Genomic DNA, 142,413 nt, shown 5'->3' with positions numbered 1-142,413 from the left:
GATGAGAGGCCATTATAGAGGGAAGGGTAAGCCCAAGAGAAGGAGTAAAGTCTAAGTCTAGGTGCATGAGCGCCTCGCCCGCTGGGACCAGCACAGACTGGCAGGCAGTGTGGACAGTCTGGCTTCCGCCCTGAAGGCCCAACCGGATGTGAATCTGCAGGCTAGCAAGGCCGGACACTCTAGGAAAGCCTGAGCTGCTGGCTCCGTGAGGCTCCCGTGGGCCTGAGCGCCAGGCCCCTCACTCCATGGCCCTTATGGCCTCTTGACATGCACCAACCCCAGGGCCCAAACACACTCAGCTGCTGAGACTGCAGGTCGCCCTGCGGCGTTTCTGGGCTCCTCCCCGCTGGGCATCCCCTCTGCTATCCTTGGGTGCTCACAGCTCATGTGAGGTTATTACACAACCCTGGGGTCAGCCTTGCAAGGTGGCTGGTGCCCAGCAAGATTAATTGCCCCAGGCCTCCTCCTGGTTTATCAGAAGCAGCAGGTCCCCCCTCTGGCTGTGGCTCCCGGCAGCCGGCTGCGGCCTCTGCCCTCTGTCCTCCCCTCTAATCTCCTAACTTGCTCAAGCCCCGGGGCTCCCAGAGAGTCCCAGCCACCGCTGTCCTGCCCTTCCATCCTTCCCACTGCCTGTTCCATCCTCCCCTGTCCCTCTTTACAAACCCAGGGGAACCCGGACTTGTCCTTTCCCCGGTAGGACCTTTGCTTGGACGTTGGGTGGCCACAGAGCCCTTCCCCTGAAGGTTGGGTTGCCCCAGCTGGGAACAGGGCCTCTTCTCTCTGGGACCCCCTGGCCCTTTTTTCTGGTGTAAGGAGTCACCACCTCTCCTGGAAGTGGCGCTGCCCTCTCACAGGCCAGGCCACCCGTGCCGGGGACAGATCCCATCTGGTTTCTCTCTGTGTCCCCCAAGGCACCTGGCCTGGCACCTTGTGTTAAATAGGTCCAGGCCGTGCTTGCTAATGGAATAGGGAGGAAGGGAAGGGAAGGAGGAAGGGAAAGAAACAGGGAGGGAGGGACACCTGTGGGCACCCCAGCTGCAGCAGCAGAGATGGAGGCCGCAGGTGGTCTGGATACCAGGCCCCCGGCACTAAGCAGTCTCTTGCTCTGTGTCCCAGCAGCCACCAGGAGTGATATTATGACATGGGGGCTCAGAGAGGTTCAATCAGTTCCCCTGGGCCTCACAGCTAGAAAACTACAGGGTCAGCGTTAGATCCAGATCCGCCACCCTCCAAAGCAAGCCAGCCAGCCAGTGCCTGTCCCCCAGTTCCCCTGCCACATGATGGGCGGCCTGGCCTTTGCTCAACTCCTCCCGCGACAGGGCGCTTCCTGCCTTCTGCAGTGGTGTCTTCTGTCCTCAGAGCTCCAGAGGTTCTTTGTGAACTAGTGAGACCCCACAGTTTTGTTGGGGAAACAGGTTTGGACCACAGGCTGTCTGAGGGTGCAAAGCCACTTGGAAAGGCATTTCAGGGTGTTGCTGGGCACACATCAGCCAAGCAGGCTGCCGTGCACAGGGCCATCTTTTCTTCTCTCCATCCACAAGCCTGTGACAGGCCTGTCCCACTGACTGCCTGACTGGGGCTCCATCCTGACCCCTGGACGAGTCTGCAGGAAGAGCCTGCACCCAGAAGGCCCAGGCACCGGGTTGTCCATGGTGGCATCGTCAGACTGGCCACAGAGCCCCACGCACGTCACAACAGAGGCCGGGCACCACCTATTGCCTCTGTGGTTCCCGGGAGAGGTCATGGGCAGGCTGGAACCTCTGTGTGGAGATACATGCCACCACGCTGCAGTGCCGGGAGAGGAGCCATGCAAGTCCCCAGACTCCTCCTGGGCTGGACGGCCCCAGGCAGCGGGGAAAACAGGGGTCCCTACAGCGGGGGAGAGCAGGCACCTGGTAATTAAGGAGGCAGCAGGCAGAGCTCTGCAGCTTATTGAATAAGTACTTAAAATGCAGCATTGACAGTGTCACTCCCAGAGGACCCAACCTTTTGTGTGCAGATGGTCATGGAGGAGCGCAGCTGAATGGTATCAGAACCCCTGTTTTAATTGAATTGAGGCAGCTCTGGCTACTTGGATATAATGGATTTGCCAATTAATTTTTCTACCAGTCCCCTAAAACCCAGGTTCAAACCTCAGCCAGCTCCATCCCTTAGAGTAGGAGATCCAAGTTCAGAACGTAGAGGGGGTGGTCAGGGCTGGGGCGAGGGAGGACGGGACAAGAGCCGTACTCCGCCTGCCAAGACTTTCCCAGGAGCCAGCCAGGGCTTGGGAGGAGGGAGCCCCAGCAGAGAGAAGCTGTGGGACCTGGAGCCAGGGCCGCCTAAGGGAAAGCCATCACGCCCGGAGTGCTCCCTGGGAGCACCCCCAGGAAGAGGGCCTCTGTCCTCCTTGGTCCCTGCCCAGCAGGGCCTAGCCCATGTCCTGCTCACAGATGACCCAGAAAATGGGGCCCCCTGCAGGGCCCACCATCCTGGGAGAGGGCTTCAGAGGAGGGTTCAGTGGGCTGGAAGTTGTCAAGGCCAGATGTACCCTGGGCTGTGTTCCTAGACAGGCAAAGAGGGCACTGGGTGCCAGGTCCAGCTGAGCAGGAGGCAGGGGTGGGAGAGAGGAGGACTCTCCGTGAGGCCTCAGCCCTGCAGCCTGCCTTGGAGCTCTTAGACCAGTGCACACCCTCGGGCACAGCCACATCTGACTGTGAGCTCCAGTCCTCTGCAGCTGGCCCGGGCCCTGCCCAGGAGGCTCTTGGTCAGCGCACTGAACGAGTGAGTGACCACCACCGTCATTTCTCTTTGTCAGGAGCAAACCGCAGACCCAGCTCGTTCTTCCTTCAGATTGCCCCTGTGTGTTCCAGAAGCAGCGCCTTCCTAACCTCTCCCTGTGCCCACTGGGCAATCTCCTGCCCCTCCCCAGGCCAGGAGGTCTAGGTCACGTTCCTATAGCATCTCTGGCCTCTCCAGGACCGGCCAGTGCCTGGAGGAGGCAGCTGCAGCCAGCCTGGAGGCTTGGGGCTCGGGGTCCTGAGGCTCCTCCAGGGTGCGTGTTCTAGTTTGCTGTCTCAGCCCTGCACGCTGCCTGCATAGCCCTGCAGCAGAGACCCAGGCACAGACTCTCAGAGCTGGGCATAGAGCTCAGGCCTCAGAGAGGAAGGAGGCCCTGTTCCTCTTTCCACCTCCCAGGTGCCTCCCTGCTGGAGGACAAGCTGTGCTCTGCAGGTGGGAGACCAGATTTCCCAGCTCAGGCAGCTACAGAAATGTTCCCTTGGAAGCCAGGTGGTGGTGGTGGTGGTGGTGGGGGCAGAGGGCTAAGGCAAGGAATTGTGTGTGTGTGTGTGTGTGTGTGTCGTGTCCAGGCGCATGTGCGTGGGGGGACTCAGGCGGGCAGCCCATTCAGCTCCCCCAATGGCTGAGCGTGAGAGCTTGAGAGAAGGAGCAAGTGCGGGGGCAGGGGTCCACCCACCCTGCTGTCTGCAGCCTGAGCTGGGTAGGAAGCCAGAGGACTGCCACTCCCAGCACGGCCCTGTAGTCCCCCTGGTACAGCTCAGGTAGGCTGTGTTTGTACGCATCCTACAGACATAAGCTGCCTCCCTGACACCTCTCCCCGACTGCATGACTCTCACACGTCACACCCAGGGCTCTGCGTGGTGTTTAGGCCAAGGCCTGGCCCCTCCCTGGACATGTGCTCCTTTCCTGCTATCTATACATAGACTGCTGTGCTGCAGAGAAAATGCGTATTTCTCCAGAAGTAGATTAATAAGCATCATCTGAGAAATGAGCTAATAAAGACGATGTGTGCGGGGGAAATCCTCCGCCCAGGCCCGGCCGGCTTAGCCCCATGGAGCCTGGCAGCTAATGGCCAGCCTGGAGGACGGTGAGGCAGCGCCACCTGCTGGAGCCGCAGGGAGGTGCAGGGGCGAATCCTGCCCGCCATCATCAACAGCCCTGAGGCTAGTCTGGGCCCCCTTGTGGGAGCACAGGGCACACTGTTCTTCTTGCCCTCTCTGGACCTGAATTCCTCACTTACAAAGGAGGAACAAGGCCCCTTATGGCCCTGGGAGGGCAAGATGGCTATGGCAGGCCTGGTGGTGTCGCAGTGATGTAGGGCAGAAGAGGCTGGGCACCCGAGGGATTTTCAGGAAGCAGGTTTATTGGCTGCAGGGTCCAGAGGGGCTCTTGCCTAAAATTCTCTGAGCCTCAAGGCTGGAAATTCTTGGAACTTTATACCCAAGATGGGGGCAGCTTGGAGGTTTGCATTTTTGCAGAAGTCTACATAAAAGTATTTTTTTCTTGAGTTCACAGAAAGTGCTTTTAGTCCCATGTTTTTAGATTAGTCAGAAGTTTTACAACAAGAGAAGTGACATCATCAAGTCTGTGGCCAAACTTAGTTTTTGCAAGACAGAATAACTTAGTCCTCATAGGAAATAGGAAGTCCAAGCCCACGCTGAGTTCTTTGTAGAGATTTTTGTGGATATTCTGTTACAAAGCTCTCTAATAAGAAGAGAACTCATATATTACAAATGGGGGGGGCATCTACTTGATTATGGTAAGGGTCTTCTGGGAGGGGCCTCTGGTCTGCTTCAGCAGATGCCCCTTTCTAGCTCCTGTTCTAATAGTGAGAAGCACCGGTCTCTCCTTTTGGAGCCCAGAGGAAGATTGAGAACAGTCACCCAGCTGGAAGTCCTGGGGACATTCAGAGCAATGCACCTGAGGCACTGTCCTTGGGAACCCTGGCCTGTGGGCACCGAAGCCCCAGGCCTTCAGGGTGCAGGAAAGAGGACAGCAGGGGGCCAGTTGTCCCTCCCACTCTGTTCACACTCCCTGGCCTCTGAGCATTCTGCTGTCCCAGGGGCCCCAGAACCTGGGGGGCCTGCTGCCCTCCAGCTGTGACTCTGAGGGCTAAACTGCACATAGGCACCTGTCAGTGGCGCCATCTCTCCTGGGCAGATGACAGCGCCTGGAAGCTGTGCGCACCCTCACGGCCCGTGCCTGACACTCACGGGGAACACACAGGCAGGGGGCGGAGGCTCAGCACAGGGGGAGGACTCACCTAGATGGAATCAGCTTTTCATTTTTAAAATCAAAGAGACCAACAAGAACTTTAACCCAACCCTTCATTTCGTAGTAAGGTAGGAAGGGAGTGGAAAGTGACGTGCCCTGGTGAGGTCTCCACAGCTGGGGTCCACACCACATCTGTGCTTGTCCAGGCTCAGGGCTGAGGACCCGCTGCTTTGCTGATTGCTATCAAGTGGACCCAGTAGCAGGCCCAGTGCAGCAGCTGCCTCGGGTCACTGTGGACATAAGAACTGAGCCTAAGATTGCTCTGTGCCTCTTGGTGACCATGCAGGTGAGGGACCTGGGTCTGGTGGACGTGTTCTGCCTCATCATCCCAGCCTGAAGCCCCCCTACACCTGCGCCGGGGGAGGAGGGGCTGGGTACCAGCACCTCTGTTCTTGGTTCCTCCCCACCTCTGCTGTCCCTGGGCCTTGTCACTCCTGGGACAGCTCTCCAACTGTGACTCTGGGGGCTAAACTGCACACTGGCACCTGTCAGTGGCGCCATCTCTCCTGGGCAGATGACAGCACCTGGAAGCAGTGGGCACCCTGATGAGTCACAGATTCTACTGCCAAGGCAGAGCCAGGCCTGCAGCTGCCAGAGCGAGGCAGCGGGACAGCTGGGCCCGGTTGCTGCTGCCGTGGGGTGAGCCACCCTCATGGGGGCCGCGCAGAGCTGGCCAGGGAGGGCGCTGCGGGTGGCAGGTGCCTGCTGCTCTGGAGAAGTCCTGAGTGGGTGACTCTAACCTCAGTTCTGGTTTCAGGTTAATTTGGTTCTTTTGTGGTTTCTTTAAGCCATCAACTCACCATTTCTGGGGTTTTGTTTTTACTTTGAAAAGGGTCTCTAGGGATAGGTGCCCTCCTGGATCAGACCAAATCTGCCTGCCTGACCAGCACAAGGGGCCATGTGACCAGGGCTAGGTGTGCCCACCCAATCTGGGCCTGCGGGGTCTGTGCCCAGGAACTGTTGATCCAGATGTGGCTGGTCAGCAAGCTGCCAGGTCAGGACAGGGCGGGACAGGAGACTGAGAGCCAGCACCTAGTGTGGCGTCTGGGGCAGAGGTGTGCTCAGTGGCCTTGGAAGGAGCAGGACAAGGTCAAGTGCCAGGCAGGATGGCTCTGCTCTGGTTTCTGCCGGGGGCTGCAGTGCCCGGCCACCCACAAGTGGGCTTCCTGATAGTCTGCACCATCTAGAGACATGCCAACATGCCGTGTGCCAGGTGGGCCCAGGAGACCTCTGCAGACCAGGCGGGTGCCCTGGACGGCTGCACGTTTGCCAGCCGTGGCCAGGGACATCTGACTGGCATCCTGACTGAAGTTGGCACAGAGTGACAGTGACATAGGGCCTGATCGTGGCTGTGGTGTCAAGCAGGGGACCCAGGGGAGAGTTCTCAGGGAGGGATGCAGGTGGCCCCCTCTGCTCATGCCACGGGCAGAACTGCGGCCCAGTGGTGGGCAGAGGAAGGGGGACCTGGCTCCCCACAGGAAGCCAGCGCCCCGCCTGGCCACCGGTCTGGCTGCTGCCCAGCCTGCAGCGGCCCTGCTCCCACACGCACGGCACGGCACCCTGTCTCCACTTCCACCTGCTCTCCCCCTCTTGCCCCTGTTTGGAATGACCTCTTCCATCTTGTCCCCTGGGCAGCTGACCCCAAATTGTCCCCATGGCCCAAATCAAAAAGTGCTATTCAGAAAGCTGCCCCCAGCTGGGTCTGCCCTCAGTGGAAGTCAGCGCTCTGAGCCTGGGCGCTGCTGTGCCCCTGTTGGAGTGGTACATGGCGGAGAGAGGATGAGAAGTGTCCTCTCCTGCTGGTGGCCAGCTTGGGCTCCAGCCCCACCCTGACTCTTCTTTCAGCAGCTCAGCTGTTGGAACGCCCTGTGCAGGTGTCCAGGGCCCTAGGCCCGGGTCCTGTGCAGGACAGACACCTGGAGCACTGGTTCTGATAGTTTAGGAGGGAGTCCCGGGTCTTCCTGTGCAGCTGGGACCCTCCTGGTCTCCTGAAGCCCAAGGGGAGCTGGTGGACCTCCACGGCTGGGCGTTGTCTCCATCAGGGTCCTTTGGTGCAGAGTCACCGTGCAGACTTGGGGCTGCACATCGCTGGGCATGTGGCATCTCCCTGGATGTCCCCGGGGGAATCACAGACTTGAGTGCCGTGGGGCAGCGCCAGGCCCGTGCAGAGACCCCAGCGAGGTGTGAAACAAGGCGCAAGGGCAGAGGGCCTGACGCCTCCTGCCACCCCACACAGTCTGACGGCCATGCGGTTCCTGAGGGCCGTGCTCCCGCCTGCTGAGAGCTATGGTCACCCTACTGAACAGTGCGTGACAGACACCGCATGTCACACTGGGGCCTCTCCTCTGGAGAGCAGTTTGGTGGTCGCCCCCCAGGGCAGCGCTGCTCTTTGCAGTGTGTCCTGGGGCATTATGCAAGCCTGCGTGTCACTCCAGGGCTGTCTCTGCTTCACTGGCTCTGACGCCTGTCACTACACATTTCCTGAGTGCGGGGACGTGAGTGGGCTCTGCAGGCCTCCACATCCCGCTGCTCGGCTCTGCTCGGGAGCAGGTGGGGAGCTGGGGGGCTCAGAGCTTGGCTCAGCACCACCCCCAGACTAGGTCCCGCGGACCCTGGGGAGGGCCCCAGAAGGGTGGGGACGCCAGGGGTGGAAGCCGTTTCTGGGAAACACAAACAGAGCTTTTATAGCATGTTTTAGATGACACAGGTCCTGAACCAGGAAGAAGGCCACCCTCTGGCTTGTTCTTAGGTGACAATCAAGTTGTTGTCACGGCCAGCAGCCAGCGCTTCCAGAAGCCCATGGTACATCTGGTGTGAGACATGATCCCTGCCCTCGAGGTCCCTGCAGCATGTGGCAAAACTCGAGGTTGAGAGATCCCTGACTCTCCAGCTGTCACAGAGACCGTCACCAGACGGCTGTGCTGGGGCCACACTGTCTGGGCCGACAAGGGGTACTGAGAGGAAAGTGTGGCTGCGTCCCCGCCTCTTTCCAGCTCATGCTTGCCCATGCATTTTGTCCCCTCTAGGTTCCCCACAGACCCCAACAGTGCCTGGCAGACAGTTGGCACTCAGGAGAGGTTTACTGGACAAATGACAGGTCCTCAGCCTGTGCTGGGGTGGGATATTTGGGGTTCATGGGGTGAGTAGACTCTGCATTAACAAAACTGCCTGGAAAGAAAGGAAAATTGAAAAGCAGCCGGGCACAATGGTGCACACCTGTCATCCCAGCAGGGGAGGCTGAGGCAGGAGGATGGCGAGTTCAAGGCCAGCCTCAGCAACAGCGAGGCCCTAACCCATTCAGTGAGACCCTGTCTCTAAATAAAATACAAAACAGGGTTGAGATGTGGCTCTATGGTCGGATGTCCTGGGTTCAGTCCCCTGTCCCTCACAAGAAGAAGAAAGAACCATTGAAAACCAAACCTAAACCCTGCAGCCTTCACAGGCACGGCACAGTCAGCACTCACAGTGTCCCTGCCCCGCGAGGCCGCGGCCGCGACCTTCAGGTGCCCAGTGGCTGCTCCGCGCCTCGGTGGCCCTGGCGTGCTCTTTTCTTATCTGTGGCTCTAATCAGCACTGGGCGCTGTCCTCCTTGTCGGGTGGTGGCCACTGCTGAGGGCCCTGCATCTGCCTCACCTTGTGGCTCCACGCAGGATGTCATTAAGTCCTTTGAGCCGCACTTTGGGACATTTGATCATGTGGAAAGGCTCCATGGAAACGTAGGCCCCAAGTACAGCTGCTCGCTAGCGGCTTCTGCCCGTGCTGGCTGTTGTGTGAGAGGTACCTGGGAGGGACAGCAGGGGACCAGGCCGGGAGGGATGAGGCGGGTACTGCGTGCCGCCTCGGCTCAGGAGGGCAGGGAGCCCACCCTGGCCCAACCCCATGCATCTCCATCCTCTCCCCAGGAGCTGCCAGAGCATGACGAGCCTGTTCAGTAGCACCGTGTCGCCCATCAAGGACGGGACCTCCTCTCTCCCCAGGAGGCAGAGCTCCTTCTCCAAGCCCCCGCTGCGCGCCCTCTACGACCTGCTCATCGCGCCCATGGAAGGGGTAAGTGCCTCCCGGGGACAGAGGCTCCTCGGCGTCAGGACACATCATTTCCTGGCCAGTGCCCCCGAGTAGCCCCCAAGACAGAAAAACAGCTTCGGAGGCAACCAGCGCACGCGTTGTCCACGTCCAGCTTCCCGCGGCACTGGGGCCTTGGGGACGCGCAGGCTTGTGGGTGGCTGGCCAGTGCCCAGGCCCCGAGCTGCAGCGTGGGGATCTGGGCTCAGGCCCTGGCTCTGCTCCCAGAGCTCGTCTCCTGCTCCAGCCGGCTGACAGAGGCCTGCAGCCTCCTGAGGAAATCACCTCTTCTTCTTTTTGGAACTGGGGATGGAATCCAGGGGCGTATAACCACTGAGCCCATCCCCAGCCGTATTCTGTATTTTATTTAGAGACAGGTTCTCACTGAGCTGCTTGGGGCCTCACTTCTGCTGAGGCTGGCTTTGAACTTGCCATCCTCCTGCCTCAGCTTCTTGAGCCACTGGATGGGCCTGGGCCTGTGTGAGCATGTAGGCAGAGATAGCAGATGCCTGATAAGAGGTGGCCACTGTGTCTATAACGGGGAGAGGAGAGGCCCTGCCCAGGCCTGGTGGGTGGCCACTGTGCCCAGGCACCTCTTAAGCTGAGCTGCTGCCGGGCCCTCCAGCCTTCCTGCGCCACTGCCTCCATGCAGCCCCCCACAGCAGCACCCCTCCCCCGATGCTGCCCTCCCCCTAGGGTCCCCCCACAGGGTGGCCACAGCTGCCAGGGGCACCCTAGCTGGCAGTCACTCCCCCTGACTCATGCCACACCTCAGAGGGAGAAAGAGACACTGAAACCTGAGCTGCCTTTCAGGGTTTCTTTCCTGCCACCAACTGTCACACAAACCACCTTGGTGACTTTCCTCCAGCCTCCCCTCCAGCTCTCCCTGAGTCCGCAGTGCCCTCCCGCTGGCTCCTCAGGGGGTTGACCCTCTGCCTCGCTCACCCAGGTCCCCACATTACTGCTCTGTTGATGGTGGGTTGGTGGTCGGGAGCAGAGGGCAAAGAGGGAGCTGGCTGTGACTGTCACCTCTGCCCTGGGCAGTGCGGGGCATCTGGAGCCGGCCCCTCTCCTGGCCAGCACCAGTGTGGCCTCTCTGAAGCCTTCTGGCATCTTCTCCACCTTCCTTGAGCCCCACCCCTCCCACCGGGCCCTGCATACCAGGAAGTCTGGTGGCTCCTGGCCGCTGACCAGACCCAGGACTCCCATGAGCTCTTCGTGCCTCGTCTCACCCTCCGTCTTGCCACCTACCCCACGCTCCCCTGAGGCAAGGACTGTCCCTCATCTCTTTCCCCAGCACGCTCAGTAGTTAGTGGGTGGTGCGTGGTCCGAGGTGCCTTTGGTCTAGGTTGGCACAGAAAGCAGAAGATCAGGGGAGGAATCTGCTGCCCTCCTTCCCACAGCCGCTCGTGCGACCCTGGGCTCAAGGTGTGAGGCAGAAGGCAGGCCAGCTCTGAGGCACTTCTGGATCTGGGGGTGTCTGCCCCCAACGGGACGCTGCCAGGTTTGGGGCTGTTTCAGGGTAGGATCGCGGCTGAGCGACGTGCCTGCATGTTGACCTGAACAAGTTAGAGCAGCGGTCAGAATGGGAGAGGAGAGGCCCTGCCAGCCGCCAGCAGCACTGGTGTGTCCACCACAGCTGACCACCTCATCTCAAGGTCCCCAGTTCTGGCATTTAAAATATCCCCTTCTTGTGAAGCACAGCGAGGGAGTCTGACTGCGTCAAAGGAGAGCGAAACCTTAGATCCAAGGATCAGAGCAAGAGCCAACAGAGACCATCCGCTGCCACAGGGCATGGGGTGCACCTGCGGTCCCAGCAACCTGGGGGACTGAGTGGGAACCAGCTGAGCCAGGAGTGTGGCCTGGGCCCTGTCTCAAAATAGGTGAACAGCTGGGAGCGGTGGCATGTGCCTAGCGAGGCTCTGAGCTACTCAGTGAGACCCTGTCTCTAAATAACAAATAAAAATGGCTGGGGATGTGGCTTGGTGGTTAAGTACCCCTGGGTTCAATCCCTGGTACCCCCCCCAAAATAAATAAATAAATAAATAAAACAGATGAATGAATTTTAAAACTTAAAAATAAAACCATGCACGTGTTTCAGTAAAAACGTTTCCCTGAGAAGCTAGAATCTAGTTAGGATTTCTCTCCTCCCTGTTTCACTCATTCGTTCTATAAATATTTACTGGCCATGTCAAGAGCGTGCTGTCCCACACCAGAGCAGACAGTGTGGCCAGTGCGGAGTGGGTGGGGGACCCTTCGTCTTGGGGGCCACCTCTCCTCCCCACTGGGCTGGATCCCTTCTCCTGCATGCAGCCCATGGGACTCTCAGGGCCACGAGAGGGCGACGCGGCACCGCCAGCTGGCTCCCGGAGCCTGGCGCTGTGGGCGCCTGACAGCCAGACCCTTGTCCCCGTTTTCAGTGAGGCTGCAAATGAGACCTGAAAGTCCAAGATCATGAATCACTGACACTTCAAGACTGAAGCGATTAGCCTCTTCACATGGGGCGTATAATTATTCCAACAACCGCCTTTGTGTCGCCGCAGTCCTGTGGCTGAGGGACTGGGTCAGGCAGTATGGAAAGTGGAACAGAATAATCCCTTACCCTAGGCCCTGCACTGGCCTTTGATTTCATTTGGCTCAAGGGAAGCGGCGTCTGGGCTCTTTCCTAGGACTGCGCTGTCCTTTGCTGTCAGGACGGGGTGAGCGTGTCCACTTACTCAGAGGGGCCTGTCACAGCTGCTCGTGAGCCATCACCAGACATTAAGTCAAAGCCCGTCTGATGCCCAACGGGGAAATGCCACCAGAGGAAAAGTCCCGAGTATCTGGTGGTAGCGGGACTGGGATTGTGTGTCTACAGTGATATTTTTTAATCAAATTAGAGTGAAGGATGGTCACTGGGCCTTGTGAAAGACGGAAGGGAGCCGTCCTGTCCCCACGACCCAAATGCTGACAGCGTATTTTAGAGGTGACTTGGGCTCTCCCCAGACCCCTCCAGCAGCGTGTGTGACAAAGCACCCGGTTGGGCCAAGTGAAACTGCTAGTCCACTTGTGCACCAGGCCACCCTCCTGGTCACGAACACCGCCTCCTGCAAGGTCAGATGCTGAAATCGTCAAGGCCAGGTTTACAGTCAGGAATTCCCGGGGTTTGGCCAGGTCACTCCTCAAAAGCCCAGCCTTAGACACCCTTCAGGAAGTTGGAGTTGGAACTTGTTCCAGCTATAGACTCTGTCACCCTTGTCCTATTTCCCTATGTTTAAATTTGTTCCTGTTTGTGAAATCTCAAAAACTCAAGGTGTGGGTTGGGGAGCGCGAGACAAGAGACCATGGTCAGAAAGAGAAGTGGCAGCTCAGCTGCTCCAGGCGGGGCTCCATGGCTGCCGGCTCCAGTGAAGGCCAGTTAGACTGGGGACTGCCTTCTTGCACGCTGGGATTTGGAGACGTTGCCTGGGGCCTCCTGCCTGGGAGCACAAGCCCTCTGCAGTGAAGACCGCTTGGCTTGGCCTGGGTCCTGGCCACGATCACTCCAAGGAAGGAGTCCCTTGGTGTCTTGCAATGTGCCCCTTGCAAAATCAAGTAGCGCAATAAAGAGCGGACCCTGGACACTCGCAGCGGAAGCGAGCCTGAACACTGGGTGCCTGTCTCCCAGTGGCCTGGAACCTGGAGGTACCAGGGAAACTTTGCCCGTAGAAACAGACCCAGATTTGAGTCTGCCATGGAACACGAGGCCCTGGGGACTGGCAGCCCTGCCGGCTGTCTAAGTGATTTCTGATTGAGACATCTGTGGGAATATGCAAATGAGGGCAGACGTCACCAAGGAGCCAGCGTTTCCACGACTGATTAGGAGGAGGAAAAATGGAGGCGATTATCCGCAAGCTGTCTGTGGTTGGAACCCCGCAGGAGCGCCCGGGGTGGGGGCAGGCCCAGCCCTCTTGCCCCACAGGGCCATTACTGAGGTCCCCATCACCGGGGCTCTTGAGGATCGGCTGCTGCCTCCATGCTGATTGGTTGTGGTTAGAAGCTGGGGTCAGGCAGCCACGCCTGCTCCCTCTGGCCATTCTTTGGCCATGTCCCTCTAACTCCAGCCCCTTGGTCCTCCCGGTCCTCCAGGTCAGCCAGTGGCTGCGGGGTTGGCCAAGGGTTACAGTGGAACCCGCTGAGCTTCCCCCTGCTGCGAGCCCACGGCCACAGCCCCCCAGTGCCGGGAAGCTCTAGGGTTATTTCCAGTAGGTGTGTGCCGTTTGCTGAACCAGACGCATCCACCATGGCAAGGTTTCTCGGAAGCTTTCAGAAAAGACTTCTCTACTGTCAACAGTTCTGCTTGGTCAGCTCACTTGGACACACACGAGAGTCGGCTGGAGCTCCCAGACACCTGCACTTCTGTGTCCAGACTCCCCGCAGCCCCTTCCCCTGGGGATTCTGGGGAGATGTGGGAGTCCACGACAGCTGGCCTAATCAGGCCACAGCCAGGACCGGCTAGCCTTTCCCTGCCCCTTGGTGATCAGGGCTTTCATTCCTCTGGCCCGGGCTCATGTCCTCCCGTAAACAGGAGGGCACCTGTGAATCCGTTGAGCCTCGGTGTGCAGGGAGTGCACCTGTTTCTTAGGCAGAAATCAGGACACGGGCAACCTAACATTTGCCTTCAGAAGAGCTCAGGACCTCTGGTCATCACGTGTCGTGAGGAAGACGTCGTGGGTCAGAAGTCACCACTCAGATACCCAGGGCTCCTAGGGGTCTCCTGGAGAAGCTCGGGATTGGGATCCTGGCTTCAGGACTTCATGGTGCCGATTCAGGAAATAGTGTGGACGGTGGTGGTGGAGACGTAAACATGAGGGGACAGCTCTTTCCTGGTTGCTGGGTTTAAGTTTGGACCTGGGTGCTCCACAGAAGCCACTTATGTGTTTTAGCCTCATGAACATGAATGCTGGGGAGCAAGGACACGCTGTACTGCAAAGTGACCACGGCCACCACCCCTGGTGTTACTCGAATGACACAGACATTCCCAGGTTGATAGCAGCCCAGTTCACAGCAGGCCAGCCTGTGGAACCAGCCTGGTGTCCATCGGAGGAGGAGTGGACAAGTAAAATGTGGTGCAAACCCACAGTGGAGTTCTGCTCAGCCATAAAGAAAAACGAATCATGTCATTTGCAGGGAAATGGATGGAACTAGAGGCCACCGTGTTAAGTGAAATAAGTCAACATAAGGTCAGGGGTCTTGGGTTTTCTCATGTACAGAAGCTAGAGAGGAAAAGGGAAAGAAAGGGAGTAGGGGTCTCCTAAGAATTAAAAGGAGATTAGGACCCTCCGCCTGGCTCCCTGGTGGGCTGGCGTGGCTGTCCATCCTGCTGGGGACAGTCAGGAGACAGGCAGCACAGTGGCAGGCCAAGCAAGGGTCAGCAAGGGGGACCTCAGATACGAGTCTTGGGAGCAGACCCGAGAGGGCAACATGGAGAAGGTGTGGTCAGCCCCCAGGACTCAGAGACGCTCGATGCGGGGCCAAGCCGCTTGGCCAGCAGGTGCCACAGGCAAGGTGCGCCATGGGAGCCTGGGGCCTACAGGGCGGGAGGCCCTCAGGGTATGCAGCTTGGTGGCACTCTGGTTTTTATCACCAGGCCAAGACTATGAGGCAGCAAAGGGTGACCTTGTGGTGGGCATTGCCAGAAGTCCTCACGGCCACCTGCCCCAGGACCATAGTGTCTCCTCCCAGCACCCCTCCGCGCCCCCTCCTGGCACCGCTCAGCACCCAGTGCCCTGGACCTGAGCAGGTGTGGCCTGGCCCAGAGTAGATCTGATGGGACTTGGACTCTGAAGTCCTACCCAGAGCCACCTCCAGGGCGCCTACCCCCTGCCAGCCCAAGGATCAGCTCTCCCCAAGGCTGTCCCTGTCACTGCTGCGCCTAGTGAGCCCAGAGCTGTGTGCAAAGTTCCCCGGGGGCTTGCTGCCTGTTCCTGTTCTGTCCCCAGGCCAGGCACACAGGGCTCAGCAGTGTCCACTGCCTGGCCTCACATTTTGACCGCCAGGGTCGCAGCCTCCAGGGGCACGCCAAGGCAGCGTCTCAGGAACAGACAGGCCAGCACCCCTGGCCTCCTCGCATTTCTTCTCCAAAGAACAACAAACCGGCCGCTCAGGAGACCCGTCCTGATGGGGTTTGCTGGACTCTGTCGGTGGCTGGGGAAGGCTGTCACCTGCGCCATTCTGTCTCTCAAACCCAAGACTCAGCAGGCAGCAGGTGCCTCCCCTGGGCTGGCAGGGCCCATGCAGGACGGGGGTTCTGCAACGCTCTCCCTGGCCTCCGCTGGATGGTGTATGGTGGGTGGAGACCCCGAGGCTCCTCCCTTTCAGATCCACCTCGGGTCACAGCTGGTCCTTCAGTAGAGGGCAGGCTGTGGGCACTGGTGGGGCTCAGAAGGTCGCCAGGGCCCCGCGGCCTCCCCATGGCCTCCCGCTGCAGATGTGCGTGAGGCCCAGGGAGTTCCCCATCTGCAGGCTCCTCCCTTCTTGTTCCTAAGGTCACTCTTCACCGTGTCCTGGCAAGTCCCCCTGTTCCTGTTCCTCGGCACATCTGCCCTGCTCTGAATCACTGGGTGGCCCTCTGCTGTGACACAGACCAACTTGAGGACAGGCAGCTGGCCTCAGCCCACCTTCTGCCCAACCTGCAGGGCCCTCGGCTGTCTGCCCCACGTCTTCCTCCCTCTCCCTCTCATGGCTCAGGCCAGGCCTTCCCAGCCCTCTGGTGCAAGGCGGTCTCCTGGGTGGGGCCTGCAAGGTGCCCATGCCGTCACTACCTCTGAGGCCCAGGTGGCCCTGGGTTCTGCTACGGTCGGCCTCGGGGCGTCCTCTGTAATGGATGCCCGGCTTCCCTAAGAGCCCAGTCGGCTCAGGACAGGCCATCCAGAGCTGAGGGAAGGCAGTTATGCCTCATCCCCTACCCAGCTCCTCCACTGGCCTTTGGTTCACATGGACTGGTGCTGTCACGACCCGGAACTTGCCCCCAAGAGCTGTGGAACAGCCCCAGGGACGTTCAGTGGCCTGTGGGATATACCAAATAGAGCTTCCTGGGGCTTGGGCCTGAGCAGCAGGAGCCCAGGAGGACCTGCAGGCCGGGGCTGCATCCTGTCACCACGCCCTGTGTCCATGGAACAGGGTGGGCCAGTTTTGCAGGTGGCAGGTGGCACGGGCCCCATGATGACTGTACCTCAGGCTGCTCAGTTCTCGCTGAGTGGCAAGGGTCTGTCATTGTGACAACCGCTGACTGCAGAGCCAAGGTCAGGGCGCTGTCAGCACGGCCCCCAAGGCCCAGCTGCCAGTCCACCTGCGCAGTCCCACAGAGGTGCCCCAGGGCCACGGTCTCCTGCAGGAGCCTGGGCCTCAGGCGTGGTCCTCAGGCTGGGGAGGGGCAGGCCCAGGTGCCCACTGCTTGCCCCTGTGCGGAAACCCATGCTCATCACGGGCAGCACTGGGTGGCCGGGCAGCCCGCTCCCCTGTTCCTGGGTCACATAGAGACTCACCCCGTGTTCCTGGGGGTCGGCTCATAAAGCAGACGAGCAGCAAATTGGCCTGATGGTTTTAATTTCTACTTTCTTTCAATGCAGCTAGAATTTAAAAAAAAAAAAAAAAGTCACGGGGCTTTGTAGGGCTTGACTGTCCCGCCAGGCATGTGTCACTTTGGGTTAGCCGAGTGCCTCTGCCACCCTCAGCCAAGTGCCCGGGGCAGCATGGCAGACGGGCCAGGCGAGCTGGCGTGCTTCCTCGGGGCACACATCATTCCCGCCTGGCAGATGGGGGCGGGGGCCTGGCGACTGCCTCCCACAGAGGAGCCTTGCCCGCAGCGCGACACAGACCTGGGCTCCCCCTGCAGCAGCGGCCTCTGCTCCATCCGCCCACAGCCTGAGTTGGGCCCGTGTCAGAGTTGCACCTCGCCTCCTCCGAGGGCCCCGGGCCTCAGTCTCAGTCATTAGCCCTTTGGAATGAAATGTGCCTAGAGAGAAGGGGGTCGTCTGTCTGCATGACATGGGCACCCCTCCCTCATATACTCCTGCTGCACCTCTCAGGAGGGACAGTGTCATACCAGTGCCGTCTAGATCTCCTGATGTCCCCAGAAGGCAGAGTGCCTCCAGAGTCCAGACCCAGGCCCTGCAGAGGAGGTGCACAGAGACCTCAAAAGTCACCAGTTCTGGGAGCCCCTCCTTGCCCGCCTCAGGTGGGAGATGTCATCCTCGTCCCCGGAGCTGAACTTTGAGCCTCTTACTCATCAAAATGGAAAACAGCCCCCTGGGTCCCGCTGCCTGTTTTGAGAGGAGTCATTCCTCCAGCTCTTGGGATCCAGGTGACACGACTCTGGGGACCCCTCCTGGATAGCGCTCTTTGCCTTCATTCCTCACCTCAGTAGAAACATCTGGAGCTTCTGGAGTCTCCCGGGGTCTTTGAGGGCCGGCCCCACTCATGACTGGCACCCTAGCCTCCCTGATGCCCCAGGTCACCCGTGGACTTCAAGTCCTCTAGCCCTGCCGGGTGGTCAGAACCCATCAGACCACCCAGCCGGTCCCAGAGTGAGCCCCCCTCAGGCCCGCAGCCCTCGGACCTGCCCGTGGCTCTCGCACCTGGCCGGTGGCCCAGCTGGCCTTGGTGTGTGGGCCCTGGCAGCAGCCGGTCAACCTGCCGTGCTTCTCCACAGGGCCTGATGCACTCCAGCGGCCCCGTGGGCCGGCACCGGCAGCTGGTCCTGGTCCTGGAGGGGGAGCTCTACCTCATCCCCTTCGCCCTGCTCAAGGGCAGCTCCTCCAACGAGTACCTGTACGAGCGCTTCGCCCTCATCGCTGTGCCTGCCATCCGGTCGCTCGGCCCGCACGCCAAGGTAACCTCACAGGTGGCTCTGCAGGGGCAAGAAGGAGGCTGGCCTTGGGAACCTTGGCCCTGGGACTCTTCTGGGCCTTGGTTGACCGCTGGGTCACTGGCCTGTTCATGTGGGGTCGGTGTCTGCTGCGCATGCCTGCAGCCCTGGACTCTGACTGTCCTAGTTGCTGGATCCTGTGCTCCTCACGGGAACAGCCAGCCCAAAGTGAATGACAGGTTCCTGTGAGCCTCTGACCCTGTTATTGACCGGGTGGACCCCAGTGACGAGTGAGCTGGCCTCCCAGGCGCTGCTGCCGCTGGAGCCCTCCAGGTGTCAGTGCAGCCTTCAGAGCTTTGATTGGGGGCAGCAGTGAGCTCGCTGTGTCCATTTATCCAGAGGCATGGAGGGGACAGTCTTCTGAGGGCCACTGTCTCCCTCGCCCACAGTGGACCGAGGCCCAAGCAGAGGCAGGCGTTGTGAAATAACATGATGCCTTTACGTTTCCTTCAAGAGCATCCAAAGTTGCCCTGGTGGGAGGTCACACTGTGGGGCTCCGGGCTGGTTTTCTATCTTGGGATGTTTCTGTCCTGGAAGGTGACGGAGTGAAACTCTCCAACACAGAGCTTCTGAAGGACTTGATGTGGGCTTGTGTCCCCAGATTGACTGGCAGCCTAAGAAAGGTCACTTCCCAAAGCCTCCCCCCACTTCAGGAGCTCCTCTAGGGCAGCTGGGCGTGAGCCATGGCAGGCTGGCCGCCCTTCACCTGGCAGACAGTGGTGTCCCTCCCCTGCCCAGGCCTGACCTCGGGACTGTAGGACAGGCGATCCCTGGCGGCCAGGCACCTGTGCTGAGATGTGGGAAAATCAGGGAAGGTCATCGGGGACCCGGGTCCTCCCAAGATGCCCGCTGCTTACTCTGACGTGTTCTGCTGTGTCCCCTCCCCTCTTAGTCCCACCTGAGGAAGACCCCACCTGCATACCCCAGCTCGGCGTCCATGGCAGCTGTCATCGGCAACCCCAAGCTCCCGTCAGCAGTGATGGACAGGTGGCTGTGGGGGCCCATGCCATCGGCCGAGGAGGAAGCGCACATGGTGTCTGAGCTGCTGGGCTGCCAGCCCCTGGTGGGCAGCGTGGCCACCAAGGAGCGGGTCATGAGCGCCCTGACCCAGGCCGAGTGCGTCCACTTTGCCACCCACATCTCATGGAAACTGTCAGCCCTGGTCCTTACTCCCAGCATGGACGGCAACCCTGCAGGCAGCAAGAGCTCCTTCGGCCACCCCTACACGATCCCCGAGTCCCTGCGGGTGCAGGATGACGCCAGCGATGGGGAGAGCATCTCGGACTGCCCGCCCCTGCGGGAGCTGCTGCTCACAGCCGCCGACCTGCTGGACCTGCGGCTGCCGGTGAAGCTGGTGGTGCTCGGCTCTTCGCAGGAGGCCAGCGGCAGGGTCACGGCCGACGGCGTGGTGGCGCTGACGCGGGCCTTCCTGGCCGCCGGCGCGCAGTGTGTGCTAGTGGCTCTGTGGCCGGTGCCCGTGGCCGCTTCCAAGATGTTCGTCCATGCCTTCTACTCGTCGCTGCTCAACGGGCTCAAGGCCAGCGCCGCCCTGGGGGAGGCCATGAAGGCCGTGCAGAGCAGCAAGGCCTTCGCGCACCCCTCCAACTGGGCAGGTGGGTGGTCTCGGGGGGCCTCATGGTGCCTCGAGGTGCAGGTGGGCATGGGGGGCGGGGGGGTGCCTTCCTGCCGAGACCCTCACCCTGGTCCTCGCCCTGGCCAGGAGTGTCCCCTCCTGGGCACTGTCTTTTGGATCAGGGACAGATGTTTGCCACCAGATGGCCTCGCTGTGCCCAGATGACCCATGTTGCCACCTTGAAACCCCCAGCCAATGGGAAAGACCCTTGATTTGGCCTTCTGGTCACACACCTGCTGTCACCTGAGACAGGATACAGCCCTCTCTGAAGCCCGGTGTCCTTTGTGCCAACTGCAGGTGGATGGGGTGGTGCTGCGGCCCCACCCTGCCCACAGCTGGAGGGGGACTCAGGCCTGGTTGCCCTGCCCAGTGCGAGGCACTGCCTGTGCTGGGAGACCCTCGGCATGGCGCTGAGGGGGCTTGGGAGTGAGGGGGTGGCTGACCTGTGACCTGGCCACAGGAGGGGTGGGGTGGGCTGCCCGTGGGCAGAGCTGTTGTCCCTGCAGCAGCCTGTGTTCATGAGCCACAGCGTCACCAGAAGCCCCGGCATGCCCGAGACCCCCCTCTCCAGTCCGGGACTAAGTGCAGGGCTAGCCCCGGGCTGTCCCCATCTCGCACCCCTGGAGCTCATCCTGCTGCCCCAGGGTGCTTTGGCGCTGAGCAGCAGGCCCAGTGGTGGGGGACTGGCCGGAATCCTATTCTCAAGTATTTACATTTCATCGCTTTAGCAAAAGCCGGCCCCTGCGCACATTTAAAGTTGGAGACAACATGGCTTCCCTCACTCTCCCTCGTGACAAAAATCCAGGTGGCATGGCCTGAGACTGCTAATGTCACTGCCAATGTTCCCAAAGGAGGGCCAGCCCCGAAGGGGAGACACCACGTTGCCAGGCCCAGCCAGCAAGTAACGTTGGCTGTGGTGGCCACCCCTAGTGCCCACTGGGTACATAGACTGTGCTGCCCACGCCAAGTGCTGGTGTCAGGAGGACAGGCTGTGTGGGGGGGAGGGGAAACACTTTCATGTCACAAAAAGCACATCTGTAGCATTTTTCAAAAACAAAACAAAAAACAAAAAAACTATTGCCTGTGTCCTCCCGTGGCTGAGGCTGGTCGGAGGCCCACTGCCTGCTTCCGGCCCCTCACCCATCACCACCCAGAGTGGCATGTTGCTGAACCGCTGCCCCCAGGAGATGCAGGAAGCAGGTGACCCAGTGGGTCCCTCACTATTCTCAGCCCATGTCCTGTTTTATCTGTGCTCTTGGCAGGTGGAAGGGGATCTGGACCCTGCAGGGTCCCATAGAAGACGCTCCCAGGCTCTGTGGGAGCCTGGCTCTGCTTGGCCATTCTGGAAAGGGGTCCCTGCTCCTGTTGGTCCTCATGTGCATATGGATGTGACGTTTTAGAAGAGGGTCTCTCTTTAGCTTTGTTGGTAGAAGTGGCCACTGCTCTGAGGGCAGGGACTTTTGGTGACACTGCCTTGCTAACTTTAAAACGGCTCCCTCTCCTGGAAAGCCCTTGCCCGCCTGGCCTGGGGCAGGCCCGTCCTGAAGCTTCTCCTTGGTGCTGAGGAGCCTGGGGCTCAGGAGGGATGTAGCTCACGTGCTCCTTGGACAGCAAATGGTGCTTCCTGGCCACTTTTAGAGTGGGAAGGTGCCTCCCACCCCCAGGTCCCCCCACAAATGCTAGGACAAAAGATGCAGAAGGATCTCAGGGAAAGCAAGGCCAGTCACTCCTGGGAGGTGCCCACCCTGCTCTGCTCAGTGCAGATCGGCAGGCCCCGCCTCCTGAAAGGCTGGAAGCATGTGATCTAGAAAGGACAGGGTCGGGGTGCTGGCTGAATGTCCTGCGAGGGCCAGCTGTGTGCCGGGCTGGCCACGGGACCCAGACTGGGCGGGTCTCCGGGGGCCCTGCTGAGGTTCCCCACGCTCTCCACAGGGTTCCTGCTCATCGGGAGCGACGTCAAGCTCAACAGCCCCTCCTCGCTCGTCGGCCAGGCCCTCACGGAGATCCTGCAGCACCCAGAGCGCGCACGGGATGCCCTGCGAGTGCTGCTGCACCTGGTAAGGGCACCGGCACCCGGAGCCAGTCGCCAGCCACAGCTGGGAGGTGGGCCGGTGGCACCATGCAGGGCCCCAGGACTGCTGCAGCAGTCCTTGCCAAGACCCTGGTAGAGGGCAGTGGAGAGCAGTGACCCGCACCCCACTATTTCCCTGTGGCTTCGGGCAAGTCACTTTGGCTCCCTGAGCTCAGTTTCCCCCTCTAGAGGGTGGTGATGAAGCCAGTGTTTCAAGGTCATTACAAAGATTGAGACAATGTAAGCACCTGGCACACAGTAGGGCTGTGGTAGCTCCCAGATGTCACTGTTTCACAGTTGGATGCCACTGGCCCCTCTGACACCCACACGGAAGGCTCCTGATCACGCCTCTGTCTGCCCCAGAATCTGCAGGGCCCCAGTGAGCGTGAGCGGAAGTGTCATCAACTACACGTTTTAAAGGTTTTAAGTCAAGATACAATGACATGAAACGTGTCCCATTTAGCACTCACAACCCCCTTAGAGCTCGGTGCCAGCAAGGCTAGCCCGGGCCGGCCTGTGGCTTGAGTGGCAGGGCCACACAGCTTCTCCATGTCCACCCTTCCTGCACCTGGAGCATGCAGAGGCCCCAGGGTCCCCGTGCAGTTCAGGAGCCCCATGCTCTGTGACTCCATCCAGACTCCATCCAGGGAGCACCCCGGGGATTCTCCGCAGGGCTGCATTCCAGGTGTGCAGGTCCCCTTGGCCATGTACATTCCTTGTCCCATGGAGGGCCTGGGCAGGAGTCGCACACCCCGTGTGCCCTGGCTGGGCGCTCTTGGACCATCTCATGATGGACGGGTCATGCACCTTTCTCCAGCTGAGGGTCTGCCTGAGGCCAGCAGGAATGGGGTGTGACAAAGTGTGTGGTGGCCCAAGGCACCCAGGGGCACCTGCTGCAGGCAGATGGGCCGTGTTCCCCGAGGGTGCTGGGAAGGCATCTCCACTGGCGCCAGCTGTGTCTGGAAGCTGCACAGAGGCTCTCAGTTCCTCATCCCAGGTCCCTTCTCAAGTGCCTGTCACCCCCAAAGTCCCTCTGTCCTGGTTCCCTCTTCCAGCCCGCCTTTCCTAGGTGGCAGAACTGCCCTCCACACCTGGAGCCTTCTGCTCAGGCTGGGCCTCAGCTGCCCATGTGCCCTGGGGCCTTCAGGCGAGACTCAGGGGTCCTCTCCTTCCTCAGCTTTGTCTTTGAGGGTGGGGTGGCCACAGTCAGGCCCGCCGGCCCCTCCCTTCTTCCAGCTACCCCATGCTCCCTCCAGCCCTGGGGCAGGCAGGGCTCAGCTGCACTGTGCCCTTCTGGCTGCCATGAGTGCGCTGCGGCCTGCCCCAGGGTGGCCTGAGCCCTGGCATCTCACTGCTCCACACTCAGAAAAGCTTCGGGGGGCCTTTTGGACGACTGACTGCCCCCCAGGGATGGCGCTCAGTCTCAGGGTGGACAGAAGTGTCCCCTAGGGAGACCTGCCAGGGACAGCAGGCTCCCCTGTGGAGGACGAGGAGGGCAGGTGATGGGGACGCTAAGGCCCGACCCTGGTGAGGCCTGTAGACAGAAGGCCCTTCCTCACGGGGAGCCGCGGTCTGTGGGGCAGAGGTCAGGCCGAGGGAAGCCGAGTGGCGAGTCAGGGAAGGAGAGTGGTGCCAGCCGTGGCCTGCGATGGTGCTGCGGGGTGCCGTGTGGGGTGGGCCACCAGCAGCAAAGGGGTCTTGGTGGGGCGAGGGGCTGTGACATGGCCTGGGCAGCCCCTGGCCTGAGAGCTGTTTTCAGGCAAATTTCTCCAGGGTCTGTGGAAGAGACTGGGGACAGGAAGGACTGGCCGGGGACTAGGACGGGGACAGAGGCCTCGTCCTGCCACTCTCAGGGGCAGACCGCCCACCTCACCCCCGCAGAGTGACCCTCGGTGCCCCCAGGCCTGGCCCCCTTGGCCACCAGGGCCCAGTTGGCACAGCCCTGGCTTCTCCCTCAGAGCCACACAGAGCGCAGGGGGCGGCCAGGGCCTCTGACCATCCCTCTCCCCGCCAGGTGGAGAAGTCCCTGCAGCGCATCCAGAACGGTCAGCGCAACGCCATGTACACCTCGCAGCAGAGTGTGGAGAACAAAGTGGGCGGCATCCCGGGCTGGCAGGCCCTCCTCACCGCCGTCGGCTTCCGGCTGGACCCCCCGGCCAGCGGCCTCCCGGCGGCTGTCTTCTTCCCCACCTCCGACCCCGGGGACCGGCTCCAGCAGTGCAGCAGCACCCTCCAGTCCCTGCTGGGTGAGCCACCGCAGGACGTCAGCCTCAGGCAACAGGGGCCAGGGGATAGGGAGACCCATCCTGCTGGGACCCGCAGCCAGGAGGGCCAAGTCGTCCTGGGCTGCTGATCTGGGCCACCATGGCCCCTCACCGGGGGGTCCTTCTTTATGAGAGTCCAGGCTAAGCAGGCCCCAGCTCTGCCCCTTCCGGGGTGACGGGAGGTGGCTCTGGGCAGGTGTTAGTTCTGACGCTGTCACTGGCAGCTGTGGGTCTGACACAGCTTCAGGGCAGCCAGAGTGACACAGTCTGCTGACTGGGACTGTCCTGGAGGGCATGGCAGGGTCAGGCTTCCTCAGAGGCCACATTTTCCAAGTCACACGTGGACACGTCTGTTAGGTCCAGGCTTGAAAAATGCCACCAATCCTGAGCGTGTGGGGCTCTCTCCCCTGGAAGGTGGCAGGACCACGGGTGCCGAGGCCCCTGGGTAACCCCGCACCCTTGTCTCCTGCAGGTCTGCCCAACCCCGCCCTCCAGGCCCTCTGCAAGCTCATCACTGCCTCAGAGACCGGCGAGCAGCTCATCAGCCGGGTGAGTGGGGCCCAGACAGCGGAGCCTGGGCCTGGCTGAGCCCGAGGGTGTGGTGTGGCCCAGGACAAGACCTGCGAGTCTCGCAGCCCTCCTGCTCTTTTCTGTCTCAATGATCAGAGGGGAGGCACGGGCTGGGTCTGCAAGGACAGGTCCTCATAGTGTCATAGCGCAGCGCACCTCCAGGTAACACTCAGAGCCTGTCACCTGAAGCCCTGGGCAGTTCCTGCACTCGCCTTGCAGTGCCCACCTGCACCTGTCAGCCCACCCCAACTTTTTTAGTTGATTGACAGTGTCACAGCCACCATCCCCAGCCAGTGGGCCTTGTGCCAGTCCACGGGATGGCCAAGGGTCTGCTACCAAGTACTTTTCATGCCTGAAAAAAAATGGCAGGAGTGGGCTCTGTGCCCAGCACGCCTGACGGGCGCTCGCCCTGAGGATGGAGCTGCTCTGACCCAGGGATTGGGAGGGGCTTCGTTCTTAGCCTCAGGCAGGTCCCCCACCTGGGCCTTGAGCTCCTCTATGCCTGCTCAATCTCCTGCTGGCCAGCAACGTCTGGGACTAGCCCAGGGGACAGCGCGTGTGGGCTTCTGGGTGGGAAAGATGAGAGCAGATTTGAAGTGTGACCTGAAGCAGTCGCCCTTCCTGGCCATCCTGCTGGGGGACCTCGGGACCTCGGTCAGCAGAAACACTTCCCTTGTGGACATGAGCCGCCCGGTGGAGCAGGCTCTGAGGTCCTCAGTGGGGCTGCAGCTCCTCACCTGGGGCTGTTCCCAGCCAGGACTTGAACAGGACACCTGCCGTGGCCGCCCCTCCCTCCCTCCTGTGTCTCTAGGAGGCCCTTCCTGCTCTTGTGGGCAGCACCAGGAAGGCGCTTCCGGAACCTGGCACATTAGCACACGCAGCACAGAAGGGACAGCTAGACCACACGAGGGCAGTGGGCTTCCTGGGAGCCAGTCCTCACTTCCCTGCCTTCAGGGGAAGCCCCGGGGCCTCGGGAACCCTCTGGAACCCCGCGATGCCACATGCCCTGCCCCAGCCCTGGCCTGGGTGTGCCTGTCCTGCTGCTCTCGCTCCTCCCCAGCCGGGGCCTCCTGCGGCAGCGCGCGCTCGCTCGTGGTGCGACAACCTGTGCTTGACTCTAAACTCTCTTCTCTCTCTCTTTCTTTCTTTTTCTTATAATCTGCTGGCCGAAGGCTGTTAAAAATATGGTGGGAATGGTAAGTATGACTTTAAGTAGCAGCTGCCCCCAGATGAGCCTCCGCCCATCCTACCCAAGCTCCAGCTGCTGCACCACTGCCTGGCTCCGGGGATCCCGCAGGCCCGTGCTGCTGCCCACTGGCTCCATCCTCTGCTCTGGCTCCCCCTTTCCTGCTCCACCCTTCTGTGCCCTTGATTTGACCTTTAAATTTTTTTTTAGTTGTAGATGGACACACACCTTTATTTTGTGTATTTATTTCTATGTGGTGCTGAGGATGGAGCCCAGGGCCTCGCACGTGCCAGGAAAATGCTCTACCCTGAGCCCCAGCCCCCTGGATTTGACCCCAGAGCAGCAGGGGTTGAATGAACTTTGACACTGTGAACATAGGAAGCGGAGGTCACAGACAGACCCGGGCGGGGGACACCTGAGTGGGCCGGGGCTCCTCCCTGAGGGCTAGGGTGCTGGACACTCCTTTCCCATGAACCTCAGTATCCTGAGGATGGCTTTATGAAGTGCCTGGGTAAACAAGGAGGTCACAGTGCCCATCCTGCCCCTCCTCTCCTGAGGCTGGAGCAGAGCCGGGTGCAGGGAGGCCTTAGGACCTTCGTGCCTGTGGCCTCGGCCCCGCTGCCCCTCAGCTCCCTAGAGGACAGCAGGCGCTGGGCAGGAAGGCACCTTAACAAGATCGCCAAACACTACACACACACAAGGCGAGAGGGTGACAGCAGTGACAGGGGACAAGGACAACTCGGGCTGGAGGGGAAGAGCCCAGGCGGGCCGGGCGCTCATGTCCGCCTCCCTCCCTCAGCTCCACCAGGTGCTGGTGCAGCTCCAGGCTGGCGAGAAGGAGCAGGACTTCGCCTCAGTCCCCATCCAGGTGTCCATCAGCGTCCAGCTGTGGCGGCTCCCGGGATGCCACGAGTTCCTGGCCGCACTCGGTAGGACCCAGCCCCTTGACCACCTGCTGCTCCTCAGGCTCTGCTGGGGCCCTGGGTCCCCCCCAGTGCTCCCTTAGATGCCATCTTACAGTTCAGAGATTCCGCCGCCCCTGTGGGATTCCCAGGTGCCCTCCAGCTTCATCCGTCCCCCTGCCTTATGATGTCACCTCCCTCCTCTGTCCACATCGCCTTACTGGGAATCTGCTGGGTTCCGTTTGTGACGTCCACCACAGTTAGCAGCTGAGGGAAATTCAGAGTCGCAGGGCCAGACTGGTGGCTGAGTGTGGCCCGTGCTGGCTACTGTGAGCTGGGAGGAAGCCGGACTCACTGAGACACCCAGGGGCCAGGGCAGCTAGTGCTGCCCCGCAGGCCCCTGTCCCGCCCAGGAGGCTCACTGTGCCTCCCCTGTTCCTCATGCAGCCGGTCAGTCCTGACACAATGGTGGCTTCTTCTGCCGATGAGGCTCAGAGGCCCAACCCTCCATCCCCGTCCCCCACGTGCCCAGAGACTTGCCTTTGTCACGCCCTTCTAGGATAGGAGAGCCTGTGGCCTCAAGGGGCCAGGTGGCTCGGGCCCCTAGCCTCCTTTGCTCTGCTCCTCACCTGTGACATCCAGTACCAGCTGTGTCACAGGGCACCATTCAGAGGGACACAAGAGTGCCCATGAGCGGCCACTCCACAGCCTCATCTTGGGCACCTGCAGGGTGCAGGGCAGTCCTCCAGCTCTGGAGATGCCACCTGAGTGACAGCAGCCTTGCTGGCCTCCTGGAGCCATCCCCCAGCGGAAGGGACAGAAGGGACGGGTGGACCCCATCAGTGCTGTGCCCAGAGCACCTGAGGGCAACAGGCTGAAGGGCTACGGCCAGGGGCCAGGGCAGGCCTCAGAGAGAACAGGGTGTTGACAGAAAGACCCAGGCCAGGGGGCACCAAGAAGTGGAGAGGGCCTGGTGTGGGCTGCAGGGAGCGGCAGTTCAGGTCCCAGGAGCAGGGAGAGGCTGACCTCACTGCCCCAGGGGCCAGCTACCCAGACAGGAGGCCCTGGGCGCCCGGGCCCTTGGTACCGGCCCCTTTTGCATTTTCTAACCTGCTTTCTGACGTCGCCAGCAACCCCCCCCACAGGTTGGCTCTCTGGGTTTTCAGACACTTGGTTTCTTTGAGGGAGGAAGGGACCCAGGCTTCCAGTCCCCCCATGAGGCCAGCACGGGCTGTGCGGCTGGCTTTTTTTCTGTGGATTTCAAACGTAGCCTCCTGGACTGAGGAAGGTAGATCTGGTGAGTTGGCCTCTGCTGCGGTGGTCAGCAGCCGTCTCACCCAGCCCACAAAGCTCTCCGCCTCCATGACGGGTGTGCTGGCCAGGAGAGGTGGTCACGCCCTTCTAGGATAGGAGAGCCCATGGCCTCGAGGGGCCAGGTGGCTCGGGCCCCTGGCCTCCTGCTCCTCACCTGTGACATCCAGTACCAGCTGTGTCACAGGGCACCGTTCAGAGGGACACAAGAGTGCCCATGCTGGCTCTGGGGCTGAGATGGGCTGCTACCCTGGTGAGTCAGGGTGCCCAGGCTCACAGGCGGTCCTCGAGGACTGGTGACCAGTGCTGGGCGGAGAGCAGCCCCTCAAGGCCAGGCATCCAGAGCAGAGCCTGCGGGTCCTGCGCAGGCTGGGGGGTGGGGCGCAGCCTGTGGGAGCAGCCAAGTCAGCTGTGGGTGAAGGTAGAGGTTAGGGTCAGGAACAGAAATGTGACATAATTTATATAACTAGTCACTCATTTTTAAATGAGTGACTTTCAGGGATTATTTGTTCTCCACTTCAGGGAGGACAATGTCCCACGGTGATCAGAATGTCACCTCCTCCAGGGAACCTTGTTCCAAAGGGAAAGGTGGTGTCCAGATCAGTGTCAGAGTCCTTGAGGAAGAACAGACCAGGAAGAGCTGTCCCCTCGGGGGCTGTGCAGTCCTGAGCCTCACGGCCTGCTGACAGTGGCCACGCTGTGTGCCACAGAGCCCTGATCCGAGGACAGGCCGTGGCACCGCAGGTGCCCTGTTCCCTGGGGGCTCAGCACAATCCTTCTGAGGGTTCAGGTGGAGTCAGTGGTCTTCCGGGAGAGGCAGGGCCACGACTCAGTGCTCAAGGCCTCCAGGACCTTTGTCATGCATGGTGGTCCCCGTTTGTGACAGTCACAGCCACACGTCTGAGTTAGCATCTCCCCAGGGAGAGGAGAGGTCCTCATTGGCTGCCTAAGAGAAGGGTTTTGCTGTGTCACCCAGGATGATCCTGAAGTGGTGGACACAGGTGTTCTTCCTGCCTCCCTCGTAGCTGGGCTACAGGCATAGGCCACCACACCCGCTCTGGTGGCTCTTACATTGTCACTGCGGTATCAGCAGCTCATTAGCCAGCCTCGTGCCCAGGAGGCTGGTGCATGGGCATGGCTGTGCTGCTGTGGGCTCCTTAGGGTCCTGGGGGTCGGGGAGCAGCCCCTGGGCTTAGGCATGACTGAACTCCCTGTGGGCAGTCAGCCAGGACGGCGGGGCCGTGTGATGACGCTGTCCTGGCCCAGGAGAAACTGCCACCTTCCCGAGCACCAGCTTCAGATATGGGCCCAGTGCTGGGTGCAGCGTCCGTGCTTGCCCTGGGTGGTCTGGACCTGTTATGAGCCTCATTAGGTCCTGCTCAGCACCTGGCTCAGGCAGGAGGGGACCAGAGCTCTTCGAGGACGCAGGGCCTGGCAGCAGCAGCACCACACTCAGCTGTGTAGGGACGGGCACAGGAGGCCCAGCCCCTGCAGACACACCCCGCTGTGTCCTGTGGGGTACCTGAGGCCCCCTGAGGACACAGCTCTGTGCCTGGTCTCCCCAGGGTTCGACCTGTGTGAGGTGGGGCAGGAGGAGGTCATCCTGAAGACCGGGAAGCAGGCCAGCCGGCGCACCGTGCACTTCGCCCTGCAGTCACTGCTGGCTCTCTTTGGTAAGACCCCCTGTGAGGCCCACCCGCTCCTCCTGGCTGCATTTTGGGCTCTGTGTGTGTGTGTGTGTGTGTGTGTGTGTGTGCGTGTTGGGGACTGCAGAGCTGCAGGGCAGATGGTCCATCCCAGCCCCGGGCAATAAACAAACCCCCTGCACCGAGGGAACTCACTACCTGTGGGAGAGGACAGCTGAGTGTAGGTAGCAGGCCTGAGGGGCTGGCACAGGGCACAGGAAAGGGCAGGGTAAGGGCGTGGGCTCCATGGAGGCCTATCCCTCCATGGGCCATTGGGGACCCACGGCCTGGCAGGAGTTGGTGCCCAGACCGTGCACTCTCAGGTTGCAGAGTGGCTGCGACATGGGCGTGGTGTGGAGGGCAGCACCCATGGCATTTGCTCCGGGGTGTGCATCGCAGCAGGGAAAGAGCCAGGGGCCGCCCTGGTTGGCTGGTCATGAAAGCAGCAGGAGGAATGGTGGCTGTAGCGTGGGCCCCCTCAGTGCTGCCGCTGGTGACCAGTGTCGAATGCGGTGTAGGTGAAGCATGCAGGTTAGAGGGGAGGAGGACCGCATCGGGCACTCCAGGATTCAAGGTCACGGAGATGAGGGGGAAGCCGTGAGAGCAGGGTGTGTCCCACACCAGGTCTGAGGGTGAATGCCGGGCTTGGGAGTGCTGGCCTCCTGGTGGCCTCTGCAAGAGCAGGGGACAGGCAGCTGAGGAGCAGCGAGGGCCGGTGACTCCTGGGGTCTGCTGGGACCACCAGGACCTGGCTACCACGAGTGGCACGTGGGGCTGAGCACGGGACACCCCTGACAGCTCAGTGCTGGTCAGAGCAGGATGGCAGGCGTGGCTCCCTCTAGTGGCCAGGAGCAGAGGCGTGAAGACTGAGGTGCTGGCCGAGGCCTCAGGAGTGGGGCTGTGGCTTCCCCACGGTGTCTTTGTCCCACTTCTCTTTCCAACTGGACTTGGGTGTAAATGAGCTCCACTAGGGCAGGAGTAGCATTTGCATAATTCCTTGCTAGTTTCTAGGGACGTCTGTGGTTTTTGAAAGAAAACTGGAAACCGTCTAACATTCTAACCACCCTCGTCCCTGTCTGTGCTCAGATTCCACCGAGCTCCCCAAGCGCCTCAGCCTCGACAGTTCATCCTCCCTGGAGTCCCTGGCCTCGGCTCAATCTGTCTCCAACGCCCTGCCCTTGGGCTGCCAGCACCCGCCCTTCTCCCCGACAGGAGCGGACAGCCTGGCCTCAGACGCCATCTCCGTATACAGCCTGAGCTCCATCGCCTCCTCCATGAGCTTCGTCTCCAGGCCCGAGTGCGGCCCGGAGGGCGGAGGCCCTAGGGGACGGCAGGATTTCGACAAGCCCAAGAACACCTACCCACAGCGAGCCACCACCCTGCCTCGGAGCCCGCTGTCCCCCCAGGCCCGGGCAGCGGGCAGCAAGGAGGAGGAGGAGTACGAGGGCTTCTCCATCGTCAGCACCGAGCCCCTGGCCGCCCACCCCGAGGGCAGGGAGGCACGCTTCTCCCCGGACCCCAAGCAGACCCGCGGGGGCGCCGCCGTGGGCGCCAAGGTATCGGTCAGCTCCAAGGGCAGCGTGAGCACCCCCAACTCCCCGGCCAAGATGACTCTGATCCCCAGCCCCAACTCGCCCTTCCAGAAGGTGGGCAAGCTGGCGAGCTCCGACACGGGCGAGTCGGACCAGTCCAGCACGGAGACGGACAGCACCGTCAAGTCCCAGGAGGATGGCAGCACCAAGCTGGACCCCCAGGAGCTGGCCCAGAAGATTCTGGAAGAGACGCAAAGTCACCTCCTGGCGGTGGAGCGGCTCCAGAGGAGCGGTGGCCAGGGCGGCCCAGGGAGCCCCCGCGAGGACGGCGCCCCGGTGCCCCCCAGCGCCCCCGTCTTCAGAGCCTCGGAAACCAGCGCCTTCAGCAGGCCAGTCCTCTCCCACCAGAAGAGCCAGCCGTCGCCCGTCGCCACCAAACCAAAGCCCCCGACCCGGAGCTCGTCCCTGCCCAAGGTGAGCTCCGGGTACAGCAGCCCCGCGTCCCCGAGCCAGCACAGCGGCCGCCCGTCCCCCTGCGACTCCCAGGCCTCCCTGTCGGACCAGCCGCTCTTCAAACTCAAGTACCCCAGCTCCCCCTACAGCGCCCACATCTCCAGGTCGCCGCGGACCCTGTCCCCCAGCTCCGGCCACCAGTCCCCAGCGGGCAGCGCGCCCTCGCCCGCGCTCTCCTACTCCTCGGCCGGCTCCGCGCGCTCCAGCCCCGCCGACGCCCCCGACCTGGACAAGCTGAAGCTGGCGGCCATCGACGAGAAGGTGCAGGCCGTGCACAACCTGAAGATGCTGTGGCAGAGCGCTCCCCAGCCCCCCGCGGGGCCCGTGAGGGTGCTGCGGGCCCCCCCGGGAACCGCCACCTCCAAGAGAGACGTGCTCAGCCTGCTGAACTTGTCGCCTCGGCACAACAAGAAGGAGGAGGGGGTCGACAAGCTGGAACTGCAGGAGCTGTCGCTGCAGCCGCGGGACGAGGCGCCCCCCAGGGCCCCCCCCAACGGCCACTGGCGCCCCGAGACCACCGCGCTGGGCCCCGCCGCCCCCGCTCGCCCCCTGAGACTTCCTTCAGCAAACGGCTACAAGTTCCTGTCCCCAGGAAGGTTTTTTCCTTCTTCCAAATGCTGAAGCTTCCCTCTTTCCGCCCACGACTCTGAGCAGCGGCGCCCCCCGCGGGGGCCACCCGCCAGAGCGCTGTCCCCCTCAGCCGCGCAGCGTCCCCGGTGGCGGCCCTGGTAGGGCATGTCGCGCCACCCGCCCCCCAGGCGCCCCGGGCTGGTGGCCGGGGATGGCACTGGGGCAAGTCTCCGCACCTCACCCATGTCCACCCCGGACCCCCTGCCACTCGTCTTTGATGTGATTCTTTGACAGGATTTTGTACAAAAATGGCCATGATTCTGGGGTGGAGGGGACAGGGGCACGTGTCTGCCGAGAGCCCGGGCAGCACCTTTTCTGCAGAAACTCCAGCGCTCTGTACCAGGTGCCGCCGGGAGTCAGAAAATCCAAGTCGAGTTCGACATGAAAGTGTCATATTAGCCAAAAACAGAATAACGGTTTCAAAAATGCCAATGATGTAAACCTGTCGCAGTCCTGCGGCCGCCACAGCCACTCGCAATAACGCCCATCAGCGCGCTTCCGCAAGGCCCTTGGGCCCCACCTCAGCCAAACTTGAATTTTCTTAAAAAGTTTATGTAACTCCGACCCAGGCATTTTAGAACTATGCAATTGTGATTTAAGATGCAACTTTGTGCTTTTAAAACATTACTGACCTTTTTTGTACACGGATGAACAACCTGGTTTTGTTATCAATAGTACTTTGCATTTATAGCTGTTATTTTTAAAAGCTCAAAAAGTTTTTTAAAATGCCAAATTTTGAATAGTCATCCATAAGCAATTATCAAGTTTTGGGGGAAAGGGTTGAAAATATTCAGTTTCCTTATTAAGCAAAAAAGAAAAAAAAAAAAGAAAAAGGAGGAAAAAAAACTAATGAAACTCTGGTTCACCAGACGGAACCAGACCCTCCTTCCAGCCCGGTTGCCTTGATTAGGTGCTCACTGTCCCCCCTCTTCCCCACAGACCTCTTCAGCCTCCATGGGCCGCCAGGTCCCATAGCCCCGGGGCCCTGTCCCCTGTGAGCTGCCTTGCTGGTGCCAGTCCTGGGACGCAGGGCACCCGCATCTGAACCATTGCTAGACAGACAGGAAGTCGGGGATCAGAGGCCAGGCACAGCTCCCACAGAGACAGCAAGACCCTCGAGGCCTCTGCTAGCTGGACACATCAAGGGAATGGCCACCTGGGGGTGGCCTTTAATTTATTTTAATATAGAAATGAAGTGTTGGAAATCCTATTAGTGCTAAAATTAGCTGGAGAATCTAGAATTATCTAAAAGATACTTATTTAAAGTTAAAGCCCCCCTCCCTTGCTGCGAGGGTCCACCACAGAAGGTGTGCAGCCGCCTGACCTGGGACCGCAGCACGTGGAGGGGACATGGGGCTGCCGGAGGGACACCAGCACCAGGGCCCCAGCTGCAGCCTTAGTCGTAGAGAGGGTCGCACTGCACCGACATGACTGGCCCCATGCCTTGGGGGGGGGGGGGGTTCAGCGTACTCTTCTGAGGGGACGAAAGATGTCCTCCACTCGGTTACTCTCAGGAGCACATCGTGGAGGGCTTACGACAGCCAGGCCCATTCAGGGAGGCTGCCCCGTCCAGCCCTGACCGACCTGGGGCAGATCCTTCGTAAACCAGTGGGCAGTTGTGAGAAGTCTTATGTTCACAGGTGAAGATGGTACTAGAAGTGCTAGCGTAGCAGGTGACAGCCAGGGGGACAGCACTGTGTGTTCAGATGGCAAGTCAGGTCTCAGCAAGGAAGAGCACACCCCAGCCACCCCCCCCCCCCCCCCCCCCGCCCCGCCGCCAGCCGGCCCTCCTCAGGGCGCCTCCGCAGTCTCCTGGCCAAATGCCCTGAGCCCGCGGGCAGGGGCCTGGGTTCTGTGCCCTTGTCCCTCCACTCTGGAGAACCCCTCCACCCCAGACCACTTCCTGTGGCGTCCAGCCCGCGAGTACTGGTGGCCGACCTGCTTCTAGCCCTCGGTACCTGTTGTCCCTGGTCTCCTGCTGCACACAGGAGGTTTCCGCCCGGCCCTGAAAGTCAGTTTCAGGGGGAGATACAGAGTGGCTAGATAGAGGCCCAGTGTCCCCACCAGAGTCCCCACGTGTACGAATCAGAGTCAGAGTGAATTTCCAGGCTACTCTGAAAAAACTGTGTGCTTGCACCATGGGAGACGGTGGGACAACTCGGACTTCTTGGCAGGAGCAGGGGCTGGCAGGGGACCCGCGGGCTGATTTCTTTTCGGGGGGGGGTGTCCTAGGCTGAGAGGATTCTACCTCTTTCATAAGTACCTACATGATATTCTTGATCTTGCCTCTTGGCCCCCGAAGCCTAAATGATCGAATGTGACCCGGGTTGAAAGAGAAAGTTTGCAAGTCCCGGTGCAGGCCGGCGACCCAGGAAGGAGTGTCGGGAGGGAGGACAGCCGTGGAGACCTGGGCGACGCTCCTGCACGGCCCTGGCACTCATCCTGGGGAGGACTCACCGGCTGGTGTGTGGAATCCACCGTCCGCTTCCCCCTGCAGGCAGCCTTCACGTGCTCTTAGCTCAGGTAACGTCGGGCCCCGACCCCACCCCCTCCCTCACATGCAAACACACTGGGGACCAGCAGGAAGGCCCCCCTCTCCTAGGACTTCGGGAGGACCACAGTGACAGGTAGAGAACGCTCCCAGCTCCCCCCAGCCAACTCCTCTGGTACTTGATGATTAACCAAGTCAAATCACCAGGAGCAGGTCAGCTGCTAACCTTCCACGCTGGTGACACAGGTGTGCCCCAGTCGCTGTCCCCTCCTCCCCAAGTCCTCACTGAGAGAAGCCAGGCACTGCCCCCGGGTCCTGCCCCGCTCTCCTCTGCCCCACGGACCCTCCAGAGGGTGGGTGCCAAGCAAGTCCCCTGTCCCTTCCTGCCCAGCCCCGCACCACAGGCCCCCAGGAGAACTGTACTTGGCTAGTTTAGGTTCAGTCGCAGAAACCCCAGCAATAACCTGGTTTGCCCGTGGCGAGCAGCCAGAGGAACACTGTGTGACTCCTCGCAGTGCAGGTGTGATCTGAGATGTCTGCGTGTGCTGTGTGAACTGGGCCCTCGCGCTGCCGCACCCTGGCCCTGTCCCCTGGGCGCCGCGGCCACCGACGCCCCCTCTTGGCATTCCCGCTCCTTACATGCAGTGTGAGCCGTCCGCGGCCTACATGGACTTTTTTTTTTTGTTTTTGTAAATTTCACAGTTTCCAGATAGCATTAAACTTTTTATATTACGAAGTTCGCCATGTAAAAAGAACTCCATATTTTTATTGAGACTGCTAAGGCGCTTGGCCTTCCTCCTTTGTGATTTCAGTGTCTATTAAAGCATGAGTTCCCTCGGTTTTAAGTGCTGCCTCTGTCTCCTTCTGTCTCCCATGGGGCCCCTTCACTGCTGCAGTGGCCCTGTCCTCCAGGGGCTGGGCGGGCACTCCCTGCGGGGTGGGCGGTGCTGGGGCCTGGCCAGCTCCTCTGCAGCCCGGCCACGGGCAGCTGCTGCCCCTTTAGACGCCAACTCGCGACTCCCCATCTAAGGAAACGGGCAAGGCAGTATTTCAGAAATGTCCAAGAAAAGCAGACAGTGAGCAGAGACAGAGGGAGTGTGGACAGGTTAACCCTGACTGCAACAAGAGCTGTCTCATGTGGGTGACAATAAGAAGTACCAGACTAGGATATGTCGCCGCGGTGTTTTAGCCAGCTTTGCATGGCTGTGACCAAAGCGCCCGGCAGGAACAACTGAGAGGAGGAAAACCTTATTTGGGCTCATGATCTTGGACATTCAGTCCCTGGTCAATGACCTCGCAGCTCTGGGCTGAGGTGGAGCAGGACACTGCGGCAGAAGGGCGGGCAGAGGGCAGCGGCTCTGGACGGGGCAACCAGGGACAGACAGCTCTGCTCACCTGGGAAAACAGACCCTGAAGAGCCGCCGCAGGGACCCGCTGCTCCCGCCAGCCCTGTCTGCCCGCAGGTTCCACTGGGTCATGCAGTGGGTGGATCAATGCACTGATGAGGTCACGGTCCTCCTGATCTGATGGCTTCACCTCGTCACACTCCTGCCTGTGTCCCACTGAGCCCCGGGGGAAATTTCATAGCTAAACCCCAATAGAGGGAGCTGGAGTGTTATCAGTTTGGGAACAGAAAAAGAGTAGATTATTTTTAGAATAAGTTAAATACGCATATTCACACGCAGAAATAGAAGCAGAGGGTTATACTTATATCTAGTTAGTGGAGAATAAATATATCGATCTTAAAAAAGCTGGGAACAGGACTGGGGCTGGGGCTGGGGCTCAGTGGCAGAGCGCTCCCCTCGCACACGTGAGGCCCTGGGTTCGATCCTCAGCACCACATTAAATAAATAAATAAATGAACAAAATAAAGATATCGTGTCCATCTACATCTAAAAAATAATTTAAAAAAAAACTTGGAACAGAAACCAATAAAAATTAATTAAAAAGCAAGATAAGGGGCTGGGGTTGTGGCTCAGTGGTAGAGCACTAGCCTAGCATGCACCAGGCACTGGGTTCCATCCTCAGCGCCACATAAATGTAAAACAAAGATATTGTGTCCACCTAAAACTAAAAATTAAATATTAAAAAAGCAAGATAAATAAAATAAAAATAAAAATATTAGTAACGATGTAGGCGATATTCCATGCACCCTTTGAGAACTGTGTGCTTTTTGGAAGAAAACTGCCCTGAGGCACAGGGTCCCACACGGCTGATATATAAGGGTGAGCACAATGAGAGCTGGACTGAAAGGCGCTGAGAAAGAAGACTCACTTCCTAATGGAAACTTGACAAAAAAGCAAAATTCTAAATTTCTACGCTGCTGACTAGCCTCAAAATTCGTAAGGGAAAAACTGGGAGACACAGAAGTTTGGAAAAACAGAGTGTTGCAAAGGGAGATGTTTTGGGGGAGGGTACCGGGGATTGAACTCAGGGCCCTCGACCACTGAGCCCCAGCCCCAGCCCTATTTTGTTAGAGACAGGGTCTCACTGAGCTACTTAGGGCCTTACTTTTGCTGAGGCTGGCTTTGGACTCGCAATCCTCCTGCCTCAGCCTCCCAAGCCCCTGGGATAAAGGGAGATTTTAGACTCACAACTCCCAGTAACTGATAGACCACACAAGAACTACAACATGCGGGACAGGCTAAGCACCTCAGCAGACAGGCCTGAGAAATGCAGTTACAGGAACCTCGTCTCCAGTGTTGAATCCAGTCTCTTCTCCTCCCACATGTCACCATCTTATTCAAATAGACCAGGGACAGGCCATGTAATCAGTCTCAGCAAACATCAGAGAAGTAGTGTCATCGCCACCGCACAGTGCGATGCAGTCCCAGCGAGCCAGACCCCGCTAACAGGAAGGTAAAAGGCTGCTAATCATGTTTCAATGCGCTCAATAGTGAGAAGAAGAACTCACGCCAGAAATGGGAGGCTGTGGGACGTGGAGAGCAGAGGGTCCCTCCAGAGCTATCCTGGGAGCTTCTGGGTTCTACTTTCATTCATGACATTGGGGCTTCCTATCTGTTCTCCACAGTCTGAAAATGGACACAGTGGACTCCGATAATCTAACTTTTATTCCATAAGCCATGCATTTATTTTAATTCCCGTTTACCTGCTACTTTCAGGAAACATAAATTACAGTTGTCCCTTCGTATTCCTGGGGATTGTTTCCGGTCTCTGCAGCTGCTCACAGCCCGGCCACAGCCGCTGAGGGTTTGGGCCACCCCTTTCCACTCACGCGTCGCAGGATTCCTACCCGAGCCTCTCTGTGGGACAGGCTTCCCGGCACTGCTGGGACCTGAGGGCAGGCAGGCAGGGACACACACAATTGTTTTCCCAAATATTTCTGGCTCACGGTCGGTGGAATCCAGGAATGGGAAACCCAGGTTCAGAGGGTGACTACAAGACAGCTCAAAAGTAATACTAATTCCCCATCCCACAAACCAGGGTGCAGCGCTTTAAAAAAAACTGATGGCCTTAAAACTTCATATCCAAGGGCAAACTCAAACCACAGCGGCAGGAACCCTAACCGGCAAGGAGGGGAAGGCCGGGCCACCCAGGACCCCGGCCAGGTGACCAATTCCCCAAGGTGAAGGGAGAGAAAACGATGGACCAGGAACAAGAGAGGCCAACGCGGACCAGGAAGGGCAGAGTTTGTCCTCCCACTGAGGAGCCCTGCCTCTAAAGGCGGCACCACCCCCAACAGAACAGGCTGGGACACTCCAGCCCCAGAGCAGACCCAACACACAGCCCCGCTCCGTGCAGCTCACCCGTCCACAGGCCCCGACCACTTCCTAGTGAGTTTTGGAACAAGTGAGTGATAAATAATATTTATGAGCTTTTAGAAAAATAATGTCAAAATTTTTGAATAAAATTTAAAAATGCCAACATGGAACCGCAGAAAAGAGAAACTAAAATGGTGATCACAGCCCTTCAGCTCTTTGCCCTTTGACCTTGTTTTCAATCAACTTCCCCAAAATAACAGGCTCAGTGCTTTACGTGTGTTTTGCCAGATTTTCAGGGACTGGATAATCTCTCTTTTCAAATAGCCAGGTGTGGTGGCCCACGCCTGTCATCCCAGAGGCTGGGGAGGCTGAGGCAGGAGGATCACGAGTTCAAGGCCAGCCTCAGCAACAGTGAGGCCCTAAGCAGTTCAGTGAGGCCCTGTCTCTAAATAAAATGCAAAATAGGGCTGGGGACGGGGCTCAGTGGCCAAGTGCTCCTGAGTTCAATTCCCGTTAACACCACCACTCCAAAAAACTCAGGCCCTCACGCTTTATTACAGCCGCTGGTGGTGGTGGTGGTTTGAACCTCAGGGTTCTGCAAAGGACCACAGCTTGGTACCTTTCTCTTTAAAGCCCTCCTTTCCCGACCTCCACACTTGAAGGTGACTGATAATGGCAAACAGCGGGGGACTGAGAAGCTAAAGCCAAGTCTGCTTCAGGACACAAGGCCACACACCTGGATGCTGACCAGCAGGGGGATCTGGGCAGTGGGCAGTGCTCTGCTTCTCAGGTGAAGTCCATCCACCTCTGCCGCAGTCTGGCTGGGCACAAATCAGGAGCCACTCACAGCTTTGTAGATTCAAACAGCAATTCTTTATTCCTGATCTCACACCGGCCGTCTACAAACACGTTCTGGGGGAATCCACGTTCTCTGCCCAAATCCACACTCCACTGTGCTTCTGTCTCCCAAATATACTCTGAATCCCGTGAGAACTCAAGGGGAACTCAGGCAGCAGGATACGCCCTATTCCCAGCAGGAATAATCTTCCTAAACCGGGAACACCCTAAACCCGGATCCGCCCCGGTTCTTGAGCAAGGTCACCTTCCAGGAGTCCTTCCACTAAGAAACGTGGGGTATGCTGGCAAGGAAATTGTCATACCTACTTGGCTAATGGCTCCCAGCACACCTCAAGGTGTTTATTAAACAGGCAGCGACTGTGCACTTGAGCTTCGGGGAATAATAATATTCCCAAATGCATAATCACCTCCAGTACACTTTACATTAGATGAAAAGTTTCAAACTCCACAGTGACTTGAAGTCCCAGAAGCGGAACTCAGAACCTACCCTTTGAGCTGGGGCACCTGCCTGGCAGGCTTTGGCCAAAAGCCCGCAGACCATTCAGAACAGATGTGTTGTTTTTTTTTTTTGAACCAGAAATGCAAAAGTAAAATAAAATGGGCAGAAAAATAAGATGATTCTTATCCAGCATTTCAAAAGTCATTCATTCCACAAATACCTGCCACGAGTTGTGTAATGCCAGATTCCTGGGACCCCAATAGACCTCCAGGAGCCGAATCCGATGCAATCACACAAGAGTCTTTATTGCAAGCTCGAGCCTGGACTCACAACCGTTCCTGACCCAGCGGTCCCAGAGAGTGAGTCCTGGTCTTTTGTTCAGTGAGATTTTATAGGTTTTGGGGGGTACTCTATGCGTCACAACATCACACAGCAACTCATCCCATACCACGGGAAAGTCAAACAACAACTCTTAACATTGATTAGCACATTCACTGGCGGGAACAAGTTGGTAGGGGTGATTGGTTAGTACAAGAGGGGGATTCCTTTGAACTGACTGGTTTAGGCCACGAGGGGTGAACTGCTAAACTACGTGGTTTTCCAACATGTTATCAACCAGCATAAACTACTGGGGGGTCACCATTTTCCCTGTCTCATGCTGATTGGTGGTTGCTACGGGGTTGCTATGGGTCCCCACCTAGCCTGACTGAGTCAGGACACCTGGCACCGCAGATCTCTCCTGTTATTTGCAGACAAACAACTCAGCAGGGTGGTTATGTGCCTAGGAGCGCTCTGAGGGTTTTTCCAAGGACAAGGGTCACGCCCCCTTCCTTGGACAGGCTTTGCTCTGAGGTAGAGGCTGGTTTCCCAAACATGGAGTCACAGCAGTTCCTCAGTTGGTGTTGTTGTAAGCAGAACCCAGGAGTCAGAAACAAGCAGAAAGTTCCATCAGGGGTTTAAGAGTGCATCAAATGAAGCTGCTCCACCTAGATGCCACTGTCACCCGAACACCTCAATCAGCACCACCTGGTGACCAGCCAACCACCACCAGCCCCTTGTCCCCTCGAGACTCACCTTGGCCGCCCTTGGGGGAGAGGGCCCCCGGGCAGCTGCTGTCCTGAGGCCTCTCCTGTCCTGGCTGCAGCTGACCCGGCAGGAGCAGGGCAGGTGGCAGGGCCGGCCACCGTGGGTGGGCAGACCTCAGGAGAGGCTGTGGGGACTTGTCACTCCCTGTCCTCGGAAGGCAGCCCAGGGACACTCCAGCCCCAGATCAGACCCAACACACAGCCCGGCTCCGTGAGCAGGGTGATGGCGAACTGAGGTCAGTGGGGCCAGCAGCGGACGGGAAGAGCAGACAGACACCAGGACAGAAAGTCCCTGGCCCCTCTGCAGGGCCAGGCTCAGTCACCTCCCCTGACGACCCAGTGGGCCTAACTGCCGTCGGAGGGGTCCGGCTGGGGACAGAGGGCGGCCGGGGAGGGGAGCTGGGCGCAGGGGCCGGAGGGGGCGCCCCGGGGCTGGGCCTCGCCCGCTCGCCCTGCCTTGGGCACTGTGACCTGGAATAAGGAAAGGCCCACGAGCCTCCCGCGTGGCCAGCTCCTCCGCGGCCAGACCACTCCGCGCCTCCGGGGACAGCGCTGCCGCTGCTGCTCCTTGTCCCCGCATCTGCAGGTTCTAGAGAGGGGCAGCTCCTCCGTCCGCCTGCCCCTGCCCTGCCCCTGCCCCCCCGCTGCCCTCGGCGTCCCCCTCCCTCTCCAAACCCTCAAACCAGGTTCGCGCCCCCAACAGCATCAGCAGCTGCGTCCAGAAGCGAAGCTCAGGGGCCCTTGGCTGGTGGCACAGGGGACAAGGGCTAAGCGTTTGCTGAGCATCTAATGAAACTCTAAGCCTCTTCAGGAACCAGGTGGGGACCTTTGCCCGCACCTCACGGCGTTCATCATTGTCTGTGTTCTGGATAACTCCATTCCTGGAGCCCTTTTTCTTTTTCATTTTCCTGTTTGTCCCTGTGTGTGCTGGATGAGCACAGCATGCCTTTGTTGGTGGGTTGGTCTACTTTCATGCGGGGCTCAGGAGGGAGCCCGGGGCCTCCCATGTGCTGTGCGCTAGCCCAGCCCGGCCCAGTGAGGTCCCATCTGAGTCCCTGGTTGCTAGGGACGTGGAGCACTTTCTCTTACGTGTGTTGGCCGTTTCCGTTTCTCCTGTTGAGAAGTGTCTGGTCCAGCTGTCCGCCTGTTGGCTGGGTTGTCTGGTCTCTCGGGTGTTGAGTCTTTGACTCCTCTGTCAGAGGAGCAGCTGGCAGACCCCGCCCCGTCCTGCGGGTCCCTCCTGCGGGTCCCTCCTGCGCTCTCCACGGTCTCCTGTGCTGGGAAGAAGTCATTACCTGGGTGGCGCCCCACTTCGGTCTCTTGGTTCTGCTCTTGAGTTTCAGGGTCTTGTCAGGGCAGCTGGAGCCTGTGGCCGTCTGCCGGCGGTTGACCTGGTTTCCTTGAGCGGTTCCAAGGTCCCTGCTCTGATTCCTAAGTGTCTGGTCCATTTTGATCTGGCCTTTGTGCATTTAGGGACCTAGTTTCCTCTACACAGGGCTTTCCTGTCTCCCCGGCACCGTTTGTTTAAAGTCTGCTTCTTTTCTCCGTCATGAACTCTTGGCACCTCTATCAAGTGTCACACAGCTGTCGGTTTGCGCTGTGTCTCTGCGTCTTCTCTTCTGTGGAAGCTGCTCTTGGTCTTGAAGGTGCGTGGCGCACTTGGCTGTAGACGTTTGTAAGGACTCATTGAATCGCGCCTTTCCACTCGTGTCTTTTACTTTGGGAACATCACATGGGAAGCCTGAGCAGGGCTGAACCAGCTGGTCCTCAGATTTATAAGGAAGTGCCTAGAGGCCGAGGCCATCCACCAGGGCACCCAGAGGAAGAAGCGGCTGGAGGAGGTGACTGCAGGAACTCGGCTCCCCGCAGAGCTGTGGTGACCAGGGCCAGTGGGACTGGAGCTAGAGGAAACCAAAGAACAGGAGGACACCCAGCAGAGGGACACCCCCAGGCCACCTGACTATGACCAAGGTGGCACCAACAGTGCAGCAGAGAGAGCCTGGCGCTGGGCCAGCTGGATCTGTATATTTCAGGGGGGGGGGGCACCAGAGATTGAACCAGGTGCTTAACCCCACCCCCTCAGCCCTTTCATATTATATTTAGAAACAAGGACTCCCTGAGTTGCTTAGGCCTCCCTGATGCTGAGGCTGGCTTTGAACTCACAATCCTCCTGCCTCAGCCTCCGGAGCTCTGGGATCACAGGCGTGCACAACCGTGCCTTGTTTGGATATGTCTATTTCTTTAATATATATATTTTTAGTTGTAGTTGAACATAATACCTTTATGTGGTGCTGAGGCTTGAACCCAGGGCCTCACGTGTGCTAGGCGAGTGCTGGACCGCTGGGCCACACCCCCAGCCCCACGGATATGTATATTTTTAAAAACTAAACACGGCTTTTATATCATGCCACATATAAAAACCAACTTTCCATAAATTGTACATCTAAATGTGAAACGTAAAACAAAAAGGCAGAAAATCTAGTGAGAATCTTTAGAAGAAAACAAAAGACTATCTTCATGACTTTGTTTCTTTTTTCCATATTTTTGGCTGGTGCATAATCGTTGCCCATAATGGTGGGATTCCTTGTTACATACTCAACATGCGCACAGTGTGGTTAGTTCCCGTTCCCTCCCCTCCCCGTCCTCTTCCTCTTCTCTGCTGATCTCCCTTTGATTTTCATGAGACCCTTCCCCACATCCCTCTGACTCTTCTTCCGGGGCCTCCACATCCGGGGGAACGTGACCCGTGGCTTTCTGAGTACGGTGTGTCTTGCTTAAGGTGATGTTCTCAGGTTCCCTCCATGGTTTCATTTTTCTTTGTGACTGAACAAAACTCCAGGTGAGCCTGTGGTCCCCGCAGCTCGGGAGGCTGAGGCAGGAGACAAGAGTTCAAAGCCCGGGCTGGGGCTGGGGCTCCGTGGCAGAGCGCTCGCCTAGCACGGGGTTCCATCCTCAGCACCACATAGAAATGATTTTTTTAAAAAAGGTATTTTGTCCATCTACAAAAAATATTTTAAAAAGAAAGGAAGGAAGGAAGGAAGGAGGGAAGGAAGGAAGGAAGGAAGGGCTGGGGATGTGGCTCAGTGATTCAGCACCCCTGGGTTCAATTCCTGGTACAAAAAATAAAAATGTGCACACACACACACACACACACACACACACCTCCATTATGTATATACACCACAGTTTCTTTATCCATTCATCGAATGATGGACACCTAGGCTGGTTCCAGTGTGGCTGTTGGGACTGTGCTGCTGTAATCAGCTGTGCATGTATCACTGTAGGAAAATGACTTTAATTCTTCAGGACAAACACTGAGGAGTGGTTTAGCTGGGCATCTGGTGGTTCCCTGCCTAGTCCTCTGCTAAGCTGCAGAGGCAGGCCTCGAACTTGCAGTCCTCCCGCCCTAGCCTCTGGAGACACTGGGCTAGCAGGGGTCACCTCCACTCCAGGCCATGGTGCTTGATGAAAGGCTCTCACCTAAACATTAGCAGCAGCAGAGAAGCAGAAGCGTATGTTCGCTCCTTGTCAGGGACGGGCAGGTGGGTGTGAGGTCCCGCTCACCCTTATTTGTTTGTTACTTAGCTGTTCTGCGGATTGAGCTCTGGGTGCGTTACCACTGGGTTGCAGCCCACACCCTTTTATTTATTTTTTTATTTTGAGAGAGCTTCCCAGGTTAGCCTCAAATTTGTGATCCTCCTGCCCCAGCCTCCTGAGTCCCAGGGATTTCCGTGCCTGGCGCCTTCAGTACCTTCTTGTAAATCACTGGCCAAAGTTCTAGCAGGCACCAGTTGTCTGCAGAGCTCCCTGGGGTCCCCGCACTGCTCTGTCTTCCTGAAAGTGAGTCCTGCGGGGGTTGTAAGCAGCCAAGCCCCCTCCCCCAGCTCCCTCCAGCCTGAAACGCCCAGGGGCGTGGGTCCCCTGCCCGCTGCTGATTCAGGTTAGGTGAACCAGAAGGAGTGGCCTCGAGGGGAGGCGCTGGGAAACGGCCAACCCCAGACAGCCCCCGCCACACAGAGGACAGGAGCCTCAGCGGGGCTGCCCAACACAGCCTGGTGGATGATGCGGGCCTTTCCTGAAAACCCTTTTCCAAACAGACAGACTCTGCCCACCCACCCGATGTCCAGGCCAGGCGAATCAAAGCCTTAGAGGTAAAAAATAAAACACTCATGAGCTTTAGCACAGGATGATCGGTGCTTCCCAAATAAGGAAGGACTTCACAAAATCCCAACAACAGAGGATTAACTTCTGTGCCCAGAGGGCACGTCCCCTCCTCTGTGTCCCCTCCTCCTGAAGCTGTGGGACAAGGCCGTGAGGGGGTTCTGAGCCAGGTGACGGCTGGCCTGGGGGCGGGGCCCCAGGACCACGGAGGGATCCCAGTCCCGCCAGGGGAGGGGGCCTCCCAGGGGAGGGCGACAGGTCACGGAGTGGAGCAGTGCTGGCAACGGCCTGGACAGTGGCAACGGGACACACTACACACGGGAAGACCAACCGAGTGCACAAGGGTGTTAAGGGCGTGGGAATCATGCTTCTGACCTGCAGGGAGGGAGTCCCAAGAACCCCGTGTGGTGTTGGACAAGATGGCGTGCTGACGTAGGCTCGTGCCAGTCAGCCAGTCCCTCCGTGCATCCCTCCATCTAGATATGACTGGGAGCCTGGCGGCAGCAGCACCCCAATAACAATGAAAACACCCAACTCCCAGACCTTGGCTTCTAAAACCACTCTTGACTGGAAGGACCCAGGACTCCTTGGGAAATGGCCGCTTTTTCCTGTGTACGACAAAGTTAGGAAAGGCTCAGGGAGCCAGGGACATCTGGGTTTGGAGAGGTTCCCGCTGGCCAAACCAGGCACCATCCCAGCATCACACGACGCCAGTCAGGAACCCTCTGCACATCTCCAGAGCTTTCTGTGCCGCTTTCCTTCTCCGGTACTCAGCTCAGCCATGGCCCCTCGTGAAGGTGCAGCTGGGGACGATCCGAGCTCACTTCACTCCTTTCCTCCTCTAGGGCCCAGGGTCCAGCATTGCCTGGTGTCCAGTGTCTGGATGCTACTGATTCCAGGGGGTTTTGTTTTGTTTTGTTTTGGGTACCAGGGATTGAACTCAGGGGCCCTTGACCACTGAGCCCCACCCCAGCCCTATTCTGATTTAGAGAGAGGGTCTCACTGAGCTGCTCAGGGCCTCGCTGTGGCTGACGCTGGCTTTGAACTCGTGATCCTCCTGCCTCAGCCTCCTGAGCCACTGGGATGACAGGCATGTGCCACTCACCTGGCAGAAGGAAGCGTTTTTGATCCACCTTCCTGACCACAAAAGAATACTCAGCATTTAGCAGGCATTCTTCTTTTTGAAGAACAAATTGCAAACAATGTTTTTTTTTTTTCCATTGAAAATTTGTCATCAAAGAATTCTTTTGAAAGAAAACTCACGTGCAACGGGACATGCATAATGCCCTCCACAAGCCACGGAAGCCTGCCCTTCTCTGGGAATCCATAGGTTCTTGTTGTAATATATGCAGAAATGCATACGCACGGAAAATCTTTGACTTATGGAAAGTCTTAAGAAGTTCAAAATAAAATGGAATAAGGTTCATAAAAACAAAAATAAAATGGGTCAGTGTTGAGAAGGGGAAGGAAGGAAACAGTGGGGTTTCTTTTTCAGATTGGATCGTGGCCTGTGCTCCATCGCGGGCTGCCCTCGCCCCATGCAGGGGCATTTCTGAGAATGGGAGGTGGGAGTGGCAGGTGTGGAACCCCCCCCCACCACCAGCCAGCTCAGAGTGCACACCCATGACAAGGTCCACAGCCTTAGTGTTGCTGTTGCCTCAAAACAAACAAAAAAACATTACTTTTTTTTTTTTTTTTTTTTTAACAAAAGACCTGGAGTGGAAATCAGGGACAAGATCAGCGCAGGACAAGAAGAGGTTCCCAAGGCTGGCCTGGTGCATGCAGTCAGACGCCACATCTGCAGAGGAGCTCAGGGTGCGGGAGCCCAGGGCCGCGCTAGGGTGACCAGCAAGGGCTGCAGGGACAAGTATGTCCTGCCGCTGGCCTGGGTGCACACGCTGAGGCCACCATCTGACACTGCCAGCCCTGCTCCAAGAAACATGCCTGGGGATCCCTGTGCGCCCCTAGGACCACCGACCTGGGATCCACCTCGGGAGGACCCCGCAGCAGGGAGGGCCAGCCTGCGCCAGGCTCCAGGCTCCGGCACCATCAGGCACCGGCCTTCCCGGGCTCAGGGTCCCATAACTGGCGTTGCCCTCCTCCTCCCGCGCTGTGCTCTGCAGTCCCAGCGGGGCCTTCACGTCTGCCGCATGATGAACTGTATCAAGCGCGTCCAGGAGGGCAGGACCACGGGGTCTTCTGTTGATGGGACTCGTGAGCACTCATGGCTCACTACCCTGAAGGAGCCCGGCTCTCACACCTGCCCGTCTCGCACGGACACGTTTCTGGAAGGTGAAGTGCAGCGAGGGGGTGAGCACTAGCTGTCTGCACCGAGCGGGCCGTGGGGCAGGGTCCAGTGGGGGGGGACGCTGTCACTTGATCAGGATCTGAACGCAGCCAACAGATGAGCACTGCCCACCTTCATTTTCCAGATAAACTTGGAATTTGTCTTCTCAGAGCATCTCGTCAGGAAAGAGTTTGCCAACAAGAACGCTCAGGGCGGTCGGGGGTCCCCAGGAGCCCTCAGGACCCCTGGCCCTGTGTCCAGGGCTCACACAGAGCAGAGAGCTTGATTACAAGTGTCTCCATTGATCATGGAAAAGAGAACACTGTCCCTTGAAACAGTCTTCTTTTAAAAAAAAAATTTTTTTTTTGTAGTTGTAGACGGATGCACGCCTTTATTTTGTTAATTAATTTATTTATTTATTAGGTATTTATTTTTTAGTTCTAGATGGACACAATATCTTTTTTTAATTTATTCATTTTTTAATATCTTTATTTTACTTTTATGTGTGGTGAGGATCAAACCCTCATGCATGCCAGGCGAGCCACATCCCCAGCCTGCGGACACAGTTCTTTATTTGACATTTATGAGGGGCTGAGGACCGAACCCAGTGCCTCACCATGCCAGGCAAAGGCTCTGTCAATGAGCCCCAGCCCCAGTGTGTGCGTGTGTGTGACTGAAATCATGTTAGAAAGGCAAATGTAACCAGATCAAAATGTTTTTAAGTCTTAAATTTATCGATCAGATTCAAGCAGTAACCATGCCTGAAAACCGACAGTGGAGATCCTTCCTGAAGCTGACGTGGAACTGCGCAGCAGGGCGTCCCGGGGCTGGAGACACGTGACGGGGTAAAGGAAGCCTGGCCTTTCCTCAGAGCTCCCCCAAGGGAACAGCGACAGCCAAACTGTGGGGTGAGTGTGGGCGAAGCTCCTAACACAGTGAGCTCCTCCACAGGACTGGCACCCCGCTGCCACCAACAGGAAACTCTTCCACATTTGAAAGGGAGATTGCTTTGGAGGCTTCAGGTTCTGGATGACAAGCCCTGGCCTCCCAGGCACCCAAGGACGGTAAAATGCCACCCAGCTGCTGACACCGAACTAGACACCTCGAAACTGGGTTTTGTTTTCCACTAATGTCCACCTTGGAGGGGAGGGAGTATGTCCTCAGGCTGGCTCCCCTGGGGGGCCACTTCAGCAAGAACCAACGACGCTTCTGAAGCTGGTGGGGGGGGGGCACGCGCCTGGGATCCCAGCAAGGTGGAAGGCTGGGTGAGAGGACCCCAAGTCAAAGCCAGCCCGGGAAGCTTAGGGAGACCTGCCTCAAAATAAAATAAAAGGGGACGCGGATGTAGCTCAGTGGTACAGGGCCCCTGGGTTCAAACCTCAGATCAGAACAAGAAATGACCCCTGGCAACGACAGAGTGTGCACTTAGGTGGAGACAGGGGAGATGGAGGTGCAGTCAAGGCCAGGTGGGGTCGTCCTCATGGTTCTATGTTTAGAAGACCCAAAAAAGCTCCAGAAGAAAACTTCTAGAACTCAAAAATGAGTTCAGCAAAGCAGCAGGGTATGAGATCAGCACCCACTAATCCGAGGCGGGGGTGGGGCTCGGTGTTAGTGCCCTGTCTGGCACTTGTGAGGCCCTGGGTCCGTCCTCAGCACCACACAGAAGTAGATCAACAGGCAAATAAAGGTATTGTGTCCAACTTCAAATATATATATACACATGATTAACACCCATAAATCAATTTCATTCCTACACATCAGTGATAAATCAACTGAAAGAAAAATTGGGAAAACTACTCCATTCACAATAACCTCAAAAAAATATTTGGGAATCAATCTTAAAAAAAAAAAAAAAAAAAAAAAAAAAGAGGTGAAAGACCTCGAAAAGTACGGAACTCTAAAGAAAGAAATTGAATGAGGCCTTAGACGATGGAGAGGTCCACCACGCCCTGGACTAGACAGAATCAGTATTGTCAACATGGCCCCACTGCCAGGCCTGGGGTTGTGGCTAGAGGTGGAGCCCTCACCTAGCACGTGTGGGGCGCTGGGGTCCATCCTCAGCACCACATAAAAAAATAAATAAAATAAACATATTGGGTCCTATTACAACTAAAACAAAAATATATATATTTTTAAAAATGGCAATATTACCAAAAGCACTATGCAGATGTAATGTGATTCCTATAAAGGTTCCAATGACATTCTTCATAGAAATAGAAAAAGGAATCACGAAATTCACTTGGAAAAATCAGAGGCCCAGAGTAGCCAAAGCAACCCTCAGTGAGAAGAGTGAAGCAGGAGGCGCCACAATACCAGACCTGAAACTATACTACAGAGCCATAGTGACAAAAAGGCACGGTCCTGCCTCCAAAACAGAATGCAGACCAGTCACAGAACAGAGGACACAAAGACAGACCCACAATTGTCTTATACTAGACAAAGGCACCAGAAACATACCTTGGAGAAGAGATAGCCTCTTCAACAAATGGTGCTGGGAAAACTGGAGATCCACATGCAGCAAAATGGAACTAAACCCCCATCTCTCACCATGCACAAGCCCCAACTCAAAGTGGATCGAGGACCTGGGAATTAGACCAGAGACCCTGCACCTAACAGAAGAAAAAGAAGGCTCAACTCTCCATCATGTTGACCTAAAAACCAAATTCCTCAATAAGACTCCTAAAGCACCAGAATCAGTAAATGAGAATCAAACTAAAAAACTTCCTACAGCACAGGAAACAATCAAGAATGTGGAGAGAGAGCCGAGAGAATGGGAGAAAATCTTTACCCCCTGTACCTCAGACACAACATTATCTCCAGGGTATCCAAAAAATCCCAAAAACGTAACCCCCCAAACAAGTAACCCAATCAATAAATGGGCTAAGGAACTGAACAACACCTCCCAGAAGAAGAAATATGATCAGTCAACAAATACATGAAAAAAATGTTCAACACCTCTGGCAATTAGAGAAATGCAAATTAGAGCTACACTGAGATGCCACTGTGCTCCAGTCAGCATGCAATTATCAAGATGCAAGGAACAAGAAGTGTTGGCGAGGAGATGGGGGAAGGCACACTCATCCATTGCTGGTGGGATGCAAATTGGTGCAACCACTCTGGAAAGCAGTATGGAGATTCCTCAGAAAACTTGAAATGGAACAGCCATTTGACCCAGGTATCCCACTCCTTGGTTTATACCCAAAGGATTTTAAATCAGCATACTACAGGGACACAGCCACATCAAGATTCATAGCAGCTCAGTTCACAATAGCTAAGCTATGGAACCAACCTAGGTGCCCTTCAACAGATGAATGGATGAAGAGAATGTGGTACATGTACACAATGGAATATTACTCAGCCTTAAAGAAGAATGAAATTACAGCATTTGCCAGTAAATGGATGGAACTGGAGACTACCATGCTAAGTGTCCCAGCAAACCAAAGGACAGTATACTCTCTGATACGCAGATGCTGACTCACAGTAGGGGGGCGGTGTAGAGGCTCACGGGTTGGAGAGGGTGGAGTGGGGAGAATGGAGGCAAGATGGGAAGAGGAAAGACAGCACTAGGAGCTGGACGTTGTGAGCACGTGACCAGTGTTAACTCCACGTCCTGTTCACCCTCAGGAACGGGAAGTCCTCCTCCGTGTGCGCATGATCTGTCAAATGCACTCTACCGTCGCATTATCACTAAGAGGAACAATTAAAAAATGACAAAATGTATAGGAAACATACCAAACTCATAATCATATTTAGAGATTTTAACATCTTTTAAGAAAAGATCAAGGAAAGAAAAAAAAAAAAAAGATGTGGTGGTCAGGGTGGCCCTAATCTGCCGAAGGCCTTATAAAAGGGAAATTTAGACACAGATACAGACATGCAGAGAGGGAAGGCAAAGAGGGAATCCGACTACTGGATTTGGGACTTTTACTCTCCAGACCTGTGTGACAATAAATTTCTACTTTTTAAACCACTCAGTTTTGCCTGGTGTGGTGGCTTGTGCCTGTCATCCCAGAAGCTCAGGAGGCTGAGGCAGGAGGATTGCAAGTTCAAAGCCAGCCTCAGCAACTGGGAGAGGCCGAAATCAACGTAGCAAGATCCTGTCCCAAAATAAAAAATTAAAAAGGGCTGGGGAGGTGGCTCCGTGGTTAAGCTCCCTGGGTTCAACCCTGGTACCCAAAACAACAAACAAACAAAAAGCCACCTAGTTTGCGGTACTTCTCAGGCCTAGGAAATGACGACACCAGAAGCAATTCCTTCTCCCGCCACCCAGGAGCCTGTATTCCACTCCCCCTAAGAACGTGCCTGTTTTAGGAGCCCCCAGAAGCAGAGCCATACAAATGTGTCCATTGGTCTGGCTCATTGCACTGAGCACACAGTCTTCCAGGGTCATCCACGTTGTTCCACGAGTCAGAAGGTCATTTCTTTTTACCAATTGAAAACATCCCCTTGTGTGAGCAGTTTATTTATCCAATTTTCTGCTGATGGACATGTGGGTTCCCTACCCGTCCGCCCTTGTGAATACTGACGCAATGAACGTGAACAAGGAAGTGGCTGATCAAGGGTTCTTTGGGGTCTGTCCCTGGGTGGAGTGGCTGGGCAGGGGGGCCATTTGCTACTCTCTTCTGTCACTGGGCTTTGGGTGTTTCGCCATGTCTAAGGCATCTCCACCTACCCAAAGCTGAAAACAAAGTCAAGCCTTTTCCTATGTTTTTCTCTGTGAGTTTTATAGCTTTAGAGCTTATATTTAGGTCCATGAACAATTCTTTTGGAACTAATTTTAATGCATCATGTTAAATAAGGGCCTAATTTATTTTTAAAATTTTTTTCTTTCTTTCTCATTCTCGTTCTCCTTCTTTTATTTATTTATTTATTTTATTTGGTACCGGGGATTGAACTCAGGGGCCCTCAACCACTGAGCCCCATCCCCGGCCCTACTTTGTATTTTGTTTAGAGACAGGGTCTCACTGAGTTGCTTAGCGCCTCGCTGTGGCTGAGGCTGGCTTTGAACTTGCAATCCTCCTGCCTCAGCCTCCCGAGCCACTGGGATGACAGGTGTGCACCACTGCACCCGGCTGCAGCCAGGTTTTGAAAATGCTTTTACTATGAAGAGGAAGATCCTTCCCGTTCCTTGTTCACTGGGAGTTTTTACCAAACATGAGTGTTGGGTTTTTGTTCAATGCCATTTCTGTATATAAAATGATCACCTGGTTTTTCTTTCATTGAGCAGAATCGCCTGCCCTTAGCACATCCTTCCATTTCCCCACGCCCTGGCAGCCCCTGTCTGTTTTCTGTGGCTTTGTCATTCTGGGCCTCTGAATAAATGGACTCCTATGACGGACGCGTGGTCTCTCGTGACCGGGTGTGTCACTTTGCGTGTTTTGTGGGCTCCCTCCTGTTCTATCAATGTATCAGCATTTCATTTCCTTTCCCTGCAGGATGATCCCTGGTTGGACATACTCTATTTATTTATTCGTCCCATGACAGACTGTTATTCCCACTTTTTGGGAATGTTGCCAGGTGACCTATTTTTTCCCACTTGTCTTTGGGACACACCTAGGAATAACATTGCCAGGTCACGTGCTCACTCCAAGTTCAACCCCTTGGCTCCTGCTGCAGTGTTTCCCAGAAGGGCTGCAGCACCTTCTACCCCCCCACCCCGCTCGTGTATGAGGGTCCCAGTGTCCCCACGTCTCTCCAACAACCTGCACTGTCTGACGACGGCCTTCCCAGTGGTGTCAAGTGGCAGGATGGTGCATGATGGCATCTTTCTGCTCTGCATGGGGCCCGATAAGTGGGATTTCTAAACCAAGGATTTTGTACATTTTACATCAGGACATACATTATCAATCCATTTTCCAAAGGATCTGAGTTGATTTATACTCTCACAAACTACCTTTGAGAAGACTTGCTTCCCGTCTCGTGCCCAAGCTAGGTTTTGTCCAAGTTTTAAATACAACCTTTGGCAAAGGTGTTTTACTAATTTCAGCTCCTTTATTAATGTAGTCTATTTTTTGCTTTTTAAATTTTTTATGATATTCTTACAAAGGTCTCCCCTATTTCAAATTTATAAATGTAAAAATATTATACAATATATTATAATCTTATGATTATATGATCATAAAATGTAAAAGTCTAGATAGTGATATAATGATATGTGTGGTTTTTAGGGGAAAGAATCTTTTTTTTTTTTTTTTTTTTTTTGGTGCTGGGGATTGAATTCAGGGGCCCTCCACCCCTGAGCCCAGTCCCCAGTCCTAATTTGCATTTTATTTAGAGACAGGGTCTCACTGAGTTGCATAGGGCCTCCCTGTTGCTGAGGCTGACTTTGAACTCACCATCCTCCTGCCTCAGCCTCCTGAGCCTCTGGGATGACAGGTGTAGCCACCACATGTGACTAATTCTAATTTTTTTTTTTTTAAAGCTTCTGATTGGTATGAGTTTTCCTTCCGTCGCAGGGTTTTATTGTTGAAGTACACAGGGTGACTCTCAAGTTCACTTGGAAACATAGAAGAAAAACATCTAGAAAAATTCTGAGGGGAAGAAATGTAACAGGAGACCCAGCCTCTTGTCAAATAGTCAAAGCTGCGGTTGAGGGGGTGCCCTGGCTGGGGCCTTTCCCCTCCCAAGGTTCCTGAGCTGGGAGTTTGGTTCCCAGGGCACAGAGGTGTGGCCCTTTAAAAGGTGGGGCCTGCGGGGAGCCCTGAGGTTCCTGGAGGGCTCCTGCCACCTGCCACACCAGGGGCCCTTGCTGGAGTCCACAGTCTGTTTGGCCTTTCACTTCAAAACTGTGAGCTGAATAAAGGCTTCCCCTCCTCGGGTGGCCTGTGTGAGCTTTGCATCATGGTGACAGAAGGTGACTAATGCAGCGGGCGTGGTACTGGCAGGGGACAGAGAGACCAGTGAAATAAAACCAGAGGCACCGACAGGAGCTCCAACAAGTGGGAAGTGAATAAATGAGAAGAGAGGCGTCTCAGATCACTGCCCGGAACAGACAGCTCAGTAAACGGCCTCAGGACAACTATTTGAAAAAATGATGAAACTGGACCTGTGTGTCACACTAGGTAGGAGGACAGTCCACATGATCCCAGAGTTGACTGCACAAAGGAAACCACCAAGACCAGAGGGAAAGGCAGCACCGTTCTTAAAACACTCACCTGGAAAGGCCATTTTACTGGGCTCAACACCCACAAACCATGAAAGGAAATATATTTAACAAAATAAAAAAAAAAACTTCTAGGTTAAAAACAACAACAACCATAAGCAAATTCAAAACCCAACTGAAAAGAAGGAAAAATGTCTGCGATCACACCAGCCGGGGAAACGAATCCAACTCACTACACCGACCAGGGATAGAACTAAAATCACATCATTTTGGTAAAAATCCCCAAACTTTCTAACATAGTCTGTCGGCAAGACTTGCAGAAGGAGGTGGATATTCTAATGCACCAAAGGTAAGCGTAGAAATAGGTATGAAATCAAGCAGTGGCCATCTGTTAATATTCAAAGTTATACCCATTTTATCCAGCAACTCTAGTTTGGGGCATTTATCCTGTATCTGCCCTGAACATGTCGAATAATATATGCAATGGGTTTGCCTGTGGCATTGCTTGAACAGAAAAAGGCAGCGCACAGTCTTAACATGCACGAGAAAGAGATTCAGAAAAAAAAAATTGCAGCCAGTAGAATATATGCCAGGCTAATTCAGACACCACTTACCTCCCTGCCTCATCCTCACCAAAAAACCACAAAGAAGCTGTTCATTATGGAATGAAATGTAAGCATCTGAGACAACCTGAGAGAGAAAACTGGCGCGGGAGTAGTATGTAAAGCAGGTACTACGTGTGTAAAAGGGGAGGGAGAAGCATGTTCTTCTCTGTTTGTACATATGTGCTTTAAACAGTCTCCTGGGCAGACCCACCGGAACCAACGCAGTCTCTTATTTTGTGTGCTGAGGTGGGACCCAGGCAGTGATAAAAATGGAGTGCAGGGAGCCGGGTGTGGTGGCCCACGCCTGTCATCCCAGGGGCTCGGGAGGCTGAGGCAGGAGGATTGTGAGTTCAAAACCAGCCTCAGCGACAGCAAGGCCCTAAGCAGCTCAGTGAGACCCTGTCTCTAAATAAAACACAAGGGGATGGGGCTCAGTGGTCGAGGGCCCTGAGTTCAATCCCTGGTACAAAAAAAAAAAAAAAAAAAAAGTGGAGTACAGGCTGGGCTGGGGCTCAGTGGTAGAGGCTGGCCTTGCAGGGGGAGGCAATGGGTTTGATCCTGAGCGCCACATAAATAAATAAATAAATAAAGTTAGTATATCAATCTACAAGTAAAAATAAAAAATATATATATTTTTAAATGGAACGCACTCCTAGAAAGGGGCCTGCCAGGCCAACGGATACCTGCGCCGTCATTTTGTCAGGTGTCGTCAAATCCCCCTGCCGTCGTGCGCGCCCACCAGGTAAGTCGAGCGGGTCCGTTCGTCCCAGCATCTCCCATTTTCGGATTTTCACTGAGCTGGTAAGAAATGCCACCCTGGGGTGGGTTTTGCACCATGAGGCGGATCGAGCCGCGCCGAGTGCGTCCGGGCACCTGCGCCTTGGGGCGGAGGCAGCGCAGTGGGCTCTGAGGCGCGCGTCCTGTGACCAAATCGCCACGCTTGCATCGCCCTCCGCAGCTCCCGCAAGTCCCCTGCCACCCGCCGCCCTGATGCCCACGACCACGGGTTTCTGTCCCTCCGGCCTCTTGCAGAAATGCATGTCACGAACCTGCGTGCGGCCTCGTGGCGGGACCTGCCACCCAGCGCGACTTCTGCCGCCGCGGTGTTTCCTCGCCTCCCGTCGCCGCGTGGCTTTGACCTGATTCTCCGTTCAAACGCCGCTGGGCCTTCCTTCCCTGGGAACTGAATGTCGAGTTTCTGCAAGGTCTTGTATTGGGTTTCTGATTTTTCTTCTCGTGTTTGCAAAGCTCCGTGTATATTCATGAGATTAGCCCCCTGTGACAATAAATTTCGAAGGCTCTTTCTCAGTTTGTCACTTAAGGTGTTTTTAGATGAAATTGCTCTTTAATTTTTATGTAGCCACATTTATCCATCCTTCCTTAATATTTCAGACCAAGTCGAGTTAAGGGGCCTTTGATCTGGGCAATGATTTTTTGGATGTGACCCCAAAGACACAAGTTAAAAGAGAAATGGGATTTGCGCAACTCGGAAAGATTCTGTGCAGCAAAGGAAACAAGACTGAAGAGACGACCGACAAAATGGGATAGAATATTTGTAAACCAATCATTTGATAAGAAACTGATATAAAAATATAAAAGGAACTCAGCTTAATACAAGAAAGGAGCTTGATTAAATAATGGGCAAAGAGCTGGGTGAAGAGGTGCAGCCCTGTAGTCCCAGCTTTTCTGGAGGCTGAGGCAGAAGGATCATAAATTTGAGGCCAGCTTGAGACACATAGTGAGACCCTGTTTCAAAATAAAAGTTTTTAAATAATGGGCTGGGGACATAGGTAGCTCAGGGGTACTATATCCCTGGGTTCAAGATACACAAACAGTCAATCGATTTATGAAAAAGTGTTCACCATAGCTAATCATCAGGGATACACAAACTAATACCACATTGAGATACCACCTCACACCTGCTAGAGTGGCTGTTATCAAAAAGACAAGAGGTGGATGTGTGGCGTGCACCCATAATCCATGGACTTGGGAGGTTGAGGCAGGAGGATCACAAGGTCAAGGCTAGCCTGAGCAGCTAATTCAGCGAGACCCTGACTTGAAATTAAAACATAGAAATGGATAAGAATGTAGCTCAGTGACAGAGCACCCCTGGGTTCAGTACCTGTACCAAAAAAAGAGAGAGAGAGAGAGAGAGAGAGAGAGAGAGAGAGAGAGAGAGATGAGAGGTAACTACTGGAGAGAATGTGGAGAAAAAGGAGCCCATGCACGGTGCTGGGGAATGTGAACTCATAGAGCCGTTGTGGAAGACAGTACAGAGGTTCCTCAAAAAATTACAAATATGATTCAGCAGCCTCATCTAGGTACTGACCTAGAGGAAGTGAAATCGGTGTGATATGAGAGATCGGCCCCTCCCTGATCACAGCAGCATTATCCACAACAGCCAAGATGCCTAATCAGCCTAGGGGTCCATCCACAGATGAAGGGACAAAGACTACGGTTGTACGCACACAATACTCTGGTCTTTAAAAAGAAGGGACCTCTGTCGTTTGTAACGTGTTGGAGGATACTATGTTAAATGAAATAAGCCCAGCAGAGTACAGTAGTTTCCCTCATCCGAGGGGACATGTTCCGTCGGCACTGCCAAGCGAAGACAGTCTGTCTGATAACTCAGGTGGCTACTCAGGAACTAAACACGGTGTGGGCGGACATGCTGGACAAAGAGATGATTCCCATCCCAGACGGCATGGTGTCAGATTTCATCAGGTCGCCCAGAATGGCATCCAATGTAAAACTTGTCAATTTCCTACCCATGGAATTTTCATTAAATATATTTGGACCCTGGTTGACCACAGATAACTGAAACCGGAAAGCCAACTATGGCTGAGAGGGGACGGTTGCACTGCGTGACCTCACATGGGGATGTAAAACAGTGTATTTGTTCACAGTGACTCCTAGTCTATTAGCAATCCAGGGAAAACCAAAGAACAAAATAAACCTAAAATAAAACTAGATAACTTTTCATTAAGGTGATCTTTGGAGGTTAAAAATTCATGTATAATAAAAGAATACTGGTATCAGTATCTGGAAACAAAGTGGAAGCAAGCATGTGAATACTGTCACTTAGAAATCATGAAAGGGAAAAACAAATAACAGAAGTACTCAGTGTTTCTCATACGTGACTGAGCTACACATGGGTATTTGAATGAAGGTTTGTCTTAGGATGCACTGATACAAGGTGTTTAAAGATCATGCTAACATTCAATCTAAAAGAATTTTCATCAGTTTTGCTAGTCTCATCACAGAAATGAGGACTTACAAGGTCATTGGAAAAAGACAGATCACAGCAAACCCAGATCTGTCCTACGAAGTTCACTGTTAATACATACAGTAGCAATGATTTTATTATGTATTGTTCCTTATTGGGGACTGAACTGAGGGGGTACTCTACCACTGAGCTTCATTCTGGCCCTTTTCATTTTGAGACAGGGTCTCGATAAGTTGCTGAGGCTGGCCTTGAACTAGTGATCCTCCTGCCTCAGCCTCTCGAGTTGCTGAGATCACCAGAGTGGGCCACTGTGCCAGGCTATGTGTCCACAGTTGACAAGCAGAATAGGTTTCCATTGGCCATGACAACAATAAAAGACTGCATAGGTTTTTTTTTTTCTCTTTTTCTCTCCTCCTCCCTGTTTTTTTTATTTAACTTTATGGCTTCTATCAAGGTACTCTGGTGTTAGGCTTAATGATTATTTATCAATTACTCCTTAAAAACGTTAGATAATTTAATTACAAATCTTTAAAAACTGGACACGATTTCAAATACATAATAGTATCTATCCTAGACTCTAACCCCTGCCATTCCTTAACCTTATGAGAAGTGAATTGTAAGAAAAACTCTCAGAGAAATCAGAAAACTTTATTAATTATATATGGCAAGGGAAGGAAAACTCAAAAGTCACTGTACTGTTCCTGTTTAACAGAATATCCCCTCTAGCACCAAGACTTATCTCTGATTGATAATATGTGAGAAGATTCTATGCAAGTAAAAACAGAAAATGCAATTACATTTTATTGCAAGAAATTTGGAAAACATCTTTTTAACAAAGTTAGCTATTCAAAAGTGTTACCTTAGGCTGTGTCTTAATAGCTCCTTTTCACAAGTGTGAAATTTAATGAAGGCAACAACATTTACAAGCAAGACCAGAATGGTATCTTAATTACTAGCCGCATTTTCTTAGGCAACAAGAGATTAAATGGAAAGAGAAATTAGTTTTACAAATGGCCTCATACATCTTTATGTTACAGCCCCCTCCATCCACTCACAGATGGTTCTGTATCTTGAACTTCCTATTATTGTAGGCAATTTTCCCTTCCTTGGGCACACCCCAATTGATCATAACTCTGAATTACATGTGATTTGGGGATCATTCACAAGGGCTGACGCTGTCCGTCATCACGATTTAATATTTACTGACCACGTGAAATGGGTTCCTCTGTGATCGAGCTCTCCGTGGATGTGAAATAAGATCTACCCAAACCACCTGCCCTGGAACTTGGCCGCCTGCTCACTAGGGTAGTGCAGAGGGACCCCGTTCTCGGATGTGACCAACTCGAGTCCAGTTACTGCTGCCGGCTTCAACAGCCAAAGTCTGGAGAAAATGCCTGATGTCACCATTGCCCGTCTCCTAATGTAATCCACGCTTAAAACAGGGACTTACCAGGGACCACAAGGGATCGCTGCCCTTGGGTGTCTATAAAACTGCATGCACAAAACAGCCCGGAGACTCATCATGGCCAAGTAACACCTCCGGAATGTAACAACTGTAAACCCCAGACAAAATGGTGAAAGCCGCCATCGACCCAAAGGCACTGGAGAGAATCACAAGCAGAAAGATCCCGTTGCGGGGGGTGGGGGGGTGGAGCTGAGTTTTCTGTTTCCCTGTTTGCAAGCATAGATGTCAAGCATATTTTAAAAGTCCACAGTTTTACTTTCTTGCCCCAGAGGATAGATTTCAGAGAAAGTGCAGTAGCTGGAGATGAGGAATGTGCTAAAGGAGCAGAAAAGCCCCCAGTTGCATTTGGTCCAAATCGCTGGCTGCCTTGTGCAGCACACCTTAAGGGTAGACTCCAAGTAGCTCAGATAAGGGGCTAAATGCTCAACTGAGGAAGGGATAAGAGATTCCAGTTTCTCCCCCACAATGGCTGATTTTAGAAAGGAAAAAAAGAATAAAAGAAAAAATGAAAAAAAAAATCAATACTCTTAGGAAGAACAGAATGGAATCCAAAGTCTTTACAATGTATCCTTCGTGTCTAAGATACAATCCAGAGGTCCATCATGTAAGGGTGGGGATGTGGCTCAGTGGCAGAGCTGGGGCCTAGTGTGTGCAAGGTCTGGCTGAGTTCCATCCGCAGTGCCACAGCAGGATACGTGCCTCACATCAACAGAAACAGGTAAGTGTGACCACACCCAGAGACATCCAGCGGGTATAGACCAGGAAAGGACCCCCGACACTGAAAATCACAAGCACCAAATTTAACGGTGATACCTATGTCCAAAGACATAAAGGACAATGAATGGACACTTTAGATTTACAAATTGTATCTTAAGTAAAAATCTACTGGATGGATTAAGTGCTATTTGAGAATAACTGAAGGATATGTGAATCTAAAGACACCAACAGAAACCAGCCAATCCTTTATTATTTATTCATTTGTTTCTTCATCCTAATTTGTTATACATGACAGCAGAATGCGTTTCAATTCATAGTACACATAGAGCACAATTTTTCATGTCTGGTTGTACACAACGCAGTCACACCATTTGTGTCTTCATACACGTTCTTAGGGTAATGATGTCCGTCTCGTTCCACTGTCTTTCCTAGCCAATCCCCCCCTTTTTTTCCTTTTTTACAGCATATGGTCACAGAGAGTGGGTACCTGGGTCCCGTCCTGAGGTGTGCACAGCAGAGGAGTCGATTTCCATTTGAGATCCAGTCCTCTTCCTTTCCCCTTCTCCACCCCATTTCTCTTATTTTAAAAAAATGAACAGACCCTCAGGAACTCACGGACAACATTGGAAGGTGTATCATATAAGTAGCTGGAGTCCCAGGAGAGGAAAGAAAAGCCAGTGGAAAAGAATTTAGCAGGAATGAATAATGGTGAAGACAGATTCAGAGTGAAAGAAACATCAACTGATAGGAAGCTCAGTGAACCACAAAAATAAAAGTCTAAGTGCAACATCATCAAAATGATAAAAACCAAAATTTTTCACATCACCCCACCTCACATCACTCACAAGAGGAGAAGGATCCAAACGTCTTCTGATTCTCATCCGATGCAATGAAGACCAAAGACCAGGAGCAACACCTTTAAAGGCCTGAAAGAAAAAAGATGATTAATCCTGAATTTTACCTCCAGTAAAAACAGCCCCTAAGAAGCAAGGCCCAATGAAGACATTTATAGTTGAAAGAAAATTCATGCCGACAGACCTGTATTACAAGAAAGGCCAAGGGGAGATGGACAGGCCAAGGCGGGACTCCAGGGGGAGACGCAGGTGTTCACACAGAAGCCAGGAGGACCAGCAGTGGTGAACATGGAGGGGAATATGAAAAGCCACAGTGTTCCATCGACCTCGTTAAAATGTACAGAACTATAAAAGCAAAATCATCACATGGTATAAAGGGAGTTAATCACACTTTAAAACAATCCCATGGTAAAGCACAGGAAGGGAAATGGAGTAAATGGGACTCTGTGACTCAGGTTTCCTACACAGACATGGACTTGCATATTCTTCTAGCTGTAGGTGGGCACAGTGCCTCTTATTGTCTATCTGGATGAGGGCTGAGGAGGGGACCCAGGGCCTCCCAGTGTCCCGCCAGCGCCCAGCCGAGTGCCCCGGGTTCCATATGCTGCGGTTCCATATGACCGACTCGGCCGTCAGGGACATCCTACAGCAGCCACCAGAAAACCTGCCAAGAGCAAGAGTTAGGATGCGGAGAGAGAAGAGTGAAAATAACGAAAACAGCGACAAAGACCCCATAAAACAGGCGCCGGACAATAGTCACGCTGACCACCAGTGACCCGAACAGGCCATAGTCGGAGGCTGTCAGCATGGACTGGAAACGAACAAAAGCCAGCTGAGTGCGGTGACAGAGGAAGCCAGGATGCAGGTGACGGGGAAAGGCACCATTGGGAATCGCGAAAGTGGGAGTGGGAGGAAGGAGACGCTGACTGGTGTCAGGTAAGACTGACACGGGGACAAAGTCCCACCAAGGCAGGAGAGCAGCGCCCATTGTAACAGGAGCAGGAAGGTGCAGAGGGGACACCCGGGGGCAGACGTAGGGACAAGTGGAAATTCAAGTAAGAAAACGCCACTTGGGACAGGATATGTTTTAGTCAGCCTTTTTGCTCCTGTGACAAAAGACCTGGCCACAGCAGTCGTAGAGGAGGGAGAACTGACTTGAGGGCTCACGGTTTCAGAGGCCTCAGTCCACAGACGGACGACTGCCTTCCTCGGGGCTCGAGCTGAGGCTGGACTTCACGGTGGCAGAGTGTGACATGAGGACCAGGAGGCAAAGACTCCACTCTCCAGACACCAAACACACACCCAGGAGGCACACCCCACGTCCACCGTCCCCAGCCCCCCACTGCCCCCACGACCACCCGGCTAATCCACCAGGGACCAGTTCAGCCATCCGGCCAAGACTCTCATAATCCAATCATGTCTCCTCTAAACCTTCTCGCCTTGTCTCGCATGTGAGCTTTTGGGGGACACCTCACATCCAAGCCATAACACCATCCAAAAAACAAAATCTCAGGAACAAATTTAACATGCTTTAGACCTGTTAATCAAAACTATGAAACCGTGCTGAGGGAGATCAAAGGACCTAAAAAATGGAGAGATATACTATGTTAATGAAGTGGGAATTTCAATATTCTAATGAGGTCAGTTCTCCCCAAATGCATTAGTAGGTTCAATGCAATTTCACTCAAAATCCCAGCAGGCTTGTTTCTGTAGGAATTGATGAGCTCTTTCTAAAATTCATATGCAAATGAATGGTCCATATCACTCTGAAAAATAAACAAGATGGATTGATTTCAAGACTGCTACGAACTTACAGTAAGGAAAGCTGTGTGTTATGACCGTAAGGATAGAGACATATGAACGCTGCATATGCAAGTACAACAAAACGAACTTCAACCCTTACTTTGTGCTACAAAAATTTACTTGAGATGGCTCGAAGGCCCAAATAGAACAATTAAAACCACAAGCTCTCCAGGAGAAAACCCTTTGCAACTTGAAGGTATGAAGAGATTACTTAGGACACCAAAAGTGTGAATCATAAGGTCTAAAATTTTGATAAGTTTTAATTGGTTAAAATTAAAACTTTTGTATTTTAAAAATCATTACATGAATCCTACATTAGGTAAATTGCACAAAAATCTAAGAACGCATATGCAGAATATATTAAAAACAAACCCGACACCTCAATTTAAAGAAGGCGACACAATTTTTTAAAAAATGGGTGAAAGAGTTTAACAGATTCTTCACAAATGAAGCTATGTGAATGGACAACAATGATATTAATTATTCGAAAAATTCAATTAAATCCACAATGAGGAAGCACTACCCACCTGTCAGAGAGTTAGAAGTTAAAAAGATCAAGAACACAATGTTGATGAGTTCACGGACTGACCAAAGGCTCACGTGTTTCCGTAGGAGCATAACGTGCAACTAAGATTTTTGAGAATTATTTGGCAGTTTCTTGTTGTCGTCAATCGCACTTCCATACAGTAGAAAGGAGGGCAGATGTCACAGGAAAACAAGGGGCTTTATTTGTAAGAGTCAAAATCTGGAACCAACTCAGATTCCTATTAACAGTAACGTGGATAGATGGGGGCCTGTTTCCCATGCTGGACGAGTCTAGAGCAACGAGGATGAGCAAAGTGGATTCCAGGAGAAGAGTCTGCCAAAGCAACGGGCACCACCCACCATCCAACCCCAGGTGAAAGGTGAGCGTACAGGTGGAAGGGCATCACATCTGGGCGGTCAGCTCACCTGAGATCGTTGTGCAGTGGACGGCAGAGTCTTAAGAAGTACAAGGTGAAGACATCAGTGGAACTGCAAAGGGGAAAAGAAGACATATCCACCACTTAAAATTTTTAAGACACCTCTTTCGGTTCTTTTATCGAGCCCCATCCCCCCAAATCCCTGAGAAGGTGGAAGGTTTTTGAACAACATACATGATGATCTTGATCTAATAGCCACAGAGCACCCCGACCAAAACCTGGAGAAAACACATTTTTCAAAAATGGGAAATTCATAAAAATGTCACATATAAAGAAAACCTGGAAAAAATTGATAAAAGTCAGAGTTAGGGCTCTGTATGACAAACTGTTCAATAAGTGGCGCTAAAACTATTGGTTTCCATGTGGAAAACAACACACAGATATTAGATCCCTGTACTTGGCCCCCAAGTTAAGTCCAGGTAGATTAAAGACCCAAATGTAAAGTGCTAAACTTATATTTGGCGGGGCTGTACTGGGGATTGAACTCAGGGCACTTTACCACTGAGCCACGTCCCCAGCCCTATTTCGTATCTTATTTAGAGACAGGGTCTTACTGAGCTGCTTAGGGCCTCACTGTAGCTGAGGCTGGCTTTGAACCCGCGATCCTCCTGCCTCAGCCTCCCCAGCCGCTGGGATTGCTTTTTGAGACTGGCCATCTCCTGGGTGAGGGGGCATCTTCCTGTGGTTTCCTTCTTCTCCTTTCTTCTTTCCTCTTTCTTTTCTTTTCCCCCTTCCTTCCTTCCTCCCTTTCTTCCTTTCCTACAGGGGATTGAACCTGGTGGCACTTTACCACTGAGCCATATCCCCAGACCCTTTTATTTTTTAATTTGAGGCAGGGTCTTGCTAAGTTGCTGAGGCTGGACTTGAACTTGCGATCTTCTCATTCACAAGCTTTTTTTTTTTTTTTTTTTTTTTTGGTGGGGAGGGGTGTGGTTCTGGGGATGGCTCTCAGGGCCTCCTCCCTGCCAGGCAGGCACTTCACACTGAACCCCATCCCCAGCCGGGAGACACAGCTCATGTGATGTGCATGTCAATAATCCCGACTACCCACTGGGCTTCAGGCAGTAGAAGTCATACCTCTTAGAGAACCCAGCAGCAGGAGGTGTAAATGTGGGTGGATGGCAAGGCCAGCCTGATGTCCATCACGGACTGCATCAACTCCAGCTGACGCTGGGCAAGTTTCTCGGGGTTGACGTCACCCTGGTAAACTGGGCAGATGGAAACAGCACTCCAGGGGGTGGGTGCAGCCCTTGTCTTAATAGGATCAGCCTAGCAGCAGGAAGCAGCAGGCTCTCTGGGCAGACGTGGAGATGGACTTCCCACAGAAGCGGAAGGTTCTGAGCCAGGTGCAGCGGTCCCAGGTTGGCGGATGGCGTTAGCTGTCTGGTCCCACGCATCTGAAAGACCAGGGTCTCCAGGGAGTGTGCTACTTTCTCTAGCAGGACTCGGAGGTGCCCAGGACTCGTTTCTTTTATTGAGAATTTCTTTGGTACCAGCTGCTTTAGCTGGATGGTCTTCAGAGCCTGGGACAGACACTTTATGTTTGATTCCCTAAGCGGACTTGAACTCAGTGAGCGTCTTCAAGAGGGTCTGGGTCCTCCAGAAAAAATAAATAAATAAATAATAATAATAATAATAATAATGAATGTCTGAAAAAAAGGATGTCGGTGGAGTTTGAGGCAATATACTCTCATATTTTGCCAGTGTAAGTGTAAATTTGGGCTGTCTTTATGGAGAATAATTAGGCAAAATCTGTTAAAATTACAAATACACATCATCACCTCCAGCCGTGCTGGCAAACTGAGCTGGGCTCACAAGAGCTGGCTGCACCAATAACTTAAGAAAAATGGCAAAAGCAGCCCGCAACCCACAGAAATACCTTTTGCTTGCAGGAATCAGGGACGGCTCTCGGCCTTAAGGGTCCATTGGAAAAAGAGAGCTTGCACCTGGATCCTTGTATTTGATTTATTTTTTTAGTTGTAATTGAACACAATATCTTTAATCTATTTATTTACTTAAATGTGGTGCTGAGGATCGAACCCAGGGCCTTGCACATGGTAGGCAAGCGCTCTACCGCTGAGCCACAACCCCAGCCCCAGGCCACCCCCACCTGGGAGGCCCACAAAGGGAGGTTCCATGGAGTGCTCTTTCCAAATAAGGCAAGGGTTCAGCCTGCAGGGGGTTGAGTCTGACTTCATGATGTCTGTGGTCAGCAGATTGACTGACGTCTTGGAAGGCCACGCCCATCTCAGGTGCTGTGTGGGATCGCAGGCAGAGAGAGTGAAAAGGACATGTATGTCACACAGCCCAGTCAGCGCAGAACGTTTAGTCCAGTCCCCTCCTGTGCTCCAATGCTGGCAGCTCTCACACAGCCCATGGCTGGCTCATGACAACACATAACTCTTTGACTCAAGTCCACATTTAGGAACTGCTCTCACAGTTACACATACACGCATGTGGAACATTCCTGTAAAAGGTTATTTACTGTAGGAATCTTGAAATAGCAACTGTTGTATATGACCCAGTGACTACCAATAGTAGACGAGTTAAATTATGGTGAATGTACACAACAGAGAGGCAGCAATACAAAATGAGGAAGCCCATCGCCGTCAATGGCTCTAATGTAAACTCCAATAGCATGGGGTTTTTTATTTTGTTTTACAGAAACAGAAAACCCCTTGTAAAATGCATATGGAAACTGAAGGAACTCTGCACAGCCAAAAGAGTCTTGGAAAAGAGAGCAAAGTTGGAGAGCTCACATTTCTTGATTTCAAAACTTATTACAAAGTTACAGTAATCAAAACAGTGTGGCACAGACATACAGACAGACCTGTATTGCCATGGTGGAAGCCCAGAAACACACCCTTGCCTGTGTGATCAAACAAGTTTTGACAAGAGTGCCAAGACCATTCAATGGGGGGAAGGAGTCTTTTAAGCAAATGGTGCTTGGAAAGCTGAATGTACAAACAGAGGAATGACATCAGACCCTTCCCTCACACCATAGAGATGAATTAACTCAAGATGGATCAGAGGCCTGCATGTGTGATAGTGAGTTTGGCGATACTTTCTTGAATGTAACACCAAAGGCAGAGGCAATGAAAGAAAAAAATAAACCAACTGGATTTCAGGAAAACCGAAAATCAAATACAGTAAAATTTACACCTCCTGCTGCTGTGTTCTAAGAGGTACATAGAAGAAAACAGGAACAGGAACATTAGGAGAAAACATTTCCGAATTATATAATCAGGGCGGGGACAGTGGCTCATGCCCATAATCCCAGCAATTCTTGAAATGGAGGCAGGAGGATCATGAGTTCAAAGCCACCCTCAGCAAAAGAGAGGCGCTAAGCAACTCAGTGAGACCCTTTCTGTAAATAAAATACAAAACAGAGATGGGGACGTGGCGCAGTGGTTGAGTGACCCTGAGTTCAATCCCCAGTACCCAAAGGAAAAAAAAGAAAAGAGGTTAATATTCAGAATATGTACAGAACTCCTAATATTCAATAACAACAAAAAAGCTAAATTTAAAACTCGGTAAAGAAGGGCTGGGGATACAGCTCCATTGGTAGAGTGCTTGCCTCACATGCACAAAGCCATGGGTTCAATCCCTGGTAACTAACACACACACACACATACACACACACACACACACATACACACACACACACACATACACACATACACACATACACACATACACACACATACATATACACACATACACACACACACACTCACACACAGGGCAAAGATCTTAAATAGATATTTTCTCCAAAGATCTACAAATGGCCCAAACAGCAATATGAAGATGCTTAATATCCCTAATCATTAGTTGAATGAAATCAAAACTACAATGAGATGCCTCACACCTATTACTATGGCTACTGTCAAAAAGCCAGAAAATTACACGCAAGAGCAAGGACGTGAACCATCAGAACCCCCTTCATTGATAGTACAAAGGCACAGCCACTAAGGAAAGCAGTGTGACGTTCCTCAAAAAATCAAAACCAGAGTTACTACCCAATGCTGCAGTTCCACTTCTTGGGTACATCCCCATATTGAAAGCAGGTGTGTTAGCTTTCCATCACAATTTTAAAAAGCACACAAGAAAACTTGAGATGATTAACTTATAAAGAGATCAAGTTCATTTTGCTTATGGTTTTAGAAATTCCAGCCCAGGACCGACTGTCCCCATTGGCTTTGGGGACATCACAATAGGAGCACACGGTGAAGTGAGTCTGCTCCCACCACAAGCCAAGGAGCAAGGAGGCTGAGGAGGGGCAGGGTCCCGCAGTCCCTTTCAAGGGCACACCCTCAGTGACCTGTCTTCCTTTTACTAGGCCCTACCTCCAACAGTGCCACCTGGGGACATGCCTGTGTCACCCGGGCCTTTGGAGGACATTAAAGATCCAAAGCAGAGCAGCAGTGCCCCAGAGAGGTGTCTGTACACCCACGGGCACGGCCACCCTGGCCACAACCGCCGGCGTGTGAGAGCAGCTGTCCGCAGTGGCTGGACAGGAGGAGGGTGTGTGGTGTGAGCAGCTCTCACCCGACCCCGGGGGGCTGCGCGGACACTGAGGCTGTAGGCCGAGTGGGATGAGCCGGTCACGAAAAGGGACAAGCTCTGCTTCCACTCAGGTGGAGTCCGTGGAGGGATCCAGTGACACAGAGAGAAGGAGGGTCATCAGGGACTGGGGGGAGGGGAGAATGGGGCTCCTTATTAATGGGTGCAGAGTTTCGGTTTTGAGGAAACGAGTCCTGGAGCTGGATCCTGACCCTGGTTGTACATGACACAAGAACGGAACCCTGCTGGATTGCACACTCTACAGGGACCAGCTCAGAGAAAAATACCTGCAGGACTTGGGGTTGGCCGTCTTGTCCTCCCAGGCAGGTCCGGCTCTTCTTGCCCATGATGGCTCTGCTGAACGCCTCCCAGCTGCCTGGGCCGACCACCAGGTCACAGCTGCAGATCCAGAGAGGCAACGAGGCAACCGGTCTCCAGAGACTACTCCCGTTTGCCATTTCACCGCTGGCAAGGGACGTGCCTGGTTTGGATTTCACTACAAGCTCTCACTTGTCCACCTTCACAGTCTGTCACAAAGCCTGGTTTTGCTCAGTCTCCAACGCTCCTTTGTGACTTTCATTTTCCAAGCAACTCCAAGCAGTAAAGGCCAACTTGTTTGGTAAAGGTGCGGTAACACACACTAGAGTTCTCCTCCTCTGCCTGAACCATGTCCCCTCAGTTCTTAGGGGGGTTAGGGAGGGCAGCAGAATACACAGACACTGGAATGGCTGGATGTATTAACGTGGCTGTGTGACCAATGTGGTCCTGCAATCTGTACACGTGGAAAAATAAGAATTCATGCCCCATTTGAATTAAATGTGTGATATGTCAAGATCATTGTATTGTCTTGAGCAACCAATAAAAAGAAAGATAAAACAAAGAAAAAAGATGAGACACATGATGGTGTTTATATCATAACTATGTTGAAAACAAAAGATAGGGAGAGCTGGGCGCTATGGTCCTCGCCTGAATATTCCAGCTACTCAGGAGGCCAAAGCTGGAGGATTGCGAGTTTAAAGCCAGCCTGGGCCACTTGGTGACATCCTGTCTCAAAAATAAAATAGAAAGGGCTGGGGATGTGGCTCAGTGTGGGGTGTTGGCCTAGCATGTGCAGGGTCTTTGGTTGAATAGCCTGTACTGCAAACTGACACACAAAAAAAACAAAGGAAGACATTTTTGTTTAGATAAGAAAAAATTTCCAAAAGGATATAAAGACATGGATGGCATTATTTTCTGTAGGAATCAAGACTGCATACTCTTGTGTACATTTTGAATTGTGAAACATTATTGTATTACATATTAGAAAATAGATATGTGCTTTAAAAAACCCCTCTTCAGTGAAAATAAACATACAGAAGTCATCTTCATTTAAAACTAGCTAGTAAGCCACTAGTTTGTCATCTGAGGTTAAATAAGGACTGCTTATAAATCTCTCTCATTTTCACAATCTTAATTTCCTGAACTATTAAGCAAACCTAGCCTACAATTATCTGACAAATGAGAAAAAAAAATAATAAATACAAACCACCACTAGCTAATGTTTATTCCAAAAATGCAAGCACAGCTCAACATAGAAAATCTAGTAACAGAAGACATCGAACTAACAAAAGAGAACAAACATTACCTCAGAAGAAAAAAGCCAGAAAAGGCATTTTGTAAAATACAACACTAAATAATGACAAAAACTCAAACTAGGAAAAGAACACCTTTACTAAGGGACAGCTACCAAAAACCTACAGCAGCCGTAAAAGAGACTCCTAAAGCATTCTTTAAGTCAAGATCAAGATCAAGCCTTTCACATCTGCTTTGCCAGGCTGCAGGCAATTTAAGGAGGCAGTAGAGTATACTGGTTAAAAACTCAGGCTGCCAGGCGCCGTGGTGCACGCCTGTAATCCCAGCAGCTCAGGAGGCTGAGGTAGGAGGATCATGAATTCAAAGCCAGCCTCAGCAATAGCAAGGCACTAAGCAACTCAGTATGACCCTTCTCTAAATAAAATACAAAATTGGGCTGGGATGTGGCTCAGTGGTCAAGTGTCCTGGAGTTCAATCCCCAGAAAAACAAATAAACAACAACAACAACAAAAAAAACAATCCCAAACTGAGGTTGTGGTACCAGGTTGCCTGAGTTCATGTTCTGGCCAGCTGAGTAGCCTTGAATTAGTTAATCATCTTTCTATTTCTCAGTATGCTTACTTTTAAAATACACAGTAGTACCTACACCTCATGTGTCATCTTAGAGAATTAAATATGCTAAATCATTCAAAGCCACTTAGAACACCCAGCACATTCTAAGTACTGAATAAATAAGTAGATGAAAAAACACTGTTTTCCTAATTCTTAATTTCTTTAAGACAGACTATTTTTAAAGCAAAATTAAAAACAGATGTATCTGTGAGGTTTTAAGGACAGGATGAAGGAGAAAGAGGTGTACCTTTGTAAGTTCCTTCCATTCTATGTGAAATAGTATGATTTAATTTGATGGTAGACTGATTATTTATAGATCATGTTTTTAATGTTAGAGTAAACACTGAAAAATAATGTTGGTAGATTTAACCCAATTATTTTTCCAACCTTTTTTATTGTAAATGGTCTAACATTCACCTTAAAAGGCAGAGAGGGGCTGGGTTGTGGCTCAGCAGTAGAGTGCTAACCTAGCGCGTGCGAGGCCCTGGGTTCGATCCTCAGCACCTCATAAAAATAAATAAATAAATAAAAACAAAGGTATTGTGTACAACTAAAAGAAACAATTTTTTTAAAAAAGGCAGAGATTGTCAGACTAGATTAAAATGCAATATCTAACTACACAATGCACACAAGATACTATTGATGTAAAAGTAGGTTAAAAGCAGTAACAAGAAGATAACATGTAAACACATCATGAGAAAGCTGGAATGGCTGCATTAATAGCAGGCAAAGTAGACTTCAGAAGAAGAAATTTCAAGGATAAGGGAAATATCAAGCATAAAGATTCATCATGACAAGAATAATTAAGAAGACAACAGTCCTAAAGGTGTATGCACCTACTAACAAGACCTCAAAACACATGAAGCAAAAATGCAAAACTGGGCTTCATACAAGTTTCAATAAATTTGAAAGAATTAAAGTCATACCCAATATATTCTTAGGTTATAACCAAGTTTAACTGGAAATTAAAACAAAAAAATATGGAGAGAATGTGCAAATATTTGGTAATTAAACAATACACTTCTAAGTAATCCAAAGATCAAAAAAATTGTAAGAAAATTAGGAAATATTTTTAAGTGAATGAAAATAAAAACATTAAAAAGTGTGAAATGCTGCTTAAGCAGAGTTTAGAGATTAATTTATTACTTTAAATGCTTCTACTTGAAGACATGTAAAGTCTAAAAGAAATTATAGAAGTTTTAACCTTTAAGCAAATACTAGGAAAAACTATAACGGAATCCCTGGTAACACACACACACACACACACACACACACACACACACACATACACAATGGGCAAAATGACTAAAAAAGTGTCAAAATCAATTATATAAAAAACAGTAGAGAAAAATCAAAGAAAACTTTTTTTTATTGAAACAATCAATAAAATTGACAAACTCTATTCAGACTGATTTCGCTTTTACCAACATTTTCCTGATGCTCTTAAACAGTGTAATGAAACACAAACAAGAAATAAAAATCATAAAGACTGAAACAAAGATAGAAATCATCCTTATTCATAGAAAACATTATTTATGTGGAAAATTGTTAAAATACTACTATAATTGAGTCCACCAAGGAAAATATATAAAAATCAACCATAGTTTTATATATTATCCTTCAAAATTAAAAAAAAAGATTTAAATAGCATCTAAAAATATGAAATACTTCAGGATAAATATAACAAAATATTTCAAAGCCTGTACTCTATAAGCTATAAAAGACTGCAGACAAACATTAAAGAAAACCTAAGTAAGTGAAAAGATGTACCATTCATGAAGATTCATAACTGGCAAAAAGTATTTCCTGTCTTCTACTGCCTTTGGTGTTGACTTAATTTTCTTTTTATAGGGCTTTGGGATGTAAGGTTAGGTCACTTACTCAATGGCTTTGTTTTTTTAATGAATGAACTCAATGCAATGAACTTTCCTCTTAGCACTGCCTTCATAGTATTCCAGAGATTTTGATGTGCTGTATCAATGTTCTCATTTACCTCTAAGCATTTTTTTAAATCCCTAATTTCTTCTGCTATCCATTTGTCATTCAATAGTGTATTATTTGGTCTCCAGGTGTTAGTGTAGCTTCTGTTTTTATTTTATCGTTGACTTCTAATATCATTCCATTGGGATCTGATAGAATGCAGGGTTTTATCTCTATTTTTTTTTTTTTTTGTATTTGCTAAGAGTTGCTTTGTGGCATAGTATATGGTCTATTTTAGAGAAGGATCCATGTGCTGCTGAGAGTATATTTGTTCATTGATGGATGAACTATTCTATATGTCTGTTAAATCTAAATTATTAATTGTATTTTTAGTTCTATGGCTTCTTTAGTTTTTGATTTGAAGATCTATTGACTATGAGAGAAGTATGTTGAAGTCACCCAGTATTATTGTGTTGTGATCTATTTGATTGATATGTGACGGGTTTGTTTGATGTACATAGCTGCTCCATTATTTGGGGCATAAATATTTACTGTTGTTTTGTTTTGCTGATGTATAATTTCCTTAAGAAGCATGAACCGTCCGACTCTGTCCCTTCTGATTAACTTTGGCTTGAAGTCCACTTTATCTGATATGAGGATGGAGACCCCTGCTTGTTTATGCCATTCATGTGATATTTTTTTTCCCTGTTCTTTTACCTTCAGTCTGTGGATGTCTTTGTCTATGAGGTGAGTCTCTTGGAGATAGCATATTATTGGGTCTGTTTTTTGGTTGATGAGTTTAGATCATAAACATCAAAGGTTATTATTGATATGATCTGTATTCCCAGTCATTTTGGTTTATTTCTAGCTTTTAATTTGAATCAGTTTCTTCTTTGCTTAACTATTCCTTTAGTGTAGTCCTTCCCCTTGCTGGTTTTCAATTTTGTTTAATTTCATCTTCACGGCATATTTTGTTGAGAATGTTCTGTAGTTCAGGCTTTTTATTTGCAAATATTTTTGGAGGGTGGGGTAACCAGGGATTGAACTCAGGGGCACTCAACCGCTGAGCTACACCCCCAGCCCTATTTTGTATTTTATTTAGAGACAGGATCTCACTAAGTTGCTTAGCACCTTGCTTTTGCTAAGGCTGGCTTTGAACTCACAATCCTCCTGCCTTAGCCTCCCGAGCCACTGGGATTAGAAGCATGCGCCCCTGCAGCCAGCTGTGAATACTTTTAACTTTTGTTGATCATGGAAGATTTTATTTCATCTTTTAATCTCAAGCTTAATTTTGCTGGATCTAGGATTCTTGGTTGGCATCCATTTTCTTTCAGAGCTCGATATGTTATTCTGGGACCTCCTAGCTTTGAAGTCTGGATTGAGAAATCAGCTGAGGTCCCCTTTTCCCACTCCTATAGTTAATCTGATATTTTTCTCTCACAGCCTTTAAAATTCTATCCTTATTCTGTATGTTTGGCATTTTTATTATAATGTGCCTTGCTGTGGGCTAATTGCAATTTTGTACACTTGGGGTCATGTAAGCCTCTTGTATTTGATTTTCCATTTCATTCTTTACGTTTGGGAAATTTTCTGATATTATTTCATTGAAAAGATTGTGTATTCCTTTGGCTTATATCTCTGTGCCTTCATCTATCCTGATAAATTTTAAATTTGGTCTTTTCATGTTATCCCATGATTCTTGGAAGTTCTGTTCATGGTTTCTTGACATCTCTCCGTGGCAAACTTTCAAGATTATATATTTTGTCTTCATTGCCAATTGGTCTGGTCTGTTGGTGATGTTTTCTATTGAATTTTTAATTTGGTTTATGGTCTCCTTAATTTCAAGAATCTTTGCTTTTTTTTTCTTCTTTTCAGAATCTCTCTTTATTGAAGTAATCTTTCACTTCCTGTATTTTCTGATTTCATTCCTTATAGTCTTTTACTTCACAGGTCAGTTTAACCATGTACATTCTAAACTCCTTCTCTGACATTTCTTCCACTGCGGTGTCAATGGATTTTGTTGTGGTAGTATCTTGGTTTGTTTTTTAATTTTTTTCTTAGTTGTTGATAGATCTTTATTTACTTATACATGGTGCTGAGAATCGAACCCAATGCCTCACACATGCCAAGCAAGTGCGCTACCAATGAGCCCCAGCCCCAGCATCTTGGTTTGTTTGGGGCGATTTGTTCCCATGCTTTTTCACGTTGTTTGTGTGTCTACCCATTTACCAGTATGGATCTGAGGCAGTAGAGTTTCTACGCTGTGGATTTATAGTGTCCCTGAAGTTTTCTGGTACCTCACTGTTTAGGGGGAGACAAATAACAACGACCAATGCAAACAATATACAGCATTAGACCAAAGAGTTTCTTTTTTTTAATTTTATTAGTTGATGATGTATCTTTATTTATATGTGGTGCTGAGAATTGAACCCAATACCTCACACATGCCAAGCAAGTGCTCTACCACTGAGCCACAACCCCAGCACCCAGACCAAACAGTTTCTACTATAATATCTACAATGTTAATTATCATAATAAACAGAAATGTTATGATCAATTATTACCTACAATAAAAACAGCCAGTTTACAAAAGGGTTTATAGTTTCAAATGGTGGACAAGGAGAGAATAGAAGTGATATAAGATGTGATGAGGGCTGGGGATGTGGCTCAAGTGTAATGTGCTTGCCTGGCATGCGCAGGGCGCTGGGTTCGATTCTCAGCACCACATAAAAAATAAAGATGTTGTGTCCACCGAAAACTAAATAAATAAATAAATATTAAAAAATTCTGTCTCTCTCTTTAAAAAGAAAAGATGTGATGATTATAAGGGAAGAGAGAAGTAAAAAATTAGAGAAAGAGTGAAGAAGAGACCAGTTAAAGTTGGTGTTAGAAGACAGAATCAAGGGAAACAGGTAGGAGGAAAAAATAGACAAACTAAAAATTTTTTTAAAAATTAAAATAATACAAAACAAAACTAGAATATACTAATTGAACATTTGAATTCACCAAAAAAAAAATGCTTGAAAAGAGAAAAGTACATGAAAATGTATAAATATCCATGAATCATTAAGATAATAATTAAACAAAGGAAAAGAATTTTTAAAAAAGGAAAAGAAAGAAATCTTGATGAAAAGTTAAAAGAATTTTTTCTTTTGGAGTTCAAAATATTCTCAGCTTCTCTTCTCAGCAGTCTTAGATAGGGTCCTCTGGAGTGTGATGCTGAATCCTCTGGATTGCTGGAATGAGAGGTAATCCTGTAAATTCCTGGAAGTGGGATTTAGTCTTAGGTGGGCTGCAGGCTCTTCTCTAAATGTCAATTAGTCTGGAGATTTTAAATCAGTGCACCTCAGTGCCCAGTACTTGCTGGCCCACGTTGGAGGACTACACTCCCTGGATCTCACCTGGGTTCCACTCCTATGGTGGGGGAGTCAATTCTTGGTCTCACATCACCTTCAGACCCCATGTTTCCTGGTCCTGGGTTCAGTCTCCAAAGAATCTCTCCTGCCCCAGCCCTTCTGAGTTCCTGGCCAGATGCGTTTCTCTCAGCCTGTCTGGCAAGCAGCTGGATAGGAGAGGGAGCAGTAGAACTGGGTGGGTTTCCACCACCAGTTGTTCCCTGTGTAAACCTCTCTCCACTGTTGATTTTCTTGGTCACATAAAGACTCTGTGTTGTGCGGTGTGTGTTTACCAGGCCTCTACTTCTGGCCAAACTTGGGTTTGCCAGCAATCAGCTCTCTCAAATGCCAGCCTCTGCATGTGGCTGCAATATGGTTCCTTCCCTGTCCTCTGCTCACTGTCTGGAGAGATGGCAGCTTCTTTCCCCGCAAACAGATATCATGCAGCACATCTTTCAGGTTTGTTGGGCGATGTCCAGACACACCTCAGGCCTCCCAAAATGTGGGTTCCTTTAATTCCCTTATCTCTCTGCTGTGCTCACAGAGGGTTCCGCTCTGAGTGGTGCTTCTGGCCTGGCATGGCAGTGGCTGTGCTGCTAGGGATTTTTGCCTTATTTTATTATATCCAACCTCCTGTGACCCCTGTCTGCCTTGAATGTCCAGTTTTAAATTCCAGTAGAGCCCCTCCCCTTTTTTTTGCCCACTTTGTGGAGAAACTGTCTGTCTGCTCTCTTGGTTTCACACTACAGAGCAGCCTGGAACATGACCCCCTCTATCCTGCCATCTTGCTTTTCAGGGTTTACATCTTAATTTAAATTATGGCACCCGCTCTCTGGAAACTTTTAAAAAGGTTCCCATTCACTGAACATCTATTATACATCAGGTAACGTGTAACAAAGGTACTTTATTTGCTTCACACCCTTCATTCCTTTAAACAAATCTGTTGTACACAGATCTGTCTCCTTTTTCAGATCCATCAACTGAGCATCTGAGAGACATATGTACCTTGAGTTGGAAGAGCCAAGATTCAGGCCAGGTCTTTCTACTCTAAGGACCAACCTTGCCTTTCTCATAGTGGCACAATATTATGTTCTACGCTTTTATGTTCCATAAAATTAAAGCATTCTTGGAAATATTCCTAGTTTTTGTGGAAATACTTTCAATGAAGATCATCCTGGAAGGGAAGAATGGGGGGAAAAATGGGAAGACAAAATGCTGAGTAAACAAAGCAAATGAAGCCATAGATCCTAGAAAAGTGTGCAAAAACATGAAACGATGCATGTGAATTTTGGCGGTTCACAAATTTCCTGGGAGCCTCACTAAAACGTCTTCAGACCCCAGATAAAGGACCCTTACTTTCTGGGGGACGCTCTTGGACCAGAGCTGTGTTGTATCAACTGGTGCAATAAGTGTTTCACCCACTGCGTCAGTCCAGGAATCTTTTGGTTTGCCTCAGTAAATCCACTAGCATTTGTACTGTAAGGAGCTATTTACTCCACAATTACATACAAGGGGAATGGTGAACTAATGCTTGTGAGAGGCCGTTTTAGTTCACCTCTGTGGGGGACCAGCAGTCGGGGCAAGGACCTGCGAGGACAGCGAGTTTCTGGGCATCGGGAACAGCCTCCTGCGGCCTCCAGGTCGGCAGAACCGGGAGGGTGCAGACCCCGCAAGGCCGGCTTCCAGAGCCCGTCAGAAGTCTGCAGGGAGGACTGAGGAAGTGAGGGGCAGCTAAGAGGGGCTCCTCTCGGAGCAGGGAGAGTACAGCACTAACAGTCGCAAAACGCCTTCCAGGGAACCCACTGAAACACTCACCGGAAAGCGTAGGCTGCACACGTGCCTAGAGCGCCGGCCGCTGGTGGGAGGAGTCACTGAAAGCAGGCAGGCTTGCGCCCTCCTCCCGCGCAGGCGCAATAGAAGGCACTGGCTCTCCAGCGCGCTGCGTAGATGCAGGGGAGGCCTCGTGCGCCCCTTGGGGCGTGCAACAGGGCGGAGCTAACCCCCCACTGGCGCACTGACGCAACGGGTCGCGGCGGAAGGGTGTGGACGCGCAGGCGCGGCAGTGGCTCGGCGGCTAGGGAGGCGGGGCCGCGCATGCGTCTTGAGAGGCGGTAGCGGCGGCGGTGGCGGCAGAGGCGGCGGTAGCGGCGGCAGCTGTGAGGGGGTTCCGGGAAGATGGTGCTGATTAAGGAATTGTGAGTGGATCGGTGGGCGCGAAGGAGGGTTTGGGACGACGACTGTGGGAGATTCATTGACTGAGAAATGGCGAAATATTCCTAAGACGTAGTGAGCTCCCGGCCGGCCGCTCCCCGGCCGCTCTCCCGCTCCCCGGCGTGCTCCCCCGGCCCACCCTTGGGCCTTCAGCGGCGCGCCCCCCAGGCCCTCCGGGCGTTGCCGCGGTAACACGGCCGCCTTTTCCCCCCGGGCGCAGGCGGCGGCGTGCGGGCCCCGGCGCGTGGCTCGGGAAGGCGCGGCCGGGAGTTTCCGCTGGGACCCGCCTCTTCCCCGGCCCTCCCCACCCCCGGTCTGGGTCTGGGCCCGTTCCCAGGCCCGCCGGTGAGACGGAGCCGCAGCTTCCGGGGGTGGGGGAAGACGCGGTGGTCTGACAGTGATTTGTCGCCCGGGGTGGAGTCTGTCTGTCACCCGCGGGAGATGCGATTGCCAGGTGAAGGCATTCCTACCTTCGGGAGCTTGGCGCCCTGAAGTTCTGCGGCAGCCCTTAGACCCGATAAGCCGAGCTCCGCCGGGCAGCTAGGTGCCTTGGCCCGAGAGCCTCCTCCCTGCTCGGGAGTCTCACTCCCCAGGTCTTTAGATGTGTTGGTTCTAGGGGACCTACCTGCTTCACGGGTTAAGGTGGGGCGTTAGACCCATGCACTGTCAAATGGAGGGGTTGTCGGGTGCAGCAGGGCCAAGGGATTTTGTTGAAAACTTAAGTTTTTTTTTTTTTTTTTTTTCCCCAACTGTTGGGGTCTGTTAACATCGCAGAAAATCTGGTTGTCAGTATTCAGCTGTCACACCTGGTTCCTGACTTCAGCCTCCCTTTCTGGGGCAGCTTGGGATTTTTTAGTTTGGCCCATTCTTTGTTTTCTTCCCAAATTCACGTTTTCATTCCAAATTCTTTAAAATTTTTTTTTTTTTTTTACGTAATTTAACTGTCTCCAGACACCTTACTTGTAGCGTTAATTGTCCAATCTTTAAAAAGTTACTCATGTTACTTCCCTGCTTAAAACCGCCCAAAGACACACTGTCTCTTCAGAATAAAAGTCAAAGTCTGTGCAACAGCCTGCAAGGCCTTATCTGATTTTTTTCCCCTTGTTGTAGTCCCATTGATTACTTTTCCTGTCTGTGCCCAGTCCAGCCTCAAAAGATTCCGTCACTGATGTAACTTTGAGCTCCGTTGAAGACCTGTTGGTTTTTGTTCTGTCTGAAATATGCTTCTGCTGGCTCAATTACTCAACATTTTTAGGTCTTTGCTCAAATGAATTCCTATTTTCCTAGGTGTATTCTCTGTCTTTTTAAAATATCTTTATTTTATTTATTTATTTTTATGTGGTGCTGAGGATCGGACCCAGTGCCTCACACTTACTAGGCAGGTGCTCTACCACTGAGCCACAGCCACAGCGCTAGGTGTATTCTTAATACATATAAGGTCCACCGATTTGCCCATTTTCCCCACTTTTCTACCCTCTGATTCTTGAACCATCCCTAGCACATAGTGGATGCTCAACAAACACTTGTTTCATGAATTGATGAAAAACTACAACTTTTATCAGTGACAGGATTCTGTGAAAAGATGTTTTTGTCTTTTGTTGTAGAGTGACGTTTTTTAATTAAAGCTCATTTATAATACTGAACTTTGGGTTTATGTAAAACTTCCAAGTTTCTTATAACAATGTATCATGCATTTGTTATTTTAATATATGATGTAGGTAGTAGCAGATATTAAGACAAATTGAGGATATATTCAGGAAGAAATTGTCTCGGTTCAAGCCCCATAGAGAGTTGTAGAACTGCTTTTAGGTCAGATTCTAGTCATTTTTTTTTCTTCTGTTGGGATTACCTTCTCCCTCCACAGTGTGAATTTAAGTTTTCAGTTGATCCTTTGACAATTATGTAAGTAGTACATAGCTCATGGAAAGTAGTTCCTGCTGAGAATTTGCACACTAGTCTTTTTGCAAATGTTTCCTTTCCCTATGAAAATTTAAATGCACTGAAATAACGAAAGTTGAAGTATGCCCCAAGTCTGATTATTTTTCGTAAGGTGTACATTGCCCTTTTGGATGTTTACTTCTCTTACTTCTCTTGTGTGTCTTTCCCAGGGTGTTTTTTTTTTTTTTTTCTTTATAGACTTTTCTTTAGTTAAGGGCTGTTTTTTTTTTTAAACGCATTCCCAGTGTCTAGTATGGAATATGGCCTAGCATAGTCTAAGTACTCGTATAGTTGAATGAAAAAATGATTCTTTCTACTCTCCAGTCATCTTTCTGAAATTGTTTTTGGTCGGGAGAGTGAATTAGTCATTCCTATATAAAGACATTGGTAAACTAAAATATTTTGGCAAATATTTGTTGTCCTAGAAAACTCTATTTTTGATAAAAATTTAAAAGTCAGAAATTACTTTTGAGTGTGGGTGAGTTCCCTTCCATTTATTACTAATGCGGTAGATGAAGTTGCCGTTAGCGTAATGGAAAAAATTTCACAAGGATTTTCAGAGATGTTTGTAAATTTTCAAATTACTCTGAAAGTTGAATTTTGCTTTTAGGATAATAATAGAAAATCAAAACCTGTCAGTTCCTTTTCCCATTTACTTTTTACTAAGCAAATCTTGAAGAAGTTTCTTGACTCATCACTCTGAATGTCTTAATCACTTTTGTTTTGTGAAAGAAATTTCTTTGAAAGTGCTACTAAACAAAATAGGGATCTTCACGCTAGTGCATATTTGTTGAAATCACTCAACTATGATTTCTTTTTGGTTTTGTGAGACTACAGGGAATATTTTTCTTTCCTCTCTGTCCCTTTGTCTCTACAGTCCCCTTAGTTCAGGTCTTTATTAGTAACACTTGAAGACCCTCCCAGAAGACTTGTATTCCTCATTCTCCTGACCCTCAGTGCTTTTAACCACCTCTCGATGACCTCCTGGGTCTTCTGTAGTTACATCATTTACCTCTTGGAACAACCTTCCAGGACTCCTTTTTGCCTGTAATTCATTTAATTCTTACCATAGTGTTCCAAGCCCTGAAAATGTCCCATCTCTGTTTTTCTAACTTTTCCTCCCCCAAGTTATGCCCTGTTTACTGAGACAGTGAGCAGTGAGTGTGTACCCTGAGGGGACAGCTAAGATGATTAGGGATTTTTAGCTTTGGAGGGACTTAGAACAAGTTTATTCTTGATGAGAATTGAAACCAGTGACCATTGTAACTTTGAGATTGTCATCGTTTTTAAGTCACCATTATCAGTAAGAAAGAGTGACAAGTGACCCTTAGTCAAATAACAGGCAACGTGTCCAGTTCATGTTGGAGATTAAGGTGATGTGAACATTCAAGGCAAATGTTTGAGGGGACTGTGGAGAGGAGATGGAGGTGTTGCTGAGATGAAAACAAGATGTAGTATTCCTGGGGTACAGTAATACCCTCTTCACATTGTGCAAAATAAAGCCAACTAAGAATGTCTAGGTAAAAAAAAATTGCCACTAATGTAAACAAGAAACTGACTTACTTGAGGAGAAAAGCAAAAACACTGATGCTGAGGAGAAACTGAAAATGAGTAAAACCATTGGGAATTTTCTGTAAAATGACAATTGAGGTGACTGTGAGGTTTTTTTTTTTGTTTGTTTGTTTTTCTGCCTCCCCCCTCCCGCTTTTTTTTTTACTTTAAATAAAAGACTAAGGAGAACCAAGTAAGGGGAAAAGGAATTTGCTGTCTTGGAGCTCAGTGTTATGAGACAATTAATCTACAAAGAGGACTTTGGTTTTCAGATTTTATGGTAGAAATGGTTAAGGATGAAAATAAGGCATCTCTGTAAAAACTTAGAAAAATGCAATATTCTGACACATAATAACACCATAATATTTTTAAAAATAATTCTTTAATACTGTATTATAGGTGAAATGGAGTTATAAGGATATCCTTTTAGTATGTCCAATAGAAAATTCTTGGACAGGATTAAACATCTATCAATCTTATTGAGTCTACCCTGGAAAAAATTATTGTAATTATAAAGTTTAAGATAGTTTCCTTAATAAAAGAGTTTTTTTCTTTCTTTTTCTTTTTTTTTTTTTTTTTTGGTGTGTGTTAATTTGAAAGGATCCCTTACTTATTTTTACCTGATGACACTTGAACAATTGGGTACTAGAGAAACAGTTTCTGGAAACATTTTTTATGAAATTCAAAATACATATTCTTTGAGAAGTGTCATAAAAACAAAACGCACAGCATATAGATGGTCGATGAAACCATCTAAAAATTTCATGAGGGCAGATAATACATTCTGTACCCTGCAATTTTCAATGATGAGTTTTGTTTTTTTTCTTGTTTAATTTTACTTATAAGAATTGCTGCAACTGCATCTTTGGGGTCCTGGAACAATGAGGACACTTAGTACAAATGATCATTGGGATTCAGGGGAAGTAGCTTTTTTTCTGTAGTTTAGAAACCTTTATTTAGGGTTGTGGGAATTGCAAAGACTCTCTTAGATAAATGACATAATTTTATTTTCAGATTTAAGAGTCCTATCTATTGTATCATTGGATTTAAAGTAAAAGATTTTTTTAAATCTTAGAGATCTGTGTTTAAAGCCATTAAAGTGTAATACATATTTTTTCTTTTGTTATTTTAGCCGTGTGGTTTTGCCATGTTCTGTTCAGGAGGTAAGTCTTTCTTCTGAAAATTATTGGTATAATTTACTTTGATGTGTTTATCTAAACTCATTTCTTGGTAGTGTTCATTTTTTTTAATTCCAGTTTTGTAACAAAATATGAGTTGTGGTATATTATAGATAATCAGTTGCAAACAAATTTCTGGTCTACTGCCTTGTTTTTGCTGAGTGTGAAGAATAAAATCCCAGCTTCTCAGGAGGCTGAGGTAGGAGGATGGCAAGTTCAAGTCCATCCTCAGCATTTTGGAGAGGCCCTAAGCAACTAAGCTAGATCTTGTCTCAAAATATTTAGGAAAGGGTTGAGGATGTAGCATCATGGTAAAGTGCCCTCAGTTCATTGCCCCAAAAGAATAGAGTCTAACCAGTACAGGGATTCTTTCTACACCATCCCAGGGAAATGAGATTCCAGCCTCAACTGAAGAGCTTTTCAGGTTAAGTAGCTGGCTACCTATAAAAGCAACTGCTTTACTGTTGGGCATTTTAAAACATTTGTCTTTTCTTTAAGCCAAAATCTGCTTTCCCTTAATGTCTGACTGTTGTTCACACTTCACCCCACTTGGGTTTGGATATAGAGTCTGCCCTGTTTTGCTTGTAGTAACCCTTCAGACTTCCTGATGGTGGCTCTCCTGCCAACCCCGCTACCTGCCAAGACTTTTTGTTCCAGTTTCAAAGGTCATAAGGTTAAACATCCCAGCACATTTATTTGGCCTAATATAACGAGACCTCTAGGCTTCCTCCCCAACAGGTCACATTGCTGTGTGTGTCATAGTTGTTTCCTTGAACTGAAAACAGTGTTCCAGACACAGCCTGACCAACATCTGACTGGGACGGCTTATCTTTCTTGATTTGTGTGTGCCATAGAAATAGATCACCTATAGAGGAACTGTGTCCTGCAGTTGCAGCCACCTGTAGTAGAGCTGGAAATGTGAAAAAAGAAAAAGCTGTCTGTTAAGTGAAGATATGAGAAGCAGGCCTCATAAAACTCCCCAGGGCCTTCTGTTACTTGCACACAGTTCCTGCTTACTTGTCTGGTTTTCCTAGAGCTGTCAGTAGATGAGAAGTAGTGAATTGGAAGTGGGACAAAATAAACTGATAACCTAAGAGGTGACAGCTGACAGAAGATGGGGGGAGACACAGGAACTGAAAAAGAGTAGCCAGTAGCCTTCTGGTCCTGAGTAGTGGGTTCCCAGTAGTGCTTGACGTCTCACTGTGTTACAGCACAGTCGAGACAAGTCAGGACCCCTGTTTATTTGCACAGTTGATTGTTTTGAACTTAAATGTGCAACTTGACATTTGTTTTTGTTAGGCTTTTTTTGTTGTTGTTTCAGCAGGTTGAATCAGTTTGTTGAAATGAGTCTTGGTATTGTCACCCACACTACTCATAGCCTTTTGTTATGTTCAGATTTAATAAGCATGTCTCTTGTCTCTACTGAAATAATAATAATAATTGTTATTATTATTATTTGGTACCGGGGGTTGAGCCCAGGGGCACTCAACTACTGAGCCGTATCCACAGTCCTATTTTGTATTTTCTTTAGAGACAGGATCTCACAAGTTGCTAATCACCTTGCCATTGCTCAGGCTGACTTTGAACTCACGATCCTCCTGCCTCAGTCTCCTGAGCAACTGGGATTACAGGTGTGCTCCACCATGCCCGGTTGAAATCATTCTTAAAATAAGAACAAGAGGAAGGCCTAGTAGCATGCCACAATTTATCAGTACATCAATCACTTCTTTTGGATATGGTTATTTAGTTGTCTCTGTGTGAATTTTTTTACTCTGTGTTGATCAAGACTGAATTTACCTTTTGGTTGAGACATTTTCATCCTGTTCATGTATATGACAGTGTCGAAAAGTACATTCTGAAGGACTTAAGGATTGTGGTGTGACTAGACTAACCCTAGTGTTGTAACAGCCCCTTTGCAGTCTAAAGTCCCTAGACACTTATATTTGGACCATGTAAGAAATTTGTTTGGTTTCAGCTTCCTAAACCCTTCCAAATTGAGTAAGATTGTGTGTGTGTGTTTTAAATTAATCTGCAAGATAGCATCCTATCCCCACAAGCTTTTTTTTTTTTTCTTTTTTAAATAGTTGTAGTTGGACACAATACCTTTATTTTATTTATTTCTTTTTATGTGGTGCTGAGGATCAAACCCAGGGCCTCGCATGTGCTCGGCAAGCACTCTGCCGCTGAGCCACGATCCCAGCCCGTATCCCCACAAGCTTTTTAGATACTAATATTTTCAGTTTACAGTGACTCTTATTTCCTTAAATCAAATTTTAAATTTTGGATTATGAGTTCTTGGAGATAGATTTTTGTGCCTTTACTTTGATAATATAAAGAAAAAATGCTTCTTTAAGCTGTTTTCATTGGAAGGAAAAAGTTTTATCAGATTTGAAGAGATTGGAGCTGGTTTGGTGCTGTGGCTTCATCACTAGAACAAGTTAAACCATGAGAACTTTGCTTTTTGTTGCTTATGGGAGTTGATAGTGACAGAGGACAGTGCTGTTTCCTCACAAATGTAGGTGCAGGTCACTGAGAATTGAGGTTCACTAATGAAAAACTTGTCAGCAAGTTACTGCCTTTTATGGTAATACTCGTGTATTTATGATATTTTTAAAGCAGTTCCTGTTTACTCGAAGACTTTGTTTTAAAGTTCCGATTCCGGGTATCCAGTACTGTTTAGTTGAGCAAGGGCCAAATTGGGATGTCATACGTAAGTCATGAGGAAAAAAAAAAAAAAAACAGAGTTCTAAAATTTGGACCCCATTGTACTTTGATTCTTCAAGCGTTTGTTATTAAACTTTGTACCCTCCTTTTTATTGAGAACAGTATTCTGGTTGCTCAGCTTTAATTGACACAGTGACAGTTAGGTTCCTGCCATACTTTCCTCAGAATTTTATGAAGTTAAATGTGGTACAATAGAAGTAAAAATGCTTTAGAACGTACAAAAAAATTTTTTTTTCAAAAGTTTAACAGAGTGTCAAGAATTTTCTGCATAAATGGATAGTATGTGTTAAAGCCACAAAATATTTATAACTGGCATTTTTTGAATAATGGAAATCCTATAAAATATATAAATACTGAAAGCTATATGATCACCTGCTGTTTGTCTTTTTTTAAACGCTAATTTCCAGCTTGGGTTATATTTTCATGTAGATCATGTGCTGCATGGTTTGGATATACTTTTCTCTGTCTTCTCTATTAAGGTTTTACTATAGGACATTTCTGTGTTTTTTAGTGAAAGTCTGTGCTCTTTTACATTTTAGTATCAGGTTGGGCAGCTGTACTCTGTTGCAGAAGCTAGTAAGAATGAGACTGGTGGTGGAGAAGGAATTGAAGTCTTAAAGAATGAACCTTATGAGAAGGATGGAGAAAAGGGACAGTATACACACAAAATATATCACCTGAAAAGGTAAGTGGGGTATTCATCTTCGCTGCTCAGTCATTAAGTCAGTAGGCCGTAAGTACCCAGCTTATGTAAAAACTACCTATCTTACTAGAAGACATGCTGAGGTACATTTCTTATTTCAATGTGACAATGTGTTGCATTTTAATTTCTTGAGAGAATTTCTTTCTTATAGGTGATTTTTGAGTTGTAAAAACAATTTCGTTTGTTTATAACAAAAATTCAAACAACAAAGAGAACTTTAAGACATCGTGGTCCCTAGCCCTTGTATCAAATATCCATACCCACAGAGAAGAACACTAGCAGTGAGTGGTTTAAGGGTTTATCTTTCTAGATCATTTTTTCTGTACTTACTCAGAGATATTTTTAAAAATAAGCGTGTGTATGTGTATAATTTTTATCAGCTTTAGTTTTCTGCTAAAATGAGAAGATTCATACTGGACGGTTTGCTTTATTTTTTGTGTAATACAGGTCATAAACAGACATCCTCCATGTTTTTATTTCATATCTGTGTGATTCTTTTTAAAGTCGAGTAACATTTTTTAGCATGGGCATGCCATAGTTTACGTAACCATTCTTTATGTTACTGAGTCTTTTAGGTATTTTTGTCTCTTAAAAATGATGTTTCTGTTGAATGAACCTCGCTGTACATAGGTCTTATGTCTTAGATTACTATTATCTAAGAGAAATTTGTGAAAGTTGGATTTCTGGGAGGGCATACTCATTGTAAATTTTGACATTACTGCCAAATTGCCCTTCCAAGAGTTTGCTACTGTTCATTTTTCATATTATTCTTTTTAAATTTTTACCAATTTTATACACAGAAATTAGCCTCTTATTTAAGTTTGAATCTCTTCATAGTGAGGGTGAAAGTCTTCGTGGTAACTGACCAGTTGGATTTCTCCTATAACTTGACTGTCCATTGTTGTTTTGGTTTATCCAAGTTCTTTTGTACATTTTCCTAAATTTGGCAGTCTAATCTCTATCTTTGCCATAAATATTTTAAAATAGAAAGGCATGTCAGAACCAAAGGCACCCAAGAGCCAAAGATGAGTAGTGGCTTTTAAAAGTCCCTTCTGTCAGTCATCTCCCAGGTTATTAAGAGCAGGAGGCAATTTCTGCTTTCTTCTTGCTTTTATTTTCTTCATAGTCCAGTAAATTATGCTCCTGTTTCGTAGAGTTCCATGCAGTGTGGATGAGCTGTGGTGATTAGTATTTTTCTTATTTTCTCGGTTTAACTCTACAGATTGGTTTATGATGATGCATGAATATAAAATAGGCTATCACTTTATAGATCTTAAATTTTATCATTATTTTCTGATAGAATACAGCATTTCTTTGTTTCTGTTGCAGGTTTGACCTGAGAAATAATGAAGTTGGTGACTGATCAATCAGTTATCCAGAGATTGACTTATGGTGTCTTTAAATTTGTTAGCAACAAATATCTAAAGAAGTGTCACTTGACAGAATATTTGGGTATTCCACATGGCACAGTTTAGTGATGATTAATGATGATAGTGTTGCTTATACATACTTAGCTTTACTTTTCTAAAGTTTTAATTCACACATTAATTGATTTCTTTTGACACATTAGAGTTCCTTTTATAAATGTTGGACTCTTTCTGGTAATTGTAAAATGAACCAAAAAGTTTAATATATAAGCTCTCTATTAGTCTGTGATGTCCTTTTGTTTTGTTTTGTTGTGATAACAGGGATTGAACTCAGGTGTGCTTTACCACTGAGCCACGTCCCCAGCCCTTTTTTATTTTTTACTTTGAGATAGAGTCTCACTAAGTTGCTTAGGGCCTCACTAAGTGGCTGGGGCTGGCTTTGAACTTGCCATCCTCTTTTCTCAGCCTCATAAGCACTGGGATAGCAGGCCATGCAGCAGTGCACCCGGCTGTGAGACCGTTTAAAATCGGTGTTCCATGTAAATAAGATAGGTTGAAACAGATTCCTGATATCCTCTAGTTGAAATATTAAAAGAGTTTGATTGTTGGAAATGCTTGCCACGTTATCATATGGTCAGTTGCTAAATGATGCACGTATATATAATATGTTTCACATTTTTTAAAAACTAATCTGAAAAAAAGCCTAGAAAGATTTATTAAGATGAAAAGAAAGATTATCGGTTGATTGTAGGATGTGGATGATTTAAAAACATTCTTACTCTTGTGATTTTTTTTTTTTTTTTAAATGAGAAAGAGAAAGACTGTTAAATACCACTTCTGAAACATCTGATTTAGGTAGCACTACAGCCATAAATAATAACTCTGTTTAGTTGAAGAGGCCTATAAATATGGTCAGTAAGATATTCTTACTTAAGAGCTTATTTGGGCCTGAGGTTCAAAATTCCTTTTAGGCTTTTTGTGGATTAAATAAAGTCTTGGCTCCCTGGAGGCCAGCCTGCCTGCACACTTGGGCTTTTGGAACAGCTTCTTCAATCCTAGAAGGAGCTAACATCATTCCAAGCACCCTTTAGTTTTACCCTTTCCCCACATTTGTTTCTTACCCATCATTATGGTCCTGAGAAAAAGGCTGTGCACATATTATAGATAAGAAGACAGACACCAAGGCACATGTTTACCCACAGTCACATTACCAATAAGTGGCAAGATGGTGATTTTTTTTGATTGAAGAGGCAGTCTTGGGTGCCTGATAACAAGACCAGAACCCAGGTCTCCTATGAAAAGGAACAGGGGAACAGATTGGGTGGTGAGACTTTGTGGCACAGGTGGCAGCTGAGCATGGAGGCACAGAGATGTGGGAGACAGGACAGGGAAGGGAGCATCCACTCAGGTAAGAATGAGAAAGGGCCAGCATCCTACCCATTGATAAGACAAGTCAGGGATTGGTGTCAGCCTGAGAGGGAGGATGGCTCTTGGGGCCAGGACTATCAGATGCTGGTACTCAAATTCCTAAGTTCACATTGAAGGCACATTGGACACAGGACAACTATATTGTGGAAGGACAAATTTCTGTCTCATTTCAGAACACCTAATTTAGCAATAGGAGCTGAGGCCTTTGCTGTACTGCAAGAAAACCCCAACCCAGGGCAAGGCTGGTGGCACATCCCCTTAGTTTCCTCAGGGGCATGAGGTTAGTGTTCTAAAGGTGCACCCGCCCTCTCTGGAGACTTAATGGAGCTCTCTTCCTGGGAGAATTAAAGTTTGTGTCTTCAGGATGTGTTTCTTTCCCAGCATTGATCCCATTAGTTGACCCGCACTGTGTGCACTGTCCCGTGTAACATCATCAGTGACATTTCACAGTTTGGCTGAGGCTATCGGCACCTCATTTTACACTTGAGGTGCTTGAAATTCTGAGATTCACTTTACTCATAATAACCAAAGTCTCTGAATTCCCTGGCTAGTGTGCTTTCCCACTAGCAGAACACTACTTGGTTGATCTCAACCAGAAGATTGAGAAACAGTCTTGACCCAAGGTATCTAACCCCAAAGTAGTGACTCGGCAAGGGACATTTTATAAGTCTGTTTCCCCAGAAACTTCATCACTGGCCCCATCTCACTGCTGTTTTGGTAGCAGACAGAGGACGGGAACCTCAGCTGTGATCTGGAGCCTGCCCTCTTAACCATTTTGCTTTGCTTCTGATCCCCAGGGAGAGTCTGCATATTTTCCCATTCCTGAAGTGAGTGCCATGGGGCTCCACGGAGCAATTCTTCTGGAATCTCAGGTTCCACCATATCTCATTTCTCACAAGCCTTTAACTCTAAAGTCCTCCAAAATAAATTTAGCAAGGTTGTCAGGATTATTCATGTGACCTTAGTTGTTACACCTCCATTCAGAACAAAAATCCTTATTTCTAAGCAGGTCAGTCTTTTTGCTGTTCTCTGGAAGTAACCTGTCAGTTGTTCAGTGCCACCTGCCTCCCCCAGCCTCTGTTTGTTCAGTCCTTCACACTTTTTTTTTTTTAAATGTTGGGCCTTTTTGTGTGCAGAGGCATTTGGCCTTTTGAATTCTATTCATGTGCTATATTAACCTTTCTTCCCTCAACTCATCACTTTTTGTTCCTTCCACTCATTTTGACACCTGGTCATATATTTCCATTATTTGTCTTGGACCTCATTTTCTACGACAGTGTTGAGTATCTTTCCTTGTTTAGTACAGACTTTCTATAGTAGGTGATGGTGAAGGAAGGCAATTTAGTGGGCAAAGTTGTGTTTTTTTTGACCAGGGATTGAGCCGGGATGCTTAATTGCTGAGCCACATCTCTAGTCCTTTTTTTATTTTTTATTTTGAGACAGGACTTCCTAAATTGCTTATGGCTTTGCTAAATTGCTGAGACTGGCCTTGAACTTGGATCCTCCTGCTTCAGCCTCTGGAGTTTCTGGGATTACAGGCGTGCACCAACACACCTGGCTAGGCAAAGAAATTTGAAGCAGAACAACGAAATGTGTTGTAGCTTTTGAAATGGTTAAGAGAGAAAGCTCAGCTGTCCCGAGACTTCATTGTACAAACATACTGATCCGTTCTTCTTGTTCTTTTTGTTAGTTTGTTTGTCACTTCTTGGGGAAAGCTTTGTTCTTTTTCAGTTCTTGTAAGCATTATGCCATCACCACCATCAAGTCAGTCCTGGATGATAGATTGTAAAGCTTTGTCAGCTCTAGAATGGCCCTGTTTTCCAGAAGTTAAAACAGCAGGGGTTTTGTTGAAAGTCATTTTAAAATTTCATGTTATTCAAGGTAAGAGTTCATTTTTGTAAGCAAAAAGTAATCATTTTCCAGGAACTTAAGTTATGTTTAAAAAGAAGTCGCCAGAAAATACAAATGTGGACGATGCTTCACATTCAGAGAACATATTGTACAAGTAACGAGTCAATAAATAATCAGTTCATTCCTGAGTCAAACGTCAGTCATTGTGGGCATGTCATTTTTTCTTTGTATTTAGTTGGGTCTCTTCATGTATCACACAGTGGGAAGTTTTCTGAATCAAGAGTAATCCTATTCCAGAAGAACATCAGAAATATTTTCTGAATTATGTTTTTTCCTCTTCATGGTTTATCTCCTTTTTCATTACTATTCTTCTCTTATTAGGTGAAAGATACTTTCTTGTTTTTGTTTTTTAATCTCCATTTATTCCTTTTCCACAAATTCAGATTTTAAACCATTTTTCTTTTTTTTCCCTTATGCACTCTTTTTTCTTCTTCCTCTATTTCCATTGCTTCTCTGACACACATAAGTCACCGTCACCGTCACCTCTCGACCCCTCCATTTGTTACAGACTGCTGTGTAGACATCCAGTTGGGTCGTTTTCATTTGGGTTTTTAAAAATATAGAGATTTTTAAAAAGGGCTCAGTGGTGTTCGCAGAATTGTGCAACTACCATTTCTATCTGATCTGAGAATATCTTCTACACTCTAAAAAGAAAAAGAAACCCTGTTGCCGTTTGTAGGCACTGTCTATTACCCCTTCCTCTGGCTCCTGGCCCCAGTCCCTGTCCACAGAGGTGCCTTTTGTGGTCAGCTTCTTCTCCTTAGCACACTGTTGAGGCTCATCCATGTTAAAGCACGTATCAGTGCTACCATTTTTGTTGCCAATAATATTCCATTGTGTAAAAATACCACATTTTGTTTGTGTTGGACATCTGGGTTGTTTCTACTTTTTGTCTATTCTGAATAATGCTGTGAATATTTGTACATAAGTTTTTTTAAATTATTATTTTACATGTTGATGGACCTTTATTTTGTTCGTGTATTTATATGCAGTGCTGAAAATTGAACCCAGGGCCTCACACATGCCAGGCAAGTGCTCAACTACTCAGCCCCAGCCCCAGCCCTGGACATAGTTTTTGTGTGAACGTGTTTTCATTTCTCCAGGGTAGAGAACCAGCAAGTGGTGTTGGAGGGTCATAAGATGGTCATATAAGTATGGTTGACCTTTTGAGGAACTGCCAAACTGTTTTGCAAAGCAGCTGCACCATTTTATATTCCCACCAGGAGGATTACAAGATTCCATTTTCTCCATAACCTCACCAACACTTGTTATTATCTGTGTGATTATAGCCCTCTGTTTGGCGGGGGGAGGGAGGAGAAATGGTACCTTACTTGGTTTGAGTTGCATTTTCCTCATGATTAATGATATTGGGCATCATCTTTGTGCACTTTGGTTATTTGTATGTCTTTGAAGAACTTCTGTTGAAATCTTTGGCCTGTGTTTAACTTGAGTTTCTTTGTTTCTGAATTGTAAGAGTTCTTTATATATTCTGGATACTAATATCTAATGGATATAGGATTTGTAGTTTTCTTTCCTCTATTTTATGGGGTGTCTTTCACTTCTTTGACAATATCTTTTTATTTTTACTTTTTCGTAACAGATGGACACAATACCTCTATTTTATGTATTTCTTTTGTTATTCTATTTATTTATTATTTTATGTATTATTAGGTGCCTAGGATTGAACCCAGTCCCTCACACGTACTAGGCAAGCGCTCTGCCATTGAGCCACAACCCCAGACCTTGACAGTATCTTTAAAAGCTTTAAATGTTTTTAATTTTGATGAAGTTCACTTTATTGGGTTTTTTTTAATCTTTTATTGTTCATGTTTTGGTGTCAATTATAAATATTACTTATTTCAGAGGTTATGAAGATTTACATCTATGGTTTTTTTGGAAGAATTTTATTTTCCATTTACATTTAGGTTGTTATCCATTTTGAGTCAATTTTGACCAGCATTCATTCTTGCTTGTTCTAATTAATGTTCCTCACAAATCCAGAAGGATCTCAGAACTTAAAAGCAGGTTGTGTCATTTCCCTTCTTGGTGTCCTCACTGGCTTCCCACCTTACAGAGAACAGAATCCAGACTTTGGGCCATCAGGTGGGCTGGGCCCCATGTGATCTGCTGGCTTCCCACCTCATTAGCCAGCCTCATCTTCATCTTGTCTCCGCTCTTTTGGTCACCACAGTGCAGCCATGCTAGAGGCCTCAGTGGCTCTAGCAGGCCAAGTCTTGTGCTATCATAGGATTGGCCATTTTGTTTTTCTGCATCTGTTCCCTCTGGTGACCATTGTCCCGTCACTCCTTCGGAGGGCCCTCCCTTGCTGACTCTTCCTCATCTCACTGCATTGCAGGAGACTGATAGTTCTCTTTGCCTTTTGTTGTCTAGAGTTTGTTTTCTGCCTCCTTCCCTGGAAGGTAAGGACTGGTCCCTGTTTATTCAGCCATATTGGCACAGCTCCCGGCACCGTGCACATCAGTAAACACTTGTATGGGTAAATGAGGGTCATGCTCAGTGTGTTTAAGATCTCTTTCAGTAGATTACAAAGTGAAAGATTAATTACTTTATTTATGGCATAGTAATTTGGTCTTAATTCTTCCCATAGGACGGAGAAGGATAAGAAATAGAACTTTTCAGTGGTTAGGCTATTTATAGGTAGATATAAATTTTTCAAGGGAAAAATGCTGTTTGAAATGATTTGCCAAAGTATTTATCTCAGGAATCAGAACTTAAAAGGGAATACTTCAAGATTAGAAGTTACGTGATAGTGATTTGTTATGTGTCTTTTAAACCTTTCTTTTCCTATACTGCTGTGACAAAGTTGCCTTGCTTCAAAACAAACAGCTTTACAACCATTATTAAGGTGAGATTTATTGTTGTTTTATATATTTATTTATTAATTTAGGTACCAGGGATTGAACCCAGGGGTGCTTAACCACTGAGCCACATCCTCAATCCTTTCTAATATTTTAATTAGAGGCAGGGTCTTGTTAAATTGCTTAGGTCCTTGCTAACTTGCTGAGGCTGGGTTTAAACTTGCCATCTTCCTGCCTCAGCTTTGTGTGCCACCATGCCCAGCCCTGAGATCTTAATACTATCTCCTTTCAACATAATTGAATAAGATTCTGTGGTAGGATTTTACCATGAAATTAAACATCTTTAAAGTGCATTTAGAGTGGGGAGGAGGAGGAGGGACCGTCGAGCTTTGGACATTCTGCTGTGGGTAGTTCTTACCTTAACAGCTGAGATCTGGTCGAAGTTACCCTTGAAGTCAAATTGGGAACATTGGCTTGTTGTGGGAGAATAGCATTTCATGAATAGTTTGGGGAGAACATACGAAGGAATGTCCTTTTCCTGTGCTCTATTTTGAAGGCCTAGCTCATTTTGTAAATTCATTCAGTATTTTCCCTTTTCTGAGGCCCCCTAAGCAGCATTTCCTGCATTTTATTAAAGTGATCTCCTGATGGAAAAATGATGTACATGCTTTTAATTATATATAAATGGCACACCTGAATTGCCTTGTTCGAAACCCTCAAGGTTGCCATTATTGACAATTGCTGCTCTTTAAAGTAGAATCTTATTTACTTCATTTGTGCATGTCCCCCAAGGTCAGCCAATTCCTTGGATTCATTAGGAGCAGTGTCAGTGTTCTTATGTTACATGTAGAAGAGACAGTAAATTTGAAACAAAACCAGCTCAAAGATTTGGACCTTATTAAATAAATCAAAAGAAACAAACAAAAAATGAATTGTTGGAATTCACATGGCGGTGAGGAGGGTCCTGGAGAGTAGAGTGGGCAGTTGGGACCCAGATGGAGAAGTAGTGCCACCTCTTGTAGATGTGGTTCTTGACAGCCTGTGTAATGGCTGCCACTTTGTTTTTCTATTTGAGTCAACAAATTTTAGAACATTTTATGACTATTTAAAGATTGTCACTATTGGCCACTCTAGGGAAGTTAAAAGTGTTTCTGAACTAGGTGGCTATGTGTTTCATAGCTGGTTTTGGTCTGTCTTTTCTAAGTTGACCAGCTGAATTACTGATAGGTATTTGTCCCACTCTCAGACAAACTGGTAATCTCGTAGCTCGCCTTTGGTTAATTGTATGTGCTGCAGTATACTTTGGTTAAGTCTCACCCATATTTAAAGGGCTATTGATTTTAGCTCTTCAGCACTGTGAGATTTTGTACTAGATGTTCTTGGACTTTTAAGGTAATACTATGTTCAGTTATCCTGGCTTTGTATTTCTGAAGTTTGAATCATCCCACAATTTGAAAAGAAACAATGATCAAAGAGTTAGTGCTCTATTATTATCTTTGAAGTCCGTGATGGCACATGTAAACCTCTTTATGCCCTTGGAATCTCAGTTGAACTGTCATGTAATAGTACATTAGTTTTTCTTTTCCTGAGTTAATGTGCCAGACAGAATAGGTGAAAGCCCCAAGCTGTGCACCTGTTTGTAGTACCTTGAGCCTGAAATCTGAGGGCTCCAAGGAGGGTTGTCTGCACTGCATCTTCTGTTGGCGCTTAGCTCTCTGGCTGGTGTGTTTCTCACCATATACCTTGCTTAACCTCCAAAATTCAACAGAAGAATAGCTCTGGCCGGCTGCTTAATCTTATTATAGGCCAGAAGTCCTTGCTGAATGCCAGGTCTTCTGAGTTTGTTCTTTTAGTTGAAGAAACTAAGTTTCTTCAACTAAAGTTCTCAGAGAAACAGCTGTATGGAAATATGTGTTTATAGTGCTTGAAGTTGGAGGATATAGTTTTGATTTATAGATATTTAGCCTCTTACATGCTGATTATCTGAAGTGATGAAATACCTCACATTGTTATTGGATGATTTAAATGAGTAAAGGTGTGATTTGCTTCATGGCAAATCATAGTTAAAATTGTTGACTACCATTATTTGTGCTCTCATTGTACTGCACAGTGTGCTGAGTCCATTACACATGCTGTCTGATTGAACCTTCTCAGCACCTGCACAGTAGGTAATGTGAACCCCACTAATACGTGAGAAATTCAGAGAAGCCAGTAATAGCCCAGGTCATCTTGGAGCTTCTCAGCGATGTCAAGATTTGAGTCCAGTATGTGTGAAAATCTTTTGTGGTGAAACTCCTCTCCTTACAGAAGGATCCAGTCAAAACAAATGATCATTTTGTTTGCAATTCTTTGAAGACTGGTAACTGATTTTTCCATTTGTTAATAGCATTTTATAGGCAGGTGCTCCATCACCAAGCTACACCCCCAGCTACTTGGAGGAGAGAGAGAGAGAGAGAGAGAGAGAGAGAGAGAGAGAGAGAGAGTGTGTGTGTGTGTGTGTGTGTGTGTGTGTGTGTGTAGAAACATGCATGGACTTGCGACGCTGGGTATCAACCCAGGCCTTGCACCGGCAAGTGCTATGTGCTGAGCTGTATGCCCAGCCCTGTGGGCAGTGTTCGCTGTTGGTAATATGTTGGTGGATATCCTTTGTCTGTCTTTTGGGACTGCTCCTGACTGTGAGGAAGTTGCTAAGCTTGGTGGGTGCTAATCATGTATGCAGCCCTTTTCATACTACAGGCAGCAAGTGACAGTCACCTGTGAAGCCTATAGGATTTTATAATTTGTTATGTTTGAATTTCTCATTTTCTGTGTGATCTTTCCCATTGTCACTGTCAGGCCTTTTCTATAAAATATATTAGACTTTTATTTAGAGATATTCTCTTATTCTGGGGCTTTTGTGTTTCAGGAACTAGCATAATATAGTTTTACTACATGAGAATTTTGTGTTGTAGTTGTAGTAACGTGTAGTTAGGGCAGCTTGGTTAACTCTCAGATTTCATACCAGGGGAATAATTAAAAAACTCCAAGAAAGAATTCCTTCTATTTAAAAATTTAAAAACAACAGAATCCCTCTATATAGTTTAACTTTCTCAATCATTTTGTTACTTTTTAAGTTAATTTTCTACCTGATTAATCTACAATAATGATCACATTTAATAAAAGTATTTTTTGATACAAAAAAGTTAATGACTGAAGTGAAAATACATCCAATCTCAATCTCTCTCTCCTTACAGCAAAGTTCCCACCTTCGTGAGGATGATTGCTCCTGAGGGCTCCTTGGTGTTTCATGAGAAAGCCTGGAACGCCTACCCCTACTGCAGGACAAGTAAGCCTCGTCCCCAGCAGCACTTCACCCCTCTGCGCTGAGGAGGAGGAGCGAGGACTCCCAGTGCCCGGGTCTCTGAGAAGGGTTGTTTGAGTGATGGCAGGAGAGTGGCTACATTGGGTTCGTCTCCCAGACCTTGTGAAGGGCATGGGGTTTACTCCCAGATGACAGTCACACTGATGTCCTTGCTGACTGTGCTGGCTCTAGGGTGAGCAGATGCATACTTTGAGATCCTAAAGAAAGCTCACCCACACTCAGAAGTTCTGCTTGGTGGACTTTCAACAGTAGTTTACGTATGTTGCCACGTGACAGGAGAGGGAGATGACAGACTTCTGAAACGGCTGCTGTCATTTGCTAAATTAACTCTATAGTGTTTTGCTCTTGTGACATTATTCTTTTAAGCTTTATTTTATTTCTTCAAAATTTATCTTAGTTGTCAATGGATCTTTATTTTATTTATTTATATGTGGTGCTAAGAATTGAATCCAGTGCTGGGCAAGTTCTCTACCCCTGAGCCCCAGCCCCAGTATTATTTTAAAGTTATATTAGTCTCCATATTTTATTTGGACCTTATAACCTAAGGTATCCTATGGTGTCACTTGTGTACAAACTGTATTTTGAAAACATAAGCTACTAAATGTTCTGTGTTTTCAGGTAGTTTAGTCTTTGTGGCATAAAATATTGGGACAGATTGTTTTGACTCCAATTAATATTCTGAAATTTTTCCTGTTTCATTGCCTGCCTCTCCATTGTGCCTCAGTTGTAACGGTGAGTAAAACTTTTTTTTGTGTTCCATTCTCTAATCTTTATTTAATCCATATTGTGATTTTTAATTTTTTGGTAATTATCTTGTTTTTGTTTTTAAACTAAAACTACCCATTGCTTCATGGCTCCCCCCCTGCCCCCAAGTCCTGCTTTACCATATGTCTCCAGGGCTAATGGGCTCTTTCCAGTCTTGTCTCCAGATCTCCCTATTGATTTCATTTTGCTTTTGTTGCCTCCTTTTAGTGCCAGATTTACTGACCAAACCTCATAGCTGCGTTTACTATATTATTATGTTAGCCTTATAAGCTACGTGACAAGTAGGACTGTTTACATTACTTAGAAGCATGCAGCATTTAGTTTGCTTGACAAGTCTGTAAAGATCAGTAGCTAATGATCGTTAGTCACTTGAGGGTAGGTCTCTTGGTAGAGTCAAAGCATGGCATGGTGCTGGTGCTGGTGCTGGAAAAGGCTCCTGTGTACACAAGCCCCGGAGAACTGGTGAAACATCATGTCACTTTCCTCTTGTGTTTTCTACAGAATGAATATATGAAAGATGATTTCTTCATTAAAATTGAGACATGGCACAAACCAGACTTGGGAACATCAGACAACGTAAGTTGTGAGGGCTGGGAGGAGGGTAGCCTGAGACAGGCATTATCACCCCATGTACATGGATGGCCACACTGCTGGAGTGACTGCACCCTGTGCAGCCAGAGGAAGGAGAAGCTGTGCTCCATTTGTGTATACTCCACTGTCACCTAGGGCCAACTAGAACAAAAAGTTCTAGATAAAAGAAAAAAAAGAAAAAAACATTAAGTTGCTGCTCCTCACTTTCAGCGCAGAAACCCCTGGAAAGGGAATTACTGTGTCTAGTGTATTCTGTCGTCAACAAAGTGAAGTTACCTGCATCAGACTAGCCACTGGCCGCATCAGACGGTGTCAAATTTAGGTGAGGCAAGCAAGCAGCCAGAAACGGGGGGCTTTCCTTGTCAGTCTCTTGCCGTGACACTGTCTGGAACGGGGAGAGAGTGGATCATCAAAGTTCACTGATAATGCCCCAACCGAGTTTTAACCGTTAGTGTAGAATGCCTTCATCTCTGTGTACTTGCCAGAGTTGCTCTAGCATAACGGAATGATTGCTTTCATTTTCACTTCCTACCCACTTTACTGGAGTATGGGTTGGTTGATGTCAGAGAAATGACCAGAAGTCAGAAGGGAGAAGGTTCTTTGAATAATTTACAAAAATGTTGACAGCTTCTGGTTTGTTATAAGTTGATGCACATTTATCCCCAAAGCAAGCTTCAAGAATCAGCTAGGACGGGACATATGGTACATGCCTGTAATCCCAGCGGCTCAGGAGGCTAGGGCAGGAGTTCAAAGCCAGCCTCAGCAACTTAGCAAGGAGCTAAGCAACTTCAGTGAGACCCTGCCTCTAAATAAAATACAAAATAGGGCTGGGGGGTGTGGCTCAGTGGTCGAGTGCCCCGAGTTCAATCTCCAGCACCAAAAAAAAAAAAGAACATCATCTTGGACTCAGAGACATGATTCTTAAGGCTTGTTGGAAAATGTGAAAGGGCATCTGGCATCCTTGGTGGATGCACTGGCAATGTGTGGTTCCTGGGCCAGCAGCAGCATCTGGGAACTCATTAGGAATGCAGAGACTCAGTCCCCACCCCAGAGCTCCTGGATCCCAAGCTCTATTGTGGGATCCAGGAGTTGGTTTTTTATGTACACCCCAGTTTGAGAACTACCATTCCAATCATAGGATATACCGTTAGTGGTAACGATTGTGGTAAATTCTATACTTATTGTTCTAGGACTGTGCTCTTTTGTAATTGATGCCTTTTAATAGAACTTTTGAATTTTAATTTGTAGTACTTTAGTTTTCTTTTAAGTGATCATTTGGCATTTTTTGGGTTTTCATAGTAATTCTCTAAAATTTAGGGTTTGGATGAGATAGTTTGGTGTGTTTTAATTCATGTGTGGGTTAGTTAGTCTGCCATTTTCAGCTCTCAAGTGGGTGTATCTGTTGGCAGTTCTTAAACAATCCTTAATTGGTTCATGAAGTTTCAGAAATAAAAGACCAGCAATAAATCATAGAGGAGTCAACATCATACTGAAAATGAACCGCTTTGGGTATAGCAAATTCAGGAGAGGTTTTAGAGTTTATAGTGCAGCCTGGAGCCTGATTCTGAGACTCCTTGTGTTAGCACGTGACCTACAGCTTTCAAGACTTTGTTGTTTTAACACAAGTCAGATGAGAACTACCACCAGGTGACATTGACAGATTTCTTTCATGTGTCGGTTTCCCCCCTTATGCTTAAGGCTGTAATAATTCCTAGATCCCTCAAGATCAGACAGCTAATATGATAGGTAATTTGCATTTTTTTTCATTCCCCATAATCTAAGATTCAAGATGGAGATTATACATGTGTGATAGTTTTACCTAACAAGAATAATCTAGATTTTGTTGTTTCATTTCTCTTTGTTGTTTATAGGTACACAGTTTGGATCCAAACACATGGAAAACTGTCGAAATTGTCCACATAGATATTGCAGATCGAAGTCAAGTTGAACCAGCAGTAAGTAAAATGCCACTTGATGACATTTTAATGTATCCCCATTTACATGTAAAAGTGATTTTCTTTCTTTCCTTTATGACCTGTATTTGCACACTGAAATAAGCCTGGAGCTCAGCCTCAGCAAAGAGATTCAGAGTGAGAGAAGGCAACTTGTTTCTGTGTGTATCTTGCCTCTGTGCAAGTGATCCATTTTAAGAAATTACAGTATAGCTGGTGTACACAGGTGTGTGTTTTTATTGAAAACATTGTTTACAGAAGTGTTCTCTCTTGAGTTTCTTTTTTTATTTTTTATTTGTTCTGATCAGTTATGCATGACGGCAGAGTGCTCTTCGATTCATTGTACACAAATGGTGCACAATTTTTTACTTATCTGATTGTGCACAAAGTAGAATCACACTATCGTGCAGTCATACATGTACCTAGGTGTCCATCTCATCCCACCATCTTTCCTTCTCCCGGGCCCCTTCCCCACCCTTCCTTTGAGTTTCTTTAACATGAGTCCTTCATAATTGAGCCAAAGCTAAAGTTAATATTTGTGGAAAATGTTTTTTATGTGCAATAGCTTAATTTAATACTTGTTTAGCTTTCTGTTTTGATTATCATAAATGGGATTGTTGGTTCTTTAGGCTAATATTTATTTTTTAGTTTTTGGCGGACACAACATCTTTGTTTGTATGTGGTGCTGAGGATCGAACCCGGGCCGCACGCATGCCAGGTGAGCGTGCTACTGCTTGAGCCACATCCCCAGCACAAGACCCTCATATTTCATTGCTGAGGTTTTGTGAATATTAACTCCGATATATCTTATTTTGTAGCATGCCAAGTGCCAGGTGGATTTGCAGGGCACATTTAAGATTTTTTGCATATGAAGACAACCAGTGAGCCCCTCACTGCTAGTCCAGAGAGCCAGAGCTGTGGAGAAGCAGCAGCCCTGGTTTGTCATGGCCAAGCTCAATAGGTTCAGCCAGCATCACCTTCCTTTTCTATTTTTGTGTTTATTCTCTGAACCTGAGTAGTGTTGTCAGCTGAACAGAAATAAACACAAACAGAAATAAACCAAACAAATGTCTGGTTTTGCTGTTGAAATTTAATGGTAAACTTAAAGGTCTCTGACCTTTTCTCAGAAATCACTGGAGCTGACAACAGTGACCCTGTGCCTGTCTGGGCCCTACACTGCTAGAGCCACTTCTCTACTTAGAAGAGCAGATACTGAGAAGGAACCTTCTTTAATTTTAATGGTACTGTGATTTGAAGTTACTTCAATTTTAAGGTTGTTTCTACCTTTGAAGTTATATACGGAGGTTTTTTTTTCTAAACCTTAGAAGTGAGGGTCATTCAAATGAGGTGTCTGTTTTACAGTCTTTTATTTCTCTCAGTATCTTTTCCAGCCATGATTTACTTTATGTGACGGAGTGCTGAGGGGAAGAACTGTAACTGGGGGTGATGAATGAGTGAGTCAGTCGGCTGACCCAGAGTTGGTCACAAGAACTGTGTGGCATCTCGGGACGGTGGGGTATGCTGGAAGAGGCATTCAGAGGTGGTGGCCAGTCAGAGTGGCTGCACTGAGCTGATCCTGGGGCTTGCAGGTGTGCAGACCCTGCTGTTCACCAGCAGAGTAAGGGCGCCTCTTTGGTTTTGCTGGGACCATAAAAGCAGTTCTTTGTTCTTGTTCTCAGGCAAGATGGCTGGTGGGTGGAGTGACTGGAGTAAGGCAGGTTGTGTAGAGCCCCGAGGCTCTGGGGCTCTTCTTTCCCTCCCAGGGTGCCCTCTGGAATGGAGCGAAGGCTCTGCTGGCCTGGAGAACACCCAGGGACAGCGCTCGGCTCGAGAGGGTGCTCTCGTGGAAGTTTTGTGCGCGCAGAGGCCGCAGATGACTCTGTGTGAGTGGTGTGTGGCCTGTGCCTGTGAGTTGGTGGAGATGCACTAAGACATTCTGAAATGAGATCGCCCTCAACCTGAGGTTCTGAGACTCCACCATTTTATATTGGGCAGTTTGCGTGACCTCATTGTGCTTTTCATTACCTCATGTGAGCAGTGCAGTTCACCAGGCCCTTGTCACTGCTGTCCTTAGTAACTTCCGAGAGCCTGCATCCACCAGCCTGGGGTGGGAGTCTGCATGGACCTATTTATGTGTGGTTTTATTTTCCAGTGTTCACAGCTCATGTTTTCCAAGTTACATTTTAAAAATGAGTAGATGCAGCCAGGCATGGTGGCATATGCCTGTCATCCCAACAGCTTGGGAGGCTGAGGCAGAAAGATCTCAAGTTCAAAACCAGCCTCATTAACGGCAAGGCCCTAAGCAGCTCAGTGAGACCCTGTGTCTAAATAAAACACAAAATAGGGCTGGTGATGGGGTCAGTGGTTGAGGGCCCCTGAGATCAATCCCTGGTACCACCCCCCTTAAAAAAAAAGAGTAGATGCAAATTTATTTTAAATTGTATTGAATTTACAGAAGTGTGTTTTTTGTTTTTTTTTAATCATGATAGAATTCACATAACATAAAATTTACCACTTTAGAATGTGCAGTGGTTCTGTAACAGTGTATTCAGTGTGCTCAGCCGTCCATGCTCTCCAGTCCAGGGGTCTTTTGGTCACCCCAGAAGGACAGCCTGTACCCTAGCACTTCCTGTGGCTGCCCACCCCAAACTTTGGCAACTACAGCTCTCTAAAGTCTCTTGGGATCTGCCTGTTCTGGGTATTCTGTGTCAATGGGTGGCCTGCTGCGTGGTGTTGTTAAGATCAGTTCACGTTGTAGCGGTGTCAGGTATTTCTTTGTGGCTAAGTAGCGCTCCCCCGTGTGGATATACACATTCCGTTTGCACTCATCTGTCCGGGATCGTCTTGGCTGTGTCTGACTCCCGGCTGATATGAACGCTGGGTCACAGCTTTTTCATCAGTGCACTTTCTCAGTTGTGCATAATTCAAGAAAGACTGGTGCATAGGAATTGTCAAACCTGACATTTAAAAAAAAACAAATTTGTACATTTTTCTGCTATAAAAGAGGCCAAGGGGCCTTTGATGGTGAAGATTTAAGCCTAAAAGTGACCAAAGCAGAGCGTTGCCCTGCCTGACGGGGCACAGAGGCTGGGTGAGTGACGGGGAGGGGGCCGCAGTGAGAGCTGTGGGCAGGGCTCCGCTCTTCCTTCAACACACCCTCGCCTGTCTGCCGTCCCAGCATGGAAAATTGTCCCCATGCTTGTCTTAGCAGTTTCTTGGCACCCCTCCATTTGTTAGTGTGGGGTGACTGGACTGTGGGGCTGTCCCCTCAACCACTGCAGTTCTGCTTGTCTGACACTAGCCTTGACCCTAAAGTTCACTTTGAACGTGCGCTTCTGCAGCTTCAAAGCGTGGTTTCAGGGCTCACCTGTCTTGTACAAGTGAGGAAGCTGGAGCCCAGGTAAGCTAGTTTTTCTCATGATCACCACGCTGGTGCCAGAAGTGGGCATTCTGACCGTCAGTCCAGTGCTCTGTCCCCTGGTCCTCACTCCTTCCAGGTGAGGCCCCACTTTGTCAGTCATTGTCTTCCTTTCCTCAAACCAGCCTGCCACCAATTACGTCCTGTGTTTTCCTGTCCCGGCGCACTGCCTGTTCTCATCGCCCTTCTGGGACTTCTTACTCTCTGTCCAAAGCCTATGTGTCCTCCAGGATCTAGGTCGGGTCCCACTTTCTCAGGGAGACTTCAGATTCACCCGAGGAGCTTGAGGACGGTGAGGAGACTGACCTGTGAGTTGAGAGCTCACACTGGGATGTGAGGTTAGTTGGTGTCAGCCTGGTGACGTCTGGGTTGGCAAGGGGGCGAGGAGTGGGAAAAGGGGAGGAAAGTAGTGTTCCCACTCCTCGACTAGAGGAGTATAAATTGGTCAAACTGGTCTAGCAGAATTAACATGCATACATGTCCTTTGACCAAGCAGAATTCCACTTCTAGGAATTGGCTGTACTTGATGTGGTGTGATAAGTTACAAACCTAAGATGGGGAGGGGCAGGACTGGCAGGTGTATGCAGAGGTCTGGGGGGATGTTCTCGGTCATGGTTTGGGTTTCCTGTTGCTGTCTGCACAACACCAGTGGCCAGGCAGTCTAGCCTGATCCAGGAGAATGACTTCCCATCAGCCGTCCCCACAGTCTGTGGTCAGAGACAAGTCAGAGGCTCCCTCTGCGCTTCAGGGAGGGCGGCTCATTTGTGGGCAGGATCACCTCAGACCCCTTCCTGCCAGGCCAGTAGTTAATTTTTAATGCTGAAAACTTGTTCCTTGAGGGTGGGAATGACATTTGAATAGAGAGCTGAGTAGTGAGAATAAGTTAAGTAAGGTGGGGGGAGGCCCTGCACCCAGTGGGGTGGTCACCTGTGTTACCTTGGGAGGAGGGGAGGTGGACTGGGGACGCAGGTAGGATTCCCTTTCTTCCGCAATTCGCTGAGTGCTTGTGTAGAGGACCAGAGTGACTGTAGAGGCCTGCATTGAGTGGATGCTGGCTTATGGTCACACCCACCCTCCAGATCCCAGCTCAGCTGGGGCGTCCCTCTCCTGCTGGGTACACAGGGCACCCACCTTCACCAGGCACCGGCTTGTTGAGTGGCTTGTCGAGGCCTGTGCTTGGAGGCCTTGGCTGGGTTCCTCCTTCGTTTTTCTTAGCGCTGCTTCTGTGATAGGGAGACAGCACTTTCCTCTGAGTGGGAGATCATGTAACTAATTAGAATTTGTCCCCCTTGTCTGTGTGCCAGATCTGCTTACCTGTGCTGTTGTGAATGCCCAGAAGTTCGTCAGAGCAGTGTGTCTGTCTTATCTTACCCAGTTTAAAAGTTGATAAGATTAACTTTAAAATAACTGGGGAGTAAAGAAACCAAGAATTGTTCAGAGTGAAGCTCGATGCAGCTCCACCTAGCAGAGCTTTCTGTCATTGCAGGTGGATTTAACACAAACACAGTCCCAACCATTTTAATTCAGAGTGACTGCTGATTACTTTTAGGGTTTGACTCTGCTAGGTTGTCAGGAGACTCCACATCGCTGGTGTTGTCGACTTGCTATGTTTTGGTCGTCATTATGAACTGCTAACTTCATCATGTGCAGAAGAGATGTGATTTGACCCCTGGTGTAACTGAATACTTGGCTACATGCTTTGACATGTTTACATAATCAAAGAGTGACATTGTCACAATAACTCTAGGAACAAGGATTTGTTGTAAAAATCTGTCAGTGTGACCCAGGTTCACAGAGTAGTTGCTACAGAAATCATATATATTTCAGTACATGGGTTGTTAGGACTTTTTGTGGCTACCTTATGGGAAATGTGTATGTGACTATTGCTTTAGACACTGCTCTGTGTGATTTGCTAGAAGATAACATTTCCTGAAGAAACAAGTGAGAAGCCTGGGATTTCTGCTTAAATGTCTCAGTTTCTTTTGGATCATTAGAATGTATCCACCATACAAAACCATTTTTCCTGTTTCAAGGGACAGGGGTGAAGGGTCATTAAGACATTATATCTTCAAGAAGGAAGAGGCCTTCTGCCTGACTTCAGCAGGCACAGAGCTCACCAGGCTGCAGCAGAACACCTGTCCTACCTGCAGCCCTGCTGGCCCCAGCCCTCGAACCTCCTCCCCTCCATTTTAAGTCTAACCCAGGTGTCACTCCTTAATAGCCTTTCTCTGGGAATTGGGGGCTCCCTGGGGACCAGGACAGTAATACTCGTCAGTCCTGTGTTTCTAGGACACAGCAAGATGCTTGGTTCCTAGCATGGAGTGAGCTTGAGTTTTAGTGGATCAGAGAGAATTTGCAGAGTGTTTTCCTCTGTAGTGTTTTTTTTTTTTTTAAAGGCCTCAGCCTATGAGTTCAGGATAGTGATGTTCTCAGAACAGACAAAAACAAGGGGGGGGGGGGGAGGCATTTTGGAGAAGCCGAAGTTTTTATTGTTCAAGTAGTAAATGAACAAAATGCTACTTTAGTTCTTTCTTTGCTCATTTTAGATGATGAAAAATACATGATGTGGGACTAGGGTTGTGGCTCAGTAGTAGAATGCTTGCCTAGCATGTGTGAGGCCCTGGGTTCAATCCTCAGCACCACATAGAAAAATAAATAAAATAAAGGTATTGTGTCTAACTACAAATATAAAAATAAAAAAAAAATATTTTAAAAAAGGAAAAATACATGATCTGTCTTCTTTTCTAAAACTTCTGAATTGTTTCTAAGTGAACAAACACCTTTTTGGTCACATTAAAGAGGTTAGGTCTGTTGTGGTAAGTCAGGTGTCCAGCATAGAACACGAGAAGGCAAGTTTAAAGTAGTCGTCGTTATTTTTGTTTTTCCAGTTTCTAAAGTTGTCATTGTCGATATAACTGCAGGAAAAAGTTGAGGGTTCTTTAAATGTCCTGATGAGATGCACATGCATATCTTCAACTCATTTCCAAAATGTACACAAAATGAGCCAGTTGACATCTGCTTCTGCTTTTTTTAAGGTATAAATTTGAATCTGGCCCCTTTTAATCATCCCCAGCACTTTGTCTAAGTAGCTTTCCATGATTTGTATACAAAAGTCACTTCCCAGGAGAGGAAGACTCTTTTAAAGTATAAGCTGAAGTGTACACACGATTAACATCAGAGAGACCTTCATTTTTGGAAGTAATTTGAAAGAAAATGAGCACTGTTTAAAAAAAGAGAGAGAGAAATTGGAACCATATTTTAAGGTATTTATGTGAAATCAAAAAGGATTGGTATCGGCCTTCCTCTGCAGTACATGTTGTGACTTACATGGGCTTTTTTTTTTTGGTAGTAGAAATAATGTTAATTCAAAATATTTAGATGTATTCTTTTAAAAATGATGCATCTTAACATATGTTTTCTAGATATCAGTAAAAGACAAATATTAGTGACATAAAAGTATTGTTTGGAAGATGTAACTGAAAAATATAGGTCAATTCCATGTTGTAATGCAGCAAACTAAAGAGAGCAGACTTGTTGCCCTCATGTGTCCTGCCTTAATTTGTGGTGAAATAGTTTTCCTTTATGAGGCATTTCAGAACCAAGAGTTACATTTTTGGGACCATAGTGATGTTTCACTAGAGATGGTTTTCCCAGAAATGAGGAGACACAAGTTAGAAACTCGTGTTCCATTTCATTTTTGGGTCACAGGAAGGGTGTGCAGGGTGCCCTGATTGACAGATTCTTGTACCGGGACTTCCCTACAGAGCTGAGGGGCCTCTTTTTTGGGGGTTACCCAGTAAGCTTGGCTGCTCTTAAGATAAGGCTCAGATTTCACCCCATTTCTTCCTTTTCGTATGCCCCCACGCAGGAATTGAGCCCATGCTCGACCTTAAATACCACCATGCCCCTTGTCCTGACCTGAATCTAAGGATAATGACCTGGGCAGTCCTGTTTGCCCTGGATCTCTCTCCTTTTTCCTGGTGCCTTTCCCCAGTTGCCAGGGTTCTCCTTGGGGAAAGCAGGAAAGGCTGTGTGACAGTGCGGGCTCAGGGCACCACAGCCCCTCTGCAGCCCTGGTACCTGCCCAGGTAGCTACCCTTCCCTCCCTGTGCTGTGGGCCTTGTCTGCTGCACTCTGGACTGCCCGTCTCAGCACAAGAGCTTCTCCTGGGCAGCTCTGTGAGCACAAGCTCCTGTGGCAGAGCTGTAGGGCCAGTCACTAGTCACTTCTTTGTTTGGTATTCTGGAGGACACAGGCCGTCCCTGCTGAGAGGGTGGGCCGTGGATAAAGCTCAGCTTCATTGCAGTACCTGGAATCACTTCTCCCCCAGCACCACTGCCTCTTCTCTGCCTGGTTTTGTCTTCTTTGGAAAGCACTCGGCCCATGTGCAGTGACCAGCTGTTGGCAAGCCCAGTCTCCTGCACTCCTTGGAAGTTAAGAAGTTCTTTTGATTCCCTGAGGGTTTCCAGGGATCCTTGTGGCAACTCCAGAGATTGTCAGAGTCCTTATGACCCAGATCAGACCAGAACACTTGTGGCTCTTTTGGTTCAAGGGTGGTCTGCCCTTGGGCAAGCATGTTAGAAATGCAAATTTGTTGCCCTCTCTCTGTTGATAATCTCTGGGGTAGGCCTAGCTCTGGTCTGTCCTGCTCTCCCAGTGATTCCTGCCCTTGCTCACCTTTGAGAAAGCTGTGCTCTGACTCACCATTTGGAGGCCAAGGTCAAACAAAATTCACCTCAACCTTTATTTGTACTGTTAAGAAATTTGTAGCCCTAGGAACAGCCCTGTATCCAGAGGGGGGTGGGGGACACTCAGGGCTCCACCCAGGGCTGCTGCCTTTTGCCCTTCTAGAGCATGGGATCTTGAGATTTTCCTTTCTGTTGCTGATTGAAACTGCTGCCTGTTTCCCCTGCATCTTCCCTAGTTCTCTGCTTTCCTCAGTGGTCTTGATCACTTCCTCCCTCCCCTGCTGAACTCTGGCATATTTTGATGTGTGTGCAATAGAATAAAAAGCTTGGAGACCCAAAGATGTGTTTTGGCCTGGTTTCTTACGGGGAACACCACTCATACATTATTTCATTTGCTCTTCTAATAATGTTTATTGGAACTTAGTATTTGCTGTGTGGTGTTCAAGTAAATTTTTCCAGATAAAGAAATAATCGTATCTAAGGAAAGTACAAGATACTTATCTGTGGATGAGCTTGAGTGTTTCCAAGTGTCCTGGAGATAGTTTGTTTCAACTGTTGTTTCTTTAGAAGATGGTGCTGGATGTTCCTTCACCAAAGGGCACAACTGGCATGGACCAGTACTGGGCCCCAGGCTGCAGCTCAGTTACAGGGTTCAGGGGCTAATTAGAGCTGGGAAGTTTGGAGTTTCGAATTTGCTAAATGAACAGCCCCCACACATTCTAATTGGATGTCAGAAAATCATGAGATTGTTGGGCTCTCTTATCAACTTAATAAGTTCTAGGATATATTTTCTTTTTTTTTTTTCATTTTTTAAGGATTGTGATGTCAAGGATAATGAAGTGGTTTTGAAATTTTGTACTTTTTGGATTTTTTTCCCCTACCATTCACCATTTGTTCTTTGGTTATTATCCATTTATTTGGTGGATTGTTTTAGTTCCTTTTAGATGAGGCCAGGAATAAGCTTGATTTTTCTTTTTTTTTTTTTTTAATTCATTGCCTTTGAAAATAAATTTATATGATTTGCTTTTATTTTAAATCATGAGTGTGAACTATTTTAAAATAAACATACACACACACACACACATATATGTATATATATTGCTGTTTTGAGTATTACTCTAAGTGTTAACCTTGCTGATTGAAATCTGATGACACTTGGGTCAGTATATTTGGAGGCATCTAAGTTTTGGTAGCATCTTAAGCAGAGTTTGTTACTTGTGCTTTCAGAAGGGTTGGGAGGTTCTTCTTTTGGTTGTACATTCTGTTGGTGCCTAGGTGTTATATATTTGAGTAGATAATCTTAGTAAATATATATTTTACTGCACTGCCTTTTTTAAAGTGTTAATTTTAAAGACATGAAAAATCATACAATGTTTTGTTGTTGTTGTTTGTTTGGATACTGGGAATTGAACTCAGGGGCCCTCGACCACTGAGCCACATCCCCAGCCCTATTTTGTATTTTATTTATTTAGAGACGGTCTCACTAAGTTGCTTAGTGCTTCACAGTTGCTGAGGCTGGCTTTGAACTCGGATCCTCCTGCCTCAGCCTCCCAAGCTGCTTGGATGACTGTGTGTGTGTGTGTGTGTGTGTGTGTGTGTGTGTGTGTGTGTTTTAAAGAGAGAGAATGTTTTTAATATTTATTTTTTAGTTTTCAGTGGACACATCTTTATTTTATTTTTACGTGGTGCTGAGGATCGAACCCAGCGCCCCGCGCATGCCAGGCGAGCGTGCTACCGCTTGAACCACATCCCCAGCCCTGTTTTTTTTTTTTTAAATAATCTGATCATTACATTTTTTCTCTTCAAAATTAAAAAAAGTATTGAAATCTGACCGACAGAAGTTAAATATTTGATCAAACCATGTGAAATTGTTAATATTTGTTAGTTTTTGAGCTATAAAATGACACAGCCTTTGGTCGGTAAGAACTGAGATGGCCACCGTGGACCATAGCTCTACTTCATTCTCCCTTTTGGATGTTACATTTTTTCCAACTGTTGCTTCTTGTTTCCTAAGAAGGGCTTTCTGCTTCTCAGAACTGTGCGGTGGCTACCCAGTCTTTAGATCTGAAAAGAGCTTTTGTTGATGAGAAGTTGGTGGCTGAGCTCCAGCAAGTCCTGTGGTTGCCAAATGCTGCTTTGGTTAGTTCTCTCCAGCAGGAGCAGACACTTGATCTCAGTGGAGTGCTGCTTCCTTCTGCTGTTAAAATGAGCCTAGACATTCATTTCTGTCTTAAAAGTCGGTAACTTATCACTGATATCTGTGGAGAACTCCAAAGGCTCCTTATTAATGCGTGCATAATGAAGAAGCGGGGAGCGGGAGCCAGCTCCTCCCTTGTGATGGATCTGTAATGGTGGCCTCCTGAACGGAGGGAGAAAACAGCTTGTGCAGGTTTTGAAGCAGCGGTGATTTTGCTTATACTTAAAAAATTTGCACTTGTCACGTGTTCATGTCTTCCTGCCTTTGCTATGCTGCAAAACAAACCACTGTCCAGGTCTTTGTTGTGGTTAGTTATAGGAGATCTCCCCCAATCTGCAGAGAAGATATAAATAAATGTAAGCATGGTTCCTATTATAAAGAAATGTGAAAATATTTTCCCACTTTATTCTGCTGCCTTACATGGTCAAGTTCTTTCAGATCACTTCCAGTAGTGGACTTGGAGAATGCCAGGTGTGTTTGAAGACACAGTTGGCTGGCAGCGCCCTCTTGTGGGAAAAGCACATATCGCTTATTTCAGGCTTGCTGAAATCCTAGCAAGGCTCTTTAACTCTCTTAAAAATCTGTGTACAGCAAACTTTGCACAAAATGTCTTCTTACTAGAACCAATGTGAATGCTCATTCCTAATTTCTTCCACGTTTTAAGCAAAAAGAAAAAAGTGAGGAGGGAGTTGTGTAAAGTTGAGTTTGCTCCAGTTCCCTGGGTGGGAATGAATTCTCTGGTGAGAACCAGAAAGTTGTTTTTGAGCAGCTAATGGCAGGTAGTTTTAAAGAACTTAGTGTGGACAGCTTCAAGGCAAGTTTTTAAAGTGTGTCCCTCATAGAAAGCCTCTTTTCATCAATGTCACCTCTTTCTTAGAGAAGACTCTCTAGACTGAGAAGGAGCAGAGATCCCTTCAAGTACTGGAGTGTAATCAAAGGATAAGTGTAAAACACTCTTGTGATGTAGTTTTGTGGTTGGCTTTGGTGTCAGATAGGGCAGCGACTGGGTCCCTGTTTCTGTGCTCTGCAAGGGTGGGCTCAGGCCAAGATGCTTACTTCCCTGGCTCCCTGCTCCGTGGTGGGGAGAGCTGACTGGGAGAGGCGCTGCCTGGCTGTAGGTAAGTGCTCCAAAATAGTAGCAAGAATGATGCTCTTAATAGAGTTTGCTCTTACTGTAAAGAAATGATACTTCTTTTTTTCCCTAATAATTTTCCTATTTAATCTCTGTTAAATTAGTGCTAATGATTGAAGTGTATCATGGGATTTAGGAGCTGAAGGTCAAGTTATGATCTAACATTTTACTGGAGAGGATGCACTCAGGTTTTTCAATAGGATATTTTCCCCCATTTTAGTTGAGGGAATTCAATGTAGTGTGCTCAGCGATCTGCTATCATTTAAAAGAAAGCAGATACAACATTGTTAAAACTTTCCTCAACATGTCACTTGCATTTCAAGTATGTGCAATTTAATTTTAAGATAGATGATTGTTTGACAGACAAGCACATTTAATGGTATTGTCATGTTAATGTTAAAACTCTTTTCATTGGTGTCTAGAATTTTAAATATACTCATTTTAATGCCATAATTAAGAATAAACATATAGTAAGTATAATGTTACAATAATAAATATATTGCATATTTGTACATGAAATATACCCAAACCCAGCTCCCCTGAGGGAAGGGCGGAGGAGGGGCCGCAGGCTACTAATTGCTGAGGGCCCCTTACCAGCCTAGGACTGCCCAGGAACTCCCTCTTCTCACTTCCCAGTGCTCATTCCTTTTGACCTCACCTGCCTGTCTAATTCTGTAGCACAATATTTGGTTTTCCTTGCTCTGTTGTGCATATGAAATGTGTTGTATCAGGCATTTTCCTGTGATTTTTTTTTTTTTTTAGGTCCGAAATTCTGACCACCTTTTCTATTAATTTGTAACCTTTAACCTTCCAAAGGCTTTTGAGGTGTGCCTTCATAAACAGCAGTGTTGGTGACTTCTGATTGTGGAAAAGATGAGATCAGAAGGCAGGAAGATAGTGCTATACCATCAGAGTGACCACAGGTAGCAGGGAGCTCCTTGGAGGTTCCCTGTGGATGCCTCATAGATGCCAGGATCATGCCTGTCCACCAGGAGTCTTTGGGGAGAGTCTCTATGTGATCAGAAGATTACAGAAGTGTTCTGTCTGAGGTTCAGATTTGATTGCAGTTCTCAGTACAGTTGTTTAAAAATGCAGCTTGTAGAACTCGTTGGTGGAAAGCCAGGACGGATTAATGAGAGGGCTGAACTGTAGAATATTTTTTAATGCAGTTTTGTTCCTCTGAGGTACATTCAGTAACAGAAACTAGGCCAACAAGTTATTGACAATTAGTGGTCCTTTGGGAATCTGCTTTAATGAATAGATAAGAATGATTTGTAATTAGCATAATAATTATATGCAAATGAATGCTTCTGAATTGCTCTAAAACACTTCTGAACTGTTTAAACAGCCCTCCTGAGATCTTGTTACTCTATTAATTTGTGTAGCAGATCTTTTTTTCATAGATCATGCAAAGATAAACTTCAGCCCAGCCCCTGTCCGAGTGATTATGAATTCCAAGGTGGTAGGACCTGAATTAATGAGATTTACTTATACTATATTAATGGTACTCTGTGGGAACCTGAAAGGGTGAGGAGTCACTGGGGAGATGTAATTAAAAATAGAAAAGAAAGCTGCTTATTGGAAAATAACTGTTGAAATCAGTTTCTTAAACAAGTTAGTAAATGTTATTTCTCTTTACACCTCTGTTATTTGCTATTACAACATTTAATGCAAATATTTTTTAAATGGGCTTACCCTCTGGGGGCTGGCTTGAATTCCATCAGCTTCAGTTATGCATTTTGCACTAGGTCCATGATGATAGGATCCAGAAACTTTGTTTTTTTAAGTACAACTACACTTTTAAAAAATGCAGAGCAGTGCTACTAAATTATGTTTGTTATTTATTTTCATATTTCTTTCAGCTCTTTCTTCAATCCTGGGCTTTTTGTTTTAGGATGTGATTAGAGGAAGTAAGCCTTGCTAAAGTTGGGCAGCAGTACCCATTCATTTTTAACTTAGTGATTATCTTCGAGCTATTTGAATAGACACCTAATTAATCATCTTGTACTAAAGGAAAGTATTTTACGCCAGTCTGCAAGACCCTAATAACCCTCTCAAGTTTTTATTTTGACTTTGCAAAATCCCCCCCTTCCCAGGGCAGGCGGGTGGGGCGGGGTGTGGGGGTGATGTGGCAGTCAGGCCTTGATCCTTAGAAATGAGCAGAGATTGGGTGTCCAGGAGTGGCTGGTCTTGCTGACTTGCCTGCTCTTTCCTTAGTGTGCACTCAGCTTAAGTGGGAACCCAGGCCTGGTTCTTTAATCAGTGTCTGGTGTCTGGAGCACATCTTGATTTTTCCACAAACTGTCAAGAAACTCCTACCAGCATGCTCCTCATCTCCTACTCACTTTCCTGTTCATAATCATGAGTTCAACCTGGGCTGAAGGACATACTTAGGCTGGATTGCACAGATTTTGTATTTGGATTTTGGGGGACAGCCACTGTGCTAAAAGATTCATAAACTAATATTCTTTGTCTTCAAAATGAATTTGGTTTCTATTGAGAATTTCTGTTGAGAACTGGAGTGAGTAACAGATGTACACCCGAGAGGTAGCACAACTTTTGTATTCCAGTGACAGAAACAAGTTATTTATAAGAATTTAATGAACGTATTCTGTGGCTCCAGCATGAAGACTCAGTAATCCATTTACTTGCCAGATTATATTTTATTTTGTTCTCCAAAGGGCTTCTTGACTTTGACTCGCTTTCATTTTTGCTTAAATAAGAGTTTTCAATTAAATAGAGTTGTATTAACACTAATCCCAATCTACCTTATGCTGATACCACTGTATTTTCATGTTGTTCAGACACTGTTATTGGTGGAGCAAGTAGTGTCTAGGGACATTATACCTAACTTGATAATGATGGTTTTACTAAGCCCTTATCCTGGCCAGGCCTCTGGGCATTATACAGATAATTAAAATTGGATCTTCAAAAATTTAAAACACAATGCACCTTAGCAATAATATTTTTCTACTTTTAAACATGATTTTAAAAGCCATTTTTAAAATGCATTTCCTTGGCCTGGTGAATTTGCTTTCTTTTTTTTCCCAAGGATTACAGAGAGTGCATAGCAAATTCAGCCTTGAGAATACCCAGGAGCTGAAGACTCAAGTAGGCTACAGCTGTCTTCACCCACAGTATTCTAAAAGAACTAATGAGATGAGAAGTCTGCAGCTGGTGGCAAGCACAATAAACCATGAGCCAAGGGCTTCTCTTCATCAGAGCCTCCCCTTTCCCCATGGGATCCCAAAGGAGACAGAATACTAACAAAGCCAGCAGGCTGTCTCATTCCACACTATTGCTCATTTGCAGCTATAATTGGTAGCTGAGGTTGCATTCTGTATACTGAAACTGTCATACATGAAGGAATATATTTGTTCATTGTGATACGGATATAAATCGGCCAGTTTTCGAATACAGAAAGACCAAACCAGATACTCAACAATAAAATTGTAGCAGAGAAGATACTGTTCAAAAAAATTAAATGTTTATTGTAGGGATGCAAAACCGAGGTTGTTAAAACTACATCTGCTACTTGCTTTTTAATATCTTGCTACTTAATTCAACTGATTAAACATTTACACATTCAAACCAACATTAAAAAGCACAAAAAATTCCTAGGTTTTGACAAGATGCATTATTCTCAACTGTCAAGGTTAAAGTGCTATTGTTAATAATTGGGTTTCTTTGCATTTTCAGTATGATATCTTTAATGTTTGCTGTTTTGCATTCAAGAGGGAAAGGCAGAGAGGGGAAACTTGGTCTCCCATATACATGTGTATGGATCTCCCTCGTAAGAAAATCCACCTGGGCATCTCTGGTGCCACGGCTTCGTGGTGCTCTTGAAGTGATCTGATGAGGCAAGAGTTTGTTGGCAGCTTCTGCCATCATCCTCTACTGTGGTGTGCCAGAACGAGCCCCAGACGAGGCTGGGAAGGTTGGATGTGGAGTCCTGAAGGAGGGGACCTGGCCACCTCCTCTTGGACAGTGGTTTCCTCATCTAGAAAATGAGGGGCTTTGGGTACTTGAGGTTCAGTTCACCTCCATGATTGTGTGAATCCATAGGAGAAAAGTGTCTCCCTGATCACCCAGCACTGATAACGAAGGTTCAGAAATGGACTTTTGGGAGCAGTGTACGAGGTCCAAAGCAGAGAAGTTTTGAATCTTTGTTACACTTTCTGTAGTCAGTCAGTCTATGTCAGATTTGAATGGAGACTTCCTGAAGCTGTCAGCCTGGAATGGGACTGGCGTTGCGGGGAGGAGGACCCAGCGGAGGCCCGTCTCACCCATTCAGTGTACCAAACCTTCCCTGGGCTCATAGCCCTACCCAGGTCCATCTCTGGGGAGACTTGCCCCTTGATTAATTTACTTGTACATGACAATGGTTTATGCTGACCGCAATTTAGGCCAAGTTGTCTTTTCTTAAATTAGTTGTTTCTTGGTTTGTGGATTACTGCCCTTGTCATATGATGCCATTGCTGTTATTCCTTTAGCCTTAGCAGTAATTATGTATGCTGTATTTTGTGGATATATTTTATCTTTCTCTTGAAGTGGGCAGGTTTAAAATTCATAGTGATTCTGCACTCTGAATATCAGTTCTACAGTCCCACCTCCTCCCCCCTCATATTTTAATAAATCCAAAATCAGAAGTTGTCTTCCAGTTTCCATGTTTTATTGGCTGAGTGTTTTTCTTCCTAATGGTACATAAAATAATGGCGCATCCTGTAACTGATGGCCTCTTGGATGCAGGAAATGTATGGTATTGACTGTTCCACTCCTTCAGGCTCCCTAGTTGCTCAGGTTTTGTAAAATAAAACCACCAATGTCATGAGTGTGGTGTGCCATGACACTTTCCAGTCAATAGGCAAAAAACGGGAAGAGGATTTTTCCCTCAGGTGAGATAAACTGGCAAACATTGGCCAGGCTTTGGAGCATTATACTGATGATTAAAATTTGACCCTCAGGGTGGGCTGGGGTTCAGTGACAGAGCACTTGCCTGGCCTGTGTGAGGCCTGGGTTCGACCCTTATCACCACTTATAAATAAATAAATAAAGGTGTTGTGTCTGTCTACAACTAAACACACACACACACACACACACACACACACGCATACACATATATATAGCACTTTTTTTAAAACAATCATCAAAATATTTTAGTTACAATACAACCAACAGTAAGATTTTTCTATTTTTAAATGTTTTAAAATTCATTTTAAAAATGGGTTTCTTGCCTGTTTCATTTGGTTCCAATTCTGCCTATAATTCGCTGTGCTCTCTGTGACAGTTCCATGTGCTTCCTGGGGTTTGGCTGTCTTTGTTTGTTTTGTTTCGTTTGCATCTCTCTGTTTCTTCCAACTGGCCTGACTCTCTAGGAGAGTCAGGTTGGGCCTCCTCCTCTGAGCCCTTGGACTCTCCCTGACAGCATCCTGTATGTGCCCCTCTGCGTGGAGCTCTTCAGTAGATAGGCTTTGATTGAGGGAAATGATGCTGAAAGTGATTATTTAATATGATGTTAATTTTTAATTTGGGGGGGAAAAAGCAAGCCTGATTGAGGGTTTTAATTAAATTTAAACTTAATTTAATTATTCTGACCTAAAAGAAAAGTTGTTTTTTTAAGTTTATTTCACTACATGATTGTTGCAGATTTTATGTCAGAATTTTTTCTGCAAAGATGTGGAATGTGACCATTAATGTGAATTTTTAAAGAAAACATTGTGCCAGTATCACCTAAAAGCCCTTTCTGCCTTAGTAGCAAGATCAGATGCATTCGTGCACTGGCAGCGATGCTGTGCGGTATACAGGCAGACTTGTCCCTGTCAGCAGGGGACTTATTTCTCATGGCCAATCAGGCGCAAGACCACCTGTACAACTGAGTCTTCATCACAAGTGAAGTTTTGAGGGTGCAGTTCTCAGTTAGAATTTAAGGATCCCTACTTGCTGGCAGTAACATCGCTTTGCGCTGAACCCAGGCTTACGAAGTGACTTCAGTTGCCCAACTCCTCATGGGCAGCTCCTCCTCATGCCGGCTGACCTCATGCCCATAGCTGTGCCACATGGCATGTTTTTACAGCCTTAAAAGTCGGTGTCACCAGCTAAGTTTGCTTGTTCAACATTTTTAGCCCATTGTGGGGCCTTTTTTGTAGCTTCTGGAAAACCTTGAGACAGGCTTCAAGTTCAAGGTCACATATTTACCCAATTATCTTTCTTTCAAGTTTTATTTTCTCCCTGACCCTCACATTTCTTTTTCTTTGCATAATTTATTTATAACTTTCTCCCTACAAATTAACATGCCGTATCGCTTACTAAGTAGTGATTGAGTTTAGAATGGCAGCTTCTCAACATGTTTTCTCTGATTTGTGAAGGTTGGTATTAGATCTTTGTTCATGTCCAGGGCCTGCTTTGTGCTGGAGCTGCCCTCATCTCCCATACAGTGGTTTTAGGTAGGGTATCCTGCCTCTCCTTCACAAATGCTGCAAAAAAAAAAAAAAACAGGAAAGGAGACTCCCCACCCGTACACTTCCTCTCTCTGCAGTATGTTAAACTTACCTCTGACCTTATAACTTGCTGGGGATTGAACCCCCGGGTGCTTTACCATTGAGTCATTTCTTCAGCCGTTTTTTAAATTTTGAGACAGGGCCTTGCTAAGTTACTGAGGCTGGCCTTAAACTTGAGATCCTCCTGCTTTAGCCTCCTGAGTTGCTGGCATGATAGGCATGCATGGCTACAACTTGTTTATTTTTGGCACTTCACAAATAATTTTTTATTTCTATCCTTAGAGTATGTATATGTGCGTAATGACAACTTTTATAAAGCAGATAGGTGAGAAAAGATTTACTCCTTTCATTCTCTCCATTCTGTCAGGAATGGGGGATTACGGCAAATGAAATTTATATGCACTAGAACCTTGAACAAAGTCAAGAGTTTAGCGCCCTTCCTCTGTGGCATGATATAGCTATGGCAGTCCCATGACACCTGACCTTTACTGTCTTTGACAGTAAGGGGCTGACAGGAATGTAGTCCTTCTTCCTTGAGGAACCCAGATCTGTGCCTCATACAGCTCTCTGAAAACAGCCTCTTTGGAGAGGTTGACCAAGAACTGGAGCTATCCAGAGCAGACCTCACCACAGGAGAGATTGGGGGACGCGGTCGGTACTTCTGATCTGTGTCACAGGGGATGCTCTCTCTGGGCATCAGGAGTCCAGGACAGCCATCTGCAGGTGTTGTTGAAGATGAGGTGGTGTGCTTTATTTCTTGAATGTGATTACCTGTGTATCAAAATGCTGAGACTGTTGAAAAGTGTTGGCAGATTCGTTCTCAGATAGCTGTCTGGTAACCAGTCATGGTGAATTGCTGATCAGGACTTTTATTACTTGTTATTTTGTAGCCATGTTGCCTAAGATAAAAGTTTAAAGCAAAGAGAATAAACTGGGAACTTAATTGCATGCAGGAGTATTTTACTACTTGTGTGCAAAAGCATAGGAAGTTGAATGAGTTTTGGTAGCTGCAAAGAGGGCTGTTCTGGTAAGGTTAAAGGGTTTTTTTCTGGCTTTCTTTTCAGCCTCTGATTCTGTTTTTCTTTACAGGACTATAAAACTGATGAAGACCCAGCATTATTCCAGTCAGTCAAGACCAAGAGAGGCCCTCTGGGACCCAACTGGAAGGTACTGGAGGCTGACCTTTCTGACAGGCAGAGTCTTGGCAACAGAGCACTTGACAGGTCCTGAGTCTTGGAAAGCTGGGGACGTTTAAGTGAAAAATAGAAATGGCACAAAAATTGTTTTATTTGTGATAAGGACTTAGGACCAGTTGCAGTTGGCCAGCAAGTCTGTGCTGTATTAACAAACAGAGCAGAGCCGGACTGTCACTTTCAGTATAATGCTATTCTGATAACTCTTAAAAGAGACAAGTGATTTAGTCTTTGGGAGCTGTAACATTCTCTTTTGAGACATGAAACAGTACAAAAATCCATGTTAAATGAAGGCTTATGGTTTAAGTTTAGTTTTTAGTAAAAATTGAACAGGTTTGCTTCATTCAAGCTCATGTTCCTGCCCTTTGAATAGTTACATTTTTGGAAAGCAGGACTCCAGAGAGCACTTCTTGTGGCAAGTAGTTGTTTTTGGATAAAGGGGGCACCCTTACTGTCCTCATGGAAGTGAGACACGGTGGCCAGGTGGTGATTTGAATTGCCGTGGAAGCATAATGCACTCGAAAGCTCTCCACTCACGAAATGACAGACCAAGCGTTGACGGCAAGTTATGACAGCTAATTTGACAGGAGAAGAAGAGCTGAAGGCCCTGAACCTGCTCTGAGCAGATTTTCCACCCACAGGGTTGACTTGGTCACCAGGCTGTACATGGTGCCCCTGGTCCAGGGTATCGGTAAAGGGCGTCTAGGTGCTGGTTGTTGCTTATAGGGAGGGGATTATTCTGACACCCCCACTGATAACTCAGATAACTCATGGAGCGGTTCTCCATCAGTGTCAAGAGTGTTTTGTGGACCGTCTGGTGCATCAGCCAAAAGGAGGAATGAGTCTGACTTGGTTTACAAGAAATGACTCGTGGTTGATTTCATATTCGTGTTTGTCCTCTGGGCAGAGTTCAGTTCAGAATTCTCCCAGCTTAATGACACGGCTGGAAACGCGAACCCCAGAGTGTGCTCTAAGCCACTTACAAATTAAAGAGCCGACTCAGCGTGCGTGATCTAAGTTCACTCTGGTGGATCTGCAGAATGTTCCCAACCTTTCCAGGCTTCTGCTCCAGGCCCCAGGCTCCCTCTGAGTGGAGGAACAGGCCCGCCAGTGGCTTCCCCAAGGCCGCCTTCGGTGTGCCGGGGCGTCCTGCTCCAGCAGGTACTGACTGTAGCTGGTGCTGCTGCTGCAGAACATAGAGGAGCGTGAGTTGAGGCTTGGAGGGGAACTAAGTTCTGAATCTTTTCAGATTGTCAGTGTTTCAGGTGTAGATTTTAAAAGGCAATGCTGCATGCCGAGGTGGGTTTAGCACTCTTGGTTTCAGATTTTTCCTGTGGGAACTCCTAATTATATAACAGGTCACAGGTATATTGGATACTGGGACTTTTACCTGACTGTTGACTTTTAAGAACTTAGAATATACACATTGATTAACATTGCTTTGTCTTTCAATATTAATGATTATTTAAATTTTCGTAATAGGTTTGGTCTTTAGAAATAATATGAGTTTAACCCTGGTGAATGATGACAGTTGAAGCATGCTATACTTCCTAAATAAGAGGAGGGATCAGGGAGACACACATGTAGCTATGGGAGGAAGGAAGAGGAAATCCTGTTCTGGACTTGAGGCGCGGGGTTGTGAGTGCCGGGCGCTGGGTCTGCAGCCCTTCAGACGGCCTGTGGACCGCCCCATCTGCGCGCTCAGCAGAAGGTTGCACCTTACCAGTCCACATTCCAAGGAGGATTCAAGGCCAGGAGTGGATCTTCAACCTCTAGTGGTGTTTTTGTTTTGTGGGGGCAGGTGATGGAACCTCGTGCCTCACACATGCTTGGCAGGCACCCTGCTACCGAACTACGTCCCAGCCCCTGTGATCTCAAAAACTTTCCCTGTGTATACCATGCTGGTGTTCCCTCTCAGTTTTGCAGTGTTTACTGCCTGTCTGCACTAGGCTGGATAAAGGGAGAGGCTTCCTTGGTGGGCACTCAGCAAGATCACATTTAATCTTCACGACTTTCCTCTGGGGCAAGTACAGCTGCTTCATTTGACACATGAGCATGTGGCCAGAGAAACAGGAGTTGTAGAAGCAGCAGCATAATGTCACCTGATTCTGTGCTAGTCTTACATGTGTAAGGTGTGGAGTCGCAGCAGAATCTCACTCTTAATCCAGTGGCCCCCAGATCACCAATCCCATGCACCATCACCACCCCCAGCGTGCTTTTGCGCCATGACAGTTGTGTGGCTCTGTGAATGCCTGGTATTTGTCAGAATTTCATGATTCTTACACCAGTGGTGCATTTCCCATGATCAGGGGGTCTGTAAGTGATAGGAGCACTAATGGAGATGAATTAAAAACACTAAATCTGTACAAGTTATGCCTTAAATAACTTAACCCTGAGAGAAAACCTTTGCAAGCTACTCTAAAAATAAGACAAATAAGTGGGCAAATGAGCTAAACAGAGACACTTCTCTAAATGCAAATGGCCAGCACATTCAACATCTTTAGCAATTAGGGAAATGCAAATCAAAACCACCCTGAGATTTCTTCTCACTCCAGTCTGAGTGGCAGCCATCAAGAATACAAATAATAACAAATGCTGGAGACAAGGAGACAAGGTGGAGAAAAGGAGCACTGTTTCACTGTTGGTGGGACTGTCAATTAGTACAGCCACTGTGGAAGTCAGCGTGGAGGGAGGCTCCTCCAAAGACCAGGGATGGAAACGCCATATGACCCAGCTATGCCACTCCTTGGTGTTTAGCCCAAAGGGTTAAAGTCACCGTGCTGTAGCGACAAGTGTGTACCCGCCGTTACAGCAATTCACAGTAGCTAACCTGTAGAACCAGCCTAGGTGCCCCTCAGCAGATGACTGGATAAAGAAAATGCATATCTCCACAATGATGTTTTATTCAGCCATAATGAAAAATGAGATCGTGTCATTTGCAGGAAAATGGATGGAACTTGAGAACGTGATGTTAGGGGAAATAAACCAAATTCAGAGTCAAGGGTCACGTGTTTTCTCTCATGTGGAAGCTGGAATGGAAAAAGGAAAAGAAAGGGGTGTGGGGTGAAAACTGAAGGAAGGTCAGGTGAGGAGAGGAGAGGGGCTGGGACGGGAGGGGGATGGTAAGGGGGTGCAGGTGAGTCTGAGTCCTGTTATGTTGTGTGCATGTGTGACTGTGACAGGTCACACCATCATCTACAACCATGTTGTACCAATTTTTTAATGGGGGAAAAATGACCTTTCATCTGAGCCTCGATTTCCACATCTCAAAAATGGGGCTCTTAGTCCCTCAGAAGTTTACTGTAAGGAGTGAGTGGAACAGTGAGCAAGTTCCCTGCGCAGAGGACGCACACAGTGAACCTTGCCTTTTGTCTTTGAAAATAAAGAGACTGTTCCATTTTCCTCATCTCTTGGAGTGGGTGACGTCTATAAATCTGACGTGGGTCTTGCTGGTCCCTGTCTGTTCCCTTGGTGGAGTATCTGGGGTTGCCAAACATGTTCTGGGTCACCTGTCTGTCACTCTGTGCCTCTAGGCTCAGTTAGGGCTGGGTGTGGCTCAGGCACAGGGCAGAGGGTCTCCCAGTGGAGAGCTTCCCTGACCAGGAGAAGATTTTTGTATTTTCCACATTTGTTAAGTGCACATTTAAAAAAAAAAACAACAAAAAACTATGATATGATACAGTAGCTTTTGGTTTTTAAAACTACAGACCCAGAGATGCAGACCTTAGTTGCACATTCATTTTTCCCTCTGAAGAACAAATTTTTGAAATTCTGAGCACATGAATTCTATTTTGTTACTTAGGGTTCAACACTTGATGAGTGACCGTGCATAGTAATGGGAGAGCGACATGTAACCTGATGGAAGTTTTTGCTTCAAGGCAAAATTATGTGTTTCTGATGGATGTGAATGTCTTGCTTCTCCACATCACCGTGTGTGTGTGTGTGTGTGTGTGTGTGTGTGTGTACGTACACATGTACATGCTTCTGCTGCACCTTTCCGGGGCTTTGCATGTTGTGACAGTGACATGACTACCTATTTGGATGGTTTATCAAAAATGTTCCATATGTGGATTCCTTTAGCTTTTCAGCTCACTGCCTCTGATCTGGGTGAGGAGTTGTCATCTGAACAAATTGAAATACTACCTTTGAAGATTATGGTGTCATCCTTATCCTGTGGCATGGCCTCATTTCTTTCTTCATTTAAGCCAGCCATGAAGACTTAAGCTCCTGTGTCTACATATGTACAAAAGTTAATCATCAGGCCTCTAAAGGTCTTTGTAGGAGGCTTTGCCGAAGCGTCTGCCCCTTCGAGTGCTCAGCGTGTCTTGGGAGTCTCACTGAACATTGAAGGATGAGAGCAAGGGTCAACTAAGAAGTTGATCCAAAAATTATGGTGGCTGGGACATTCTCTTCCTGTGTGTGCTCTTTTTAATCATAAAGGCGTGTGTTGTCTGTCTTCTTTGTTCGCCTTAGTCTGAGACAGAGGTCCAGCCGCTGGAGCGTGACCTTTCGGCCTCCCGTTCTGTTTACCTGCTTAGTCACATTTCAGATTGTTTTAGAAGAGCAGTAGTGGCCATTCTGGACCCACTGTAGCAGAGAAGGACCGCCATTTTTGTGGCAGGGATACAGAGGTGCTAGTTTGTTCTCTTGGTGTCAAGGTTCCTCTCTCTCCCTGTCCTCCATCTGTGAGGAGGTGGCGGTAGCCTTGGTCACCAGTAGCCTAAGGTGAAGAGAATGTAGGCTGGGGAGAGAAGAAGAGAAAGGGGCCCTGGGCAAGGCGTTATCGCCCAGCTGTGGAAGTCGTCTTCCTGCTGTGACTGGCAGGAAAGAGACCAGAAACTGGTGGCTCCTGGGCAGTGTCCTCTTCTTGGTGGCCACCCTAGTAGGAAAGACTGATAGTGCGCTCATGTCTCAGAACAGGATGTCTGTGAGGGTTGGGAAAGACGTGAAGTGCTTGAAAATCTCTTCCCACCCTATGATCTTAGGTTTGAAACTCTTGGTGGGGGACCCAGAGAGGCTCCATGGTTAGTTTCTGGTTAGGCCGTGTTTTAGACACAGTGTAATCATTTGGACCTACAGTCACAGCTGGGTTTCTTTGTTTCACGTGCTGTTTGATATTTGTTTTTGAGTTCTAGGGTTGGCGACTTGTTCATTTTGGTTGATTTTTTTTTTAAATACGTTTAGAACTTTTTAAGTATTGTATTAACTTCCGCGCAGGGTGCCAAAACAAGCCGTGCCCGGTCTCCAAGAATCCAAGTGCCTGAGAGACTTGATAAGTTGTAGCTTATCTTGGCCACTTAATGTCCCTGTTTCTTGGCGGAGCTGAGTGCAGAAACCAGGCTTGGATGCGGGCTGAGGGACTTGCCCCAGGGGGCCTCTTGCAGAGCCTCTTCCTGACATTGTCAGGAACACAAGTCTTCTTCATGAGTTGCATTTGAATGTGAACTTGTGGTTTCACTTGTACATGTGTCTCTTCCACAGTGAATGAACACAAACATGTAGCACATGACCTGGTAACTAAAATAGATTGAACCACACAAAAATTAAGGTTGGAAGCCCGGTGTGGCGGTACATGACTGAAATCCTTGCCACTCAGGAGGTTGACAAAAGAGGATCACAAGTTTGATACCAGCCTCTACAAGGCCTTAAGTGACCTAGCAAGACCCTGTCTAAAAATAAAAAATAAGAATGGCTGGGGATGTTGCTCAGTGGTAGAGAGTCTTTGGGTTCAATCCCCAGTATGGGAGGGGGTGTGGTGGGGGTAAGTCTAGAAAAATGTAATTGATTATCCTTTCCCAGGCCGGAAGCTTTTCTATCTGAATTGCATTTTGCCTGTTTTTGTAAAATGATTGTGACCTATCATTAATTTAACTTTTTGAACCTTTGTCATATTTTGCTTATGCATTTATTTATTCATTCATTCATTCATTTTAGTTGTCGGTGGACCTTTATTTTGTGTATTTATTTATTTATCCGTGGCGCTGAGGATCAAACCCAGTGCTTCACCCATGCTAGGCAAGTGCTCTGCCACTGAGCCCCAGCCCTATTTCTGCTTTTTAACATGTCCCATTTACCCAAGCAGATGGGACTCTCTGGCCTCTGATTCCCGAAGGGTCTCATGGATGACCTTCTCATGGCACTTGTTGTGTCCCGCATCAAGTGGTGATTGGTTCGTGCTAACTTTTCCCACCTCCTCTTTCTCAAATGTTAGACCATAGCCTTTGCATCTTCCCTATCTTGATATGTGGCAGTGGCCAGTACAGAGCTGTGCTCGTAGAAGGTGCTTAGTAAGTGTTTGCTAGATTCACGTTAACTGTCTTACACCAAATAAAAGTCAATTAAAGGTTGGATTCGCTGTGTACTTAGAAAAATGTAAATATTTAACATGGATCTGTCCAGAAGGCCACCAAAAAATAAACAGCTATCTGAATAAAATTGAGAGGATGGCTGAGTTGGAAAATTGGGGTTTCACTTGAAATTTCAGTGCACATACCTAACATGTATTCTGTGACCTCTTGTTGATGTTTACTGACGCACGCACTGGCACCTGCCCTGGCATTGTGTCTCTTGGGACTTTCTTAATGAACTCTGGAAGGGAAACTTGACATTACAGAGTGAGCTGTCAGAATCGAACATTCGGATTACCTGGAATCGAAGAATCACAATATGAAGGAAGTGTGGACCTCTTAGAAGCTGTCGTGTCTGTGACGTACTAGTTGGTTTTGTGGACCACATACTGGTCCGTGTTTACCCCAACACATTTTTTAAAAAATATATTTATTTAGTTTTTAGTCGTAGTTGGGCACAATAACTTCATTTTATTTATTTATTTTTATGTGGTGCTGAACCCAGGGCCTCACACGCGCTAGGCAAGTGCTCTCTACCTCTGAGCCTCAACCCCAGCCCTACCCCAACACATTTTTAAAGCAGAATAAGTATATGCAAAGTTGACAGGTCTCACGAGACTGTAAAAGGACTGCATTTTTAAAAAACTAGTTTCCAGAATGCCTTTTTTTTTTTTTTTAATCTTTTTACGTTTGTATATTTTTGTCACCGATTCAAGAAACTAGTTCTCATGGACAGCGTGGGCCGATTGCTCCCCATCCCATTTGCATGCCGCGTGTGTGTTTGGTTACACTGTGTGGTTCCAGCCATGTTCCTCCCCTGTAGGCCTCATCCACATACCTTAGGGTAACCTAATAGTCCTCGTTAAATTAAAAACATGATTTGAGTTTGTGAGCTTTATTTATAGTTAGTAAATGAAATGTAAGGAATTCAGTGAATATACAAACTATTTAAATACAATTTTGGAAACGTTTCAGAACTAAAGTGCTTGATATATTACTGATGAAATTTAAATTATGTGGAAAAGAGTTATAACTTGGGATACTTCTGATAGCCCATGACTCCAATCTCATATACTTCTGATTGCTCTTTTTTGTAACTAGTGAGTCTTTACCTTCTTTAAAAATTGGCCTTTGAAATTTTCATGCTTTGATCTCTATAAAATTCATTTATCAGCAAAATAATTTTGTCTGTTCCTAGATTAGGAGAATTAATTTTAACTGTCTTGCCTTAGATAAGGGAATGTGAGGTTGGGCTGAATTGGAATTCAGATCTGAATTCAGATTTTGACTCTTTGAGATGGGGAGGGGAGTCTCACTGTGCTGTCTATGGCTGGCCTCAGACCTCTAGGCTCAAGTGAGCAATCCTCCTGCTTCAGCCTTCTCAGTAGCTGAGACCACAGGCACAACCCAAGCCCTGCTGGTTTGGGGGTTACTTTTTAAGCAATGAAGAAGAATGAACCAGAAAAGGTGGTATTGTTTAAGACCAAAAAGAAGGCTTCTTCTAACCCCTGACTGAGCTCCTAGGGGCTGGGTACACATGCCGGAACTATTTTAGTTCCTGTGGGATTCCAAATATTTGCCCCAGTGAGATTTTTCACACTGAAGGTTACATGTTTCTTCAAAAGAATGTTTCTGATGACCCTGAAGGGTTGGTTCTATTTTTCTTTGCTTATACACCTTGTGGCTATTTTTAGGAAAAATTAAATATGGACTGAACTAAGATTTGTCTGTTAAATAATCTTAATTCAACTTTTAGTTTGATTTCATGTAGCTTTGATTTATTAAACATTAAAAAAAGCAGAAAAACATTTAAATTGTTTATCATTAAAGAAGAATTAAGATTTGAAATAGTACCCAGACAACTTAGGGCAAAGTAAATCTTTGTCTTAAAATATGTGGCTGTGTGCCAACACATTTTTTAGAGCCAATTGTTTTAAACATAGTTTCCTCCTTATGATAAAGTATGGGGAGTTTTGAAAGTAAGAAATCATACTCAAAAGAAAATAAAAATCATTTGTTATTTTCATCATTTAATTACTACTATTGGTATATTTCACGATTCCTGTAGTTTATTTTGTTACAAAGTTTTTACCATATTACAGATACCTTATTTATATTGGTGCCCCCCCCCCCCAACACACATTGTGAGCTGTTCTTTGAAAGATGGCCTTTAATGGCTCTCTGCATAATGGCCCATTGTTTGGAAGGCCGTTGAAGTATTTCACCACTCTCTCTTAGTGGGTGTTGAGGTTAATAATTAATAAGTATAGGGGTTTTGCTTTTACATATAAATCTAGGGTGTTGCTGTTTTCTTACCTGATGAATAGGGTACATTTTTGAAAGTGAAATTACCAGATTAAAGGGTCTGTGGTAGGATATAAACAGCTTTAAGACTCTATTACATAGTGTTAGATTTCTTCCCAAAAAGACGCACCAAAAGGGTTCTTCCAGGCTTTGCTTACAGAGCAAGTATGGGCAGTTTCACGGTTTTCTGTTTTGTCATCTAGTATGAAGGATTTTAAAATCCCTGTCCTTAATTTAATAGCTCAGAAAAAGAGATGACTCCTATAAGTCACGTGCAGGATTGGGTGAGACCTTAAATACTGTGTTTATGTGAAAACAATTGAAGAAATGTGCAGCTTGTGTGTGCTCAGCTTTCTCTTGGGGCTGTTTGGGATTGTGGTTCTGGAAGTTACTTTTTGTGCCTCCTATGTGAGCTATCAATACTGTGGGAAAGAGACCAGAAATTAAAGGTTGCAGGCTTTTTATCTGTTTGAACTTTGGTTGGTTTACACATTATTCCCTGAATGATTTGTATTGTTTTTTAATAATTACTTGTTAAAATGGATGGAAAACAAAAAGTAGATTGAGAATGAATATACATCTTAAGAGAACTGTTGCTTTTTTTGTTTCATTGCTTAGTTTTTAAAAGAGCTTTAGAGAACAATATTACCTAATAAATTGCCAGTATTAACTTAATTGATTTGAGCCTCTTCCCCAGATCTGATAGAAAGTATGAGATGAACAAACCTGGTTAGTTGCTAGCATCACATATGTGCGCTCCGTGCTTAGAAGCCGAGTTGGGCAGAGGCGTGTTTGTACAGCGTTTTGCTAACTCTTAATTAGAGTCATTCTTCCTCTTGTGTTTTTATAAAGTTGGGATAGAATTCTGAAGAGTTGGTATTCTACCGGGAACATCCAAGGTTTTCATGGAGAACGGTGTCTAGTGCTTGGGGTTTCAAAAGCTGTCACCAGCCCCAGGTTCACAGGAAGGACCTTTGAATGTTCTATCTGGAAGGTGTCTTGGGGTTAATCAGTAAGAGGGAGCGATGTCAGCTAGAGAGGAGATCCAGCCTGGGAAGGTAGGTGGGTGTTTTAGTAAGCCAAAACGTACTATAGAATAAAAATAAGATTCCAGCAAGTTTTAAGACAAAAGTCTTTGAATGTAAAGGACACGTGTTCGTAGTCCTGGGTCGACCCTGACCCTTGAGGAGCCAAGTTCACTCAACCCTGCTTTTAGTTTTGCCTCAGCAGAAAATGAAGAAAACTGCTAAGTCCAGCTCCCTGCTCCTGCCAGAGGATCGAGGCCCACAGAGGTCAAGGATCCTGCTGGTCACACAGGAAGTGAGTGCAGGAAGTGAGTGCGTGATGGGAGCTCCTAGGGTGGCACTGCAGGCTGGACTTCACAGTTCAAGTTCCATATTCCTTCAACACGTACACAAGTTCTGTTGCCTGGGTCAGAAAGCTCGTCGGGATGAGCTCATTGAAAGATCATCTCCAGAAGACAGTCCTTATTTCAGCAAAGCTGAGCCTCCGAAGCTAGTGACGGCTCAGGGAAGGCCTGTCGTCCACTCCACACACCAGACTCAACTTGGTGCCAGGGACTTGCAGGACAAGAAGAGAGCGAGCTGGGCTGGGCGCGGCTACACACTCCTGTAATTCCAGCGACTGAGGCAGGAGAATCACAAGTTCAAGGCCAGCCTCAGCAACTTAGCAAGACCGCATTTCAAAACTAAAAAAATAAACGAAGGGACAAGGGATGAAGCTCAGTGGCTAAAGTGCTCCTAGGTGGGATCCCTGGCACCAAGAAAAGTGAGGGAGAGATGCCAGTGTGCCATTTTTGGCCCAGGGCCACAATATCCACAACAGGAGGTGTGTCCCCTCTGAAAGAGATGACCGACACCAAGGACAGTGGGGGAGGGGGTCATTGCTGTGTGTATACGTAATTGTGGCCTTTTTTAAAAATATATATATATATTTTTTTTAGGTGTAGATGGACACAACACAATGCCTTTATTTTTATGTGGTGCTAGTAGGATCGAACACGGGCCCCACCTGTGCTAGGCAAGTGCTCTACCGCTGAGCCACAATTCCAGCCCCTAGTCGTGGTCTTTTCTTTAAGCCATGTTCAGGTACCCTGACAGAACCTCTCATGGGTGGAAGTGTAAATGGTGCCTACTGAACCCTGGTTGAAGCACCTACTCATCCCCATGACTGTGTTCACACATCCACTGGCTGAATCTCACAGGCACTCTAGTGAGGTGGGAGAGTTCATGGGAAAATGGAACTAGGCCAGCCAGCTCACTCTGTTCATGTGGAACTCACCTACAAAGGGACAGCATGTTGTCATTTTTTTTTTTTTTTTTTTTTTAATGCTTGCTGATGTTACCTCCTTGATTCAACCCCTTACCAGGATATGTGCTCAGAAGATGAGTCAGGCACAGTCATGTGCACCTGAATCCCAGTTACTCGGGAAGCTGAGGCAGGAGGATCATGAGTTCAAGGACAGTCTTGAACCTGTCTCTTGGTAAAACAAAACATCAGGTGAAATGTTACATTAGAACAGAATCCTGAGGAAAGCTAGTCAAGCAGGACTCCACAGAACTTTTACTCCCACTGATAACAAGATAGAATTTTTTCATAGGCATATCCCTTGATTCACTTAAAACTGGGATATCAGCTGGGCACAATGGTGCACACTTGCAATCCCAGTAGCTCTGGCGGATGAGGCAGGAGGATCATGAGTTCAAATCCAGCCTCGGCAACTTAGCAAGGCCCTCAGCAACTCAGTGAGACCCTGTCTCTAAATAAAATACAAAATAGGGCTGGGGATGGTGCTCAGTGGTTGAGTGTCCCTGAGTTCAATCCCTGGTACAAAAAATAAATAAGATAAATATGGGGACATCCTATTTTTGGGGAAATGTGATGTGGTTCTATAGTCGAATAAATGAAAGATAGCCTTGAGGTCTTTGAGTAAAGATCTGGAAATTCCTCCTTTTCTGAAATCGATTGTCTGAGGACCTTCGCTCACATTCAGAGTTCTGAGAGCAGGATGCCCAAGTGGTTTGGGACAAGAGGAATCAGTGGTGGCAGCTGGTGTGACTGGCATTGTGTTGTGCTCCCACCTTGGGAGCACCCACCTTGGGCTTGGTGATTTTGTTTCTGCAGGAGGTCCCTGCAGTGCACGTGACTCGAACTGTTTACTTGGATGAAGAAGAATTTGGTTAAATTTGTGTGAAAATTGAAAGTCACAGATAAGGGGCTCAGTAGTAGAGCACTCGCCTGGCCCGCAGAGAGCCGTGGGTTCAATCCTCAGCATTACATAAAAATAAATAAAGAGATAAATTAAACTACTAACAAATAAGAAGAGAGGAAACTAATGTGTATTAAGCCCTGGAGTCCTACCAAGCATGGAACATGTACTGCTTTATTTAATCCTCAGAATATGACATTTTGGGGGCTTTTGTTGTTGTTTACTATGGTCTCACAGGCCACCAGCTTTGGGGATTAGGCTTGGGGAACTGTCCTTTCCCAGACTATCCCTGCAGTTGGCCTCTGTGTCCCATTTTCTTTGCTATGTGCCTTCCTTGCCCAGTAGACTGGGGGCCCCGAGGGAGGAACATGGGGCTGGCCTCCTGCCAGGGGCCTGTCCCAGCCTCTGGACCTGCTCAGGACTGTTTGGGTCTCCCGCACACACCACTTTGAAAGGGAACCCTTCCACTAAACGGACTCAAGTGAACACACAAGCCCCCTCCTGAAAATACCACGGTAACTAATGGTCGAAGGCACAAGTGCCACAGGTTGCCACCCCTGACAGTGATTTACTGTGGCTTCTGCTGCTAATTGCTTTTTTCTTGTCGTCTCCTGAAAATAAATTGCAGACATTATATTTTGGCTCTCTTAATCCAGTTGATCCCTGAACCTCTCTCTGGTCCTTTTCCTCACGCTCCTGTTGTCCAGAACAAGACTCGGTTTCATTCCCTGGCTACACCACTTAAGCTGGGAGATGTGATCATTAGTGAAAATTAAAATCCATATTATATCATCTGTGCAGCTTATCAGCAGTGCCATTGCACTGGCCAGTGTTCGGAGACGCACAGACGACTGAAGGTCCTTGACATTTTATTGTGACTCACCACTTCCACAGGCGGATGTGTGGTACTGGCGTTAGGAAGATCCATATGTAGTAAAAGCTCACTTTTGACATGATGTGAGTAGAGGTTGATTTAATAAGGCATCTGGAGAGGAGTAGCTGTTGAGGCCCAGCAGCATGCCCGTTGAATTTTGGAGGTCAGATGGAAGTCCCTTGGTCTGTAGGAGGACTGTTCCCAGCAAGGGGGTTGGGCTGCTGCTTTTTCAGAAATGATTTTGAATTTCCACATATTGGAATTAAACACTCAAGACTGTGATTGCTTTTCTTCACATATGTCTGCGCTGGTGTCTCACAACCGTTGGTTTTAACGTTTCTCCTTTTCAATTTCCCTCACGCAGAAGGAGCTGGCAGACGACACTGACTGCCCTCGGATGTGTGCCTACAAGCTAGTGACCATCAAGTTCAAGTGGTGGGGCTTGCAGAGCAAAGTGGAGAACTTCATTCAGAAGGTAACATCTGTTGAGAACGTGGTGCCTTGGGGCCAGATTCAGATTTGAGGTAGCTACTAGGGGGAGATTTTTTTCTGCTTTCACTTTTTCCCCCTCCATTATGAGATGAAAATTATTTGTGCAATCAGTTTCTGCCCTTTTTATCCTTAGAAACCACAAAGACAGGTGCCAGAGGTTTTAAGGGACTTTCCTTGGGGAAGTGCAGAGCGGTTCTGTTCAGAAGGCTTTCCTGTGGCCTACCTAGCACCGCCACACACAGCATGTCCCCAGGGAATCCTGGGCCTGGCTGGAGGGAGTGGGTAGGCTTTGCCTCCTGAAGGTTCCGCTGCCCCACCCCATCTTTGTGACACACACAACTGTGCCTTCATGTGGGGGTCCCTAGAGGTGCTCATGAGAACAGGGCACTCTAACTTTACATGATCTGAGGACCCAGATCCTAATTGGCTTTTGTTTTTTTGTCCTTATCACTAAAGGGAAAGCAACGTATAGGTAGTTCAGATCTCTGAGGACGGGGAGCTGCGCTTACATAGCACCCATTATGGTTGAGCGCTGTGCAGCTCGCACGGGGCCCAGATTCAGACCTCAGTGCCAAAAGCAAGCGAACAACAAAATGCACCTGATTAGAAATCCACAAGAAACCAGGAAAGTGTCCTGGTCTTTACTTTTTCTGTAGTATGAATATTTATTTCATTATCATTCAAAGGAAGCCCCCGTTATATTTCTGATTTCTACCACTAGCTATGTCTGCTCCCCCATAGCTTCAGGACGGGGACCCCGCAGTGCCCGCTGGCTGTTGGCCCACAGCCAGCTCTGCGAGAACACTGGCTTCCTTCCTCTTGGGGCGGAGGACTAGATGAGCAGGCCAGTTTCGATAAGCAGAAGGCGCACACGTAATCGATAAAGTTAGTTCATGGACAAAAGTTAGAAAAGCTGAAGGTTGTTCAGCAGTACTCACTGTTTTCATTCGCTTTTCTCAAGAACATGGAGTACAGCTTAAATCCTTCAGCAGTTAAAACCATTATAGTATACATGGCTTTTATATAGACATGTATATGTATATATATATAACACACACACTTATGTGTGTGTAGTGGCAGTAATGTAGCACTGAAAAATTAGTGGTGAGTGTGTAAGAATTCTTAATTTAATAAAACCTCTTTATTCCAAGGAACCCAGGTCTCTTTTTCTCTCAGTCCATTTTTTTTCTGTGCCACCTCTCAGTACTCCCTTGAAATGCAGAGAGGTAAAGAATGACAGTGTGTAGTTTTATAGCAGAAAAAAAATCCTGTCGGCCTTTGCTCACTGACATTTAGGAAAAGGTAAAAATAGATCAGGTCCAGCAGGAGTGTGCTGGATCAGGTGGTGCACACCACTTTTTTTTTTTTTTTTTTTTCATTTCTACTAGATGATTACCCCTCGGCCAGGGGAGATCATTTCCCACTTCACAGAGAAATTTTTCTCTTTATTTTGCCGTTCAAGATGATAATAGGGTGGAATTAAGATTTCCACTAGGCTTCATAGGGTGGCCTTTTCAAACCAACTAAAAATGTGAATTTCGTGGGTTAATTGGGACATGTAATGTCAGTGTGTCATTAATCTCAGACTTTTGCCATCTTCTTTGTTTTAAAAGCAAGAAAAAAGGATATTTACAAACTTTCATCGCCAGCTTTTTTGTTGGATCGACAAGTGGATTGATCTGACAATGGAGGATATTAGGAGAATGGAAGACGAGACTCAGAAAGAACTAGAAACAGTAAGACTTGCCATTCTACGGGAATCCCCTCATTTCCCCTGTCTGAAACTGTGTAGACCTAGAACTAGGAAGATTGTTCCTGAAGCCTCTCCCTGCTCTGTCTGCATCACAGTGGAGTTTCTAGACACTAATGCCCGCTTCCTGGGTCCTGACTCCTCTCTTGTTGACCATCTTTCCTGAAGGTGGACTAGAGCTTTCTGGATCTGGACTTTGTCACCTGTGAACTGCCCAGTGGTTTTGTAGTTCTTCTCATGCATTACTTCTCTAACAGAAGAGGGAACAGGGACTTGTCACATTAGTTCAGTCCTTTTAGAGTCCCTTTGTCAGAATCGAGAGCCTTTGGCTCAGTTTCTGTCATAGCTGATTGAAGTCCTGGTTCCCTCTTCTGTGCACAAGGTAAGGCTGGTGTGGTCACTGATCTAGAAATGCCTCCTCCCTCCCTGATCTGCAGTGAGTGCTGACTTGTTCTGAGTTTGGGGCGCCTTCTGGGGACCCCTGGCAGGAGGTCAGCCTGCTGGGTTAGGGTTGAGCCCCTCCCAGCTCCTCCCCTTGCCGCAGCAGCCCTGTCACCAGTGGGTGTCTCCTTTCTCTCAGGGATGGATTCTTCCCTGGCTTCCTCTTGCATGTGTCTGGTTTTGGTTTTGCCCTGGGCCACGCTTGTCTGCAGTTGGCAGCAAGGCCCCAGAGGGGGAACGAACCCAAGGAATGTCCAAGGCCTGCTAGTGGTTTCCATGTGGTCACCTCGAGTCCTGCCAGCAGGCCCAGCTCTGGAAGCCCACAGGTGCGCGTGTGTTTGACCAACTCCCGCGGGGGAGGGGGAGCCTAGTTTAGCTGGGGGAGAGTGGCCGCATGTCAGGTTCTTTGGCACAGAGGGAGCCTATTTCTCTGGCACATCTCATTGTAAAGAATCTGTTTTTAAAATTGCTTACTTTTGGTGATTACAACAGGTCTGCTTCTAATTAGCTTTATACAAACCTTCTGAGAGGGCTCAGACATATTTTCTTTATAAGGCAATAAAATGTCTTAACCTTATCTTATACACAAAGTAAACTATAGGCAGGCTCCAACTTATGAATGGATTTTGCTCCAAATTTTTTTAGGTTGATTGTTTGAAATTTGGAGTGTGTTTTGCCATAGGATCACATCATAGTTGAGTTGGTTTCTAGATCAGCTGTAGTTTCTCCTTCTCAGTGGCAGGGCTCTGGGAGCCAGGTCCTTGGGTGGGATGAGGAGATGCAGGAGTCCAGGCACTCCCCAGGCCTTTGCCTTCGCGCTGACCGGGGGTGGTAAACAGGCCAGAGCAGGTCGTGGGTGCCTCCCTCCTTCCTTTCCCTGCCTCTTGCCCACTTTTGTGCCCTGTTCTCAACAGTGAAGTGCCTTCTCTGCCCTTGAGAAGCATCTGTCACCACCACGCCCAGGTTCAGTTGCTTTCCTCCTGCCTTGCCTGGGGTCGCTCCCTCCTCCACATGTCCCAGGCTGCGAAGACGCTGCTGTCCACCTCTGGCCCTGTGTGCAGCTGGTGTCCTGTGTATGGGGAGCTGCGTGCTGGCTTGCATTCACCTAGGCTCGTGGCACAGCTCTGCCATTGCCAGGAGGCTTTGCCACCCTCAGAGGAAACAGAAAATGGGTTTGTTTCTGTTGGTTTGAGCCCTTGGGAAAAAGGCCTTCTCTTGGTTCTGGGTGTTTCACTGAAGAATTGTCCCACATGAAGAAGAGCAGGCAGCGCTGGCCAGCGGGTGGCTGCAGCCCTCCCCGCCTGGCCTGGGCTCTGAGTCCCAGGGAAGTTCTTAGATAGAACTCAGCAACACCTCTTCTCCACTCCTGCTGCCTGTGCAAGTTCAGTCTCCTGATGACCTGAACCCATGGCGGGACCCCCGGTGGGGAACTGGTGACTGGTTGCTGTCTGTGGCAGTGGCCCTGCAGGCTCAGCTGCTGCTCCACACAAGTCTGTGACATGTGGGTTGGAAATGGGGTTCCAGAAGGTGTGGGGGAGACAGCAGCTCAGAGCCCCAGGTGATGAGACCTGCATCCTCGCACCCATGTGGCCAGGCTGATCCGAGTCCCGTACAGCTGACCGTCTTGATATGGAGTCCTATCTAAGTTCTCTCGCTCTCAGTCGCTGGGGAGTGCCTTGTTCCTCGTGGCATTGCTGCTGCCATGAGAGTGGGTCTGGGCCTCTTCAGATGGTGAGGCACATGCACACGTGAGGCTGGGTGATTTCAAGTGCTCTTTAGGATTTTGCCCTGCCCTCAGGTCCTGCCTCCTGGTGCCTGGTGGCGTCACCCGATGCATTGTGATGCTCTTACTCACTGGTCTTTCAGAATCCGCTTGTTTTCTTGTGACCAGGTTTTGGTCAGGTAGAGAAGGCCTGGCACCTAGGAGGCTGGGCCCCCACAGAGCTGTTGGGGTTCAGCCCAGCACCTGCAGGGCTTCCTGGGACAGGTGTCCCCCCTGTTCCCTGCTGGCCTCTGGGGGGTGGAGGCAGTGTGTTGATCACATTTTCTTTGGTTTTGCTCGTTGAGGTCTGTCTGATTGTAGTCTGCTGTTAACACCTGCCCTTTCTGTTGATCCTTCCCTCCTCGCTTCTCTGCCATCCTGTATCTGGGCTTGCTTGCTGCTTTTATTCACTTTCCTTTCAGCAACCTTGCTTTAAAGAACCCGAGAGACCTGGTCTCAGAAGCAGCAGAGGTCCCGTTCCCCCCCCCACACACACACTCCTGCCCCCATGGCTTCTGCCTGGTCTGGGGACTACAGAAGTATAAACCACACTACCACACTTAGGGGCAGTTTGTCACATGTACCATCAGTGTCATGTACATCAGTTCCTGTCAGTCTGTAGGCCTTTGTCAGATACAAGATGATACAAGGTCCACAGATTTTTCAGTCTGTAAGGAAAGCCTCTTGCAAGAGTCTTTAGGCCAGGAATGTTGGCGGAGCCTCAGCACTTCACTCACAGGAGGATATGGCTGTCAACAGGTGGCCTTCGCCTCATTAGCTCATCTAGGTCCTCTTTCTCCTCTTGCTTACTAACCCCTACTCAGAGTCTGATTTTAGCAGCTCATGATTTTATTTTACGTTTAGATGCGTAAGAAGGGTACCGTCCGAGGCACGTCGGCTGCTGATGTCTAGATGAGTCCCCTGTAGGGTCAGAGACAATATCACACTGTGTAAGTGAAGACCTGGATAAAAAGAATGTTTCAAACCTGTACCTGTTGGTAAGGGGGAGTTGACTTGCTGAGCACAGGGGCTCTGACCAAGTGTTCAATGTGGCTTTATTTTTAAAATATAGTAGATAGATAGTTTAGAAACAGACAGTGAACGCCTGAGTTGTCACACTGTGAGACTCACGTGGAGTGTAGTCGTCAGGGCTCGCCCTTAGTGCCACATCAGGAGCCAGCTGCCCGTGCCCTTGCTTATGCAGGCATCATCTTGGAAGCTGGCTAGTTCCAGTAGCCAGGTGACTGGCCTGCTGCTCAGTAGGGCCCTGTGGGGTTAGTAAGGAAACAAAGAGCCCTCACCCCATACTGTAAGGGCCAGCCTTGGTGATTGATTCCCTTAAAACAATTAGGTGAGATTTGTTTCTGTGCATCACAGAGCGCTCCTCCGTGGTTGACCTTCAGTTACCTCTGAGCTAGCTTTTCTCTGTGTTAATGCACTTTGTTTTTTTAACTAATAGCAAAAGATTTCCATGATCTTATTTATCTAATACAACTCATATGCCCAGATAACAGATTGCCCTAAAAGGGGAATAAGAATAAATACCACAGTCGGGACCACACATTGGAATGAATGTAGGGAGACAGAAGTGACGGCCTGTTCTCCCGGGCAAACCCCGAACCTCGATGTTCATGGGGGCCGGAGGCTCCCCTTTCCACCATGGCTCTTTGCTTCCCCCTTAGTGAGCTGCTGCTCCCAGTGGCTAAGCAGTGACTGGGGTGCCCAAAGTTTTTCTTGGGTTACTGTTATGTTATTAAGTTCTGCTAAGCTTCTGTGATTTATTTTGCTTTTAATTTAATTTTCCATCTGATGAAACAAAATGCTATGCCATTAGTAAGACCAGAATCTATTTGAACAGATTAAAATTTTAAGGTGCAGTAGTTGGGATAAATTTTCTGCCAAAAGTTTTGCCACATTGACAGATTTTTTCTGGTGAGTGTGCGGGACAAGCTGCTGTCCTTCGTCCCCTGTGTGGTAACGCATTCTCACTGTCTTCCGCTTTTCTTGCAGTTACGTAATCAAGGTCAAGTGAGGGGAACCAGTGCAGCCAGTGACGAGTGAAGACGAATCTGACCAGTGTCTTGCAGTGTTGAAGTTTCCGACGTGTGCTTGTGGAAACGCACACACACGCACAGGTTCCCAGCCACATGTGTCTGTGTGTGTGTGTGTCTGTGGCTGTATATAGAACGCATGTAGAGCTGCAGACCCAGATGCACACGCGTGTGTGTATATATGTACATACAAACATCCTGAAGGGATTAGTACACTTTCTCCAACGTACTGTACCTATCTTCAGCAAGAATGCAAAAGAAAATATTTTCAATATATATACCTGGAACAGATTTTAATAATTATCAGAGTAAAACCATTAATGGACAAATTGACTGCGATGTGATACGAGCTGGTATGTTTCATAAATGTCAAGCTGTGGACCAACATATATAGCCTTTTGTTATTTTTCTGTTCTTTTAAAATCAGTCTCTTATGAATTTTTATTTTAGTCCCATAAGCAGCAGACTCCCACAGAGAGATTCCTTCAAAACTTTTTGGTACTCCCATGAATCTGGAATGTCAACTCTGAATGTATTTATAACTATTTATTTCTGGATGGTCATTATCTTCCAGCCAAATTTGATGATATCTATTATATAAGGAGTAAAGTTACAGGCCAGTTTTTACTAGTTTGAGGGGAAAATCCTTTTAAAAAATTTTTTCTGGTTTTTATTGGATTTTTGTATTTTAAATTTCAAGTATTTTTCTACATCAAACCTAGAAAAATGAAGATGACGATTTGTGATTTATAGTAAACACTAGAACATTTTCAGGCTCTTGTTAGGTAAACAGATCGATAAAGAAGTCAGTCTGAACGGTATCGGAGGCCGCATAGAAAGGCTGGGCGCCAGCGCCTCCCGGGGTCTCATTTCTGAAGCGGCCCTTTTCTGGGGTTAATGCAGAGACCGCGCAGACGGTCCAGAAGCCTCGTGGTTCTGGACCGGGCCGGGCGTGGTGACCGTGTGCTCTTTCTGTGTGGCAGTGCACTCGGATGGGGGGCTGCCTGCGAGGTGGGACGGTGCAGTGCCGCTCAGGGCCCTGGGGGGCTGGTGACCCCGACTTCTGGATCTGCTCTCTGGTAGGACACCCAGTGACATTCCCTGAGGAGGCATCAGGAAAGTGCTGGTTAGATGTCACTGCCACCTTTTTTTTTTTTTTTTTTTTTTTTTTAAGAAGGAGCAGTGGCTGGATAGATCTTTGTCTGCTTTCTCTGTCTGGATGCAGCTTTCCCCTGTCAGGCCTGGAAGCTTGAGTGCAGTGATATCCTTGAGGCCTTCGGGCCACAAACTGTCGTCTGTAACCCCCTGCTCCTCCTAACCCCACCCCGGCCCTGCGGTCAGAGCGCGGTAGTCATCCGATTTGCTGACAGTCCTGCCCTTGTTGCTCTGCGCTTTCCCACGTGTCCTGTGTCCCGACCTGAGTGCTGCTGCATTGAGACCCTGGTACCTCAGCAGCACACCCCGCGTCTCAAACGTCCTCCGCGTACTCAGGATACAGACCATGTTTCCTCTCGGGGCTCTGAGGGTAATGGGTCTGTCAGAGCGTGATCGTCACCTGCAGAGCGTCGGGTGCGAGGAAGGCGATGCTGATTTGTGGAGTGGAGAGTCCAGGCCTCTCTCCTAACAAACCTAACTCTTGCTGGCATCTGCAGTCTCGTTGGGAGCTTGGGCACACATGGAAATGAGAGCCCGGCACATGGATTTTAATGTCTTTCTAACAACTGTGGAGATTTGAGGGAATGTGTGGTGAATGTAAAATACCTAGTTTACTTGGCAGTCTCTTGTGTAAATTACAGTAAAACAAAGTAAATGAAATTTAAACAAAAAATAAATTTGATCACAAAATGCCACTTGTGTGCTCGAGTGGTTGTTTCCCTGATGCTTCGGCTGGTGCGGAACGCTGCAGCCCACTCTATGGGTCTTTCTAGAATTCTGTGGTGTGCAGCACTCCCACTCTGGGAAAAAGAAAGGGGAAGAAATGGGTTTTGTGTTTTTATTGCAAACTTCTTCTGGAAAGGCACGTGTGACACACTAGGATGTTACTCTTGGTTTCTGAAATAATTTTCTGTCTTTAAAAGCTCAGCAGTAAACTAAAGGGGTTTTCAAAACATTTTTTTCCAGTGAGGGGAAATATGGAAATCGAGAATATTTTTTTGAAGTGAGATCCTGACTGTTCAAGATCGTGGCATTGTGGTCTGGGGCTGATTCACCTCTCCTCTGAACAGTGTCTTCTCTGGTCTCTTCTTTCTGGATGAGTGATGGCTGATCTGTGGTTTTATCTGCTTTCTAGAGTACGCAGCCTTAGGAGAGGTGGGCATGAGGGTGGACAGATTCAGTACAGATTGCTGCATTTCCAGAGTGTTCGGGTTGGTTTCCGAGGTGAGCCTTCTGGTTTTCTATTTCAGATGAGGTGTGTGCGTTTATGGTGATGGTCTGTTGCTCATGCTCTCGTCGGTCTGAGAGTCATGGGTCCGGCACTCAGTATTACTAGAGGGTCTAAGATGAATAAAAGGAATTGTGCAGCCCAACATGGGCGACAGAACTAGGGACAGATAAATTCCAAGTCAGCATGATAGTCGGGTAAGAGGCGAGAAATGGTAGAAAGGGACGTTAGACACTATAGTCATGGTACAGACAAGAAAGCAGACGTCTAGCCCAAGGCAGCAGGGCCCAAGGAGCCTCAGGAGCCAGCTCTTGGGCCACAGCACAGTCAGCACACCCCTGGCTCCTCCTCACATCTTGGACTCCTTATGTGGAAATGGAGGTCAGGACCCCCAGCCCCAAGGCTACCAGGGCCAGTTGAGACATCGCGGCTTCTAACAAACGGCAGGTCCTTTCCTGGGTGAGTGCTCTCTTCCTGTCCCACTCATTTACCAAACCGCCTCCTACTGAACTCACTTGGATCTCCTGTCTTGTGCGCATCATAACTGGCTTTTAAAGTCAACCTCTCCAGCCCTTCTTCAACTTGGTAAATCTGAAGCCCAGCTTCCTGCACTGACCTCCTCTGAGGAAGCGAGAGACTCCACCAGCATTTTTGTCCGTCTTGTCCTAGCAGCTTGGTTGCAAGGGCCTGGTGTGGGAGTTCTGTGATCCTTCATCTGGAAGGAGAGAGTTCACACTTGGTTCTTAGACCCTCAAATTTGGTGTCCTGAGTGCCAGAGAAAGGAGAAGTTCTGGCTCCATAATGTGTTTTTTCCAGGTGGCACTGGTGACTGTAGAGTTGAGGACTTGGGGTGCTTGGGAGGGAGGGAGAGTGCCAAGGCCAAGTTCCAGGTTGTCCTGCTGAATTGGAGCTCCTGCGGGAATGGGGTGCTTCCCAGGAACGCTGCCAGTGCCGCTCAGGGGTCACGCTTTCTGCTTTGGAGACATTGAGCAGCGGCGGTGCCCTTCAGAACCAGT

The 142,413-nt window shown here is 48.4% G+C and overlaps 2 protein-coding genes across 4 annotated transcripts in view; both read left to right on the top strand.

The window, feature by feature from the left end:
• Positions 1-34,062, top strand: part of Ttc28 (tetratricopeptide repeat domain 28) — a 583,480-nt gene extending 549,418 nt beyond the window's left edge. For 2 of the 3 annotated variants that reach the window (XM_076837217.2, XM_076837237.2), the window contains 10 exons: positions 8,958-9,102; positions 17,789-17,968; positions 18,897-19,617; positions 21,570-21,694; positions 23,723-23,954; positions 24,445-24,521; positions 25,715-25,738; positions 26,528-26,657; positions 29,507-29,614; positions 30,713-34,062. In XM_076837217.2, coding sequence (XP_076693332.2) covers positions 8,958-9,102; positions 17,789-17,968; positions 18,897-19,617; positions 21,570-21,694; positions 23,723-23,954; positions 24,445-24,521; positions 25,715-25,738; positions 26,528-26,657; positions 29,507-29,614; positions 30,713-32,292 — 3,322 coding nt within the window. In that variant the 3' untranslated portion in view covers positions 32,293-34,062. The remainder of the gene's footprint in view (positions 1-8,957; positions 9,103-17,788; positions 17,969-18,896; positions 19,618-21,569; positions 21,695-23,722; positions 23,955-24,444; positions 24,522-25,714; positions 25,739-26,527; positions 26,658-29,506; positions 29,615-30,712) is intronic. The other variant, XM_076837226.2, reaches the window with a different exon arrangement.
• Positions 34,063-78,245: 44,183 nt separating this feature from the next.
• On the top strand, positions 78,246-140,861 carry Pitpnb (phosphatidylinositol transfer protein beta). The gene is made up of 11 exons (XM_076837206.2): positions 78,246-78,335; positions 82,973-83,003; positions 86,282-86,427; positions 97,204-97,295; positions 98,056-98,063; positions 98,598-98,672; positions 100,559-100,642; positions 119,661-119,738; positions 132,883-132,993; positions 134,624-134,746; positions 138,974-140,861. Exons 1-11 carry the CDS (start codon positions 78,316-78,318, stop codon positions 139,022-139,024), a joined length of 819 nt encoding a protein of 272 aa, XP_076693321.2. The 5' UTR covers positions 78,246-78,315; the 3' UTR covers positions 139,025-140,861.
• Positions 140,862-142,413: the final 1,552 nt, after the last annotated feature.

Source organism: Callospermophilus lateralis, chromosome 1, assembly GCF_048772815.1.
Source record: "Callospermophilus lateralis isolate mCalLat2 chromosome 1, mCalLat2.hap1, whole genome shotgun sequence".
Classification (NCBI taxonomy): Eukaryota; Metazoa; Chordata; class Mammalia; order Rodentia; family Sciuridae; genus Callospermophilus; species Callospermophilus lateralis.
Note: the sequence above shows the minus strand (reverse complement) of the source record. Positions and strands in the feature narration are given on the sequence as shown.

Coding starts and splice junctions, on each gene's coding strand:
- Pitpnb (XM_076837206.2), top strand. CDS start 78,316: ATGGTGCTGATTAAGGAATT. Junction 132,994..134,623: donor TGGAGAACTTCATTCAGAAG/GTAACATCTGTT, acceptor TTGTTTTAAAAG/CAAGAAAAAAGGATATTTAC. Junction 134,747..138,973: donor CTCAGAAAGAACTAGAAACA/GTAAGACTTGCC, acceptor CTTTTCTTGCAG/TTACGTAATCAAGGTCAAGT.